The following is a 144179-nucleotide window of genomic DNA, read 5'->3' as shown; positions in this document are numbered from 1 at the left end:
TGAAAAGTGAAGACTGCACACGTACGAGTACTTAACCACCAAGCACAATTCAACTAGGGGTCACAGGCTGGTAACAAACATCACTGTCACACACATTTCACTTCCTCATCTTCACAGAGAGAAGCAGGGTAGGAGGATAAGCTTGTGTCTGTCACAGCTGCAACTTCTGTCTTCTCCAGAAACAGTTCAGTACAAATGACTGAAACAGCAGAATTTAATGCATAAAGTGAAAATTGCAAAATAAGAACTTAAGGACTCTGGGATGTGTTTTCTGCAGAAAGCATAAATATACATTTCAATTTATTTTACACAGACAGAAGTACAATTTCTGAGCAAGCCCTATCATACTTATTTTAAGAATCCATAAATGAAATCAAAAAACCCACAAGTTCTATGCCATTCCAGCTTCCCTATAAAAACTACTGTAAAGAACCACATTTAATCTGTTTTAAATATACAAATCCTGCCTGGATGGTGCTCTGTGCCAGCACTGTTTCTATTCAAGTAGTCTCAAGAAAAAGAGTTGAGTTTGTTTGCTTTTAGTTACCAAAGTTTTCAAGAAAATTTCAATAACTAAAACTACTTTTAATGCCTGAAACAACTTCACAGCAAAACAACTCTGCTTCAGTGACTTACTACAATTCATACCAGCTTCCAGTTGCTAGCAGCTTATACATATATAGCTTGCTACATAACAACTTCTCATTTATTTTATTTGCTTTTAATTCAAGTCACAGAACTCTCTTCCTGCCGTGCTGACTCAGCATTCTTTTTCATAAATGCAAGCAGAGAACCAGAAGCCGAAAGAAGGAAGAGAATATAATGCTAACTGCAGCAACTTACCTACTTGATCAGGAAAAAAAGCTCTATAAGGCGAAGAGTACTGCAGACTGTACCCACAAATCTGAACACAATTAAAAAATAAGCTGACTGAAATACCTGTCTTTTCCCAAATGATAAAGTGCATGTTCTTGAATTGATTTTAAGAGGCTTTTTGGATCTACCCTACTACCCTACCGTTCTCTATCAGTTTTTTTTTTTTTTTTTTAATGTCACATATGCATGCACTTTATCAAGACCCCTTTGTACCCCTGCAATCACCAACTCCTTACTTCTCCTTTAGGACAGTCTATTGAGCTTTCTCCTTCCAAAGTTGTTTCCAGAAAAAAAAGGCTGGGCTCTGCCCCGCTCAGCTGTAAGGATTATCTCACCTTCTAGCAGAGACTCTTCAATGCAGAAGACGTGGTGGAAAAAAGCAATTCACATGCTAGCAGGGGTTTTCCTTATTATTTCTAGTCTCTATATTCATCCTGAAGAACTGCACCTCTTGCCCTGCGGCTGCTTGCTCTAGCAGACAAGCCTGGTCTCCCTCAGGGCTGCTCCATTCAACTTGCTACAGCAAATAGGAAGACAAGTGGAGAGATGAGGTATCACCACACCCAATGAACCACTTGAACAGAGCTCACCCTCTCCAAGCCCAACACAGAATGGGCTGTGGAAGGCCCTCCTCCACAGCATCTTGCCTTCAACAGTGGCTAAAATAGTCTGCATTTTTCCTTGTGCAGAACATCCTCTCCATATGTAGCTTAGGAAATTAAGTCTCTTCCCTCCCTCAGAAGGTTAACAAGGAAAATGGCCCCAGGCCTCAACTGCCCAGCTCCCAGACCTCCCTGTGCCCCAGCAGATGGGCTGTCTCTTGCACACCAAGTTGTTCTCTTCAGATGGGGAGAATCTCCTCATGACTCAGGTAAGGCAGACACCACAAGTTGCCCTTGCCCAAACGTAGTGTAGTAATGTAGAGCACAATAGCAGCTATGGGAAGTTAAACATATTTGCATGCATCAAACATCGCTTGTGCAGACAAACCTGTCTTGAAAGAAGAGAGTAAGAGAGGTGGAATAAAGAACAGAAATCCTTTTTAAAGCCCTTCCACACATACTGTAAATAAAAGAGTTCCTACAAATATTTTTGCATTTTGGGTTCCTGCATCACAGCTCCTCCCTTGCACCCCATAAAATTCAGTTTTTCCTAACCACAGCAAGAGCAGGCATTGAAAAGATCAGCAGAAAATTAAGACATGGAAGTCATACACTATTCAAGATGCAAAATAATTTTAACTGCAGAGGAACCAGGTTTCACGAAGGAAGAATACACAGGGTAATGTCATAACCTCTTCACCCAACCACACGGTAGGTAATGGTGAGCTACCTCTGAGCTCATCATATCCTTGCCTCAAAAAAACAAACGTACAACATAGCAGTTCTACCAGTCTACAACTTATGGTCATGTCTCTTTAACAACCAATGGCCCTGGTATGAACAAAACTCCCACCTGAAGAACTCCCTCTTTGAGGATGCTATTCAACAGAACCATAACTCCTGTTTTGCAGGCCCTTGTAATAGATCAAAGCTACAATGCACACATAACACAAAGGCAGAATGAATAAAACTTCACTCTGAAAGGTTCCAGTCAAAGACCAGATTGATGAAATTTTCTGTGTTAAAATAACCATACTATCATTTAGTCTTGTCAAAGACAGAAAAATAGCATGTGCTTATCCCTATCAACACCTGAATTTCTCTGCCAGGCGATCAGGAAATATTACTGTTAAAAACTACAGTGTTGTAAAGAGCAAAACTACTACACGGGAAAAGGAGATGAAAGATGGTGAGAATGATCAGCAACTACACAGAGAACAAAGATAAGCCTCAAAGAGTTCTCATGCCTACTAGCACTTAATCTGAAATCATCCCATAGGGTATTAAATAACCTCCAGAAAACCTATCTTACAAGTTAATATAAACACTTCAAACACATCATTTTAGAGAGTGTTTGCTTCCCATATCCCCAGATTTATCAGTTTTCTTCTCAGAGTATCAGCTAAGGTGAAAGTGAGCACAGACCACTGTTGATGACTCAGCTAAAGTGCTCACAGGTTTAAGAAATGAAAATATGAAAGTTACTAGCAGAAGGAGAAAAGAACTCTACTGCTTAGTACTTAGTAAAAGCATAGATTTATTTAGAGCAGCTTCTTATACTTGTATTCTCTTTTACACAACAGAAAGATAAACCTCCTGAGAATGCTTCTTATCCTTTACTGATTTTATTTTCTGAGGCCTATTATAATGTCACTAACAAATGTCAAAGTCATAAGACCTCTATTACATGTTGTCCATGCACATGAATCACTGCTGCATCATGTTATGCTTTCTCAAAATCAGATTTGATTTCAGTGAAACAACTGTACACAGAACAATGTGTTCAATAAGCATTCATGTCCCGCTGTCTGAAACACAGAGATGAAGCAGGAAGTAAATGTTTCTGTTTAGCTCAAATTATTATTTTGCTTGAATTAAAAAAAAAAAAGAGTTTATTATATTTTCATTAAATTAGTACACACAGTCCATGTAACTTGATAGGAAAACCAAGCACTGATACCTCAATAATTCCATCTTAAACTGCTCATTCTCTCAGCCTGGAGCTGATTATTCTGGGAAAACATCACTAGAGGCTTCTTTCATAAGTTGGACAGAACGATCTTCAAAGGTCCCTTTCAGCTGAACTGGTCTACTCATTCTTTTACTCTTCCTGAGGGATCCATTTTGGCCACTGTCAGAAACATGACATTGGGATAAGTGATCTTCTCTAGTGGCTGTTGTATAGTGATTTCAGTAGTGTACCAATGGACTCACAGTCAACTCCTAGCAACTACTAATATTAATGTTTAGTAAAAATAAGTTGAGGACCCTCTGGGATCCAAGGGCCTCACATACCCTGCCATTGAAGGTGGGACTGAGAGCTGGGATTCTCAGGTGTTCAGCAGCCCCATCTAATGGTCTGCTCTGAAATCCTCCACCATGTTAGCACAAATTGAATAAAGGGAAAGAAAGAAGAGGGTTCAGCAGTTTACAAGCATGCCACAGTTAGCAAAGACAGTGGTCAGTCAGAGGAGAGTAGTTAAAATTAAGCATCTGGTGAAGAGAAAGAGCCCTCCAGCACTTAGATTTAACTGAACCATTTATTTTCTGCTCACTTAATTGCTTTGGTAGAAAATGAAAGCTGTCCCTGAATGGCACAGTTTCTCAGTCAGGCAAGTATTTAGACTTGGCTATTTGAAAAGTTTGGTATTAAAATACATACTATAAAATAAAATATTTAAATACATTAAAATACATCAAGATTCTGAAAATGAGCAGGTTAAGGGAAACTATGACTTGTTTGAACAGTATTTAAAGGTAAAAAATTAAACACGAGATGAAAGTTTAGCATAAAATGTCTTAATGATTTGTGTGCTTAAAAATAGCACTCATATTGAGTAAAGCATAAATGAAAGATTTACAGGAGGAAGGAGCCAATTGTTGTCATTCTGCTGTAACTCATCAGCTTAAGGAGCATACAGCTTGCTGCCAAAAGTTCCTAATGCATTTCTTTTCAATGAAAAGAAGTAAAACTCCATTTGTTTTCCTTGTAATTCCTACTCACAATGTGTTTAGTTGTGCAAGAAAAAAGAAGTTACAAGTTTCTAAAGATGTTGCAGATCCATAGAGTTTAAAAATATCAGATTAACTGAAGCATGACTATTGTTCATAAGCTTAGACTTGTGTGCTTACATAATTGTGTGTCCTCATGCAATTGACTCAATGTGCTAAGATCTGCTGTCCCACATAATTTTTGATGCATCAAAAAGAAAGAAATGGTTTCTTATCTGGGCAAAACACCCCAAAGGGAAGAAAACTAAAAAAAGTAATGATAATCAAGCTGTACCTCACTAAATTTGTATGTTTGTGAATTATATAGCATGAGAAATAAAAGATTTGAAAACTGAACTGTGAAGAACATATTTCAGTGTTATGCGTGCTCTTCTGTGTCTGGAAATTTTGTCAAGGTAGAAGAGGGGGGAAAAGAAGAAATTCAGATGTTTACACTAACATGCCTACAGTCTGTTTTCTCACATTTCCCAGCCATTGAAGTTAAGTATAAAATGTGATAAATGTATTAAGTGTGCAGAAATCCACCTTCATTATTGGGTGAGCAGAGCACTAGTTGTTGATAGGTTTCCAGACTCATGCTCCCTATTTCCTCTTACCACTATTTTTTGAAGTCCAAGTATAAACAGATTTTCATAAAATTTTCCTTTAAATCTGTCCAACAAGATGAAGATATTGTTTGAGGATGCAAGCTGTAGGTTCTGCACATAACATGCGCATTTGAGCTTTACCTGCTTGCCAGGCCAACGGTCTTGGCTTAAGAGTTCCTGAAAACAACTCTGCAGCATTCAGCTTTGAACTGCTGAAGTTTGCAATGAAAGCTGCAAAAAGTGAATTTTACTTACAGAAGAGAAACAAGGAATATCAGACAAGATTCAAATAGTAATGAACACACAACTTGTCTTACTTTTCTGCAGCTTTTCTAGGTCACAGACAGATACCACTGCTTGGTACTCACTGCCTACTTTTGCCAAGTGTATGCAAATAGGACTATTGGAACTGGCACAGTACCTAAAAGAAAGTGCTGATACCAAGCAACTGTAGCCCTTATACAGAGCCCATGAGATAGCAAAAAGTTCTGGCACTTCTTCAGTACTGCAAACAAGTCCTGTACTTTAGAATCATTAAAGGCAATATTTTGTCAGGTTCAGATTGACTGCTGTACAATCTGATGCTTGTTTAACAGCCTTGGCACCAGAAAGTGAACGTGGAGTACCAGCTCCCATGCATACAGGCACACCACAAACCATTAGAAAGGTAACCATGTTGAGTTCTCAGGATTTTGGTTTTTTTTTTTTTTTTAATGATTTTTTTTTTTTTTAATGAATTTATTTCATTGCCCTTACATATGTTGTAGGGTATGATACATCCATACCCACCAAAGATCATCGATCTCACAACTAGCTTGCTTATCCTTCCCTGGACATAGACCTGACTTTCCTCACAGGCAAGCATGGAGACGTAAGCCAACCTTTCCCACATCACCCAGAATGTTCTACAAGCTGGGAGAATACTTCTACCAGCTTCTCTGCCATGCATCATGTGTGCCATAACACAGCTAAAGGGGATGGAAGAGTAAAGTCTAAGCCAGGAACTCAGCCATGAGCCTTCATCTTCAGCATCTCATCTCCAGCTATGCAGTTCAAGGGAAAGACGTCTGCGGGGGAAAAGGTAGCAGTGAGCCTTCCTTGGTTATTCTGAATCAGTCTTTTCCATGAACACTGCAACTGCTAGAAGCAATCCCAAGTGAAGCAGTTCTTCAGTGGTTCTTCCTGGGATTTTCACCTTTTGGTTAGTTTCCATTTTACTTGACCTCAAGGGACACACAGACACCACACACCCGCTGAGGAAACTGTGTATCCAAGCACCGGCACTAATAGAAGCACCATTCATCCAGCTAATATGTGGAGCTTTTACTGATGAGTCAACCTCTCCGGTAAGGCTGAAGACACAGTTTTTGTCAATTCATACAACTTGGCAGTAAGCAAAATGACTGTATATGTATTTTAAGGCAGAGGTACCAGTCAGAGCACAAACAGAAGCTGAGCAGTAAAGCTGACACGCAAGGACAAAGCTGCGGCTATGGACTTAGTCAAGGCCTCACGTGTTACACAAGGCTTATCGCCTACCTTTGTCTTTCCCCTTATTTCATGTTAGCAGCAAATCCAAGGCCCAGCAAGCCAACGAAATATTTGTTATCTGAACCCTGCAGCTGTATCAGCGCTGTGCAAATACATACTCACATTTTTCTCTCAGTGAGAATCATTTCACATATTTACAAAGTTTATCAAGCTGAGTGTGCCTCAAGTGCATGAGAGATGCCATAAACAGGTTTCCCTGTGCTATGGCATCTCCCAGAAGTGGAGTGCTTCCGCTGATGCAGGGCAGGGGGAGCAGGCGTTGGATCTGGCAGCAAAAACACGGTGACAAAAGCCCTCCGGTACCCGCGGGGGCCGCACGCTGCCCCCAGGAAACAGGGCAGGGCTCTGGGGGTGGGAAGGCCGGGAAGCACTGCAGCTGGCAGCGGAGCAGCGCGTCCGCGCGTGAAAACCCACCGGCATCCTCCTCACGTCTGCGAAACGAGGAGGGGGTGCGCCCGGGGAACGGCAGAGCCCAGTGGCAGGCTCCATGGGAGGGAAAGCGCCCGGAACGGCCCGCACCGGCTCAGAGACAGATGGCGTAGGGCAGGGGGCTGGCACCTGCCCCTACCTTGTTGAGGTGCGGGTCGCGGAGCACCTCGTAGCCCCTCTTCATGGTGAGCTGTAAGGGCCTGCCGCCCTCCTGCTTCCCGGCTGCCTTCTCTGCTTGCATGGCGACGGGCTCGGCGCGGCGAGGCGTACTGCCGTCAGGTCCTGCAGGAGCGGAGGCGAAGTGGCGGCGGCTCCTCCTGCTGAGGTGACCGCCCGGCGGGGTGGGATGATCCTGCGGGGAGAGAGTGGGGGAGGGAGCGAAGAAGGGGGCAGAGCCTCGACGAGGCGCCGCCGCCAAGCGGGGGTCACCGGGCGTCGCGCTGAGTCACTCACCGGCGCACCCCGACCGGGGAACTCAGCCCCCCTCAGGGAGGAGAAGGCCTCGGTGCTGGGGCCGCTCCCCGCCTCGCCGCGTCTAACGCCGAGCGCTACCGGCAACAGGCTGCTCCCTAATCTCTGCTGGGGGGGGGGGGGGATTACGACAGTGCTCCTGCCTCCTCACGCTTATTTTTGTGCAGAAGATGACGCGATGCTGCCCCGGGAGCAAAGCTGCTCGCTGCCTGCAGGTGCTGCGCGTGGTACTGCTGGCGGATCCGCGCCCAGGTGGGCCCTGAGCTGGGAGCGCTCCTCCGGCCTCAGCTGTGCGTGGAGCCGGGGCTACCCGCCCCAACAGAAGCCAAGTTTCGCTTTCATTATGTTATTAATAAACGCCGGTGAAATCTACCCTTCTCTGGAGGGGATCGGCTGCACAGCTCGGTGCGGTGCTCGGCATGAGCTGCCATCAGATTCGGGGGCGGGGGGGGGGGGAGGAGCAGCAGGGCTATGGCTGGAGGGATGGAGAGCAGAGCAGTCCGGGGCAGGTGTTGGGCAAGTTTGTGCTACTGCCTGTGGCATTTGTTTGCCACATGTCCAAAAATTGTTTGTGTGCTATAGGATTGTGGCTATGTTCTTCCTGATTCATTTATGTAAGAAGAAATAACTTTCATATGGATGCGGTGGCTGTGCTAGAGGAAGTACGCAACTTTAAATTAATGCCTAGAAAACTACTGAGGGATTGAGGTTTTTGCTGTTACTCTGATGTTGCAATATCAAGCAGCAACAAAGATGAGAATGTTGAAAGTATTCCAAACTTATCTCCTTGTACTCAGTCTGTAGGCCTTGTGTCCATTCTGCTACCTCATCTTTTATAAAAGAGGCTCCTTTGGAACCTGACCTTTTCCAAATTTCCTGTTGAGCAGCTCCAAAAAGTTCACTTGGGGTTAATTAACAAAGGGAAGTTGGAAATGTTCCAGGTTATGCTTCTCGAAACTTGATTAGCTAGTCAGCAACAAGCTCAGTAAATAAACCTCTTCCAGCCTCCACCGCCTCAGGAAACATTGTGAAAAGTGGTTTAATAATAGGTTTTGAACAAACTTCAGATCTGAAGCCTCTGTGACTAACAATCCAGCCTTCTTGAGGTTTATCCAGATAGCTCAATTCCGAAGTCCTGAATTTTACCTTAAGTGGGTGTATCAGGCACAGCAGGCTCATGCTGTAGGCCTACTTTGGCCATGATAAAAATAAAAAGCAGAAAGGAAACTTCTTTTTTTCCATTTCTTTGCAGCTAGGCTGAAACTGTTCAGATAGAATGGTAACATAAAGGTGATACTTTCAACCCTGAGAGAGCAAGGTGCGCTGATGTAATTGTTATCTTAGCATTGCAACACTATCCATTTAAAAATAAAACAAAAAAAGCTCTCTGGTTTACACCAGAAGTCACCGTAACAGCTGTGACATCTGACCCCTGCTAAGAACTTGTCCTGACTCACCTTGTTCCTGCTATTAAAGGTATGCAATGTAACAGCTAATTCAGGTGAAAGTTAATGTGGCTGTATTATCTCTTATGTAATCAGACTTCAGAAACAGTTTACTGCAGTATTTGCTGAATGAATTTCCTCCTGTCTTCCCCAAATTATTATTTCTGTTCATCAAGTTCAAACACCAATAAAAGCAAAATCATACCCATCTCTTATGATACACGTGTCCCCGACTTTTAATACTGACTGCATCCAGTATTTGAACGAGACACACACACACAAAAAGAAGTTTGAAATGCGTGAGAAGAATAATACTCAACAATTACATCTGCAGCGAGAAGTGATTATTCCAGAAGACTGCGTTGTACAATAAAGCTAATAAACTCTTTTTAACTGGCAGATTTTTTTTATTTCTATTTTTATATATTTATTTTTTCTATGGCTGAGTATGTGATAATGGTATTTTTGAAAGAGTTAACCCTCATTCAAATAAATCAGTAAGGGTCATACATTATGAAAGTGTTTCTTTGCTGTTCTTCTGGCAGGCACTTCATTCTTGTTCCCAAATGATTCATACAGCACAGTGCTAAAACTCCTACTCAAGATTTTTCCTAAGTAGCTGTTCTTGAGGTCTCTTCACTCTCCCCTCCTGCTCCCCCCGTTCAATTGTTTAATCAATCTTTGTCTGTCAAATCTCCCCCTTGTATTATGGATATATGAAAAGTCCTCTGCATGAAATAGTCCTAGAAAAAGTGACTAGAAGGAGCATTGGACGTCATCTCATTTGCCTTCATGTCTCAACCTGCTGTTAGATAGCTGCAATAAACAAGACCTCACAACCTGCTTTGGCAATCCAACAGTGAGGAGAATGTATGGGAAAGGAAAGATTTCAAGTTGTTCCTCCCACGTCATGCTCCCTGCTTCTTACCATCCTAATCACGCTCCTGAAATGCTGTTACAGGCTCAGTATGGGTCACATTTTGTCAGCTGAGACCTCACCTAAATCAGCTAGAGAGGTTTACTTCACTTGTTTTACCAATGGCAATTCTGTTTATACTTCTCAGTAAAATGTTTGCTTTTTTTGCAATAGTGCAACACCATCAACTCATGCTCAGTTTGTGGTCCGATGTAACCGTGTCCTTTCCTGCAGGAGTGCAGTCTGAATGAGTTGGCAATATCATGTCAAATTTGGCAGAAACACAAGGTTAGCTTTAAAATGGGAATTGTTTAATGATTTAAAAATAGAACCGAAACATTTGTAACATTCCTATTATGTAAACATTTTACAACAGCAGTAGCAAGCCAGAATTGTACTTGGTAATTTGAAAAGTAAATTCACTTTTTAGTCATTGGGAAGTGTGTTTTTAGTTAGTTAAGCTGGAGGAGAAGAAAAAATTTAACAGCATAAATAGTGCAACATTATCATTTAATTTTAAATTTGATAATTTTTAGTAATAGAAAAGTGTTGTGAGACAAAGTTGCATTTTTTGTTGTTGTTCATTGTTTTTAATTTTACTTTAAAGTAAGTAATGCATTCTTCAAGCTGAGTGAAGAATCTAATGGTAGTTTTGAAATGTCTGAAGCACCAGCTTTCCTCAGGGCTCTCCCCACCCAGCCCACAGCCCAGGACCCCGCATCAAGTTCCTCAACTCCATCAGTCTCTGTCTGTGCCCAGCTCTGGCACAGCTACACCTGTGTCTGGCCATGGGCCCTGTTGATCTAGCACGTGGCTGGATGAATCTAACCAGCATGATGACCCCAGCACGGCCTCGGCCTGACCTCGTCACTATGTCACTCAGCAATCATGAGCCCTACCTGACCCTGGCTACCCTCACTGGGCCTGACCATTATTCTAGTTCCTAGCCTGACCTCACCTCATCACTGCAGTGGACCTGGCCAAAGGACTGTCCCCAGTTGCCCCAGCCTGTCCTGCTCTTTCACTGTAGATGGTAGGATGGGCCTTCATGGGTGAGAGTCTCCCATATCAGCTCACATGGGGAGCCCCTGAGGTTCCAAGGGAGACATTGTCCCTCACTGTGCTCTGACACTGTGGACAGAGCCAGGATCTTCTCAAAGATAGGACATGTGATGACAAAAGGGAGGAGAAGCAAGTTGCACCTGGAAAACCTCCACTTGGCCCTAAGGACAACATTTTCCACCAGAAGAGTGGTGAGTGCTGAAGCAGGCTGCATAGAGGTCGAGGAATTTCCATCCCTGGCGATTTTCAGCACTTGAGACGAAGCCTGGAGTGGCATAGTCTAACTTTAAGGTTAGGCTTGTTTTGAACAGGAGGACCTTCAGATGTCCTTTCCAACCTGGACTTTTCTGTGACTTTATGAGTTGCACAATACTGAGAAAGACAAATTCTCTGAACAAGCTGGCATATCTACAAGAATTTCATCATGGCAACTAAAGGCCTTTGCTCCTCATGAACTCAAGTTTCAGTGATTTTGCTCCTTTATTTCTGGCTCTTTTTCTACTTTGACATATATCTGCTTGGCCAATGGTATCTATATCCAGAAGAACTGTTTTTGTAACACTTCAGTCTTTTCTTGCAAGAATTTTATCTTACATGCCTTAAATCTAGCTGAACTGCTTAACTTCAACAATTGGTGATAAATATCTTAAGTCTCTGCAATTTTGGAAGCTGGTGCTAGATTCATGGAAATTAAAATTGTTTCAGTGTAATACAAATATACCTAAAAATATTTAAGTATAGTAAACTGTAAGCATGCTTGTTGGACTTTTTATTAGTTGATATTGCATAGTCCAGGCATTGCAGAAAAAAAAGCAACACTTGTCCAGCACATGTTGACAGATGTGTTGAAGTACTGTGAGAGAATCTCCACTTAGACGTAGTACATACAAATAGCTACATCCATCAGCTGACTGCGGAGGAGGGAGAAGGACGTCCAGGGGCAGCTGGATGCCTATGGAGCCATTCATTTCTGCTTCACAACTTGCTTCTGGCAGAGTGAGAACTGAATGATGTTTTATTGTTTTAACTTGTGGACCTCATCCTTCTTATTACACTCATAATAAATCTAGCAGAAGGCAAATAAAATATGTATGCTTTGTGGCAGCATATTCTGAGAAGTTAGTCTGGCCCAAACTGAGATCCAAGGAGATTAAATAAAGTTCTGAGTAAGCATCAAAACTTTTTTCAGTATTTTTACCAGTAGTGCAGTTTCCTAAGGATCTTCTCATCATTTTTTTTTTTAATAATTTGAATTATAGAAGCCCAACTATTACCGCTGTAGTTGTCACTTAATCACACATGAGCTGATGTAATGTGAATGAAAATATATTTTCAAAGTTGATATAAAGTGCTTCTATTTTGATTATATAGACACTCTGGAGTAGCTTAAATGACCTACACAAAGAAGTGGAAAATCACGTACCTTCTCTTCAAACTATTCAAAAAAGTTTGAAGCAAATCTTCTTTGAAATATCCTTTTTGAATTAATTTCCTGAATTGGCTGGTGATAAGGAATGTCAGCTATTTCTAGAATACCAACCCTGCTTATCTGAAAGATGTGAAATCTTGTTAGTAGTATCTTTTCATCACTAATGTGAATGCCTCCATTTTGCACTTTACATAGTTTTACAAAGTGTACACATATTTCCATCTCAAATATTTTAAAGATAATATGGAAGTATATTTCAGATTACTAGAACTAAAACTTTTGACTGTTTAGTGTCTCAGAACAGATTTTTCTTGGCTTTGATTTAGCTGTGTTAACAATGAATTTGGAACTGAGGATTATTCAATGCCAAAATAAAATTGCTATGACATTATTGTATAATTTGTATCTTAATACTGGGAGTTCACTGCCTTGCTAGGAATAATAGGATTTAGAAAAAGGCCCCAAACTGCATTTTTACTTACATTGCTGTATCAGATGTATGTTCCAGCAATAAGAGTAGGAACTTTGTGAGTCTCCATCCATAAAAATGTGATGAATTCTTTCAGCTCTGTCAATTACAGGCATAATTCTAAATAACTTTGAAACCTTTAGGATTATTTTGGAATAGTTTTAGTGAGTGCATTTCTGATGTTTGTTTCCATTCACTTCCATTTTCATCATCGTTATGTCTGGCACAGTAATTTTAATGGTTTAGCATCTGACAAAGCATGCTTAGAAATTTCTTAACTACTTCCACTCCTATGCAAGGACAGATGGTTTCATGAGCCTGCTAAAGATTTTTTCTTTTCCACATGTGCTAATTATTTTAGTATTTTGGAGATTGTCCCACAAAGTCCATTTTGTTTTCCAAATCATTAGCAATGTTAAAAACAAACCTTCTCACAAAAATGTTGGCATAGTCTCAAGCACAATCCTTAGTTCATCAGCAACCCTTCCTTATGCATGGGAAGCTGTGTGGGGGCTATTACATGCAGTTCACTTGCCAAAGCACTGGAGGTTTAGTGCACAAGATTCCAGCCGTGCTTAGGTTTTGTATAGACAAATAATTTTTACAAGACCTATTGAAAGATAAAATCACCTAAATCAGCAAGGAAGAAGAAAGAGGCAAAAGTTTTTGAGATAATAAACTACTGCTTTCCAGTGCAAAGAGTGGTACCCTGCTTTAACAAGAATCTGCAGACCAGATATAAGGAAATCATGGGATGTTGGACTAGATGACCTTTAAAGGTCCCTTCTAGCACAAGCAATTCTATCATTCTGTGAGCATCCCTGTCAATGATGCCTGGTTTGTTAATAGTTATAAAAGACCTTGGAAACTTCAGCCTGAGTACAAAACATAAGAGAAAATAGCATTACCTACAGCCTTACCAAGCTTAGCACCTAGATTAGAACAACTGAGTAAGGGCTCAGGGGTAGTTTTCAGAGACCATTCTTTTAAGCTCTGTTTTCACCAGGGATAAAGAGGAGCATTTCTCCCAAACCATTTTTTACGTCATTCTCAACTTCATGGCTACTTAGGCGGTAGTAGTCAGTGGCTCATGAATTTATTCATTGACAAACCTGGTCATCTTGTCCTTAAAGAGCTATTCTGTACATATGGGCCCTCAGAATTCTGTGTACTTCAGCTTTTATGCAGTGGTTGTGCATACCTTAAATCCTTAATACAGCCAACAGGTTTCTAACACAGATAAATCAATCTGTATTCCTCCACATAAAACAGTAACTCACCACACCAAAAATCCAAAAAGATGCAATATTTCTAAGACAATACTTTGAAGAACCACCTCAGCCATTTTGCGTAATGACCATATTTTCCAAACAGCGTTATGTTCTTTTAGAATGTTAAAGCTATTTCTGCTGGAATCTAACTTGTAAAAAATGTTTAGTGTTATTTTCTGTCATTACAAATACAGGAAATAATAGATAATTTGCTTAAGCAGCAGATTTTCTGATTTAAAGTTGTCCCGCAGAAGATAATTCACCATTACCATGGACTTTCATTTACAGGACAATGATGACAAGATTTCAGAAATAATGTGGCGTTGTTGCCTGTGCATAGCAATTAGTTAGTGGCCTAGTTCAGATGAGAGTTTCAGTGTTTTATAAAATGTCTGAAGAATAGCTGTCCCAGTTAACATAATTAACCACAGGGAACAGTTGACGGGCACAGTTTATTTATTTCAGGAAACATTACTGAAAAAATGTAAGTAAATTTGTACTATAAATTAGCTCTGGGGAGAAATACTACTCAATGGGAAATTCTATGGAAAGAACAGAGACGAATGATAACTGTGTCACTATGTAGCATAAGATACCTTACCTGGCAAATAATCAGATCTTCTTGCTTAAGTCGGTGAGCTTTTCTATTGATTTATACCTGAAGAAGCAAGAAGAGACTTTTTATTACATGTCTAGAGGTGTTTATTTTAAAAATAAGCAAATAAATTAAGAAACAAGTAAACAGCCCTAAAATGGTTTAATCAAAGCAGAAGGAAATAGTATGTCTAACAGCTACATACCACTACTTGTTAACCTGTCCTACCATTACTGGTTGTAAAGTCCTCGTAACTCTTAAGGGAATATTCACACTATGCATCTTCCATACATAATTACTCAAAGTTTCTATATACCCATTAAAAACAGAATGGTACTTATTTTCAGTAAATTCCACCTCCATACAGCCCATGCAACAGGCTTCAGAAGGAAAGCACTGCTAGGAGAAAGAAAACAGCAGAAGCACTGTTGAAACACAGATGACCCTTTAAGATGACCCTTGAAGCTTTCACACTGTTACATGCCAACATTAAAGGCTGATATTATCCGCTATCACTCTGTTGTTACCAGAATATGAGCACAGAAAGCATATATTTGTAACGCACTCCCTGGACTCAGTTTAGCTGGGGCCATAGTGTCAGGACTACAGCCACAGAACCCTGAAACTACAGCACACAAAAACACTCGTGATTTGCTTTGCGTAGATGTAGGACTCAGTGTGCCATGACCATTTCGGCAAAATTAATCACACCGATCCAAGGCCAAATTATCTGTGGGTAATAGAAACTTACATACAGTTTTTTTAAAGTACAGGTATAAAAATCTGGGAACTTGGGCAGACTGAAGGGCCACCTATCACAATATCCTGGTTTTAAAAGCAGTAGATAGTTTCTTTAAGAAAGGTTTTAAGAAATGTAGCATTCCTTGACATTCCCTCTCAGATCATGGCAATAAATTACAAGGACTAGGGACTCCCCAAGCCAGAGTTTACAATCAGACTACTACAACTAATAGCCATGGATTCTGTATGATTCTTTCCTGAACCACTATGCTTTGGCTTACACAATATCCTTGATGCAGTGTGTTTCATAATTAACAATGTATTGTTTGAAAATGTTTTGTTTGAGAATGTTGTATATTTTCAGCTCTTGCTGGATAGTATTTTGGATGACCTCTACTTTTGCAGTATGATAAAAGATAAATAATATTTACCCTTTACCTATACTGAACACCTTTGCAGTTGACATAACCACTAATGCAGATTTAGTCCAAGAGGCAGGTGTACTGCATCTAACTTTATGTCACATTAATATCTTGTCTTCAGTTTTCCATTTATTTGTACAAATAATTTCTGAAACTCTATTCACTTTTCTTACTGTCTATAATAGTCTGTGCCAATTTTCAGAGAATGAGCTATGTTGGCTCTGTGGCCACTTTCCTAAAAAGTCTTATGTAAATTAGAGCAGTTCAATGTGTGTGAGTAACACTTAGATAAAATATTTAATCTACCATTTTGTTACCTCACTGGATATTGTGAAGACTTTTGAAACTGCGTCTCACTCCACCTCCCTTCTGTAGCTGTGCATGTACAGTCAGCCTTTCTTTCACCAAACTCTCTGACATAAGGACGTATCTTCATGAGTTAGAAAAGATTAGACTTTCTCATTACCCTGCATATCATGCACCTTTTCTGCAGTTCTTGGAGAAGTTCTCATGAACTCGTCCTTGTGGCAAAAAAGTGCTGCAGGTGACATTATTTTTGGTATTTGAACTACAGCTACAAGCATTATCAGTATTACCTACAAATCTTGAGATCCCCACTCATTGAAAGCCAGAAAATCTATCTTATTTCCTATGTCTATGGTCTCTGGTCAAACCAAAAACCTCTGTTGCCACAACTGTTCTAATGGTTGATTGGCCAACACTAATCTGGATCGCAGGAGATGAGTACAAATTGCACATAGTTATGAGGCACAGTGGCAACTTACCTCTGCCAGAATCAGCTGCTCAGACACATATGAATTAACAAGCCATTTAAAGCCAGTGTGACAGAGTGATCCTACTGTATTCTGCTTAAGCAGGAGGAGCTCATAACATGGTTAATTTGTTTAAAACTTAGTAAAAATAGAGACAATCAAACATCAAAACAGAACACATGTCGTTCTGAAATTACATCTTCATAAAGGACAAAGTTCTTTCAACACATACAGGGCCCAAAGCAGTTCCAGTTAATGTGGCACCATAAATGCAGCAAGAAATCATGGGATATCTGAGATACTAAAAAGTATTAATGTAAATGTATAACATTTAGTGTGTATTTATCCCTGGTAATGCAGACTCCAGGATTTGGACTTGTCAAATTGAAAAAGGGGTACAATTAACCTATGTTAAAGAGAAACACCAGTATTCTTTCTCACATGAAACAGTGTTTCTGCATCACTAAGTAAGAGATCTTGCCCCATAAATTAGACACCTAAAGATCTTTCTTCTCCCTTCCTCGCAAGAATGAAAAAAAATGATTACTTTCAGTGCAAGACTTCCCATAGTAACTTCCCCACATTGTGAGATGTTGATTTTAAGTCCTTAAACAAATTCTCTTACAAAGAATTCAAATGGCGTGAAGTGGTTGCTGTCACCAAACCTTTTTATATGCTGAGTAATAGCCAGAAGAACACTCTGTGGTTGAGTCAAAAACATAAGCTGTCAGTAACTTAATCATGTCATAAGAGCACCACTATAATTATAGGTCATAATGAAACTGACAATACAAATTTGCAATGAGGGCACATATTTCAGCAACACAGAGCCTTTGTATACCATTTTTTAATTTCCAAGTACTTTGTAAAGATGGAGTGAACAATCTTCATGTCACCTATCTGGAAACATGTAGCTGCACATTTCCAGTGTCATCTTATGAAATAATATGCCAAATAAAAGAGAGCCCATCATACAGAGTGCTAAGCATCAAGAATTTCTTCTCTTTTACAAAATGAGCCTATGGCCCTTCTAGAACTACACCTTTAAATGATTTAGCAGCTTTTGTAGGAAATATTTTGATGACTGTTCAGGGTTCTTGTTATTGTTTTATTGGTTTGTGGCACGTAGGACTGTGATCTGGAGTCAGGACATAGTCCCCACCTCACAGTGTTTTCAAACTGAGGTCACAATCCTGAAAACATTTGGGTGAATATTATATTTTCATGTGTGCAAGAGGTTCCCACTTAAACATCAGCTGGGGAAAATTTACAGAAAGACCACACCTGCTGAGCTTCAGCCTGCTGGCAGGCACTGTATAGAGGCCTAATGGGAATTAGGCAGGGAAGAAAGGTTGCCTGGATTTTAAAAGGGTGTGAACCTTCCAAGCTCTCAGGGTATGTACAAGTTTATATTTGGATAACCCAACAGCTATGCATGTAAATTGTCAGGGAAAATTAATGAATGGTGCATGTGCAGTATATCAAACCTCTTTGTCTCTCAACCAATATTTTTGTATGCACCAAAGCGCACATTCCTTACTGAGGGTTATATACAATAAGACATGCTTAGAGTTTAAAAAGCCACGCAATTTTAGTGTATCTGAATGCAGAAAACAGCTACCCAGAACAGTTTTTATGATCACTTACGGCTTTGTAAAGAAAGTAAATGGTTTCCTGATCTGATAATCATCAGGTATTTCATGCTAGAATTTAATTTTCAAGTTTAAAAGAAAGAAAATGAATGTGCTTTCTCAACCATGGCTTCAGTTTCTACTCTGCTTCCTCTGGCCACATTCTTTTTCATGGAACCTACTATAATGTATTTTTAAGAAACTATGTCATGTTTTATATACGAAAAACATTGTGAATGAACTATATATCCTCTACCTGCTCTCATGGTTACACTCTAGAACTGAAAATCACACATTTCTGTATTATTTTTGATAATTCATTTAAGTCTCATCATACTAGTGCTAGCATGGTAGGTATACTTGTGTCCTGAAGTCATTATCAGTTGCAGAACTCTTAACCTCTGAAGCTCATCAGCTTTGCACTGGCTCTCAATTCCCCCATTCCCTTTGCTCCCCAAACTCCTCAATATGTCTAGAAATTCTTATGGGGTTCAGGAACAGCATGTTGCATATGCGTAACCTCTGAGTCTTTTCCTTTACACCCATAGGTGGCATTTGTAATAGTTTGTAGTGAAGAGCCTCCCCTGTACTTTCTAAAAATATTTGATATCTCAAAACAACTTCTCTCAAATGGGTTGGTGATCCAGATTCCAAGGAACTGTAGACTTATTTAAATGTCTCTGCATGAAGTAAAGACTTTAAATCCCCCTTTATATTTAGCCTTTTTTTTCCCTTATTACCTGAGCCCCATAGTGCCACAGCCTGCTCACTTCTAGCAGCAGTGATCCTGCCTCCTGATCACTACAACCTCCCTTCTGCCAGCTGCAGAGATTTCCACTCTCTTCCATCAAAGTCTTTGGATACTTTGCTGCTGGACTAAGATCTGTGTCTAGCACATTTCCGGATAAAGATCTGCTCCAAGAGGGGTCATCCATTCTCTGTTCCTGTCAGAAGATGCGTCCCAGATAAAGGAGTTAATCTGTTCTTCCTGCTGCATTTATCTGGCAAGAGAGAGACGATTATGCTAAACTGGGGGACCCTGAAGTCAGCACAGTTTACAGCTCCATCCGCTTTGCTGGTAATTATGCTAAGATTTTGATAAGGTGCATATATCTGTGTAAATCTTTAATAGAACAAATAAATTATTAATAAAAATAAATTAGCAGTTAAGATAATCTAAAAATAGATTGAGCACATTTTAACTTTATTAATTTTCCATCAACAGTAGTGAACTAGGAATTTGCCCCAGTGCACAAAAAACACAGCTAATATATCTTTAATTATTTTTGAATTAAGAACATAGAGGCATGTGAGCTCCACAGAAAAACAATGAAAAATTTGGTTCACAGATAGGGTTAGTACAGTAATAACAAAGAACAAATCTTTTAGTGGAAGACAAGGATTTGCATAGAAACCTAGTCAGTGAACTGAGAGGAGAATGGTAATTTCAAATGTGCAAATTGGCTCTGCTTTGTTTCAGAGTGTACAAGAAGAATTATACATAAATGTTCTGCAGAAGTTTTATAAGCCAAAAGTTGCCTTCTAGTGTAAATTGCATTAATTCTACTGAAGTCAGTGTGGCTGTGGCACTTCTGATGTATTGGCTGAAATCAGCCTGGAGTTATTGTGTTTCTTCTCTAAGCTGTGCTTTGTTGTACTGGAATGGCTGTGGCTGTGCCCTGTCACATTAATGGAAAGAAGGACATCACCATGTCCCTGTAGCTTGTGTGGTACTTGCAGGGGGCAGTTTTTCAGGAAAAGCAAAGATTTTTGTCACCTAACTGGTGCTTAAATATTTTTCTAATGTATCTTGTTGTGAAAAAAAGGAAAATTAATTTTAAATTTGACCTTTTGTTTAAACAATAATATAATATTCCATCTCCTCCCCCACCCCTCTGCACACACACCCTTACCTAATGCATAAGGCATGCCTCACTTCAGCCAGCTGAAGGCAAGGGGGAAAGCCTGAGCCATTCCTAACCAGCTGCAAGGAGCAAGAGCAGCCTCTCCTCTTCCCTCTGTTAGTCCTGGAGTCAGGCTCCAATAGTCCTTTCCCAAGGAGAGCCTGAAAATCCCAGCTTTCTCTCCAGCACCCATTACACTACTGTTGTGGCTCTCGAGAGAATTAATTCATTCTCCACAGCCTTCTAATTGTTCCTACAGGACAAACCACTCTTGTCCTCTCTCCAGAACTGAGAGAGGAAGTAAACACTACATCCTGCTGACTGCCTCCAGAAGTGATCTAATTCTGTAAGGACACACTCATACAACAGCCTATACTTCAATTATAGAGATGGGCATGAAGCAGCCCCCACTCCCTGCCGCCATGTTTTGTGGTGCTTTGGCACAGGCCTGAGCAGTTCAGCCCCACAGCACCTCCTGCTGCCCCCCGCTTGGGAGGTGGCTTGTAAAGTGAAGCAGCAGCTGAATTGGGTTGAAATTAGGTATTCTGTGCTGAGTTTTGGCTTACTGAAGTAATTATCTGCACTTTGATCCACACAAAGATGTATGCGTTCATAAGGAAAGCAGCAGTAACTTAACTTGGTAGTAGCATAAGAAAATTTGCCCTTCAGTAAACAGTGGATATATGAGTATTTGTTTTTTTGCATAAGTGCAAAGCAAATAGTAAAAAGGCCATTTCTAGGCAGAAAAGCTTTGCAGTTCACACTCTGAAAAGGATTTGAACTCATTCAGCTTCTTTCTCTGAAAATTCCTGATGCACACGTGTTGCAGACATACATTTCTTAATTCTGCAAAAGTACTAGAGGAAGGAAAGCCAGATATGTGAAAGGAGCTGGAGTGTAAAGCTAGAGCATCCAAAAGGCACTGAAATTCTTAAGGTAGTATCTGTGCTTATTTCTTAGGAAGTGATGTGCAAGAGGCTGTAAAGATTCTGAGGACGTGGCACTTGTCTCCTAACTACCCAACCTCACATTTCATTTGAATATTTCTATCATGTTTTCCCAGTGCAATGTGTTATTAGCAAGCCCGAATTTGTTTGCACTCAATAACAAAGGCAGACTAGTAATACTGCACTTACCAGTTGCTTCTTGGATCTGCCCAGTAAGGGTAAAGGCAACTGAGTATCTGGGATTGTTTAATCTGCAGAAGAGGAGACTCAGGAGACATCTTTAACTCTCTAGATCTCTCTGAAAGGAGGTTGTGGTGAGGTGGGGGTTGGCCTCTTCTCCCATGTAACTAGCGACAGGACTAGAGGGAATGGCCTCAACTTGCGCCAGGGGATATTCAGGTTGGGTATGAAGAAAAATTTCTTCTTCAAAAGAGTGGCTGGGCACTGGAATGGGCTGCCTAGGGAGAAGATGGAGTCACCATCCCTGGAAGTGTTCAAGAAACATTTGAATGTACTAAGGGACGTGATTTGGTGGGAAATACTGGTGATAGGTGGATGGTTGGACTGGATGATCATGGAGGTTTTTTCCAACATTGGTGATTGTATGATTCTATGAAAAGGTCTCTCTAAGGCAGCTCTAAGAGCTACATAAAATGCCTGTGGTAGTTCTGGTAGGCAACTTTCTTTCTGAAACTTCTGGTCCTGTAATCATATTTGTACACTTTGATCCCTTTGTACTTTCCTAACAGGGATATATGGTTTGGTTCCAGTTATCTGGTTGGAAGATAAGGTGTAGAGACAGTAAGAAGACATTTTGTAAGCGTAATCTCTGGGCATGTGAAAAGAAACCCTTTGCAATGTGATCCTGATAATCTGCAGTGATTTGAAATCCTACTACAGTTTCAGTATCACTTGTTATAATATTTGATTAAAGTCCAGCAGAGCATGAAGAATTACTTTTGACTGATGAACGCTGATTTGCAATTAGTTAAAAAAAAAAAAGTAAAGGTATTAAGGAATGTGTCAAGTTCGTTTATTTGACAAATGAGTGTAAAACTACTCACAAAACCACTTCAGAACATAGCAGCACCTGGATTGTAATGTATTTTGTGGCAGCAGTGAAGTGAGTAAGTAGTTTTAGAATGGCAAAGACAATACCAGGAGGTGCAGCTCGGACCTAGCTCGCTGAGGGTGCCAAGGCAGACTCCCATATCACTCCACAGTAGTGATGGATCCCTCCTGCAATTGATCCTCAATGGCACTCAGTAGTCCAAGTAACCAGCAGGCAGGGAATATGCAGGTGTATGTTGTACTTAAGGGCAAGGTCATGGTTTGGCGTTACTCAGCCCGGGCTTTGCAGGAGGTGTTGTAATTAATTTGTATTATGATAGCAGCTAATATCTTTGATGATGTTCTATGATTCTAAGTTTGATGCTTTTTTTTTTTTTTTTTTTTTTGGGTGGAGAGAACAAAACATTCAAGATACAGATCCTGCTTTAAGGTACTTAAAGAGAAAGGCCTTCATTCAGTAAAATGTTCTTTTTTTTTTCCCAGAAGCTATGGAAAAAGGAGTAGAGTGGCAGAGGCAGGTGGGCTGGCACAGGTACACAGTGAGTTGCTAGTGAAGCTGAACAGAGAATCCAGAAAACTGTGCTTAAGAGCTTTGTACTCTCCCTAGTTTTTTGTTTGTGCCTTGGCTGCTTAGGAAAGGTGTAACCATAAGAATACTCAGTGAACAGGCCATTAGATATTTTATTTCTCAACTTTTTTATTTGCACATCTTCTCTTCGATTTCCAGTAACCTACAGTGCTTTTCCCTTAAACCTCAACCAAAATTAATTTGTGGAATACTTGAAAAGGTCATTTTTAATTCTCACTTTTTTTTTTTTCCAACAAAGAGTCTTTGCAATAGAAAAAGAGATTCTGAAGTTAACCACTAAATGAAATGCTGACTTTCAGAAGTACAAGTTTTAATCCTATACTGACTACTGCTTTGCTACATTACATAGGATTGAACTAAGGAATTTATTGTTGATTTGAAACTAATGGGTTGCAAATGCCAAGCTTTCGTATTTCCAATTTTAATGTCAACAATACTAAAGTAATATTTACATACAGTATTTTAAACAGTACATTTTGTTAATTTCGTAATATTGGCAATATTTTCCATTTCACAGTTACATTGGAAACACCTACTAGTGTTTAAGCCACTTGCTGACTGTTTTAACTTGATAATCATACTGCTTTGTCAACAGGATTCAACAGAATCAGCAGCAGAATGTGCAGCACTGCAAATGTAAAGAAACTCTTTCAAAAAGTCTAATTATGCAGACTTAAGTCTGAAGTGTCAGATCTATATATGGACTGTTCATATATTCCATATTTATTACACACCTCTCATATATATTTTTTGCATTCTATATGCATTGGCAGCCCTAAGCATTTTAGTTAAACTTTCGAACTTTGAAGAAAAGGTATTGCTTGGCTGCTGGCCACAATAAATAGGGAAGACAAAGTGATAATAAACATTACAGACCAAAATATTAGATCATTTCTAGCTTCCATTAAGGACAACATAGCTTTGCATTGACTCCTTCAGCACAGAGGCTGTAACTTCTATATCCAGGATTTTTTCCAGTATCTTTTTAGTGGATGGGAAAGACATTCAGATTATGGTACAAACAGCATAAGTATATCAAGTCTTTGGCTCATGTGACAAAGACTCTCTTCTCATAGAAACCTAACCAGCAACTCCTGCAGTGCTGCTGATTTTGTTCAGGCAGCTTTCCCTGAGGCATGTATATTTATTTATCTTTATTTCCCTAATCTTTATAATTATTTTGTTTATATCATTATTAACAGAGAGAAAATGGTGGAGGAATTCAGCTGATCATCACAAGCAGAAGAGAACTGCAACCACTAGCATCTTAGCGGTTACAGCAGCTTTGGGCTCACCACCCTTCTCAGTTTGGTATGGCTTGATGGCTCCATGGTGTCTTCCACATCTTCCATGTCTCAAAACAGCACTTGACTAGCTGAGCTGAGCTTGAGCTTGAAACTTGCAACATATTCTAAGGCCAGGGAGGACAGAGAGTACTTCTGCGTTCCTTCAAGTTCAGGTTCCTCAGACAAGGGCTCAAGTGGGCCTCAAGTGAGCAGGCGCCTTCCATCTTCTGCTTGGCCCAAATGCACTCCAGTAATTAGGTAGCTCACAACGGTTTTCTGAGTTGGAGTGGACCTACACAAGGAGCAAATCCTTTAATTCAGGTCTCTGGATTCTATCACATAGGAAAGCACTTAGACAAATGAAAGCATTAGATCAAGGGAATGGGGTCAGACCAAGGACCCTCTTAGCCCCAGACACAGTCTCCAAATGTGAATATTGAGCACATTAAATATTTGAAGAGCAGAGACAGTTTCCTGCAGCTCACGAAGGTGAACAAAAGAACACAGAAGAAATAAGCACTGGTATTCAACTCAAATGCTATTCTGTACCCCTCAAAGAATTATACTTTTTGAGGACTCAAGGCAAAGAGCCAACTGCCTGGAGGCAACTCCTCATGAGTTTATGACATAATATACAGTAAAGAAATACAGTCAACTCTTCACATTTAAAGAAATATGACAAATGTTAACTTCTGTTGGAACTATATCTTCAAGATTCATAAAACCCCATCAACTACAGCGCCATCCGTAGAAAAGTGATGTGATCTCTTTTCAGAGTGCCCAGCACTGGTCTTGTTACACAGTTTGTTCCATTTTTTGAGAAAACTCACTGGGATCACCTGTCTCAATTCTCCTATATCCATGGAGTGAGGTGTTTTTATGACTAAAATAAGTTGATTCACATCTTCCACTGGAAGGAAAACCATGCTCTCTGCCCCTCTTCTGCTGCTGATAAAAGTCAATCTAGGTTAAAACAAACAATGAAACACAAGTGGCTTGTATCAAACACTGTAGTGACTTTTGCCGGTATACTCTCCTGAATTCTGGCTCAGAAGCCAGCTGAGTTAGAGGCAGTGAATTTGATTTAGAGGTGGTCCATTTACATTAAAAGTCTGGAACAGATTTTGCTTACATGAATTTGTCCAGACCACTTCTCATTTATGCAAGCTTTTGGCATCTACAACAATATGTAGCAATGAGATCCACAGGTTAAATATGTATGCTTGTAAAACTATTTCCTTCTCTTAATGTTGAACCTGTTAACTGCTAGTGTTATTGAATGTCTCCCATTTTGGGAAAGATGGAGAAAAATAATTTCCTATTATCTATTTCCTATTTCCATGCCACTCAGGATTTTATAAACCTTTATCTAGTCCTTTTAGATCAGCTGTTTTTCAGAATGAGCAGTCAATTTTCTCGCATGCAAATCCTCTTTTTCCTGAAGGCTTTTGTTGGATTTAGCTCATGTTGTGAGAATTTTAAGAAAAAGGGTTTTCTGAGAGAGGAAATCTTCAAAAACTTTTCCTCCCCATTCCTTCTTCCATGCTGACCTCTGGCTACTTTTAGAAATGGAAGACCTCACAGGAGCTCAGAGAGTGTCACTTAGGTCCCAGTGGTAACCTTTCCCATTTCTTCCCTGCGTAATCTGATCTCTTCTCCAGTTAGAGAAACTTAACACATCAGTCTTCATATATCATCTTCATGAGCTAAATTTCCAGGGAAGTTTATGATCTAACTTCAGAAAAATTTCATGAGAAAACAAATCATTTATTTTTCCAGATGCCTGGTCTTGAGAATGCAGCATGCAGCATTCAAGGTAGATAAGCAAACAGCTAAAGGCAGAACTAATTTAGTAAAACTTGTTCTTGGTATATTAAGTGGGAATGTGGCTATCTTCTTTACTGAATGACACTCTCTCAACCAGGCACCAGGCTGCTAGAGTGTTCTCTTACCCTCTGAGCACTCACATTCCTTGACTCTCTGCTTGCCATTTGTAACAGTGTCCAGGTCTTTCCCTTCTGGCATGGACTTGATGCTGACCATGCACAGAGCTACATCCTCACACCTCTTCTTCCACAACCCACATAGAACCCTACAGCCTCTAACCCAAAAGAACGTGACAAAGATTTCCAGTACCAGCAGTCCTCTTTCTTCTGGGGGAGAGGAGCCAAGGGGGAATTTTCTAACTCCTCCTCCCTTTTCCTCATCAGCCTTGAATACTCCTGTTGAAATCCTTGGGCACAGACTCTCAGACCTGTTAGTTTTCTCTTGCTCCCTTGGACCAGGCTGTGCTGCACTCAGGGCTTGATACAATATCTCATTTCACTAGCCACAGTTTTTTACTTGGGAAACCCGTGAAGGCTCTTAATATGCTGATGTAATTTGTCTATTTGAGCATTTTTCTACTAACACTGACATCTCTGCCAGAATTTCCATAGATATTAACAGAATTACAGGCAGTTAGTTCACTAACATTAAAATAAAAATTGCTAAAATATGGTATTTTGCTTCTGCCTTTAATTATGAAAGTATGTAATTTCAAATAATATTTTATTGTGAGGAGAATAGCAAGAATATGAAGATCTTCCAAATTCAGATCAAAACCGATGCTGTTCTCCTTTGAAACCTTCACTTACAGTTCTAGTTTTGACTATAAATACTTATTCACACAGACAACTAAAGGAATTGTTACTGTGTAAGGCACTTACATGGTTAAAACAGCTGATGAAAATCCCAGAGCATACTCATTAGTGTCTGGTTTTCATCTATGACGTATCTGTAGTTGTAGCATGAAGGTCTGACAGTTTATCTGTGAAGGAGTCAAGCCTTAGCTTGTGTTGGTGAAACGGCAACAAGAAGAGACATTCTGACTAGGTAAAATCTAAGGTACAAATATCTTGTGGATTCCTGTATTTAGTTCCTCTATCACTCTTTTATGTAAGAACAAGTCAACCATGAACAACATTTATGTGGATTTTTTACATTCTCCAAAATCACAAGATGATTAGACAGGCCTATAAAATAAAGATTGCTATTAAATTTTCTTTTTTTTAGCAGCTGGATTTTAGGATGTTTCTGACATTAATATAGACCTTTCACAGTTCACAGCGTAACATCTGAAAATGTTACAGTGTCGTGCAATCTTACTTCTGTTTTCCCTGGTGCATATGATTATCTTGTACTGGAATTCCAGAACAGTGTAGAACAGAAGGAAGCAAAAGAAATACAAAAACCAGGAGAAATATTGGTTAAAAATGGAAAGAAAGAAATCCATCCCTTTCTGTAAATCTATTTGAGCTTTCAAATACATTTTTTAAGCCGTCATATATGAAAGTTCAAAATTCAGTGTTCTTGTGATAAATTTGGATGCACGGCTTGATAAGGAGTGTGACAGCACATAACACTGATATCTCACATTTCTCTGTAACTGATACAGTGGAGAAAGGAATTTATGTAAACAATCACCTCTTAAGTAGTGGAATTTATTTCCTCCTGATCAGGTCCTTTTTACTAGCAGGAGTAAAACAATGGCATGCGAAATCAGGATGAAAATATTTTAGGTGTGTTTACTGTGGGAGATTTAGTCTCAACGTTAAAAATACGTAGCAAAAGACATGTGGATCCTGTCTTCTCATAAAACTCCTGAAATCATGGAGAGACAGATTCTATGTACTTTATGTAAAAATCTGGATTAAAGCTCCCATTTTCAAAAATGTTTAATGATTAAAATGTCCTAAAATTAATAAAGGAGAAAGTTAGTCACACAAAATCTGAACTTTCAGACTTTAATCCAGAAATCTCTGGACTTTAATCCCTTAATTAGGGATTCACAGCTAATTTATTACCTTTCTGCTTGTTTTCCTCTACACTATTATTGATACACTAAATTCACTAAAGCTGTAAGAAAACAGTCAACCACAGAGAAGAATCTCTCATTCATTTTTCAGTGAAGCTCAGTACATACCATTTATTGTAAGCAACACATTATGATAGCATTGGATTGCTTATTTTAATGTTTCATGGGAACGGTGGTTTATGACGCACTGTAGCTAAACAAATAATATAGAATCTTTGATGCTAAAACTGTCATGATAGCAAGACATGGGCAATTTCATTTCTAAAGAATGCACTGGAAAACTGACAGCTATGATAACAATGCACTGTGAGAGAAACAGCTCAAATAAGAATTTTTCTTTGGCATACACTTTGATGACTTTGTATTATATGGAGCTTATGCGGATAAAATGTAAAAGCAGATCTTTGCTATTAGTTCTTTCTTATTAATTGGGTATAAACCCTACTGTGTAAAAGGCTCCATATATTTTCCCTTAGCAGTTATGCCTGGTGCTGTGATGGGGCAATTGATCATGGGTTTAAGACTAGTTAAATTCATTTTGTCTCTAGTTTGTATCTGTAAGTTAGGATAAAATCAACATGGGCACCTATTTCACTGCACTGTGCAAGGCATTTTAGCTGCAAATGAAAGATGAAGGAAAAGATGTAGATTAAATCAATATAATCTTGATTATAGGGTTACAGGGTTGTTCCTTTACCTACCATGTTTTGATTGACTTACTTCCAAATTTGATGATCTACTCAAATGAAAGCCTAACAACACCATAGTTTTAGCCCACTGAAGTACTCATTCAATATCAATTTCAGCCTTAAAATTATATATATTAATTCCTACATAACCTATTGACATTTTTAGTAATTTAATCCTTAGTGATATTGTCAGTTTTTTAATACTTGCTTATTATCAAGCAATGGAATTTGCTATTTGCCAATGTCAACATTTTTTAAATGTTAGTTTGGCCAACTGTACGCATTAAAACCTTTATTCAATAGTGTTTCACTATTTTATTGTTTCACGACATTAATTAATTAAATCTACTTTTGCAATTGTATATTAGAAGTCAAAACAAAACCTTTATTGAAGCAAAATAGGAACCTCTTGTGAAAGAAAACATTTTCTTGGAGTCATATCAAAAGACACATTCAAGAATTACTAAACTGAGACTAATCAATTGCAATTCTCTATGTTTTACTAGAAATAAGTCAGTCAATGGAATTGAATTTGGTGTTTCCTATGCTTTCTTGCAAGTAAAAGAAGAAAAAAATAGTGAAGTTGGGATCATACCCTGGGAATACCATCTTATTTTTCTAATGAATCCTGTTCAGGAAAATATTAATTGAATATTTTAGAGATAAGATAATAGCACTACTAAGCAGGAATGCAATTTGCTGAAATCCAGAAAGTAGGGCTGTGCTAATGTACATGAGGAAAATTCAGACACTGCATTTGCCCATTATTATTTTTTTCTTATTCCCTTTGGATTTTATTTTCTACAATTTTAACCTTGGAGTCATATTCATAAATAATCAAATTGCTAGCTGTTGCTTAAAAATCTTAGCTTTCTGTAGCCCAGTGAATAATCCGGATGAACAATTTACTGCCCTGGGGGAATGTTAATGTGCAGAAGTTGGTGTGTCCCCCATTCAGTTTGCACACATAATTGCATTTTGGTGGGCTCTGCTGGTATACATCATTTGAAAATGATGAGAAGGTTGTAGTGAATTTTGTCTTGAAATTTGATCCATTACATTGGCTTCTTTAGTCTCATATCATTCAAGTGGAGCACGTAGTGCACTTTTGTGTCACAGGATACTCAAGTTAATAAAATGAATTAATTAACTTGACCACTTAACAATACTGCAGAAAGGACATGCCTGAATTATTTCACCTTAGTGAATACACATGTGCATTGCGTGCATTGCTCCATTTGTGTGTACAGTTATGTCAGCATGTGGGCAGAGATTATTCTGGTCTAGGTCTGTGTAACCATGCAGCTTGGGAAATTCTAGTGAACTGCTGCACGAACTTCATCAGGTATTACATTTATGATGTTGCAGGGTCAGTGCCCCCTTTCTAAATATTGCTAGCTACTACATCCCCAGTCAGATTTTCAGCAAGTTCCATGTAGCAAAGCGAACACATTAGTCCTAGGTCAAATGTATCCAGCTGTGGAAAAATTTGGCACCAGGCTATCTTTGATCATGTGCTAAATGCAAGTCAAGCCAACCAGCCTGGGCTTTTGCTTTCTATCTCCTGCCCTGTGATTTGACAGATCTGGCAGGAAAGGTGCAGAAGGATCGCCTGAGTCCCTGAAGGCCTCTGTAGCTTCACTCCACCATTGCAAAGGTCGTACAGCCCAGTACAGGCAAGAGTAAAACCTACAGATTGTAAGGCCCTCCCACGGTGAAGAATAAAGGAAATAAACTGGAAGGAGGAATTACAAACAATCATGGAAACCTCACTCTCTGGAAGAGTTTTGCAATGTCAGGGAGGACTCCCTTTTGTTTATTCTGTTGTTAGTGACTGGGAATCCTTTTTCCTGGCTAGGCGCTTATTTAACTTGGAAGGCAAAAGACATTTTCTTCTGAAGTGAGCCTGTAAATTAGGCATATAGTCTTCAGCATGTAGCTGCCAAAGTAAGTCAAAGGAATGGGCATTTCCATATGCTTTCTGGCATTCTGTATTTCTTCCTCCAATCTATGGGACTGCAGCCGGTGGGTTCCTACTGCTACTCAGCACTAACTATCAAAGGACAAGGAAGTACAAAGCTGATAACAGTGAATAGATTATATTTCTAAAAGTTCATATTTTAGATAATTGAAATACAGAACAATGTCATCAAAGTCAGTTCTGAACATGATTAAATGAAAGAATGTTTTCTGGAACAGCAATTGTATCTTTTGTGTTCTTAGATAAAATTCCTGAACTAAATAGGAACTGCTTATAGGCTGTAGCTTTAGTGCCAATTTTTAACAGAGGATATTTTTTACATGCAGTTTGTGAACTGCTAAAATTGAGATATGCAAGTGGAAATGCAGAGCTGTTGCTGCAGCAGTGTGCTGTCTAATTATGATTAAAACAGAACAGATACTGGCACAAGCAAAGTAGCTACATGTATTTAAATCTCTCCAAAACCCAGCACTGTGGCAACTAAAATAACGTATGTACACACTATTTGTGTATGAAATACAAATCTGTATTTCATGTCCTGCTGCAAAAATTAATTTTTCACTTGTGCTGTTATTGCTTAAAGTATCTCCATCCTAAACTGGGATTCTACAGTCATCTGCTGATACATATCTTTAAGAGAATATGGGCAGAAAGGGTACTACAGAGAGATAACAAAATGGTAACAGTCAATGTGCTTGGTTGCAGCCCATCAATACCCTAAGTGTGGTGAGTATCCTATAGGCACCAAAGAAAGGGAGAGATCTATGAAAGGATTTGAAAATGCATCATGAAGTAGCAGAGACGCTTCTTTCAAAGTGGAATGAAGACGTGAGAGCCAACACTGGGAGAAGATGAAGGAGGATGGTTCTTGCTCAGACATTTAATGACTGAGAAGATACTGGATAATCTTGAGAGAGAGGAGTCAGTGCCATGACAATATTCAGCATCTTCATGAAAGTGAAACAGGGAAGCACAAGTAACAGCTGAAGGCTCATAGCTTATTCTTGCTGTGATAGCGAATTATCCAGTAAGACATTTTACAATTTCTGTTAATAATCTGAATGTATACCAGTGTTGGCTTCTGCTGAAAATGAAGTGAGGTCCATGTATACACAAGAGACAGACAAAAGGGAGTTTTGGCTATGCATAGTGCTAATGAGGATTTGGTAACTGAGTCATGTGCAGTTGTTAGTTTAAAAATCTTGGCCAAGAAGAGGTATGTGGATGAGTGATAATTCTTCAGATGAGTATCAGTTTTCCATTACAAGTTGGGGCTATAATTTTCCATATATTTTAACTTGCATGAAATTCATTCTAAAGTCAATCTTCTTGCATCTGTTTTGCTTTAATACAGTTAAAGTATTCAGGGAGACTACCGGCTGGAATGATAATCAGAAGGAAAAATTGTAATGGGTAGAGGAAGAGAATCTATGAGGATATTAAATCTTCACCATCATTTTTCTCTCTTGAGACCAAATACAAAGGCTTGAAGTGAAAAAAGTTCTTCCACTATCTCATTTGGGCTTCTGGTTTGTCTCTCATACCTTACCAGCTGCACTAGCAAGTTGACCAAAGAAGAATATCACTTTGGTATGAAATAATCTTTGGTAGGGTCATGGAAGATACCACCGATTATGGGTTCAGTAGTATGTTTAATTCACAAAGTCATTTGAAACGAAAATTATATGTCTGCTGGGGTGAAAAGGAAACCAGCGTGCTACTGTTGATCTGATGTGGTATAGACAACACCTCTGAAAGCATTGGTCTGATATAAACAGCTTGCAGCTATCATTAGCAATCCACTATGCTCTGCTTTCACTGCATGTTTTGCTACAAGCTTTATAGCTTGACAACATGGTAGAGAGTTTTGAGGCAGAAATCAACAGAAGCAGAATATTCTCTCCAAGAAATTCAGCTCATAACATGGTTAACAGCTCTTGTTTTTCTAAGACTTACCCCCTTATTTATGGTTTTCTCAAACAAATTCTGAAAAAGGCAACGATAAAGTATTTTCTAATTTCTACTTTCTTTTCAAGTCTATTAACATATTTTGTTAGTTCTAAGCGTGATGCAGGGGAAAAAAATGCATGCTGCAGCTTGCCCCTTCTGACTTTCCTCAGTCGCGGTGCTACTGCTCTGAGAGAGGCACCAGTCAGTCCCTGTGACTGTGTAAGGATGCGCCTTGCCTGAGCATGGAAGGGCAACAAGTGGCTGTGAAAGAGGATGAGTTGCAGGACAGTCTGAGGACTCCTTTTGACTAAGAAAAATGTGAACTTTAGGTCAGGCTTTAAAAAAAAAACTAGAATGTATGCTAAGCCATCCCTCAATATCTATTCATATTTACCGTGGGTTGTCTTTGAGGACACTTCTGCCTGTAACATCTCGGGAATGACACAGGACCTTTGGAAATCCTTAGAGCAACAGCAAGGTCACAGTGACTGACAGGAAATGGGATTCTGTGCAAATACTGCTGCAGAAGTCAACACGGAGAAAGTGCAAAGGGGACCCTGATCAGGGGAAAGGCTTTCTGCCTTCCTTCCCCTTTTTTCACTGGGCTGTTGGCATGTGGAAATGATTCCAGCTGCAAGTTGAAAGCCTACAGACAACATTAAAACTATTAGAAATATGCAGAGATTTTAGAGCCATGAAGGATAGTAATGAGCATTTATGTACTTTAATAACACCCCCAGAAAAGATTCCCTATTACGTTAGATGCAGCTGTGCTTCCCCTCAGTTAATAGCCTGCGTCCTGACCAGCTCAACAGAGGTGAGTGAGAATATATGAACAGATGACACAGGAGAGATCTATGTGGGATGCGAAGCAGAAGATGGAAGCATTAAAAGTATGTCCTGGATGTTGTTTGGCCCTTGGTTACTCCTGCCAGCTGCAGAGACCCAAAGATAATGTTCATTTAACACGCTCTGGACAGCAGTGAGGCATTCTTGGCAAACCTGATGCTGTGTTCACCATGGATTTTGGCAATTACTCCAGTGTTGTTTTCCTAGGCAGCAGATAGTAATTATGGCACTGAGAGATATAAAATGACTAGGCTCATTTCAGTTAAATATTTAACAAGTCTAAAATGAAACCCCATAAAATTCAACACTACTAGCTATTAGAGTGTTAATAATTTTAGCAGAAACATCCAGCTATTTTCAGGTTGTGAATGGAATTTGAAAATGGTATCACCAGGTTTTCTTCAACTCTTTCTTCATACACATAGCTTGCTAAGAATAAGCGGTCAGATCTGCCTTTTGATGCAAGGCTGTTCTGGAATGTGGTTAAATAAATGGTTCTTTAAGGTATTTTATTTTTTTTTTTATGGTTTGTATTCAGTGTATAAATCACTCAGTGGTGGCTGAAAAATTAATCTTATACTCTCCTGGGCATCTTTGTGATAGCAGTAGATGGTTTATGATCATCTTCAGTCAACACTGGCCTCACATAAGTGAAGACAATATTTCTTATTACCTACGGATTATGGCCAACAACTCTTTTTTTTGTTTGTTTTCTCTTTTTGAGCTCTTCAAAATGCAATTTCCATTAATGCTCCTTTTCCTAATTTGACTGGGCTTCCAGAAGAAGAGTGCTTCACTACCACGGACACTCAGTTTTATGCCAAATGTCAAATTTTCTCAGATAACATGTTTCCATTAACTCTTCTGAGTTCTCAAACTTTTAAGATGTGTTTCACCCTCAGTGACCCTCTTCCAGTTTAAATACCGAGATTAGGCACAAAGTCCCTCACTTCTTTTAATTTCCCTAGAATCTCTTCCTAATCTGTTGGGTCAACCATGATAATGGTAGCTAAAAATCTTACTTTATCTAACGTGTCAACATCACTCTATTAATTTTCCTCTGCAGTATGCTGTTTCCATTATAGTAATCTAGAGGCCTGGGGAGGGAATGAGTGTTCAGTTTTAGCCAGGCAAAGTCAGGTGTTTTTCCAAAGCTTCTCAAACTCTCATCATTCACTTCTTTTCTCCTCACATCAAATTGTCCTTTATGCATATCATTGTACTCTGTTTACTATCTACAGTTTACTGTATTTTCCAGTGCAATGGGAACGTCAACTGGAGGAAACCATTCACTTCAAAGCAGTATGCTCACAAAAATAATGGTTTGTTTTTTCTTTGTTTTGTTTTTAAAATTTTTCACCCCCTAATAGTACCTACCGGCAACTTGCCAACATGTTGGGTGAATAAAATATTTGCCATCTGACAATTCTCCAGAAATACCTCTCCTTGTGGAAATTTTCCACAAGGAAATTGTTCACTCTATGTATTTAATAATCTCCATGATTCTTATCAGGTAAGAATTTTAGGCATTGCTCTTTTAGCAATGATGAGTGAACAGCCAGCTATGCTCTTCTACTAACCATACGAATCTCAGAGCAACAAGCTTGTACAGCTTCCTCTTTAGCTGCAGATGAGGGGGAGTAAAAACCAGGGAAGGCAGGACTTAGCCCTTGGGGGCTGGGCTTTTAGCTCACAGTCTCCTTCCTGTGGATCATATGCTTTTACATTTCCACATTTGTTTCAGCTTTCTGCTTCTCTGAAGAAAGCACGCTTTTGATTTGACCACAAGCTTGACATAGTTTTAACTCAGAAATGGGATTTTTTTTCTGTTTGTACTACTACAAAATAGTAGGGTTATTTTCTCTTGTTGTTTTTTTTTTCCTCCTGATCTCTTATTTCATAGACTCATGTGGTGCAAATCAAGTCTCAGATGCCCTATGTTCCACATCCCACCTATTTCTTTTTCATCTGTAAGTTCTTCTGTTGATGACGTTGCATTCATTGCTAATGTCCTTGTTTGTGGCACCATATTCCCTTGTATACCTATACCCAGTTTAAATTTAATCACTGCCTCACGGCCTGCACTGTGATAGTCCATTGGTCTAAGCAGAATCCTCCTGCGCTAGTGATGCCATTGTAGGCCTCTTTATCCTCACTGCACGTACTCTCAAAAAAATGATGTGATTTATTGCAGTTCTTGCGTATTTTCCAAGTCCTCAGTGCCAGGGTCTCTAACAGAGACCTGCTTCATTCAACATCTTAGTCTAACCGGTCAGCACTGTGTCACAGGAACCTCTGAGCAGCACAATAACCAAGCCCAACTGGTCCACATAACAAAAGGGCTTCTGTGGCAACAAGCTGCCACAGAAGAGACACTGCCATGGAGACCATTCTTGATCCAGTAAGAAAGATCTATTGTGTTTCACATCCCTTTGTTCTGAAAGCAGTAGGAATTATCTCACAACCATTCATCATGAGCCAATGAGATATCGCAAGTGTAATGTTTGGGGACTGGAAAAGTGTTAGAGCTCATAAAAATTAGTCTTCTTGGGACAAGAAAAGTAGAAAGGAAGTGAAAGATATGCTATCTGCTGAACCGGAATAGTACCAAGATGAGCCTGAGAATTTAAGGAAGAAAGAAATGGGTTTACCTGCACTACCCAAGTATTCACTTGTTTGGGAATGAAGTATACATCTACACATGAGCACTGGGGGGACAGAATGAAAGGAAGAGAGTAAAGAGAGTAAAGCTGAATTACTCCCTGCTCACTGAATATGGCAAGGGACTGTGCACTGAACTTTTAATTGGGTTAAGGGCATTTGTATTCTTTTTTGACATCTATCAACTTTTTTTTTTGTTTTCCTGAGGTGCACCTCTGTTTTCTTTACCCACGGTTCTTACGCAAAAGAGTACTTTGTGGGCAGGTTTATCTTTCTGTTGAGGCATAATGCGCTACATGGAGTGAAATTCTCAGATTGTGGACATTTTCTTGCTATGATCCAAAACTATTTGTACGTGTGCAAAACCTGCCTGGGAGCAGAATGCATTTGTCCAGTGTTGTAAGGCCAGACTGCATTCCGGGAGCGTCTGTGCAGCCAGTGCATCCACACCCTGTGTGTGCTGCCCACATAGAAAGTTGAGGCTCCTATCCCAGATTTCTACATGCAAAAAAATCCAAGAGAATCTTATTTGGAAACATTTTGTAACTCATTTTGTGAATTATCTACTTCCATCAAATTACAGTTCTGTGAGTGCTTTCAAATGTGATGGTAAAAACTTGCTTTATTTTCTCCATAGATCCACGGGGAAGAACTTCAATAGAAAACAGTAGATTGTTGATGTTAATACTTATTTGCTTTTCATTTTCACTCTCTCTCTTTTTTTAGGCATCGGTCTTTCAAAGCTCAGTTCCAAGTGAATGTCTCTCAGTTGGTATATGATGTCAAACTTATTTTTGGGACATGTAAAAATACCATAAGGGCTCACTAATCTTCTAATGAGGTAAAATTACTTCTGAAGGATAAAATTAGCATGCTGGAACTTTCCCAACAATTATATTTTTACAGCCCTACCATGTATATTATACAGTATGCTTTTAAAAAATCATTACTATGAAATACATATTCTTGATGTCTTTTTACAGTCTTTAGTTATTTTGAGGTACTTCTTAATGCAATAATTACATTTTCTTCCCCCCAAAATATTTAAATTTGCATGAAGAATTATCCACCTTACTACTGCAAGAAATAAAATATTAGTAATGAAACAGTATTCAAGAACCTGGTTAAAAATGAAAAAGAAAAATAGAAAGCATAAATACAGGTTATGCTCATTAATATAATTTACTTTTTCCCAAACAGTTTTTAGACTTTTCATTTATCTTGATAACTTCTAATAAGTGCCACCTGAGATGAGATAGAAATGTGAAATCGGGAACAAAACACCCGAGTTCACTTAATGGAACAAACCTCTGCTAGCCTAATTTTCTGAAAAATAAGAAATAAAACATAGTACTAAGCAACTAATTTTTGTAGAGGTGACAGTTTAGCAGTAACAACCTGTTGTACCCTGCACTATTCTGCATGCTCATAAATGATCTGGAAAAGGGATGAGTGATTGAGCCACAAAGTCTGGTGAGGCTACCAAATTATATGGGTTAATAAAGACAAAGCGAAGAACTGCAGGAAGGTTCGTGAAAGGGAATGACCAAGCAATGGAATGGTGGATAAAGTTTCATGTAGACAAATGTGAAGTGATGCACATGGGAAAAAATGGTCCTTAATTCACAAATAAAAATGCAGGTCTTCTGGTGAGTGCTTCCTCGGAGAGTGCTGGAGTTTTGAAAGTGGTTCCATGGGAGCATCGGCATAGTGCTCAACATCTGTCAAAAAAAAAAAAAAAAAAAAAACCACAAAACTAGAAGATGTTGGGAAATCAACAGAGGACAGGTCAGAGAGCACCTTTGTGCTCCCACAGAAATGCTATTTTCTTGCATCTTGAGGTAAAGAATCATAGAAATATTGGGTGAGAGGGACCTCTGCAGGTCACCCTGACCAGGTTGCCACTTGACACAGGACTACTGCCAACTCTGGATCAGGGCTCTGGCTCCGTCTGGCTGAGGGCTGGAAAACACAAAGGATGGTGATTCCACAACCTCTCCGTGCACCCTGTGCCAATGCTGAATTACTCTAAGTTGCCCAGAGATGTGGTGGATGCCCCTGGAGACTTTCAAGGCAAGGCAGGATCAGGCCCTGGGCAACCTGATCTAGCTGTGGTGTCCCTGTTCATTGCAGGGGAGTTGGACTAGCTGACCTTTAAAGGTCCCTTCCAGCTCTAAGGATTCTATGATTCTATGACCCTTTTGGTAAAGAAGTTCTGATGTCCAAGCTGAACCTCCCAAGCTGCAGCTGTTAACCCAACACAGCTTCCCAATGCATGAGGCTGTTGCTCCTTGTTCTGTACTTGCCACAACCAAGAAGTGTTTTCCCCTTAGATGCTGTTCTGGTTCATGTACATCAGCAATAGAATGGAAAAAATGAGTTATTTTCACATAAAACACTGCTAACTTAGCTAGAATCCTTCAGGGTGAGAGAGTAGCTACAGGGTGTATGATGGAGACCTGTACATTTAGATGTGGCATGTGAAGGATGTCTCTAAGTGAGAGTAAATGAGCTAGCAGTAGCAAGGTGGACAATACACAGAGACGGGTTTTGGCATAAGGTTTGGCTGACCTGTGGAACTAGCTGCCACAGATGGTTGTGGACACTAAAGGTCTAAATAGGTTTAAGGGAAAGTAAAGGTTATTAAGTGCATAGAAACATATTCCTCAGAAAAACTCTGAGCCTGAAATATTGGTGGTAGGGAAAGTTCTCAAGAGGAATACCACATGATCTTGCCCTGCATTAATACTATTTCATGGGCTTTTTGTCTAAAAAAAGCTTTGGCCTAACCCAGTGTGAAAGATCTTATGTTCAAGGAATTGCTTGCAAAACCTAATTGCCTTCTAATGTGGATTTCTATCTCTCCTTGTCAAGTAAAATGGGAATTCTTCAGCTCATTTTCTCAGGTCCATAAATATTACCATTCTACTTTGGTTTTAAGTTGTACACACAAACAGCAACACAAGCAGAACTGCAAGAAAATAAACATTATGAAGAATGGCCAATAATTTATTTCCAACCTATTTATATAATAGTTCCACTAAAATTTCTAAAGTTAAGTCTTCGAAAGATATTCTTATCCTTGAGACATGAAATAGCACTCTGGAGATCTCAGTTTGATCTCTAGCAATGCCACACATTTCCTGCTGGTTTTGGCAAACCAAGCGGGCCATCGTCTAGCGGGAGCTGTTTTCAGCAGATGAGCTCATTGAAACAACTCGAGTTAAGCACTTGCAAACGTCCTTAATAAACGAGTTTCTTCATGTGGCACATCGACATAGCACTGGAGTGCTTCAGGAGTACTTGTAGGGCAGAGGGCCATGGGCGCCAGTTGGGTCTCCCGGTCCCTCCAGGAGACACACACTGTTCCCACACTGGGACAGGACCTATGGAGCAGAAACCCACAGCCCAAGGTCTCAAGGGGAGCTGTGAGGAAAGGGGCACCAAAGCTCCAGCGTCCCATCTCCACACAAGGCTACAACCAGCAAGGCTCTGGGAGATCTCTGCACCAGGGCAGGGGAAGACAGAAAGAGAGGCTGGAAAGAGAGGGATCTGGGTCTGTTCAGCCTAGGGAAAAGAAGACTGATGGGCGATCTGATTAATGTTTATAAATATATGAAGGGAGGTGGGAGGCAAATAGATGAAGCCAAGTTCTTTTGGTGGTGCATAGTGATAGGATGAGGAATAATGGCCTAAAACTTGTACACAGGAAGTCCCATACAAACATGCAGAACTTCTTTATGGTAAGGGTGACAGAACACTGGAACAGGTTGCCCAGAGAAGTTGTGGAGTCTCCTTGCACTGAGATATTCCAAGACTTGTCTGGACGCCTACCTGTACGGCATCCTGTAGGGTACCTGCTTTAGCGGGGGGGTGGACTCGATGGTCTCTTGAAGTCCCTTCCAACCCCTGTGATGATTCTGAGAAGCGAGAAAAGGAGGTAAACGCTTCTCCCCGGCCTCCGAGGCACTGAGGAGCTGGGCCCGGGCGGAGCGAGGCGCCCCAGGGGAGGGCACCCTCCCGGCTCGGGGCCCCGCCGCCCCCCTTCCCGTCCCCGCCTTCTCCTACTCTCCCAGAAGCCGCTCCCGCCCCAGCCCTGCGCGGGTCACCCCGGCTCCCCGCGGCGATGCACTCCCCGCCCCGCAGGCAGAGCCCCGTCCCTTCATCCCATCCCATATCCCATCCCATCCGAGGGGCTCTGCCTCAGCTCCCCTCGGCCCTCCCCCTCCCTCCTCCCTCCTCCCTTGCTCTTTTCTTTCTTTTTTTTTTTTTCCTTTTTTTTTTTTTTTTTTTTTTTGCATCCCCTCCCCCACCTGGGAAGACCCGGCGGCTCCCCCCGCCCCGTGCTCAGTAGCGGCGGGTGCTCGGCGGCGGCTGAGCGGGGACACCGGCGCGGCGTGGATGTGGCCGCTGCCCCTTGCCCGGGGCTCGGCGCTGCCAGGTACGCGTAGGGACGGGCTCGGGGGGCTCCGCAGCCGGAGCAGCGCGACGCGCAGGTGGCCTCGGGCCCGCTGTGAAGTGAGGGGCGGAGGGGTCCGTGCCTCGGGCTTGTACAGGGTTTTGCATAACCCTGCCGCCCTGCTGCGTTTCTTTTTGATGGGACCAAAAAGTGACGAGGATCTCTGATCCCCTTTTTAAGCACAGACGGCTCCGCGGACAGCGGAGAGGGGTACGTTCCTTGCTTTGCGCTTTCGGGGTTTTGTCTCCGCGCAGCTCCGGAGCTTCTCTGTGTTTCAAAACAAGCTCTCCTTGAGTTCTGATTCACCCCCGCAGTGTTTGTGCTACCATTCCTGCTCTCCTTTTGGAACTGACACTAATTCTATCCAGATTCGTCACTGCTGGAAACAGATTTATCTTGGAATCGCGGAATGCTGTGCCAAGTATTTAGCTTGCGGACCGGGAGAGAGGGAGCTCCTTCGGGTAGGGCACATAAAGTGGAGCGCCCCGTGGTCACGCCCGAAAGCAGGGCAGAGGATGGCCGAAGGGCTTTAGGGAGCGAGAGCCTTCCTCCCACTCCTCCAGGGAAGCTCCTCACTTCTGCGCGGTTACTGCAGCGGAACGGTGAGCAAAAGGGGAGTGGGCAATGAAAAGCAAAGACACGAACGCAGTCCCCCCCCAGCCGGCTCCACTCCCGCTGTGGATGCCCCCCGCACCCCGGCAGCCACAGCGGGGCTGAGGATCCCCTCTCGACCCCTCCCAAGTCCCAGCGGGTAGGAGAGCGGGGCTGCCGGCTGCGAGCCCAGCTGGGAGAGCTTCCCGGAGAGGAGTGAGCAGGCTGGGTTGAAGCTGCGGGGCGTTCATCGTCCTCCGCTTACCCCCGAGCGGAGCCGTGCAGAGCCGAGCCTCTCGGATCCGATCCGGGCTGTGCCGAGCTGCGCCTGTGCGCTCCGAGCCGTGCCGCTTGTCCGGGCGCGCCACCTAGCGGTCCTCCTGCCCCCGCCCGGGAGACAGAAAATCCGGGCCTGAGCTGAAGCCCTTTTCTTCATTGCCTTTTTTTTTATTTCTTTCTTTTTTTCTTCCTCTTTTTCTCTCTCTCTCTCTCTCTTTTTTTTTTCATTTTTGTATTCTTTCTTTTTTTTTTTTTTTACATTTTTTTCCTTTTTGTGTGTGTGTGTGTGATTTCAGAAGTCCACATGAGCTTTCAAAAACCTGCGCCAATGTCATTCTTCTTATTGCTACTGAGGCAGCTTGAATCTTGTTTAAAAAAAAAAAAAGACAGGAGTCGCTGCACGATTGTTGTGTGTATTGTTTGTTTGTTTGTTTGTTTGTTTCATAAGTCAGAGTGGAGGATGAAATCAGTGCACTGCTCTATAGAGCAAGCACCTCCATAGAAGTGAAGAGGGCAGTGGTGGGCAGGATTAGGGCAGGGTTAGGGTGATGCTTCCTTCAAGGGTTTTCCAAAATCTGTTTCCTCTTTTGCTTTATCGAAGGAGAACTGTCAATTCCAAGGCCATTTCGAGAGTAAGGAAAAAGCACTTAAGGAGCTGGTTAGTGTTGCAGCTTCTTTTATTTTATGGCCTGAAAACTGCATGTAAATTTAGGCAAGTCTGAACAGAAATGTGCTGATTTTCCTACAGTAAGAAGCAAACCTCAGGCTGCTCTGAACAGATCAAAATACAGCACTGGGAGGCAGCTGGACCCAAATTTTCTTGTCTGAGCTACACTAAAAGGTAAATTCTGTCTAGGGTAGCCTGAAGAGAAGCATTTTGAAGTACATTCTGTTAGAGTAAGATAGGTCATGCTGACGAGATGCTTAAAGGATATCCTAAAAAGGTAGGGCATGGGTATGCTTTGTGATTGCAGAAAGGTTCAATGCTGGAGAAGAGCTGAAAATGCTTTAATATGTACATATGGCTGCTGGAATGCCACCAAACAGAGACCTTGCAGTTATCTGCTGGGCTTGGAAACCAGAGGGAGAATTTTGACATTTTCATAGGACCAGAACACTCTTTTATTTTCTAGTTTCTGTCTTCTTCTGTCTTCTCTGGGGTAATTCATGCCATAAAGGCAGAGCTGACTGAGGCTTCTAATTACTGTAAGCCATCCCAAAATGTGTATGGGGAAGGAGCAAAGAAGAGAGAGCAAAGCTTGGGGTTTGGAAGAAGAGCAGAGAACAGTGTGGTGCAAAGCGTTAGAAAGATTATGAGGATCTTTTCTTCCTTCCACCTGATAGCCTTCTCTGGGCCTTTCCTCCTCACTTTGGAGGCTGTGTTCTCTCTCCCGTTCTCTCACCCTACAATACTGTCTTTGCAGCCATCAGCGTGTTTCCATCCACACTGTTTGGCAAGAGAAATCCCTGTGTTCCCCCATGCCAGCAGCCCGTACTGGGCCATAGCAACTGCTCACTTTGCCTGTGCTTGATGCTGGCCTTGCTTAAGCAGTAGAGTTCGGTTTAGTAAACGGAGCCCAAGTGCTTGGCTGTAAATGACAATGATGAGAATTACCATCTTCATCAAGCTCCTTGGCTTGGACTTCATCCAGTTCTACTGAAGTGTAGCTGTCCAGTCAGTTCATCACAAACAACAAGTGGTTCATTATAATTGATGGAAACCTTGGTGTCCAAGACTGTCTTCGTAAGTAGTGAGCACTTGAGTATAGTGTTTCAAACAGGAGGCTCCGATGCATCTATTCAGGGTTGCGTGTTTGGTTTTTTTCTTCTTCTTTTTAAAGAGTGGCTAAGGAGAGGCACAGCACTCCACCCATTTGCTTGCAGAGTGTCTCCATATAAAGCAAAGTTCCTTATGGGTCCGGCTGGGAAGGCCTCCGCCATCTCAATGGAATGACACCAAGCCAGGGACCTTTCCATATGAGCCAGCAGTTAGTGAATTAACTTTCCTTAGTGCTCACAAAATTCAGCTACCTAGATCCTGGAGAAGAGCTGAGGAAGGGAGAAGCATTTTAGGAGAAGAGCTGAAAAAAGGCTTTCTCAAGCCTGATGGAAGAAATTAATTTCTTAATACTTTGTATCACTTCAAAAGCTATATTAGGACACAGCAAACTAAAACCAGATTTTCCACATTATTATCACATGATTTATCATCCAATCATGCTAGTCTATTGTAGGCTTAAGATGAGGAAAAGGAGAAGCTTAATCATACAACATATAGTTAAGCAGTGGAACACCCTGATACAGACCACTGTGGGTATAAGATTTCATGAGGTTCAAGGAAAGACTGGGCGACTTTATGGAAGAGAAATTCACAGAGCTTTTCTCACACTACAGAAACTGCCTCTGGCTTAAAGTCCATGAGCTGCAAGTGGCTATAAGCTAAGAGAGTGTGAGAGGGGAGGGACAAATGTGGTTGCTCTGTTCTTGGGCTATACCCTAGGCATCTGCTTTGGGGCAGTATCAGAAGGAGGACTTCAGATTAGGAAGACCTTTAATCAGGCCAGGAAAGCTATTCCTACGTTCTCATCAGATTATTTCTTTATTTTCACACCTTGTAATTTATCCATAAACATGTAAAAATATCATTCCTCTTCAACTTTTAGTACTAATTAAGCAAAAAAAAAAAAAACAACCCCAAAACAAAACAATACTTTGAAAGTAATGCTGTAGATAAATATTAATGTTTAAATATGTGCATTTCTGCTATACCAGTAATCTACAGCGGTATGGCCAAGTGGCGTCTCCCTGCACAATCTTGCTGCTGAGATGACTCTGCTGGGCTTTCAAAACCTTCAAATATTTTTTTAGTATGACTACATACACCCCAGAGCTTAGGCCTGTGAATCACCCTAATCTCCAGATGTCTTGGAAGAGTCCATGCATCTCCAAAACCTTAGTTAGCTGCTTTAAAGCCAGGGTAAGGATACATATGATATTGTAATATGTGTTTTAAGTATATCCAGGTAAGTAAACCCCGGCTTAAAGTCAGCATTCCATGCAGGCAGAATCAACAAGTACCATTTGAGCCATAGTGTTTCGTTAGATAAAAAGTGATAGCTGTTGCCTCTTACAGCCAAGTGCTGTGTCGATATGGTGAAGATGCCTCAAAATTTCAGGAGCTGTTGGTCCGTTGTATTGCTCTTGAAGTGAGGCCAATGCTTTTTTTTCCCGTGTTACACATACGCTCCTTTCTTTTTCGTGCTATATATTTAGCTAGCCTGTAACCAGGTTATTTCACTGTATGGTTTTACTTGTGTTATTCTAAACAAAGCTCAGGAAAATGAAAGCGGTTGTCTTTGCCCTGATTTACACTGCCATTATAATGTAAACCAGAAAGCTTAACCACATACATACCCTTGAATTGCTCGGCTTTTAAAGTTTAATCATAGGCTCTTTCTTCATACACAGCTGAGGTTTCCCTGTAATTGGAATAAAGGATATGAGAATGGAGTGCAGCGTTCCCAATGGCAGTGGTCAGTAGCTGGTTAACGCCACTGACATCACTGCTGCCAAGGGAGAAAAATGGTCTTTTCTGTAATGTTTTGAGCTCAGACTCAAGAGTTCTGGGTTCAGTTTCTGGCTCTGCCACAGACTTCTAACAATTTTACATTCTTTCTGCATGTTTCCCAACTACTGATGAGAATAATACAGTTTCTTGTCTTTCAGAATTAGCTGAAAGTATTAGCTCTTTGTGTGTTGTATCACCCCATCTAGGTGGGGTTTCCCACATGTGACCATAAGACACAGACTGCACAGTTTCTGCAGCCTTTGTGGGATCCTGGAGGGAAAAGGCATGTCATGACTCAGCAGACTTGTCCCTCCTACTTGTCTGGGCATTCCTGTGTGCATATAACCAGGAGACTCCTGTAGACCAACCATCTTCTACTTCTCTCACCTTTCAGCCCTTCCAAGCATGGATTTTGAAATTTTGTGACATTCTGAGAGAGACTGAGATGCCTATGCAGAGGAAATGAATGAGGTTTTTGTGGCCCCAGCATGTGGGAGATGCAATGCAGGAAACACAGGAGACCCCTGCTTCTCAGAGCAGCAGCAATTGAAGGTGTCTAAAATGGCACTGGCTGCCTTCTGTAGATGCCAAAATTGTTCCTGTTGTCACTTCCAGAAAATAGAATGACTTATTTTCCAAAGTTTATAAGTTGGTTCATTGGGAAAACAATTAGAAAAATGCCATTTTCCATAGCATGCAGTTTCACAAATCTTAGCTGGACGAGTAGGGCAGAACCATTTGTGACTTTTAGGTCACTTAAAGCTGCTTCTTTTTTGGCCATTACATCAAAGACTGTAACTGGTCTGGTCTCCAAAGGGAATTAATCTCATGGGTACAATCTGTCCATCTGTTTCTGTCTACATGCCAACTTTTGGATGACTTTTGAATATATCGATAATATTAAATCATGTTCTGCTTATAACCAGTATAACCATTAAAGAAGAGAAGCAGAGTCTTAAAATGTAATTCTATTCCTACAGTGTAGATAAAACCAGGCCACAGGCAGAGTGCAATGACTGAGACTACTGCTGTTGCTGAGGGAAAAGCACGTAAAAGTCTGTTCTGTCCACCAGTAGCTAGCTCTGTCCAGCAGGTAGCTCAGTGTAGATGTTGGCGGACTGGTCACACCCATCTGACTAGGGACTGCTGGGAGCATCAGAGACAGTACAGGGAATACTTGAGGGCATTTCTATTTTGAGCAGAATGTTAAATTCTGTTCCACTGATGTCAGTCCTAATATTGCATGGTTTTGCTTTTTTAGATACTAAGATAATTGTGTGTATTTCAACTGGGTATTTTCAAACTTCTCTGTTTTGTTTCAGAAAAAGATAGACAAAATGGAGCACATGTTAATGCTGTTCATATTTTTCATGCCTGCATTGTGTCTTGCTAATGGAACAGGAACTGAACAAGATTTTACCTGGCATTTAAAGAAGGTTCCCCAGATTGTGACCGAAAGAACTTTCTCCCTTGACAGCCCTAAATTTGAAGCAAAACCCAACTTAGAGCTGAACAGCGTATGTGGAATTGAATGTCAAAGGAAATTGCCAGTGCCCAGCTTGTCTGACTTGAAGGACCTCTTGTCCTATGAGACTATCTTTGAAAATGGCACACGGACCCTGACTGAAGTGAACGTCCTTGGACTGATGCTTGATCCAGCTGGAAACACGACGACACATAAGTCTTTGAGAAAGAAGAGGCAGATATACGGAACAGACAGTAGGTTCAGCATCTATGACAAGCGGTTTATGACCAACTTCCCGTTCAACACAGCTGTGAAGATCTCCACTGGCTGCAGCGGCATTCTCATTTCCCCCAAGCACGTGCTCACCGCTGCCCACTGTCTGCACGATGGCAAGGACTATGTTAAGGGCAGTAAAAGGCTGAGGGTGGGTCTGATGAGGACGAAGTCCAGAGGGGATGGCAGGAAACGCAAAGGTGCTAAAAGAAGTAGGAGAGAAGCCCCTGAGGCCCAAGAGGATCCTGAAGTTGCCACAGGACTAAGGAGACGGTCCAAAGGTGGTGGGAGAAAGCAGAGGAGATCTGGGAGGAAGCAGGGGAGCTCAGATGGCATGCCCTCCTTCCAGTGGACCAGAGTGAAGAGTACCCACATCCCAAAAGGCTGGTTTAAGGGTGTCTCAGGAGATATTGCCCTAGATTATGATTATGCTGTTCTCGAGCTCAAGCGTCCCCACAAAAGGAAATACATGGAGCTGGGAATCAGCCCGACCATCAAAATGATGCCTGGCAGTATGATCCACTTCTCAGGCTTTGACAATGACCGATCCGGGCAGCTGGTCTACAGATTTTGTAGCATTTCTGATGAGTCCAATGATCTCTTTTATCAGTACTGTGATGCTGAGCCTGGCTCCACTGGGTCTGGTGTCTATCTTCGTCTGAAGGAGCCGAACAAGAGGAAGTGGAAACGCAAGATCATTGCTGTATTTTCGGGCCACCAGTGGGTGGATGTCAACGGGGAACAGCAGGATTACAATGTAGCGGTAAGAATTACTCCTCTCAAATACGCCCAGATTTGCTTCTGGATACATGGGAATGATGAGAATTGCGCACAAGGCTGAACAGAGCAGACATTAACTTGCCGAGCACCCATAATACCATAGAGTGAAAATCTGCTGCCAGTGGCTACCGAAAGAACATCATTCCACATCAGGATGCCTTCGAACTCAAAGTTCACAAGTAATGTTACGGTGACTTGAGTGATTCCGAATGGTTGGGGGATGGGTAGCATTGTCAAACAAAATGTTTTTAATTGTAATCAACTCCAGGTCTGCACTTGAAATCCCAAGCTATATTTATATTTGTGATTGTGATAAATTCAAATCATTCACATAGGAAAAAAAATGACAACACTTGTTTGTCATTTTTTTTCCCCACGGGAAGGATTAGAACTTTTCAAACTGGTATTATTTAACACCATACATTTTTTTCCAGTGGATTTGCTTTTCTCAGGGTTCTGTTTCAATTCTTCAAATGCAAGTTGCACATACATCACTTTACTGTATGCGCAGAATGTATGTGTACTGCATGAGACCAAGACTTTTTTTTGGCATTTTCTAAAGACCATAGCTCCATGTTGAGAAACAGCAATCTAGTTCAAGCTTGTTATTTTGGAAAGCTCTGGTTGCTGGAGGAATGCTCCCATGGAAATCCCAAATTTCTCTAGCTGATGACCAGACCTAAAAGAAAAGTTTTGCTTTATTGCTCAGTAAAAACAACAAAGAAAAATTAATGAGCAGAAGATTCCATGTTTGGGAGAAGAAGAAACATTAGAACGTAACTTAATGCCTTTAAATACTCTTTGAGAAGCTAGACAAGTCTTAAACATGTGGATTTATTTTCTAGTTAGTATTTGAAGAGATGTAGCTTTAGTTTCTTTTCAAACGTTTAGCTTTCCCATTAGGCAAAGCAGTGGCTGCTTGACAATCATTTAGAGCTTCACCTCAAAGCCACAGGTGATGGCTTTATTGGGTGCTAACCATTTTTGCAGGCATTTAAAATTACTTTATAAGAATTCAGCTTCATAGGTAGAATGCTCTGGGTATTAGGCTGGGAGCTGGAAAGCAGTATTTCCTTGTCTTTAGTTTTACAAAGTGGGTAGTTTTAATCATGTCATATTGAGACTCCACCTCGAGTTTTAGGGTTAAATTAAAAAAAACCTCCCAACTAAATTATACTGCCTTCTGAATGGTGGACAAACTACCCTGCGCATTATGAGAGATATCACGCTACCTAGCAGCAGTAGTTATCAAATCATGTGGTTCAATGTGTTTGCTGAACCACACAGTTAATGAAAACACAAAGTGAGCTTGACTTCTACGTGCTTTTATACATGAATCGCCTTTCTAAAAATTGGTTGCTGTAGATTGCCATGCAAGTCTTAATCTTGTTTTTTGTATCAAGATTTTGAAGTGCACAGGATTGTTATGGTGCTATGTTAATCTAATAACATAAAAGGATACTGTGTACTTCAGATCATATCGAGTTTCATTACGTTCATAATTATTCAACACTGCAATCTTTCGTTTTTTGATAAGTAAGTTTATACTTACCAAAATCCTTTTTCTTCCTATGCAGAAGGAAAAAGTATAACAAGGTTTTCAAATATTATTCACTTGTTGGTATATTTGAAATGTGCTTTTAACATTTTTCAGTGAAATATGATCATTTTTAATAACTCACTTTTTCTGCAGATGATTGAAAACATACAATCTGACACTTTGAATGTGCAGGAAATTTTGTCATATTATTGCCAAAGCATAAAAATTTAACACTTGTTTCCATACCTTAACTATTACAATATTTCATTAATTGGAAATATCTCACTTTAAGGGAAAAATATTTCTTTCAACTTTGGCCATTTCAGGCAACATTAATTTTTTTTTTTTTTAGGCTTGTGTGATTGTTTGCAAAAAAAAAAACCCTAATAATAATTGTTAAAGTTTAGAAATTTATGTCTAATTAATTTTAAAGTTAATTATTGTTGTCATTGTTGTTAACATCTCAATTAAGACATATGGCTTCACTGACTAATTTTAAATCCCCTCAGTCCAGTATTTAATGCTCTTGCTCTATGCAGCTGGCCTACAATATTCTTTAGGCGGTTCTGTAATGTTTTTCCTAAGTGCCTTTTTCCATAGTTACGGTAACAATTGAGATACCACATTGTTGATCAATATGAGTCAGCATAGGTCCATGGGTTTTGATACGACTCCATCCTCATAGAATGGCCTGGGTTGAAAAGAACCATAATGATCATCTAGTTTCAACCCCCTTGCTGTGTGCAGGGTTGCCAACCACTAGACCACTAGATGTGGCTGCCCAGAGCCACATCCAGCCTGGTCTTGAATGCCTCCGGGAATTCATTCTTGATTTGGGTCCAAAACTGATCACAGTAAGGTAACCTAGTACACTCCTTATTTTGGGAGTAATCTTTAGATGTTCTCGTTAGGAAAAGAAATGGCATTATTTCTTCATTAGTTTGGGAACTGGGGACAAGGTAAGAATGAAAAATGTTGCTGTCAGCTTTCAGATGGTCTTCTTCTAACAGTCATCTGCTCTTGATGCCTCAGCCACATCTTGTATCCAAGCTTCTGTGTCTGAGGGCCCATGCACAGACATACAACTACAAGGGCTTGGAAAGCGTGTGCTGTTTTGTCAGGCAAGGGGGTCAGGAATGGACCAAATGTTAATGCCAGACAACAGTTAGAGCCGCCACTTACCCTAATAAAGAAGGAAATGTTTTGAGTAGGCTTTGTTACTGCTTACTGAATAGTTCATAAACCAAGTATTTATGCACTGGCCAAATGCACTGCACAGAGCTACAGTTACCAGCCACTATGAGTGGCACAAAGACTTCTGAGCTTCAGATTTCTTTCAAATAGCATCAGTTGGCATTTTGTTATCTATGAGGAAATACAGGGGAGGGTGTTCCTAGTGAGTAGCGTAGTGCACAGGAGTCAGGGCTGGGTTCCCAGAATAGAAGGGGATAATGTTTGGGACAATATTCCCTTTGGGAACAATGTTTTCTCAAATAATTTCTCCCTCTTTCCAGTACTGGAGTGGGCATCATTTGTTTTCTTCAGTACTAAAGCTTTTCCATAAGAGCTGATCTTTAGCTGTATTCCTGCCTTTAGGAAAAAACAGACAAAAATATATATAAATTCAGACAAATTCCTTTTCTTCTACAGGGCTACTGGCAATTTGTGAAGTTAACAAACAAGCTTTCCCCAGGCCAACGGTTTGTCTCATGTCCAAACCATTAACATACCCAGACCAGGTTCTGCAAGACAGTTGTGCACGTGGTTAGTCTGGGGCTCTGAATCAGACCAGAATACAGCTCCAGTAAGAAAATAATTCATTTGAGGGAGAGAAGCATGTGGGGCATGCCTCCCAGTCTACTGATAAGGGACCAGCTTGGAGAAGGCAGCAATGGCTACAGAAAGAGGGAACAAAAGAAGCTGGTATTACAAGAAGGAGGTGGTGCAGTGTGCAAGGAATAAAGAAAGTGTGGAAAGTAATAGATGAAAGGGCTGTGAGGTAGCAGTAGGACCCACTGGAAGAAGGAGTAGGCAGCTGGTAAAGGCATAGCAGTATAGATTAAGATGTAAAAATCATAATTCACATGGACAGTCTCCTTCCACTACTGAGCCTGAGGCTCTTCTTCCCAGCCTCAAGCCCCGAGGAAAGGTCTGGGAGGGCTGAGGCTCTGGCAGGGACCACAAGCAGGCAGCAGCTGCCAACCCACATCTACGGACCTTGCCTAAAGTTGCAGGGATTGGGCTTGTCCGCAGTAAGTCAGAGTCCTTGGGAAGCAACAGACCCAAAGCCCAAAGGGTCAGAACCTCCCAGCACAGCGTGTCACCAACGGGATGGGAAGTGATGGGAATTCTTTTCCCTGGGAAGTTTTCCAAACCTGACGTTTTGGTGGGATTTCTGCAAAGGCTGTTCCCTCTTGGAAAAAGAAAGAAATCCCAAACTTGAAGTGTTGGATCCATTCTTGTTGCATGTACTTACAAAGTCTAGCCAATAGTTTTTTACAAATACCTTTAGTTTGTTTGATATCTTTGTAGAAATTTCATCAACTGATTCTAATTTTAAAGCACAGCATATTGCAGATACTTCCATTTACAAATTACTGGACTCGAGAATAGAATGAAAAAAAACAAAAAAAGTGTTATTAGGTTGAAAGCTTAAATTTGCACAGTCATTTGCTCAAATGTGGTATAGCATTTAGGTTAAAAACCCCAAGAGGTAGTTTGTACGAGTCTTTTATGTTCTTAACTTTATAAAGTGTGACAGCAAATTTCAAAAAATCATGTTTTTATTAAATTTTTAGCTGCACAAAATGACAGCTCACTTGGGAAAATTAATGCAAACCTTTGGTATATTAAGATGTTATTCAATGCACTTAGTACGTCAATAAATATTTTCTATTGTTTTTCTTTTCCTCTTTCACGATGCAGTTTGTCAGCCATGTTGTCATTGCGCCGACTCAATTCTGTGAATACCTTTAAAAGGTTCTCAGTGGATCCTCTTGGTCATGGCCTCACAAGATACTAATGAATGTCTCTTTAAATATGTTATGGGAAAAATTTCCCTGCCTACTCCTGTCTTCAAGATAATTACACTGTGAGCAACTTTGATGATTAAAAAAAAAAAATGGTTCAGCAAGGAAATGACTCACAGACTATGCCACAACTTATTAATTCTAAAATAAGCAATTAGTTCTGTTTCTGCTGTTAGCAAATGTTGTATTTTCTACCTCACAGAGCTTTTGAACTGGGCCAAGTCAGAAATATGCAAAATATGACAGTGCTGGTTCTCAGCATTATCTTATCTCTGTGCCCTTGAAGCCAGTGGCGATTTGATCACTGTCAGTAAAAGGAGAGGTTTCTGGCAAGGATGAGAGCTGCTTGGGACTATTTAATGGAAAGTTTAGAAGTGATTACAGCAGAGATTATCACCATATCCAATACAAGCAATATTTAACAGGGTCTGACAGGGGCTCCCACACACCTCTGGGAGTCCATGTACAGGAGAGGAGAAAGAGGCACAAGGGAACAAATAGGATCAGCAGGTTCTTCACCTGGACCAAGGTCCATGTGGGGCTGGGAACAGTACCTAAATCCTCCCATTGCTGAGTCTCTACCATCTGCCACTGCCCTGGAGAACGGCTTCGTGCCTGAGAGATGTTTCTCTGTCCCTACCCATGGGTGAAGGCCGTGTCCTCTGCAGGCCCTTGGCAGGAATTTGGTTGCTCCTATGAAGGGCACATTTCAGGACATAGCATGGGTTACACATTTCCAAGGGCCCAGTGGAATCCTACCCAATATCAGCTCATCCCTAAAATGTTCCAACACAGCCCAGTTCCTCATGTGGGTATTTTCCTGACATGGCTCCAATGCCCGGAGTCTTTACCAAGTGTTCAGAATGATCTGAGCAAACAATAGCAGCCACTGAAACCTCAAAACCACCCAGGAAATTGTGTCTTACTTGGGTTACAAATAGCACCCTGATGAGCTGCCCATTCCTCTCCCATGGAGCATGTCTTTGAGCCTTAACAAGGCTGCTGCTTAGAGAGAGGATCAGATATACTGCAAAAGCAATACCCACATTTGATAAAGATTGTGCTTCTTGGCAGTTACGCACACATCGTATTTATTGTGGTTGCTATGGCTCTGCTTTTCCACGTGAAAATGCTGGAAAACATCGGATGAAACCAAACTGGGCAGTTTTTCCGAGGAATTACTCAGCTGCCCTTTAGCTACAGTTAAAGTGCTCTCCAGCCACTCCCCTCCTGTTAATTTCTAACTCTGGATGAATTTCTGGTGTCAGCTTCACTTAATCCCAGCTGCAGGGCCTGTCCGGGTGGCACCTCTGTGGCTGCAGACATGGAAGGGTGCAGGAGAAGGGGAAGGCAAAGGTTGTAATCAACAGCAAAAACCCATAGTACCTTCTGGAATGGGAGAAAAATGTAGAGTTACCCCAGTGGGATTTACTAGTAATATGAGGGGAAAAAAAAAGTTTTAAAAGTAATCTCTAAGACAAGAACCGTATTTTATTTAGTTAGAACGCACCAAGCATTTTTCCATCCTAGCCTGTAACCAGGCAGGGATCCAGTCTGTTGTTTGACTCTTGCTGCTCACTGTGAATTTGGGCTCAGACATAGTTTGCTTAAATGGTGGCATGAGCAGAGGCATCCAAGCACGAACACCAGAGTTTTTGACTCCTTCTCTTTGCTTGGAGAAGAAGAGGCCCAGGGGGATCTCATCAATAAATACCTAGCGGGAGGGTGGGGAGCAAAGAGATGAAGCCAGGCTCTTTCCAGTGGTGTCCGGTGCCAGGACAAGAGAAACGGGCACAAACTCAACACAGGAGATTCCCTGAAGCATTTCTGTGCTGTGCGGGCAGCTGAGCAACGGCACAGGCTGCCCAGAGGCTGTGGGGTTTCTTCCTTGGAGAACTTCAAAAGCCACCCGGACGCAGACCTGGGCGCCCTGCTCTGGGTGTCCCTGCTGGAGCAGGGATTGGGCCAGACGGACCCAGAGGTTCCTTTCCACCTCAGCCATTCTGCTCTGCTCTTTATCTTTTCTTCTTTTGTCTTCTTAAGTTCCCCCCCAGCTTTTTCATCCTTCTAGTATATTAGTGTCTCTAAAAACAGTTCGCTATATGTATCCAGGGAGTATGTATGAAGTCATTTTTAATAATGGTGGGTTGAAACTGAACTCCTGTTTTGGTAAACTCCAGTAACCAAATAAACACTGCAGCACTCACAGTGGTGAACCTTAGAGGGAAATTTGACCCGCTGCACATTATACATATTTATATGTTATAAGCAGGCCTGCAGTTTTCAAAAAAAGTGAAAACAAAGCCAATACTCAAAATAAAAAGTTGTTTTGTTAGTTTCCAATTTAGATCTCAGACTTTAGTGCTTGCAAATTTAACTTTCACAACTGTGATCAGGTACTGCAGCTGCTATGACTGAAGAGCTCCTTTGCTTCTTCCTGATAGACTTTTTCCTTACCATCTGGGACTAAATCCAATCTGACCTCTGTGCATTAATCAATGTGAGGGTAAGTGCTCTGTCCATAGCCTTAAAAAAAATCCCAAAGAACAGCTGCCACTAATAGCATTATACTCCTTTAAGGGGATAGAGCTGTCCTCACAGAGTCCTGCCTTTGGAAGCAGTTTTAGCTTGGTTGGTGTGCTGTACAAACCCACTGTGCCACACACACACACACACACACAGGGACCAGCTCCAACCTCCTCCTCTTCAGCTTGGAGGAAACTCAGAGAATGCAGTAGTATAAGACAGCTGCCATGCAGAGCTGCATGTTCCTTCCCAGCTCAGGCTTGCACCCTTGCATCCTTCACATTTAATGACACCAACTTCCCATGTTCTACCCATTCCCCACAAGGCTAACAAAGCAGCTTTTCTCTGTTTTCTTTCGCACCTCTGAAAGTTTACATATAGTCAGCTACCAAGCTGAAGCATTCACAAAGCCGGGCACTGGCTGGACCCAAGCAGCAAGAGTGGAGTTCAATCACCTGACACATTCTCCTCCCCTGGGTCCCCAGTGAAGCTTTACTGAATTTCCCTCGTTTCTTTGACTGGAACAACAACAACAACTTAATATTAGTAAGATTATCCTAACCAGGGTGCAAATGGCTTGCATAGCCCCAAGACATGCAGGAGGGAGAGGCAGGTCCTGGTGGGGTGCCTGGGGCTGCTGCCAGTCTCCACACCTAGCCAGCACCAGCACATCTGCTGAGCACCCACTGCTGGCAGCCAGCGTGGGAGAGGCTTCTCCCAGCTGCTGTTTCAGTCTGGTGCCAGCACAGTGACACACGTCCCCATGCAGCCGAGCAGCTTGCCAAGGCTAATCCGGGATTAAGCCTGGAAATCCCACCTGTAGGTGGTGCAGCTAGGTTTTATCTGCAGTATTTCCCTACGTTCCATTTGCAAAAAAATCCCAGCTCTATGGAAGGGATAAAACTCTCCTGTTTCAGGAATATGTACAGTGGCCTACGAGGTAACTGTCTTCCATTTGTACAGCTCAGCTTGCAGCCAGGCTTTGCAGCAGCAAAGCAGCACGTCCACCATGGGCCCTTCACAGAGACAATGCTAAACTGGATTCAAAACAGCTCCTGTGCCAGCCTGGCCGCTTCATTCCAGGATTTTCAGACCAACCACCTGCAATATTGCATTGGTGTAAGGTGCTGTCCTTAACATCTAAGGGTGGGTCTCTAAAGGAGCAAAGGCAGTACTGCAGGTTTGAGCTGCAGGATTCGACTTGCTAACAGCAGAAAGCATCAGTGGAGCACATCCCACCATGGGCATCACTGCAGCTCCCAGGGCTCGCAGCTCTCTGTACCTCTGCAATTTACATCTGAGAGAAATACAAATCATTTCATAGAACCAGAGAATTGTTTGAGTTGGATGGGACGCTTGAAGTTCATCTGGTCCAACTGCCCTGCAATGAACAGGGACACCTACAGCTAGATCAGGCTGCTCAGAGCTCCATCCAGCCTGACCTCAGATGTCTCCATGGACAGGGCATCTATCACCAATCTGGGCAACCTGTTCCAGTGCCTCACTATCCTCATTGTAAAAAACTTCTTCCTATATTCAGTCTAAATCTCCCCTCTTCTAATTTGAAACCACTTCCTCTTGTCCTATTACAACAGACCCTACTAAAGAGTCTGTCCCCTTCTTCCTTATAGCCCCCCTTCAGTATATTCCCCCTTCTTATAGCCCATTCTTCAGTATATACTTATCTAAAGGGAGCTGTAGGTTATGATACGTTAGCAAATTCTTTGAGGTATTTTAAAAAGCTGTTAAAAGCCCAAAAAACCCAGATCCAGCCCTTAATGGTTGTTAGTTAAAAAAAGTAAGCTCTCTGAAAAATGCCCAAACCAGACTAAATGATAGAGTAGGATTAGAATCAATCCTGATGGTCAATCGTGAAGCCAAATGTCTAAAGAAGCAAAATATTTTAGTAGATACATAAGCTGCTTTATTACAAAAAATGTTTGCCAGGATCTTGAAATCCTATAGAAAAACTAGATACAAAATACCATGTTTTGGGTTGACAGAACAGTGCAACAATTCTCTAGAGCAGATTTCACTACACTAATGGCATAGGTGTAAGATATATACCAGAGGTGCACATGCATTATGATTACTACTTATAATCCTAAATGTTTAAACAAAAAGTGAAACTCTTGCCACCACTATGTAATCTATTTATGTTTGGAAAAGAACCGTATTTTTTGAATGGTATCTTTGTTAAGAAATTTAAATCAACTCTTGTTCAAATCTTTATGAGCACCTTGGTAATAAGATTATGATTTCATCTGCATATGCTGGAGCTTAACATATAAAAGGAAATTTGAGAGAAATAATAATAATAAAAAAGCCAGTTGAATGAAATATTAGCCAAATAACGATCTCAACTTCATTTCACATAAGTTTTGGAAGCTGCTTAAAACCAGACCATGCACATGAACAAACACAGCCCCTAAAATTAGATTCTCCTACAAAAGTGGAAATATGAAAACTTCCGTGTGTCTGAGGTCACATGAACAACAGCAGCTGGTTTGTATCAAGGTTCAGAAGAGATCAGTAGGTTCAAAGATGCTCTAACACCTGAACCAGTATTTATATAGTGTGACAATTTTAATTATACGGCATGGTCTCAATATCACTAATTTCTCCCCATTTTTAACCAAAGTTTAGCAGCTTCACTAGTCTGTTAAACTTCTTTTCAGCTCCTGTCAAAAATAATCTGTTCTACTCTTAGATTTTTTTAAATAAAGCCAAATTTTGGGGTTTTGAAACTGTACTTTAAGTTAGCTGGAGATAGCATGGGATTATTCCAGTAAGGAAGAATCACTGAATCCTCCAGGACAGATTGACTGGGTACAATTACAGACATGTTATAGATACACGAAGCTCAAGTCTTACAACTAGCCATAGAAATTATTTTTTTCTACTCCTGGATTAAAGCAGCATTTCACAAAGCCCAGGACATTTATATATGTGACAGACAGCCTACTAGTCCCTGCAGTTATGGTGGGTAATTCAGTTGTCCCAAACTGTCAGTTCAAGACTGAAGGAATACTTTCACCTTCCCCTGAACCTGTTGTCACTCAGCAGTATGAAATTTCTGTTTCCATTGGAGTGGGCTACTGCTTTGACAAGAAAGATGGCAACTGCAGATGTCTACAACAGCAAGGTAACCTGACGAAGAGCTTATGTCACACTAAACTAGGAGACAGCTCTATTTCCATAATATGGGCCACACTGCATAACGCCCAACCATGAACACCTGGACAGAGGGGCTTTACACTGCCGTAGCAGGGTAGATATTTATCAGCCTTTCAAAGGTTCACCTACACAGCCAGAGGAGAGGTTTGCTGTCCTCAATCCTTGCAGTGTTCACCCCCACCCCTCTGCAATTCTACACTTTTTTTGTGCTGAGTTTCTGCCTCTGCACTACCACCTTTGGTAACTCACGTTTGGTCCTTACTTCTATAACTGCACTAGAAGATGTCTGTACAAAAGAACAAGCACCAGGCTTTTGCTACCCACATGGTTCTCAGAGTTTAATTAAGGGGAAGGGAAGAGGAGGTGAAGTTTTAGGAGCCAAGATCTGAAACAGAAAAAAAAAACAGTGCTGGCTGCTTTAAAACACATATAGCCCACTCTCGCCAACTGTAATTCCATCTCTGAAATTCTTGTTTAGTTCTTTCAGTCCTTTTTAGTGTCTGCCACTACCCACATTGCTCACAGCACTAGTAATACACAACGTGCAGGGAAAGGGGTTTTCTTTTAATAAAGTTTCTGAACATATTTCATATTTCAGAAGAGAGATGTGCGCATCATCTTTATGTCACCATCATTATTTATACCAGAGGAAGTTTCGGTTGGCTTTTCTAAGCATCAGGAGTTGGTAGATCTGCACTGCTGTTACTGAGACCTTTTTTTTTCCATGAAGAATAAGTTGCCTACGCAGGCAGCTCTCATTTTAGTGGGAAAGATGGGAAAGGAGGATCAGGAGCCAAGAGCCATACCATAGAAAAACAGAACTATGTCAGCTATGGCTGGTGGCTATATCATGCACTAGATCTGTCATCCACCATATTACCAAAGCATCAACTGCATTTGCAAAGCAATTTCTTTCTGACTGACCTTTTTAAGGCAAATCTCTAGCTTCTTCAGTTGTTCTACAAAATCTTAGGAACAGAAGTTCAAGTTGCAGCATGATTTTGCAACCAGTCTGAAATACAATCTTAGAAGACAACAATTCAGTTTTCAGCTTCCAGGTTTTCATCTGTTGTCTTGGGGAACACCAGCATCACTCCAAAAGAAGTCCAAAAATCAAGTTACAGTACATTGAAATACACAGCTAAAAAATAATCACACAAAAAAGTTAATTATAATAAATGATGAATGGGGAAGCACTGTGAGACGACGCTAACCCCAAGCATTCAAACAATGGGCCAGGTCTGAGGAAATTTTGAGGTTTGCTACCATTGTCATTCAAAAATCTACAGCAAATTGAGTTCACAGTTTCCAGGCATTCAGCATCCCCTAAGGCACCCAGGCTTGAGGAGGAGCTGTGCATTTCTCACATCACTAGAAGTTCCATCTTCAAAGGAAAACCACCACACTCATACAGAGCTCACTGGCATGAGATCTACACAAGAGTAACAAGAATGAAGAACAAGGACTGGAGGCACTGTAGAAGCTGCTGAAGAGAGACATTTACTGCACAGTGAGGGAGTGCACCTGGCAGAGGAGGAGTCCCCACACTGAGGTTTCACCCCTTGAAGCATCTGTGTCCTACAGAAATAACTAGATTTTGTTGTAGCAAACATTTATTGGCAACAAAGTGCATGCAACTAGTTTTGCATCATTAATTAGAATGACATCCAATGAAGTGGTCTGAACACATCTCCTCACATGCAGTGCTTGGTTATGACTGTCCTCTGAAAAAGGTATGCTTGCTTCGAGAAAGCTTCACAACACGGTGTGTCAGAACTCTAGGCAACACAGAGCACATAGTGAGGATGAGCAAAAAACTCAGCTGACCAGAGCCAGAGAGCACTGTGAGTCTTTCTGGATGTCCAGTTATAGAGCTTGTTTGCGTCTTAGAGCTCAAACAGTGAGAAAACCCAGGGATTTACAGGGCAGTCTGACTCTACGGGTTGTGTATATTAAAAGCCTTTCAAATGGCCAACCGAGATAGATTCATAATATCAATGTAGCAGCAAATAAAAGAAAAAGGAATAAAAATAAAACTGAACAACAAAAAAATCTCTTAAGCACCACCCTGCTGGTGGAAATTTCTTTGAAATCCAGTTCTAAATTCAGACCCCACCAAGTTGTTTCAGTGTTTTGCTGTTTGTAACAAAACAGCCTTCAGTACCACCTTATCACTTCATCTTCTGCCACTTCATCACTTCATCAAAAGGTCTCTTGTTAGTCACGTACCATCAAAAAGACTTTAGTGTGGCTAAACATTTTCCCTTCCTTCCATCTTGCCATAAGATGAATCTTAGCACAAGCAACTCCTGTAGCTGCACTAGCTCTCAACAAGCTGTTGAAAGAAACCTCGTAGAAAAGAAATCAGGACCAGTACTATAAGCTCTCACAGCTGCAGTTACTTCATTATTATTCTAGTTTAGGAGATTACATCTTTAATGAAAACTTCTGAGGTGTTATGGGTCAAACTACAGAATTCTCTTCTCCCTCTCACAAGGACCTTCTCACAATACATATTTCCCCATCAAAGCGCATTATTGTGCTCAGCATCTGAATGATCAGGAAAATGGCAACAAGGTATTTACTTTGATCAAGGTGTTTATTGCATCTCAGAGGGCACACATGCACTGGGGTTTTCTGTTTTTCTGTTTTTTGCTTTTTTTTTTAAACCGAAATACAAAGAAGAGCCATTTTGAAATTAACTTCTTATAGAACTTTCCCATTACGGTGTATGTTATCCCCACAGCAAATTCTGTGACACAACCACTCCTAATGGTACCATACATTGATTAAATAGTTAATTTGAAAGACTTCCAGTGAGTATCCTTCCAACCCAATATGCTTTTACAGAGAACTGCCAAGCCACTTGTAACACTGATCAACAGTGACCTCATTTAAGAGTCAAGATCTTAAGCCAAGCCATCAGCAGAAACAGTATGAGAACAAATAAAAAATAAAAGAAACACATTATGTACAGTAAAGGGCATGGATCTCCGGATCAGAATTAAATCTAATCTCCAATTGTACAAAAGCTACTCACAGCGCAGTTGGGAAAATGGAAAAAACACTAGCCTAAGGCATACACAGGTAAGCACTAAATTAAGAGATGTACATAAGAACTAAACAGAGGTGAATAACATCACTTGTAATGTCCTGACTACAGATATACCAAAGAGTGCTCCCAGATTTAAAATTCCATAATGCCAGACAACTATGGTTGCTTTTTTCAACTACGTGGAGAGAAACTGACCCTTTACTTATTTTCAGTGCATTGAGCAAGAACTGATAGATAAATACGCCAATTTTAAATGAAAAAAGTTAAATAATTAAAATATATTTTAAAATCAAAACAGCAATAAATATGGTATTCTTTCAGATATGACTTTTCAGTCTTGAAAAATCATTGGAAAAGTACTTGTTATGGAAGTTTACCTTTATATTACTTTAAATTATCTTAACATATACAGTGCCACAAAAATAAAACATTTTTTCACAACAATTGAGATTCCTGTGACCGGAAAAAAATGTATTCCACACAATTCCATAAGTATTTTCCTTACTATCTGGTACTATCACACTATGTTTTGTAACAGATAAAGGATAAACTGAGTCTTAGGGAAATTGTAGGTGTCCTCAAAAAGTTATATACATTGAAACCTTCAAAAAACACAGACATCGCTCCAAATGGCTCACCAAACAACAGCTGCATAATCTGCCCCTGTGGGATAGGTTCAGAAAAGCACTAGAAGGCATCAGAAACATACATCCATTGTTTAAATTGTAAAACACAAATAACCCAAGTACACAAATTTAGAGAGTAGGGATAACAGCTAAGGTAGTACACATTCCTAATGTTCACTTTCACAGCTGTGCTACACGTTTCAGGAGTAAGAGAAAGTCTGAGTAAGCGCTGGGTTTGGTACTGGTGGCTCATTTTGAAACTCTGAGCATCCAATTGTAGACTCCAGACTCACGTTTTTATCATCTCGTCAGAAAAATTGCAGCTGTGGAAAGAGAAGAATGTTACATGAAAGCAGAAATGACAAATCAAATAAAGCACAGTTTTCTGTTTTAGCCACATTAGCAGTGCATGTTCCTACAGTTCTCTGCAGGTACAATTCTGCTCATCATGTTTAATCTACAGGACGAATCAGCATCTGTTTGGCAGATCTGTACTGCGGCATAACATGCAGGCAGTCACAAAATACCTTATCGTTTACAAGAAATCCTTGATGTTAAGATCCGCTAATGGGTCCTTTGTTGGAGGTTTCTTGGGACTCTGAGTAGCAGGAGTTGGGCTTGGAGAAAGCTAACAGACGCCAGCCAGGAAGGCAGAAAAAAACAAAGCAATATGGATACACAAGCATTAGGTAAGTATAGCTGGATCTCACACAAGCACATTGCAAGCATATGAAAGCTCTACATTGTTGTTAACTTCACTGTGCTGCCATTTTGCTCAAGCATTGTTTAAACTCTGTCCTTACTACAGAGTTAACAATGGATTGCTGATGTTATGGGCACAGACACCGTGTATTCTTGTTAGCACAGCTGTAAATCACTCTCACCCTGTAAAACAGAACAGCATTAGGACTGTCAAACCAGACAGAAGTTAAGCAATTGTTAGATGTTAAACACCAAGATACAGAATAAGCTGAGCGTATGCTGCAGACTACAACTAAAAATCCCAGCAAATGGCATTTAAATACAAGTTGTTCTGCACTGGTAACATAAATGAAAGCCCACAGTGTACTGCAGACCTGACTGTATTATACCTAAATTCTTCTTGATTTTTGTTAGGCATAAAATGAATTATTCCATAGAAAGTGTCCATTTTTCAAGTTCCATGCAACTCTTTTCCCTAATGAGCTAAATGATTCTCCTATCCTTACTCCGCACTGTCACCACCTTACCTGAGGGCACTGCAGGTATTTATACGTAGCTCTGGCACACTGTTGACTACCCTACTCTAAAAAAAAAATGTGTTTGTGTCTTCCATAATATCATTCTTGGTAATCTGTGTCAAGAGACAATTTAAGGTGGGAAGACCATGTAGGTACATAAGAAATGTGGAGCTCCAATACCAACAACTTAAATTCTTTGAGCAGTTTCACGCTCTTCTCATTTCTACAAGGAAAATTCAGAGATACTTAAACAGGAATGTAGTTTCTTACTTAAGGAGTGCAGTTTGCTACAAGTTTATCGTTTGACTTAATGTTTGGAAAATTGAGAGGTGGAGTGGTTTCAAGTATCAAAAATCAGATTTTAGGCCCACAGCATGAACTTCTATCACAGAACTCATTTCAAAGACAAGATGAACCTCTTAAAAAGTACTTCAGGAAAGTTGTTCCCTACCTCTCCTCTGGAAAGGGCCTTTCCTTTACAGAGTTACTACAAACTGAACTGTACTGTGGAAAAATAGCCTGGAACAGCTTACGTTGTGGCTTATGTTGTATCAACTAGTGGCTATCAATCAGCTAAAAGCTTTGTATCAGAGTGGATACAGAGCGCTGCATTTCCAATCTTATTAGCTTCAAGTTAGAAGGAATACTTGGGTAACTGTAAGAAGCAACTGATACTTATTGTTTCAATAGGATAGATGGCATGTCTCCATTCACACAACCTACTTCATCATTATCTACTCCATTAGATATTTTTGTCATATTAAAGAAAGACCCATCTTCCTGGTAGCCAATAAGTCATGTTAGCGTTTTCTGGTTACTAGCCTTGCATTATGAATAGGGTGATCAGTTACCACAATCTAATCCCAAATATTAGCTTGAATTACCTTTTCTTCAGATCCATCTAGTGCAACTGCCTTTAATCAGCTAGTGCACAATTCTTGCCAAGTGAAGCATTTGAGGCAGAAGCACTCAGACACTGAAGTCTGCTAAGATTGGACTTTCAGGTGGCAGCTGGTAGGTAGGCAGCTGCATGATGAGGAACAGACTGCAGGACAGATGGTTGTCTGAATGACATAAGTAATGTGTGAGTACTACAGCAGTGCACTACTTTGTGTTCGGGGCTAGAGACCACTTTGCAGTTCTTTACTATTTTCTGCCTCCTGAATTACAATCATCTTCTCAGACTAATTTGTTCTGCTTTGAAGCATCACTACATATGAACCTGCAGGATAACATCCAGAAGTAACTTCTAGGTATACAGGTCAAACATAAAGAGAGGTGTCAGGACAAGAGGCAGTGAGCACAAAATGGAGCACAGGAGGCTCCTCCTGAACACCAACAAGCACTTCTGTGATGTTTGAGTGACTGAGCAGTGGGCGCCTCAGAGGCTGTGAAGTCTCTTCCTTAGAGAACTTCAGAAGCCATCTGGACATGGTCCTGGGCATCTTACTTGAGCAAGGATTGGTCAAGAAGACTTCCAGATGTTCCTTCAAGCTTCAGTCATTCTCTTATTCACCCAGATTTGCTACTAAGCAAGTATCTCCTCGTTTAATGAATAAGAAACTCCCTGTATGCAGCAACTACCAGAGAATTCATATGGGTAGAAATTTATTCTAAAGAGTCTACATCTGTCTCACAATTTAGACACCCAATCCAGGTTTTAATCACTATGCTAGTTCTTAAAGAACAAGTTTGCTTTATCTACATGTGGCCAAGTTGTATGAGTCCCTTTGAGTCTAAACATGTGATTGTCACAAAGTCAGACTAGGTAAATATACTTTAAATATATGAAAAAATGAAGCAGTGCCATGTACCTCCCAACTTAAAAAAAAAAACAAAAAAAAAAACAGTGACTGAAGCTCAGGACCTTTTGTTTGCATTCCTCTACATCAGTGTAGGTCAGAAGAAAAATTCCACTCCACAATACTTAAATTTGCACATTGCAGTGAAAAACATATCTTTAACTCTCCAGTGTTACATACACTATGGGAATTTATACTCAAATGCAGTAATTTTGCAACATGTCACCAGCCTAAAACAGTTAAACTTGCATTTACTAAGAAACAGCCGTCATCAAAGAACTCGAGACCTCAGCTTGTCCGTAAGCAGAAGGTCAGTTTTCTGAAGAGTCCTCTTGGTGGGCTGAGAGAGAAGATGCAGAGCATAGCTCTAGTAAGTGTGGACAAGCTCTGAACAGAATGGAGATGTCACACAGCTCTACTTCGAACTTTATCCATATCCCCCCCAAAACACATCTTGGAAGTAGTTTGACACAGGAGACTCTTTCTGACTCACCTGTACACCAGGGCCTGCGGCAGCTCCAAACGGCGGCCTCATCATGGGCTGCCCATACATCACTGGCTGCTGGGGCATCATGGGTACACCTGGTCCCCCTGGGGGCTGTAAATCAAAGCAGCATGAGTAGGTTTCTGGATAAAAAAGGGAGAACTGTGTAGTGAAAGAGACTCACCATCCCAAATGTGGCCCCTGGCTGTGCAACAGGCGGGGTACCTCCTGCAGGAGGAACTCCACCTGCTGGAGGCACAGCTCCTGCCTGGAAAAGAAAAAAAAAGTTAAAAAAAGAAACAAAAGCATGAATGTCTGTAATGCCAATTATCGGGAAACTGCATTCCCAAAGTTGTTCTAGCGAGACAGGCTGTTATGTAGTAGGTTATACCTAACCTCAAAATCATGATGCTTCTGAAGAATGAGAGAATTGAATTAGTCCTTACAACAATGTTCAGCTTTCTTTGTCAGAAGAAAGCTAGGGTGACAGACTCAATTCTCTTCACAAATAGAGTTAGTTTTCTGAATACGATCCAAAATGGGCCCAAGGAAATTTATACTTTTCTTCTCCTTCAACACAGGGTAAGAAAGCACACCGATTTTATAACTGATAGCCAACACGCCATTGCACATGCTGTAGCACTGAGTTTTAGTAAAAGCTATAGATTTATGCCTAGCTTAAGCAGAATGTAAAGTTAAAGGAAGTAATTGCTATAGTAATTAGTTTCCAATAAAAAGGTAGTATTATTATGCAGTGATATTCATATAACTTTAACTTAAAAACTAAGTTCACACACTTAAACCACAATCAGAACTGTTACATACTTTACTAAGGAAAGTTTAACTTGTTATGCAATGGATTTTCATTCAAATAACACATAAGCAAGGAAAAGAGATCTTCCACTAGGATTCAGGAAGAGAGAAATGTTAGTTTAGCAGTCTGACTGTATAAACAGCACAACTAAAACAGTATCCTTGAACTAGCCAACTCAGGTATCTAGCAGAACCTACGTACCATCCCTTTAGGTTACCTGGCCTGTAATTTCCCATGTACAGTCTCCTTATGGCCTAGAAAGCATGCAAGTCTCTCCTTTCCACAGAAGTATATTTAATCCAAACACTGTTTAAATTCTTAGTAAGAACTTTAAAGAGAGGCAGGAAGCATTCAAGTAAGGAATTTAAAGATGGTGGTAGGATTTTTAGGAACATCATTACTGCTATCTTGGGGCCTAAGTCTATGGGCACAATTTCTTAAGCTGACACAGAAATTGTACGGTCATGCCTGAGTCTCTAAATCCTGACTGCCTACTTTGAGTCAGTTATAGAATCACAGAACTATAGAATCCCTAGAGTTGGAAGGGACCTTTAAAAGTCATCTAGCCCAACTCCCCTGCAATGAACAGGGATATCCACAGCTAGATCAGGATGCCCAGGGCTTGATCCAGTCTCATCTTGAAAGTCTCCAGGGATGGTGCATCCACTATCTCTCAGGGCAACCTGTTCCAGTGTCTCACCACCCTCACTGTAAAAGACTTTTTCCTTATGTCCAACCTAAATACATCCTCTTTAAGCTTGAAACCATTTCCCCTTGTCCTATCACAACAGACCCTGCTAAAGAGTCTGTCCTCTTCTTTCCTGTAGCTCCCCTTTAGGTACTGAAAGGCTGCTATCACGTCACCTCAGAGCCTTCTCTTCTCCAGGCTCAACAGCCCCAGCTCTCTCAGCCTGTCCTTGTAGGAGGTGTTCTATCCCTTGGATCATTTCTGTGGGCTTCCTCTGGATGAGCACTAACATGTCTCCCCTGTACTGAGGACTCCACGTCTGGATGCAGTACTCCAGGTGAGGCCCCACCAGCACAGAGTAGAGGGGCAGGATCACCTCCCTTGACCTGCTGGCCACACTTCTTTTGATGCAGCCCAGGGTATGGTTGGCTTTCTGAGCTGCAAGAGGACATTGCTGGCTCATGTCCAGCTTCCCATCAACCAGTACCTCCAGGTCTTTTTTCAGCAGGGCTGCACTCCATCCTTTCATCCCCCAGCCTGCACTGGTAGTGAGGGTTGCCTCAACCCAGGTGCAAGACCTTGCACGTGGCTTTGGTGAACCTCATGAGGGTCACCTGTGCCCACTGCTCAAGCCAGTCCAGGTCCCTCTGGATGGCTTCCCGTCCCTCTGGTGCGTCGACTGCACCTCACAGCTTGGTGTCATACGCAAACTTGCTGAGGGTGCACTCGAGCCCACTATCAATGCCATTGATGAAGATACAAGAGTATTGGTCCCAGCAATGACTGATGATGAGTGTCTGCATGCTCTCAGTTGACAGCCCTGGAGATATGCAGGAATTACTCACCACACAGCCTACTTCTATGAAGGCTGCATTTAATGCCCTTGCCTGATCCTTGTTTCCAGGTAGAAATACACCAGTTTCTTAAGGAACATGGGATTAGTCAGGATAACTCATTCCAGACTCATTAAACAACAAGCACTCTATTCTTTCTTAACTATTAATAGGAATCTTTTTTTCAGTCTGAAAGTTCTACCAGGAGCATTTCAATTAAAATCATTATCACACTAGCAGTACATCTGTCCTCAAGCTAAGAACAATATCTTGGATGTGGAAAGCAAGGAATATAAAGGTATGGGCTAATGACATCAGAAGAGCACCCTAAAGCTACCTGATTGCAGTCAAAGGAACACATCTTAGTGAATTCAGTCCATCAGTTGCCAAAAATACAGCCATACAAACTGAACCTGCTTGTGCCTGAAAGTGTAAGGGTCACTGAAAGGAACAGATTTTTGTGAAATACTGCTGATTTTAATCTGAAAGAGAAGGAAAAAGTGACCAAAACTTCAGTGGCTCAAATTCAGGGTTCAACAGTAATGTGAAGGACTGCTTCATTTGGTCTTCACATTTATTTTTCCCTGTGACTCTGGTTTTCAAAAATACTTTGGTGCACAGATTTAGAAGAAATGCATAAAACACCCATGTTTCACAAAATGCTATTAAAACCACCCGGCTTTCCAAGAAAGGACAGTTACTTATCAGATGGTAAAACCACTATTAGATCAGACTGGAATTACAGAAGCTAGAAATTTCAGGCAGTGTACATCACCAGATTGGTCACATCCGTATACAGCAAAGATTGTTTGAAACTACCATTTGTTGCTTGAGGATTTTCTGCTGCATGGACAATCCAAAAAGAGCCATGTTAGGTAGCTTCTAGATAGTTTTAAGCCAGCCTTAGTAACTGCGGTGCAGGTGAGGTGCTGTTAGTATCTTCATGTTTAGTAAGTGCAATGAGATTCCCCCCAAAAATAATTCACTTACACTGTACAGTATTGTCCAGCCTCTCTATTAAGAAAAAAAGTTAGCATTACAACTAATATACTCAATAAAGTTCCATAAGGTTAAGGAACAAGCTGAAATACACTTAAGAGTTGCATTAATATTTGATTGTTGCAGCAGGGAACTGAACTGATCATTCAAGCCCTTGAGAGTCCTCTCCTTCCCCCTCCATCCCACTCTTTTCCAACAGAAACTGCTTTATGCCCTGTGTGGCTTTGATGAAGTATGATCTTTCTTCAGATTACTCTTGTAGCTTACTCATTATCAAGTTGCTCTTGATCCAAGTTTAGATTCTAAGCTCAGTTCAACTCCCTTCTCCTCAAAATAGTGCTTTACAACAGATTTTACATGGCAATCTTACCCTTTCCAATAGACTACTTCGCTGGGCTAAACAAGCTATCTCCTTGTACTCTAACATCAGTCATCTAATTAGTCCGAATGATGTGCAGTCTTTTGATACTTCATTCAGGAAAACTTGAATTGGGAACAAGCTTAAGATTTCTCCTATCAATACATCAGGTTTGGATGAATATCATTGTTCTTTGAACAATTTACCTGGACCTGGTGCTAGTCAAGACTTAAATGGCTAACACACACTTCGCTTGGAAATGTCCTCAGCCATTAAATACATATGTAAAATCCTCATTTGTAGACTACTGCATCTTCACTGAATTCAATTCAGTGATGCTGGCTGTAAATACAGTCTCAAAAATGTGACTTGAAACAACAGTATCATTTATACAGAATCAAATTCTTTAGATGAAACAGACAGAAGTGGTACGTACACATACACTTGGACACTCAAAATATTGAGGTTTCAGTATCGGTGGTATTGATGGATGAAGCACCTACCAGTGGGCCACTTGGAACACCACCAGTTGACCATGTTGCAGGTGCTACTTTTGGCTGCCAGTTGGCTCCTCCTGTTAGCTTCTTCTCTCCAGCATTCCACTGAAGGTCTCCCCTAGTACAGAGGGAGAGAGACAGAGCCATTCTTTACATACTCACAAAATGAAAATGAAAACCAATTGCAGTATACATTAAAATTAAGCTTGCAGCTACATTAGTTTATAGCATATACAGTTTAAGCTATTAACAGAAAGATAGACTTTTAGTACCATGCAGCTTCAAGGGTTGTTAGTGGCATGACTCCACTACACTCTACACTCAAGTCAGTTATGCGGTTATAGCCTTTGTGGTGAGAATTAAAGAGCTGTTTTAATTAGTATTGATTGAAGGTAACATATTATTGCATATACCCTTGCAAAGTAGGAAGAGGGACTGCTACTGCCTATTCTACTGGGGCCAGGAGTGGAGCTGCCTGCTAGAAGTCTTTGAAAGGTCATTTCATTGCTAGAAATCTTGCTCAGACAGATGAAGGAGGAAAGCATTCAGTTCTGAAAAAAGTTGATAGATACAAGAGAAACAAATCAATCACAGAATAAAAGGGCTGTTTCAATACCAGATTTTGTTAGAGGCTGCTTTATCCAGAATAGGCTAAACTCCTTGAGAGAAGTAGACTGAGGGAAGCTAAATATGGAGGATAGACTATATGATGTGTTTACTCATTTCCCTCCTATCATCTCCACAGAGGCACAACACATCTTGAAGAATGGACATTACAAACTAGTCTGGATACAGAGGAAGACTGAGCACAGAAGTAACCAATCAGTTAGCTAAAGACATTCAAAACCAAGTGTAACGTTTTAAATATCTCTTCTTGCAAGAAGAAGCTTTTCACTGCATGGAATCAAGTTCTTTTCTACTTTACAAGTATTCCAATGCCTACATGATAAGCCCATTCAGTGTCTGTAAAAAGATAACAAAACTATTATGTATTAGCCTAAATAACTGAAGAGAGCTAAAGCAATTTATCATCTGGACAATTCCATTTGTAAATCAGCTATCCAACACAAAGATATATATATATATAAACATATATATTTTTAGAGACTAATATTAAAGCCAGGAAATTTTAAAGCTACATCAGGAACAATTAACATTAATTATTTAGCGAACCTGCATAGAATAGAATACTTTTCTCAAAATCTTTACGAATTGCTATTTTTTGTTTGGGGGAACAGGAAAGGAGGGAGGTACTGGTATGTGAGCAGTTCATTGATTCCTACTGATCACCAAAATCAATATAAGATTATAAAACAGGCTTGAAAACATTTTCTTTCTTTCTTTTTTTTTTTTTTTTGAATTAAAAGTTGAACTTACTTTTTTGAAGTGGTACCAGAAATTCCAAGATCTGAAAGTTGTAAGAAAAAAAGAGGGAAAAAAAGTCACATGTCTAATAAGATAAAGTGCGTCAAAGTAACAGCTCACGTTTCATGGCACATGAGCTTATAAAGAATAATGAAGTTTTGGCTGTCTTCATTTATCTAGACAGCATTAGAGCACTAGCCACACCTAAACCCGATTCAGGACTAAAATCTGAGGAATCATATGGATGTCTTATACTTCATTTTTGCTCCACGAGCAAATGGAAGAGACAGTATATTTACATCTACAAAACATTATTTAAGAGTATTAAAACTACCACTAATGACAGCACTAGTATCTATTCATCATGTTATATGCTGAAAGTTCTTTTACTCAAACAGATAAAAGTGAATGTTAACTGGATGTTCTGCAGTTTTATCTGTTCTATCACACATGGGTGCTCAAAGCAGTTTACTTAACTACCCTATGAAAGAATTTTTAATCTAAGTTGTAAAGAACTCTTTTCTCTCATCATCCGTACAAGTCCTTCAAGTCAAACCGCTGAGTATGATTATTTTCTCCCCCAAAATTGGACACACCAAATGACTTGCAGAAGGCGTTTCAAGTGATTAAAACTTCTGCTGACTTCTAAATATGGTCATTTCACTCCACACTTAACATAAGAGTATGTACCTTAAGAGCAGTTTTATCTTTGCTGTATTTACATACAGGAATAGCATATTCTATTTATACATTTCTTCAAGTACAACTTCCACATTATTGCACCTTACACTAGGTGGGTCTGTATTAGATTTGTACAGGGGCTGGTGCTACTGGTCTCCAGTTATAACAACTACCTCACTACAGGAAATAACTTTTTTTTTTTTTAGTGTTTCAAGAACATGTTTTGAGAAGTTCACTATCTGAGATAAGGTCTGTTCTTCATACCACTGCTACTCTGTTCTCACAAGGAGAGTAGCAACAAGTCAGCTACCACCTCCTTGAACTTCTTCTGCTTAAATTCTATAGTGCTACCAGATGCTTTGGACAATTTTCACCATCCCATCTGTTACTACTCGAGTGCCCATCTGTTAAGAGTCTGGTACGTCCCTGAATGTAGCTAGGATGCTCAAATGTTACAAACCATATTTAACAAACAGATCTTATTATTTGTCTCAGATCCTAAATACCATCACAGAATCACAGCATTCTAGGCATTGTAAGGGACCTCTGGAGATCATCTAGTTCAATTCCCTGCTAAAGCAGGTTCCCTGCAGTAAATTACATGGGAAAGCATCCAGGTAGGTTTTAAATAAATGAGGAGAAGACTCCATAACCTCTCTGAGCAAACCTTTTCCAGTGCTCTGTCACCCTCAAAGATAAGTTCTTTCTCGTATTCAGATGGAATGAGTGACAAGCTATGATCCTAGAACACCCGCTACCTGAATCAGGCTCTACTTTTGCCTATAGGTGACCTGATCTCCACAGGAAAACAGGAGGACACTGAAACAAGAAAGGTAAAATGGACAGGTGTTTGGATCCACAAATAAACAGTACTATTGTATGCCACATCACTTAAAATAGGCATCTGTCACTTACTGCCTACTAAGTTTGCGAGAGATGAATCAAGATCACTTCCAAGACCTTTGCTTGCTGCTGAAGCAGGAACTGTTGTTGTGGCTGCAGGTGTTATAGATTGACCAGCAGGAACCATAGTTGGCATAAGAAGATCACCTAAACCATCAAACACTGGAAGAGAAAGGAGAATGGTTTAAGAACAGCAGTTTTGGTAAGACAAACACTACCAGCCACATCGATGTTGGTCCATAAATATAGCACAGACAACAACGTCACAAGACTTACCAAAACATAGTTTGACATTAAAAGTAATGCCAACAAGGGCATGCATATCATTTTACTAGAGAGTGAACATCCGGTAGTAACCCTGAAAGAGCTATACCAATGAAAACTAAAATGATAGGACATGCCTAAAAGCACTTCAGTTGAAGAGCTGAATTTACACAGAGTTAGTACTACTTCTACACGACACTACTCTTCTTACAGTCATCCTTAGAGGAACATCAAATGCACACATATTTGTCAGGAGATATTCATTTAAAGGCTTTTAAAATGAACATCTTGCAGCAAACACCAGCCAGAATTACGGTGGCAAAGATAGTCTTACACCTTGACATGGTAACAGGACTGAAACAGTCTCAGGATGTTACTATTCACTTGCAAGCAGCAGGGAGTTGGGAAATCCTACTAATATTTCACAAGATCAGAAGGAATGAGAACCATCCACACTGACAGAGCTAGTTTCCTTAGTCCTGCCATCTCTCAGAAGCTCATTTTTTTAAATCCCTTGAAGTCAAACTGTTTGGTACATCCCATGCCAACACTGTCTTCTGATCCATATTTGAGGTACATGCCAAAGTTAAGTCAACAGGAAGGGGTAGCATGTGCACCGGCAAGCAACCAAATAACCACGCAGCAGTACTACTTCGACCTTTTTTTCTTGTACAGTTGCAGAACTCACCAATTTTAAGTTTGTAGCAAGGACCCAGCATGAAAAGTATAGAATGGAAGAGATACAAACAAAATGATAGCAGTGATGAAAGTTTAAGCTTACAGTCAGGCAAAGTACATGACCTCTATCTCGGTTTTGTGAATCTTCAGGTGCCATGCAAGCTTAAAAACAGCTTCAACAGCAACAGGGAGATGACTTGGATATGTACGTAATTTACATAAGAGTATTTTCACTGAGTAATTCCTGATTCATGCCATAAAGCACGTGCAAGGATGATGCTCACATTAGCTGTTTCTACTGTCATGGTAGAATAAAAAGTGTTCACAGAAGGCTCTTGGGCACACATTTCCCTAAATATAACACTGAGTTCTTCCAGTAGAGAAGGAAGTGACATCGCTTTTATTGCTCGCATTCAGAGCTTAAATATGGTACCATTAACTCATCTAACACATACATCACATTAGAAAATTCATAGGAAGAAACTTTTTGACTCACCTGATGCATCAAACGAACTGCCAGTCGTTGGAGCTGTTGTTCCAAAAGCTGCATCAAAGTTAGGCTGTAGTAAGCTTGTTTGAGCTGGAGTGACTGGGGATGGTGATGGAGAAGGAGCAATAAAAGAACCTCCAAAGCCTTGAAAAAGTCACATAAGAGAGCTATGAACATTAGAGTCAGTCTTGATGGGCTGTGTTTAACAAAAGCTCAATCTATAAAAGGCAGAATGATGCTTACTAGACCACTGCAAACAGCTCAGTACTACACAAGCATCCTTATGCCAAGTATGATCCAAGAAATTTAAGCTTTTGCAAGAGTTGCTGGTAAAAACTTTAATATTCATTATTTAGATATCTCCAGAGGCAGACTAACAATACACAGTTCTTCCAATTCTACATGCTAGTTAAGTAAGCTCACATGCAGAGCGCAACAAAAAATGATGAGTTCAGAAAAAAAGAGAAACAGAAGTCTAGCTTGAGAAGAGCATATGATCATGGTTCAATGGACCCAACTACTTTGGAATTCAGTGCAGAAGGCAGTGTTTTACTTCTCCAGTTTGGTCTCTCATCATCTTAAAACAACCTGGTCTGTCTTGTCAAGATGTCTTCAAGCTGCTGCCCACCATTCCTTCCTCCTCTCAAAGCAGCATCAACAGTATCCACAAATATAAACAAACTCTAATCATGGAGTTTCTCCAGCCTTAAAGCAATTTATTCCCATGCTTAACTATTCTTAAAATCCCTCCCCTGCCCACTATACAATTTGATCTCCCTTGCAATTTAAGCTTATTTGTATTATCTACAGACTCTAGAAACTGTTTAAATATGCAAAAACTCTGCCAAAAAGAGAACAGACATATGACACCTCCTCAGTTCTCTCTAGTCTACAAGCCAGTGCTCTTATTCAATCTTTTCTTGGCTGTGATGCCTGAGATCTCTATACTCCTCCAGTCTTAGCCTTGGCTTTTCCCAACTGCCATTGCATTAGGAAGGGGCAGTTTTGCACCACTCCAACTGCAACTGCAAATACAACTGGAAGACAACTCTGCACATCCTGGAGGCTGTAATTTCCCCCCTGCTATCAGAGTGGGAAGCACATTATTCCCCCATGGCTGAACATAAGATGGTGATGTGCCAGCGGTCTACCACTGCCTTTAGATTCTTTTCAGGAACCTTCCCACCTTAGCAGTCTACTGTCATTTTGCAGTTAATCATTACTGTACAAGACCAGAAGCTGGCACGTTTACCCACTTGAAATCTCTTCCTCAGACCACTTTCTCTAATATGTGGAGACCATTCAATTCCCATCTACAAATACAGCTTTCTTCTTGTGTGTGAAATCTGAAAAATTAAGGATGCTACTCCAACTGTCACATCGTTGAAATAAATGCATCAATTTAGAAGACATTAAACTTTTATCACTGCCTTGACTTTTAATGGGATAGTTTGTACCACTCCTTTATGCAGTCAGCTAATTTCTTTCCCTCTTCAACTTTTCTTTAGTTACCAGCTCAGTGGGGAAGAAAGCTCTGAAGATTTTATAACCCCTTATTAGTTTTTAATCAAAACTGCTTTCCATGGTGACAGGGTATATCAATTACAGAACATTATGCAGACATCTCCCAAATGGTGACAACAGCATACTTCCCAGCTATGAAAACAAGTATCTCCCAGGCATTTAACTACAAGACAAACTAGAGCTGAATGTAAAGTATTCGTACTCAAATTGTGAACATCAATTATATCGCATGTTACTGTGAGATTGCAGATGATCTCCCCCAAAGTTGTGGTTTCTCAGAATGAAGTAAAACTAAACACCAAATAATTAAAAAGTGTGGAAAGGGTAGGAAAAAAGTGGCACTACAGGTCCAGGAGAACACAACCTGATTAGAAAGACCTCTAAGTACATCCTTCAGCTGCTGAAGTTTGCCAGATTGCAGGCAATGACCCTTACATCATAACTTAAACTAGTCACTTTAGATGACTGTGATTGATTGCACTGGATGGAGCCAGGGAAGCAAGTGCAGGACACAGAGCAGCCTGTTTTCAATAGCCTGAAGTAAAGAGCATTTCAAATGCCTGCATGAGCTTCCCTGGGCTTATTAGATCCACCTCAGGGTTCTGGCACCAACTATTACCCAAACCCTACTCCATAGCAAACCACATGCTTGCAGTTGCTAAATGAGAATCTGAACAAACATATTGGATCAGAGATCTGCCCCAGCTCCACAAGGTCTGTTTGTGAGGCAGGTTTGCCACTGGGTAGTTTAGGAGGTTTGTAACTGGGTAGTTTAGAGTTTCTGATCATCCAGTCCAAGCTCCTGCTAAAAGCAGGTCTCATCAAATTAGGTAGCTCAGACAGTTGTTTTGAGCACTTTCATGAGGAGAGATTCCACCATCTCTGTGGGCAGATAATTCTAATATCTGACCATTCTTGTGGTAATAAATTAATAAAAAAAAGTTTCTGGAATTTCCACATTGTCTTTTTCCTCTTGCTGTGCACCTCCATGAGGAACATGGCTGACTTCTGTACCCCTCCAAGGAGGTAGATTTAGACAGCTATAATGCCTAGCTCTTGTCTTCTCCTCATATGTCATGTGCACTGGTCACCATCTTGATGGCCCTCCACTGAATTATCTTACACTGGTATGACTTGGTCACCCACTTCAAGAGATTACTTTTAATACATTTCAGAAGTCCCCTGGATCAACTGTGCCCAGCCATACTGCCCTTCCAGCACGTATTATGGTGGTTAAAGCTGCTCACAAGTGCCAAGGCCTGTGACAGTGAAGCTTCCTCTAGCTGCCAAAGGGAGGCTTTTTCTACTGCTTCATCTCCATCAGATAGTCTATAGCAGGTGCCTACTAAAAAATCACCAGTGCTGGCCTGTCCTCTGATTCTTACATACAAACTTCCCCTAGTTCAACGTCAGTCTCAAGGCCAAGGTTTAGGCATTCAAGTACATGCCAAAAACATACTTATCATTGAAGAATCAGAGCAGAAGCAGGGTAATAAGGCACATGGTGGATGGACAAAGGCATCTGACTCCAACAATCCCTACAGCATCAGAACTGCCTAAAGATCCTGTGCTCAGTTAGACCCATTCTACCTCCTCAGTAAGAAGGAGCTTGGCAGCAGCACATGGCATAACACAGTTTATAAAATTCTGTTTAGAAAGTTCTGTAGGCTTTTGCGAATTTCCATAAAATGCCTGTTTCTCCAGCTACAGAACTGAGTTCTCCCCAGCTTCAGGTGAAGTTTGCATGGTAAGTTGTCTTAGTTTCGTAGCTTCTAGTCATGTGCACAAACACTGGGCAGAGAAGCCACAAATATGCTTTAACAGATACAATTCCTAGTCATCTCTGCTTGTACAAGACCCAGAGTAAGACCGCAGAAACAGCAGCAGCTGAGATATATTGCCTGGACATCTCCAACTGCCTGATTTTGTTTTTTTACTAGTGCACTCAGTAAGATTTCTTGTAAGAACATACAAGACACTGGTATACACATGCATGCATTTAAATGAACAGAAAGATCTAGAAGGAGAAAAGGCTAGACTACTGCATGTACTGGCATAATTCTATTCTTGTCAGCTGAGAGGCTTAGAAGAGTATGAAAAAAAATTCTACCACCTTTTCCAAGAGAGCAAAGAGTCTGGACGCTTACCTGACAACAGAACACTTAAGACAATGATGTATGGCAAGTGTACTTTTAACACTGCATATAAACACTCATTACAACTAATCATAAACCATGAAGGACAAGCCTTCAGCAAAATCTAGACAATCTTAAATTTAAAACTGGATTGCACTGCAGGCTATACATCTGCCATTATCTAGGGTGAACAAATGTCTAGCAATATGCTGTGATGTTTACAGACCCTCTGTATATGCCAAATTGAGATTCACCTCTAACTTGGTGTCATTTTGGATGCATATAAGTAAAAAATTCTATTCACTCAAACAACTTCAGGTCTGCTTGAGTATTCAGACTTCTGACAACCATTTTATAATTTAGGTATTGATTTAATGTGACTCATCAGATTTAGAAAGTACACTGCAGAAGTTTAAGCCATCTGGAGCATAACTTACAGTAATTTCAGTTTAGTTACAGATAAAGACAGAAAGTATTTTTTGTTCTAATGTTTGCATAAACAGAATTAGCTTTTTCCTGACAACATCTTTGCACCCAGTCCCCAGATAATGCACATAACTGCAAAGGGCAGCAGCTTTTCTTTTTGTAGACTTTTTTCCTCATAAAATTACCAGAATCTACTTGATAAAGTCTCATCTACAGTTTAAAAGCTATCCACAGGCTGTTTAACCAATACAAAGAATAACAGTATTAAAACAAAAGGAGGTCTTCCAACCTAAAATCTGGAAACGGCTTGCACATAGCATGCCCTCATGCTTTATGTGCCACTAAGTAGTCAGCTTGCCAGAACTGGAACAGATTCAGAACAGACATGCATGTTATTCTCTAGAACACTTCTATTTTAGTGAAGCCCAACTAGGAGATGCCCACACACAGAGCAGGTACTACCAAAAACATTGAGATATCTCACTTGCATTATACGTTTCTTGCACTCAAGAAGGATCTCTCTCATCAGTCCACTCACACTGGCTAAATACAAGACTGTTGTGAAATCATTGATTCAATTTTCTAACATTTAAGTGTGTAAGTTGCCTTCACTAAATCAACCGAGAAAAAAAGATGAATTACAAGTGAGGAATAAAAAGCACAGCCTCCAGTCTAGTAGGTGGCAACCCTGCCCACAGCAGTAGGAGCTGGAACAAGACAATCACTAAGGTCCCTTCCAACCCAAGCCTTTATATGAGTCTATGATTCTATTATGATTCAATGTTGTTTAACTCAAGTATCAGCACAATCTGCCAAAGAAACCTTATGGGAACACCTCTCTTCACTGAATAGTACAGAAGAATGAGACTTGTGTAGGAGGGATGAAGGCAGTCTAGGAAGTTAACCAATACTTTGGTATAACACCTCCATTACAAATCAAAGTAGTTTTAATTTAAGAAGTCTAAAGTACCAAGAAATCATACTAAAAACTATTTTATCCCACTGCAAACATCCATATACACCCATGTAACACATCACAAAATTTCACAAAGACCATCCATTCAATTTTGCATGACAATAAGCTCTTTTAAAAGTTCTTTATTACCAGCCAGTAAATCTGCAGAAGCTGAGGAACTAGAAGTGGCCTGGGTTGCGGGCTGAGGTTCAGGAGCACTACTTCCAAAAGCATCTGAAGGGAATTCCAGAAAGCAAAGAGTTCAGTATTAAATGCATCAATGCATTACTTATCTTAAACAAGAGATGACAACAGAATAACAATTTCATTCATCAGAAGAAGAAAATGAAAGTGCTTAGCCATCTTTATTGCAGAGCAGTACAATGGATGCAAAGCTCAGATGCAAGAAAGGAGATGCAACAAACCAGCATTTCAAAGATTTTTCTATAAGAAAGAATAGCACTGAAGAAGATAAGAATATTAGGTCAGTGAGGCTTGCAAATCCTTATATTTGGGTCACTTATCAGAAAACTCATAGAAACAGCAGCATTCTAGGCTAGAGGGTTAAGCCATTTTATTCAGAGTTTGGAGTAATTCCAGACATAATTTACTGACTCACATCAAGTCTTTTTAGATGTGTATTTCACTACTTCTAAGTAACAATCATCTCTTCTACAACACTTCTAGAGCTGGTTGTGCTCATCCTAATTTCCAATTTGTCAAATCTAACAAAGATCCTGTAATTCAGCTCTCTGGTTTGAGGCGAGTCACCCTCAAAAATTCAGCTGCTTTGCTTTGAGAAATGGAACCAAGAGGAACTAATGTGAAAATGGAGAGTTGCAAAGAGGAAAAAAAAAAAAGGAAGAACATGACACACTTTCATTTGACCTCTGAGGAGAAGAGTCATACATGCACTGACTGAAGACAGAATGACAAATGTAAGGACAACAGAATGGCAACCATGACAGCTCATTTGCAGTTCATTTTTGTGCAATATGAAGAACTGGACATTTTATTCTTAGCTGTAATGACACGGAAAAGCTGAAAGAAGGGGAAAACTGCAGCTTTGGCAAAGCGCCAAGTTAATTGAAATGAAGTGATTCAGCTCTGAAGTGGTGAGGAAAGAAAAATACCCACCACCAAATAGGTCAATCACACCTGAAGAATCCACCTTTGCTGGAGAGGCAGTGGGTAGAGGAGAGGGGGCTGCAAATGCATCCACTGCAGTAAGCATAGGATAAATAATATTTAGTATCAGCAAGGCAACAATGATAGCTAAATATTTCAAAGCAACATAGGCTCCATTAGGTAGAATCATGGGGTACGTAAAGCTGGGCAACAGTCTGCAGAACTGCAAACAGAAAGTGTTACATTTCTCACACAGCAACTGAACACTGGAGTACTCTAAAAGAAAAAAACATTTATTAATAACTTTCTTATGCTTATAGGAGAATACACTCTCTTAACAACCACATCACTTACATAACTTCAGTGTTAGCCACTTCATGATCCACATCTTCAGCAACTGCTAATCTTGTGACCAAAGTGTCAACATAACTACAACTTAGTATTTCAGCTTAAAGATATAAATTGGCAATAAGTTTTGGTTTTCACTCTTAAGGAAAAAAATCCAAAAGATCAAAACCATAAGTATACAGGATGGCCTGTGAAAACAAGCACTTACCAGATAAGAGATCACCAGTGAGAGAACTCTCAGGCACAGGAGAAGCTCCATGTGGTGGAGACGAAAAAGCATCTTCCAAAAATGAAAGAAAAAGCAAGGAGAAGTTGAGCATCATTCATTCAGTTTACACCATTACAAGGCATCAAAGCAGCAGAGTATTTGAAGATTTCTCTCTTTACCTGTACCAAAGAGATCTATGCTAGGAGTAGCATCTGGTTTAGGTGCTGCAGGTACCTCAGGGACAGACTCAAATAAATCTAAGACCAAGAACACAACACGTCTTTAACTCATTTTGAAACGCAGGACTGAAAGCGAACTTTCAAGTTTTGCACATCATCTTTGGAGTTAATAGGCTCTCTGGTTTGAAAGCCTAGCACACAGCATGCATGCAACAATTTTTAGTTCAGTACTCCTGACAGATCAATCCACCAAAGAGTTAAAAACAAAATTACCACCAAAGATATCTAGAGCAGGAGGAGCGGAGGTGGTGGCGGTAGCAGAAGTGGTGGCAGTAGTGGTGGTAGTGGCAGTAGCTGTAGTAGCAGTAGTGGCAGCAGCAACAGCAGCAGCTGGAGAAGGAGTTGTTGCAGGAGCTGGAGTGGCTGCACTAGTTGTAGGGGTAACTACAGGAACAGCAGTCTCTGTTGGCTTCATAGCAAAGAGGTCCAGCTCAGGAGCAGCCTCTGCACTACCTTCGGATGGGGCAAAGGGGTCTTGTAAAAAGGAGAGGGGAAATATACGTGTATGCTTACTTAGGATCAGTGAGGGAGGAAGTCAAGAACAAAGCAACTACAGGCTATGCATATACTGCAAATACACTCACACACACATAGATGAGGTTGTTCTACATCTAGCCTACTTATCCAGACATGCTACTTATGTTTTTCCAAAATAAAGACTGTCTGAAAGGCTGAGTAGTCCAGTTACTAAAGAGCAGAACTTTCAAAGGCTGTTTGACAAGGCCAAAAAAAGACAGAAAGATGATGAAAGAATATCCATTTTAACAGGCTACTTCTCACAAAAGTCAGCACTACCAGAATCATTGATCAGCACTACTGAACAAGGAAAATAGTACTGGGACTCAGAAACAGGCCAGTCTGTTAAGCATGCTCTTCTTTCTAAGGTTTGTTTTGACCAATCGCAGGCACTAAGAAAATTTCAGAAAAACACACTGCCATGTAGTTTAAACGAAAGAAAACAAAACCGAAAACAGCAAAATAAGAGACCATCTAATGACATAAAACCCACCATTTCCTGAACATGCATCAAGGGCTGCTGCTACAGGGGTTGGGGTAGCTGGTGCTGCTGCCCCTTCAGTTGCTGCAGGGGCTTCCCCAGGAGAAGCTGCAAAGGCATCTTGGGTGCAGATTTAAAACAGAAATTAAAAGGAAAAAGGATAAAGAGAAGAAAAATATAATAAAAGAAACAAGTTAAATTGCACAAGTAGACCCCCTTATACAACATGAATGTTGTTATTCTGACAGCAAGACAAGTCATGCAGCATATATGCTTTGTCTCCCCCAGCCCCACATGAGCAAGTTCTAGACAGGGCTTGAAGAAGGAATTTCTTCAGTTTCCCAAAGTACAGCAAGTGTAAAAGGCATTATTCTCATTGTATAAGGGTTCAGAGCAGCATGGTCATGGTCTAGCCACAATTAACTAATGGAGAGCGGAGGTACAGCAGTACGTTAGTGTTAATACCAGTGTTAATACTGAATTTTCATGCTGAAAGCCCACAATATGTGTGATTATCCTTTACCCAAATTTACTTGCATAGTGCTCTGCAAACTTCAGCACTGTTATGAACAACAATCCAATTGTATTGGAAGTGATCTGTGACTACCATTTCTAGCTTTTTAGTCAACATCTAAACAACATCTGAAACATCTGAAAAAATTAACTTACTTTTTTCTTAACAGTATTTCAACAGGATCTTTCTGAAGCTGGAAAAACTGATTCATAGGTTATATTTACTCAGCTTAATTCTAACAGTTCCAGAATGTTCATCTTCACTACTGGCCAGCCATACTTAGTCTCCACATCTTTGAGGATCATCTCTAAGACCAACAAGCCCAGTCAAGCCATGGAAAACAGGAGGTTTGCGGTTTTGGAATTACTTGTTCTTGAGTTTTGCCTGATTTGTTGCTTTTTTTTTATTTGCCACTTGCTAATTAGTATGCTTAAACTTCAAGCTCTGAACTTTTACAGCATTATTTCTAGACATAAACCACCATTTTTAGCTCTTAATTCCACGGAGTAGTCCTAATGGGTAGTTCCATTCGGACTATCCTTATAAGCAAGCATTTTCTTCACAAAAAAAAGATGGTGCAATTAAGATTAAATGGTTTAAGATGCTCATAAAAGCCATTCATCTACTAGTACAAAGTTAGTGAGGTAAAAAATCTGTTCAGGAATACTGCAATTGCACTGTTAAATCAGCACAGGAAAAAGCTTAACATGCTTTAACTTGAGTATCAATTTTAAAATGAAAACAACCATTTTAAAAACAAGTTTACGCCAGTTAATCTAAAAAGCCCAAAAGAACATGCACTGAAACTTGAACAGAAAAGATGAAAGCCAGTTACTCTTGCAATAGAATTAAAATGAGCTGTTAGCAAATAAAGGCCTGCTAATAAGCCATTTCAAATATAATTCTATTTTTCATATATCAAGGTTCAGTAACAAAACTGGATGGCAGTTGTCCAAGTAAAAATAACAATTAGTCAAAAGTCACCATATTGTATGCATACCAAGCACTGGCATATACCCTTTAGAAGAAATTCAAGACAGAAGTGGACCGAAGACTTTTGAATAGTACTACTTCAGAATACACTGTGCATGGTCCTGTGTGCTGCTGTTTGTTCTACTCTGATAGCCTACACTTGGAACATCAGCCTGCATTCTTTCGATAAAACTATTTCTAACCACACAAGCCTGTAGACCAACAATACAATTCCTTCCTGAAACGTGCTGTAGAGTTGATGCTTCTCAAGTCTTTTGTAGCCCTTCAAAAGGCTCTGTTGTACCTGCACAGATGTCTTCTGTTAAAAACTGGCATCACTGTATACTGTATATTTTATTAGTAAAAAAAATAGATTTTTATCTTCCCTTGTGCTCCTCCACACTGGCATAGTAGCCCTACGTGTTTATATCAAGGACTGGAAAAGATCTTCTTGCTTTAAAGCAGCTACCATGTTTACTTAATTCCTCACATTTGTACATCTTTTCCTTCTAAAGAAAACATAGCTTGACTTCTACAATCAAGTTATACATGGTCCTCACATGACTTTACAGACATCCTGGTAACTTCAAGAGATATTACTGAAGCCTTTGCAACTTCATACTACACAGAACATCAACTGGGAGTCATAGATACAAATTAGATACTGCATATGTACAAATAGCTCTTGTTGAAATGATGTGCAAAGAAGGGTGCCCTTAAGTTCCAAAACACTGAAATAGTGCTTCAGTATGTACTGTCCAAAGCAAAATAAGTGTTACTGAAAAGTTATTTGTGTAGTTTTAAAAATTCAAGCTTTTTATTTGATGCTATTGCATCAATACAGGATAAAAGCTTTTCCCACTGATGATACTGCTGATACTCATTTAATGTAATGTGCAACATCTGAAACAACTGTATGAAAGTCAAAATTACAGGAAAGATCATAGAACTAAGTGTATAGGTGAAGACGATATTTTGTTTACTCATTTTTTTCCTCTATTATTTTTTGACATGAAGAACCTCATGTGAGCTAACATGAAAAATTTCACTAGGCTCAGTGTTAGGAAAGAATCCTGTATATATGTTTTTAAAATAAACACTAGTTTGGTATACACTACGAATGCATGTTCCAGCGTAAAAGAGACATTCACTAGGGAAAGCCATAGTTCTCCTGCCCTTTCACATCATCTGAATGCTCAGCATTTGCACAGTGTCTGTTATTTGCTACCTCCATTGTTTACATAACAGAATAAACTTAAATTAAAAGCACATCAATAGTTTCCAAAAACACTGTGTCTGAATTCTGTCACTGAGATACAGAGCATTTCAAGATATTTCTCTTCCTCTGCCTTTAGATTTCTCCCTCTCAGGAATGATTCCAGTTGCACCCTGAATTCAGCCTCTAGACAGGGAATTTTTAAGTGGGACCAGTTAACTAAGCTCACCCATCGTTCATACTGAATTCTTCAAAAAGCTATGGTGGATCAACTCTGCATTTCTCACCTACTTTCCAGGGATACATTAGATGAAGACATAATGCAGGACTGTTGTTTTTCCTAAAGAAAAAGTCCAGTCAGAGTCACAGGTAGCACACAAGCTCCTATCAACTAATGCACCAGTGATAACGCACAAGAAGAAAACAGCCTTTATTCCTGCAAAGTCTTCTCTTTTGCTTCTTCTGTCTTCTTTGCTGCCTTTTTTTTCTGGTTCTTTTTCCTACCCTGCCACTTCTTGCAGACTCCTTACAGGCCTTCTGCTGAGATCACTGTTCTTGTTCCTTCCCGTACTGCAGCTCACCAACAAGTAACTGTAAAGCAGCTAAGAACTGGCAGGACACAAAAAGTTAATATGACCTTATCTCTCTACATTTTATAAAATCTCAGAGGTCAAATACCTGTTTATCAAGATTAAGAATGATCATGCCAAGACAGCAAAAGCATCTACACAGAATGTGTTGTTACTTGTGCCGTACAGTCTTCAGGTAACAAGGTATGTTAACATTGGGCATCACTTACAGCAGAAGAGGCTTAAGGTATGAAAAAAAACAAAAAAAATAACAACAAAAAACCCATAAGTATAGAAATGGAAACTCAATATGGACTCCAGGACTTTAAAGGAGTCTGGTTATAGGTGTCTTGAAGGCACTACCTCAGAGCCTTCATTGCTCAGCATATTTAGAAATCTTTCCTGGAGAACTAGACTTTTTCCAGTCTAGAAATTTAATGCTATTGTACATAATAAAACCTTGCTTCTTCCTATAGAGTTTCAGGAAAGAATCAGTATTCACTTGATATGCATTCTAATCCAATTCTAATTACAAGTTTACACTGATTTTTACCCTTTTAACTATAGCTTTTTATTCAATTATTTATTTATTTAAAAGTAATATATCTATTCTAAATTAAGAATAATATTTGAAAGTGCTGTTTCCAAGACTGGCTTACCTTCCAAAGCCAACACACCAAAAGTATGCACTGCACACTATGCAACTATGAGTTCAGGCCTTGGCCTCTGCAACAACCTTCCAAGAGTAATGAATGTCAGATTATTCCTCCTAGTGGCATCCTGAACTGCTGCCCAGGTTAAATGCCTTCTGAATTTCCTAATTCTGCAGCACTAGACTCTCTACCATCCTTTTAAAAGGAGGGATTAAGAAGCAGAGAACCAGCTTCACTCCTTCCTCAGAGCCTGTCAGCAATTTTACTGGAGCTATCTTAAAGATGTCTGTTGAAGCCAGTCTTAAAAAAAACCTTTTTCTAGGTACTTCCAGTCTTTAGGAAAAGCCTTTATAAACTGTTTTTGTACAAGACCTCTCTATCAGTCCTGGAACTAGAAACAATAGATAAACACACCCACACAGTGAACATACATTAACGTTCTGGAATACAGTTTTTACACCAAGTAAGTTATTACTAATTCTTGACATCCACTGATCCACAGGAAGAATGCTTCACAGGAAGAGACAACTAGAAAAATGGAGTGGTTGGGTATGTTAGTAGCTTGTAAATCAGAAGGTTTTTCCATAAACCTGGGCTGGTACCACGTTGAAAAGAAACAGCAGTTTCTGACTTGTTGTTGAGAAGCCTCCTGCTTCGTCAGGCAAGTAAGCTGACAACATACTGTGTCAGGGGTGTGGGTTATTCTTATTCAAGGTTAGCAGCTATGATTAGAGACTGAAAGAGCATAACAAAACTATAGAAAAATGTTCCCTATAAATCAGTTTTATCGCTGGCATTTAGTACAAGTTCATTGCCACTTCAATTTACCGTCATGCTATGCAAGATAAAACATAAATTCAAGAATATTGAAATGAAGTAATTTCAGCTGGCTCGGTATAATATTTACAGGAAAAGTCAAAATGAAACAATAGCTCAAGCATGACACGTAATAGATGCAAAAAGCAGCCATGTCCATCTTCTCCAGTGCAATAATTATTTTTCCAGAAACTTATTCAGTTACTGAATAATGTGGAAAGAATGCCTGCTTAACCCAATGTGGGCCTGGAAATTAATGTTCTTAGCTGTTTAACATAATATACCTCAGTCTTAAGTGTATGCAGTTTTCCATTTTCATTTAATTGAATATATGCAAAGGAGTCTATAGCTAATAGCACAGCAAACAAAAGGGTAGTTTACATTTCCTGTTCCATCTAGTATCCAACACACATGCACTTCTGGTAGAGTTAAATTAGAGGTCTTGTTACAAATAGCTGAACTTGTATTGGTTCATCTACCTTTTGAGTTGGCACAGAGTACTAGAGCAACCAAACTAACCTCCAAAGAGATCCACTTCAGCAGTGGTAGCAGTAATAGTTGTAGTTGTAGCAGCAGCAGCTGAAGTAGTTGTAGTATCAGTAGTTGCAGCAGTAGTTGCACTAGGCTCTGGAGCAAATGGATCTGAAATCTGTGGCTCAGAGGTAACACCGGAAAGTGCAGCCAGATTATCTATATGCAACCACATAACGAAGATCAAACAGGAAAAGTAAGGGGAAGAGGGAGAGAGACCACAAACACTCAACTGCAAAAAGTTAGAGCTCCTAATAAGGACTCTTAACATTCAGACGACTTAGAAATCAAAAGTATTACTCACCCTCTCCCAAGAGGTCTAGCAATCATCCATTAAAATGACAGCAGTATAAAGAAACAGACCAATTAGTAGAACTTCCAGACTGAAGATGTTCACTAGTGATAAATTTGTTCTCTAGGTGATATGTGTAGTTTAAATGTTGTTTCAGCACTTGATTTTCTAACATTCAAGAAGTTACGGTTACATGCTAAAGCTCATTCTGTTAAATATCTCTATTCATGTCAGCATAGCTGCATAAATTCCATTTGATAAATTCCTTTACAGTTAATCAGCAAGTTATTCACATACAGGTATCACGTATCACTGTTTTGTACAGTTGGTGTTCTGTTTTTTTCACCCTACAACAGAGAAGACCTAGCAGTAGCCTGCAGGAGCTGACAGGAAGGTCTCCTACCTTATTCTACCACAAGGCAGGGACAAGAAGCTGCTCGTTAGAGTGCTCAGTTCAGCATCATACAAGTTCTCCCTTCCTGGCTGACTCTCCCAACTTTGGTTCCTTAATCAACTTTTCAGAAGCCAATGAGAATTTCTAGTGATAGACTTTTCTACAATTTAATGTCCACTAATACCAGTCAGACTGAGCACACAGGCACGCTGATAAAGCTTTGCCTAAATACATATTAAAAAAAAAAAAAAACCTAGTACACAAAACCACAAAACACAGCATCAATCAAAAAACTGTAAGGTATAAAAATCTGAGAAAAATAAGTAGCTTGGCCTTATTTAATAATCAGTCGTTTAGTATTTCTCCTTGGTTCATTGTACATTTAACAGGGTAATAGGTTCATTTATCTACAACACACTGAAGAACCAGCACAGCACGTGGATGTTTCACTACAGATAAAGCAGGCGAAGTGAAAATGTAGAAAGTAAAATGCTTTGAGTAATTAGAGGTTAATCTTAATAAGTTAATCTTCATTTTACATCACTTGTTAAAAAGGATAAAAAAAATGATGTGTGTGTATTTTAGTAACTGGTTCCTTAGGAGAGCTCTACTTGAGACTCACTTCACAAGCCAAGGTAAGTCAAAATACCATTCTGAAAGAGTGTAGCAGTATATTAAAAATGCAGTACTCTGGTATCTCATTACTGCACACCAGGTGGATGCCTCACAGCAAGACCTGAAATAAAAAACTGTTGGCAAACTTCTACCTCTTATTAGTTTACTAGTCGATGTGTGTTTGTTATCCAGTTATGTTATAGGTCATAATAAAGTGAAATTACAATTATCCAGCACAGCAATCTGTATTTACTCTTCATATGGTAAGGATTAAAAGCAATGCTTTATTGTATAGTTAAAGTAAGAATACTAATAGCAAATCCATGTTCTAAAACACACTGCAAGGTAATTCAGAGTAGAAGTTCAAGTCAGTTTGTTTTTATATCTGAATTATAACTTGCAAAGATACAGAATTTGACTTATTGTATTTTTTGCAATACTACAGCCTAACCTGCCTGCCACATGCTTGTCTCACAATATGCTGCAGGCAATTTATTACCCTCCCTTGCTCTTCTACTGTTACCACAGAAGTGTAGATTTCACAATTTACAGTTCATTTGCTAGGTAACTCATGTTGCACTCAGAAATACACAGGGTATACAACAGTACAGTATATACATCACTAAATATGAATCTGAGTCTAAGATTGAGAAAAAGATTTTTTTTGTTAGTGACCACCTGAATTCCTGAGGTTTACGTGACATTTAAGGTACCAATTTGACGCTTCCTCTTAAAGTATGTGGTATTTACATCCTCCTAGCTATTCTGAACTACAGCAATTTTTCTAGCTTCCACTCCTTACTACTTCTTTCTCACAAGTTCCTACATTAACTTGCTGTGTGCAGGAACTGTTTTGCAGATGAGGAAGCATCTCAGGTTGCAGAAAGGCACTATTACACATTCTCACAAGGTGGAAGGGAACTTAAGGTCATCTAGTTCAGCTTCCTGCTCAGACCTACTGCCAACACCAGATCAAGGCAGTAATGACTTTCCCTGGTTAGGTATTTAAAAATCTCCAGGAACAGACATTCCTCTAGCTCTTGTGTAGAGGATCTGCCTCGGTGTTGCACTATCCTCCATGTGAAATAATTTTTTACTAATGTAATCAACCTCCGAAACGGCTATGTGTTTCTGTTACTCCTCATTACTACCAGTTATTGTTCCCAAGAAAATTTTGGTTCCACTTTGCAGGTTCCCTTTCAAACAGCTGCATGCCACTGCTAAGAGCCCCCTTTAGTCTCCTCTTTTCTAGATCTCAAAGGCCCACCTCCCTCAAACTCTTCACTCTGCGAGTTGCTCTGGATCCCTGGATTGCTAGTTAACTGCCTGCCAACCCTCTTCAGTTTATCAAAAGTCTACCTTGACTACAAGAGCCCAGAACTGGATACAGTATTCCAGATGTGGCCTTATATTTTGAAAGGTTTTAGAAAAAAAAGTACAATTCCAGTGTGGTAACAGGTCATCCACACCTGAACTCCTGCCATCAGCAAAGCAGACAAATTTGAGGCTTACTAAGTTACGAAAATGCTATTCTGAAAGACAAGCTTGAAGTATACTTGATAAGACTGGTGATAATCTTAGCCAAAGGAATAAAGTTAGCTGTCCTCTTCTGTTATGGAGCAAGAGGTCTGGATGTATTACTGACCATTAAAAAGTTTTCAGTAATTCAAAGGAAGACACACATAACATTTATTCTGCCATTTATTCTGCACAAATGGACAATTGCTTGAAGAAGAAAAAAAAGTTATCCAAGAGGCCTGAGCTCTTCTGGAACACCTCAGAAAAGTTTGTGTTCCAGCACCAGGAGATGATAGAAGAGGACAACAAAAGTAACTACGAGCTGCTAGGGCATAACTACAGAGAAAATAAGTAGGATGCTGTTAAAAAATGTGGAATAATTAGTCCAGACATCCTAGGAGAGATGACTCTTTGGTCTTATTTTCTGTATGAAATTACATTTCAGTTAATAAAACTGCCACTTCTGAAAAAAAAAAAAAAAACAAACCAGATTTAATATAAATATGCAAAGCGTGGTCTACATAGTTATACCTTCATGATGAGGCAGTTGGGAGACAAATATCTTTAATGAACTGAAGATGAGATCAGAAACAGGTAATGCAGAAGTCAGTAGTATCCAGTGTTAGCATTCTTAATGGAGTCAGTGAGACAGTGCAACATTCCTGCTGTAAGAAGGCTAATGAGTGAGGATCACTGCAACTACACCACAGTTTACAACTACGTCACTTAAATCATCATTTATTAGCCTAATTCCTTGTCCTCATAGGAGTGAAGTGAGCACTGCCTACATTTATTGTGGTCCTCTTCAGATCATCACTGCTAAGGCTGTCCGGAACAGGATTGGTTCAGCCTGTGCTGCACCACAGAGGTCATATTCCTGAGAACTGGTTCCTATTTGAAGACAGCTAGCCCTCTACTTCTATTTTCTTACTACAGTTCTAAACAGAAAAGCAAGTTTCTCAGCACACTATGTTGAGGAATGTCAGAGGTAAAACAATCACAATAGAACTAATTCACCATCATTGGAATGCACTAAGCACTTTTTGTTTTAAAAGGTGTTTTTGATCCTTTCCCCACTGGTCTGTGTATTTTGCTTCATGAGCAGAAGAGCTAGTGTCTTCACACAACTTGGCAAGAAGTACATGAACAGTTGTAGTTTTACTTCCTCAACTATTTTAAAGTGTCTGCCCTACCACTTCACCTTCAGCCATTCCCTTCCTGCTCAAGTAGTTGCACAATCCTGCCCCCCATCCACAGCTTTGCATTCAGGCCTTTACAATCAGCTTATACAATTATGCATATCCCTAGAAAAAGGAGTAGTCTTGTGCTGCAAAGCACGCCTTCTGCACGCCTGTCAGGTCAGCAGAACCCAGAAAGTGAGCTGGGAACATCCTGTGCTAGTATGAAAAGGGATAGGTTTCAGTTCAGCCAGCCAAGCAAGAAGAGGGAGACAGCAAGAAGAGATGCTGACAGCGGGTTTTCTCTACCTCCCCAAGAAGTTGCTCCAGCAGGGGCTGCTGGAGCCGCTTGCCCAGTAGCAGCAAAATCTGGCTGAAGATCCAGAAGATCACTGGATGGTTTGGAAGAGCTGTCAAGGAAAGGAAGAGAATTAATAAGCACTGGAGTAATTTTTCTACTTCAGTCAAGTCCAAAAAAAAGTCATGGCTGGACTGTAGGGATTGGATAAGGCCATCCTTAGATCAGATGACTGACAGAACTACTAAGAGAGGGAATTTTTTCAGGCCTTGGAACCATAGCAATGACCATGAATGGAACTGCAGTAAGTGCCAAAGAACATACTACATCCTAGGATAGGATCTTAACTAATTTACATTACTTGATAATGGCATTTTAATAAATTTATGAGACATCACTAAACTGTGACAATCCCCAAAAAGTTTAAAAAAAAAATACAAGCCACCATCACCATCAACAAAACAAACCAACAAACCCAGATTCAAAAACCTGGGTATTCCCTAAGAACAGAGGAAACATCTGCTGCAACTAAGAAGAGCTCCATTCATTGTGCCACGTCTGAAAGCCAGAAATCTGCATTTCCAGGCAATAAATAGATGTTAGGTAGAATGGAGATGGTAAAACTTTGATGCCTAAAGCCATCTGGATATTTGTTGAGGAAACAAGGTTTTGTTCATTTAGAACATTTAAATAATAAGCTGTAGAAGCTCCTTCTTCAGTGAAGTGGTTTTTTGACAATTAAGTCAGTCTTGTCTTCATAGTTTTGGTTCAAGCTCAGAGCTTTTACATGTTTAAAGTTCTTTCATTTCTAATTATTACAACAAACAACAGTAGTCTGTCCTAGTTCAAACTTGAAAGTACTGTTCAAATTCCTCTTTGGAATCAAACATTTATTTTTTATTTCAACCTCCCAACATTCATTGTATTTTTCTGTGCTTCATTAACTGATTTGAATAGCAAGAGAAAGGAATCTTAATTCAGTAGTTCTAGAAACAGTACTGAAGGTCAGCAGAGACTATTTTGGATGTGCATATTACTTCAATCTATTTGATTATAAATTTATGTTGTTATGTTGAGAATTGTACAAGATCAGTACTACACTGACAGCAAATCAGAGTAGACACAAAGTTTGCATTCCTGTATGGATGGGCTCTTTGTTTCTCTGTTTGAACTCATTTGTGACCTAGATTGGTAGAATTATGTACCACATTCAATACTGTTGGATGTTATCTGTAAAGTGAGCAAAATCTTGCAGGCTAGTCTCCCATTACAAGTGTGACTTTGGCTTGTACCATCAAGCACAATAACTCAAATATGCTTCTCAACTTACCTGACTGGAGCAGCTGTAGATGCAGTTGCAAAAAGATCAACTGGAGGAGATGTATCCATGCTTTTTGCTGGAGTAGAATTGGGAGATGTGACAGTTGTGGCTGGAGAAGACTGGAAAAATATTTTAAACATGCGTTCAGTATGCCAGCATTTATCCACAAACAACTGGGGCACAGATTCACAAACTTATAAAGTCCAATTTTAACAGCAAGTCTTCTCATTGTGAAGTGTTCTCACCTTGAGAGAATTTAGAGAAGACTGGGCTACATTTTCAGAGGGCTAGAAATTCACAAAACCTGAACATTTGATTTCCTTGCTAGAGGTCACAAGTATGATGTATGGTCATGGGATAATTCTAACGCCTATAACAGCACAAAACAGCCCTTCCTGTGCCTCTCTTCCTAACCACACAGAGGTGTGCAGGCCTGCATGCTTGTGACATCCCTCTTCAGACAGTGGAAATCTTCCCTTGTACCAAGGCGAGCAAAGAAAGACCTCCCAAAAACAATGGATGAGTCAAGGAACTCCAGGGTGACTCCATCCAGTGATGCCTGACTCACGAGGAAATGCTTACTGTAGATGTTCCGAGTGCATGCAGACTCCAGCAGGAAGCGTCACATCAGCTTTAGTCCCCTGCATTCAGTAGGGTCTAAGCAGCCAACTCAGAACCGTGAGCGGGAGGTGCAATACCTGTCTTTTCAAATCCTAACCAGGATAAACAACAGTTCCTATGTGTCAAAGGATTCTCAGCAATTCCAAGGAAACAGTTTGCTCATTAGCAAATTCCTTCCTGTAAGTTTTAAGACCATTCTGTAGACAAAGTATATTTGTGGGTTTGTTTCTGCATATGTCAGATCCCTCACTTTGCCCATGAAATCAAATAGCTGCTAGTCCACAACAGCACCTTAGTATTCTAATGATAGAAATTGTGGGAGAAGATAACTGATTAGAACCCAAGTTCAAAGTGTATACACAAACCTTCAGACTAAAGAGAGTTTTAAAAAAAGAACCATTACCAGTGCTAACTGTTAAGTTCTCAGGAAGATACAATACAAAGCTCAGCCTATGATTTTGCTTTAATTGCTCCTCCAGTTCTGGAGCTTAAGGATATTTCAAGTGTTGCAAGGACTGACACTCAACAGAGTATGCTGCAATTTTTCTGTGCCCTTGAAGAATCACATTTCCTTAAGGCATGCCAACTTTGAGACTAGATTAGTCATCAAATAAATGGAGAAGGTTTACCTAAAGTTGTAAGAACACTTTCTGAATCATTTGGTGGTGAATGGAGTTAAATCCAGTTGGCAATCAGTCATGAGCAGTGTTCCCCAGGGGTCAGTATTGGGGCCTGTCCTGTTTAGTAGCTTTACTGATGACCTGGATGAGGGAATTGAGTGCACCCTCAGTAAGTCTGCAGATGACACCAGGCCTGGGGGTAGGAAGGCCCTTCAGAGGGATCTAGACAGGCTGGATTGCTGGTCTGAGGCCCATGGGATGAAGTTCATCAAGAACAAGTGCCAGGTCCTGCACTTCGGCCACAATAACTCTAGGCAATGCTATAGGCTTGGGGCAGAGTGGCTGCAAGATTGTGTGGAAGAAAAGGACTTACGGTGTTGTTCAATGCCCAGCTAAACCTGAGCCAGCAGTATTCCCAGGTGCCCAAGAAGGCCAGTGGCATCGTGGCTTGTGTCAGAAATAGTGTAGCCAGCAGCAGCAGGGAGGTGATTGTCCCTCTGTACCCAGCTCTGTTGAGGCCACATCTCAAGTACTGTGTTCAGTTTTGGGCCTCTCACTACAAGAAAGACACTGAGGCCCTGGAGTGTGTCCAAAGAAGAGAAACCTGGTGAGGGGTCTGGAGCACAAGTCTTACGAGGAGTGTCAGAGGGAACTGGGATTGCTTAGTATGGAGAAGAGGAGGCTCAGGGGAGACCTCACCACTACCTACAACTCTCTGAAAGGAAGTTGTGACAAGGTAGGGGTCAGCCTCTTCTCCCACATAACTAGCAACAGGACTAGAAGGAATGGCCCCACGTTGCACCAGGGGAGATTCAGGTTGCATGTTACGAAAAATTCCTTCCCTAGAAGACTGATCAAGCGCTGGAACAGGCTGCCCAGGGCAGTGGTGGAATCACCATCCCTGGAGGTGTTCAAGACACATTTAGATGTTCTACAGAGGGGCATGGTTTAGTGGGGAAATATTGGTGGTAAGTGGGAGTAAGTTAGACTGGATGATCATGGAGGCCTTTTCCAACCTTGATGATTCTGTGTGTGATTATAATGTAGTTTTCATCAACTGCTACAGTATGATTAAACAGCCCTTTTTAAAAACAACGCAAGGGCTTTTTGGAAAGATATTTAAGAGCTTTCAGTAGAATCAACTATTGAACAGTCTTCTTCAGATTCAGAAATTTGCATTCAGTTCTTCCTATACAACTCCTGTTATTAAACATGGAGCTATGACGTGGTAATCATTCAGGTACAGCAGGAACTAGTATTACTAACACTGAAAAGCTCATTAGTTTATCTGACACTCTAACCAAGTTGTTTTCACTGGCAACTCTAGCTTTACAGTTAGCAGTTGCGCTAATAAAGAATACTCAAAGTGGGTATATCAGATTACAGTTTAAAACCATATACTTTTTTTAGGAAGAAAGAGTCAGCATTTTCTCATAAAAAGCTGAAAACAGAGAGAAGAATCGTGAGAAGAAAGAGAATGGAGCAACTGTCTCACTGATGAAGATTTAAAAAAAAAAAAAGGTGGGATAAAGGTGTGAGTGTCTTGGCTTTCACAAAGCATGACCATCACTCCTAGCAAAGCTGCTTAGCATCCTGCACTGGTCTAGGCAGCATCACCCTGTAGATCACCAAAGTCATTTTATGAAGCTGTTATTTACAAGACTGACTAAAGATGCAACTTTGTCATTCAGGTACAATCTAGGTGACCAAGTCTAAAAAACAAATTAGGAGATAAAAACTTAATTCTTTATGCCTTTATGTTATAAAGCATATCACATGAACAGTTATTAACAAGTACAGCAATTGGCAGTACTTACCTTGCTCAGAGGAGAAGGAGCCCCAGATCTAGGGGAAAAAAAGGGGGTTGAGATAAGTACACTTTTGTAATCTTGTTTCTGAAACTTAAAACACATGCAAAAAGACCAAAAACTAAGCATCATAGCTGTCTGAAGATTTCTACAACTGCACGCCTTCCCCATTTCTCAGACTTCCATGTGTCACTATAGACAAGGAATGCAAATTGTTACTTCAAAGCTTAAATGAATCTTTTTAGTTAATTGGTATCACAGGATTATTCTGCCTTTTAAACAAGCTCTACTTAATGGAAGAAAGGCAGAGATGCATGCAAATGTCTTGCCTTAGGGCCTACAGAAGTCAGTAGGAAGGAATTACTGGGGCAAGATGTAGCTATATTACAAAATCCTGCAAGGGTAGCAGAATAAGACCAATAGGGAAGCAGTTATCTAAAATAAATCTTCTCAGAATGTTTCAGCCAATTTTCGAAAGCCTGTTCTTTAAAGAAAGTCAGGGTCACTTTAAAATAATATTTAAAAGTATGGAAAGAGTAGGAAAGTCCCAAGCTGAAAATTCTCTCACATGCAAGAATAATTGCAACAATGCTAATCTATAGAGCTTTAGTCATAAATTAGACTACTTGTCAGTGTGTTTATTTACTTTCATTATTATGAGGTATGAAAATACTGCTACACATTTTTAGAGCTGCTTCGATCTAAGAAATGAAGAATTACAATGGTGCTAACTAAGAAAAGAGGAGCTGAAGTTAAAAACTGTGCCAGTATTGAACTAGCATCCATCCTACAGGTTAATTGAACTGGATACATCCTAGGAGTTGTTGAATGGGTTAGAAGATCTGGAGTTAAGACAGAAATGACTAAAAATAACTTAAAGTACAATTTAATGAAGATATCTAATTGTTCAATTTAATGAAGATATCTAATTGTTCAATTTAATGAAGATATCTAATTGTTCAAGCCATCTTAAAAACAAAACAAAAACATCACCAAAACCACATCTGCATGCAAGTGATATGTAAACATATGTACTTACCCTTCACTAAATTGCAAGTGAAGCAACAGCAAAAGAGAAAACACAATTTTAGCTTAATCCTTCCTAGAGTTAGCCATGACAAGCATCTAGTAAGAGGATGCAAAGCCATTAGAAAACACATTGATTTTGACAATAAAACCCTTGGCAGTATGGGAAAATAGTTCCTTCTGGGTCAGCTCCACAGTTAATTTTACTTCATTATGAAAAGTGTTGAGTTGTTCAGTGTCTCTCCCCCATCCCCCACCCCAGTAAGAAAGACAGCTGTCATTATTACAACTTTGTAAGGGAAAGGCAAAGCCGAGTCTTACCACAGCTTATTTACCAGCGAATTGGCTAAAGGAGATTGGGGAGGCAAACCTAAATATTAGCTAGTCTCAAATTGTTAATATTCTGCCTTGAGGCAAGTTCTCAAAACATATACCTACTTGTTGCCAGGTTTTTTTCCTTCCAGAGAGTTTAGATGTTGCTCAAGGGTCTCCATAAGACTGCTAGGAGCCTTGAAAGCACAGAGAAAGACACACTTTTAAAAACATTACTTTGACTTGATGATACTAGAAATCAAGCACAACTTCTCTGAAGTTCACCGTGTGCACACTCATGCTGTTATTATAACACTGAAAGTAGTGGATTGCCATGCTACAGGTATTCAAGTAAAGAGATTTTGAAAGATAATACTGTGTCAAAATTTGCAGAGAGAAAGTATTTAACTTTACTAAACAGAGCCTAAAGCCAAAATCCTAGATGTGCTCACCATGCTTTGAGTCAGTTTTAAGCATTGACAACAGCACAGGCATCCACAGGGTCAGTTATAAAAATAACATGTGCAAGGTCATCCTTTCAGTTCCAGCTTTAGTGAGATCTCCAACACATCATTTAACACCAAAGGGTTGCATAGTATTTGTATATCTAAATAAACTAAAAGTCTGTTCCAATGCCCCCCAAATCAGTTACCTTTGATTTAATACTCTCAGCATCCCAATACCAGCTTTCAGTTATGTCTTCTCAAAACTAGGCACAGGTAACTGAGCCCAGCAAATAACTAAAAATTCAGAAAGATTACTTCTTTGGATATTGACAAAAATTAAGCATTTTTTAAGACTCCCTGATCTTAGGTTTTATTTTAAGCAACCTTTTCATTGGCAATATCCCCAGGCAGGCACTTGCTGTTACAATGGTAGTTAAGAAAAGTAGTTATAAATACAAATGACAGTGCGCTTAGCCACTCCAATATAAAAATACTGTCTAGATAAGTAGAACTCTACAAGATCAACACACAAGAAGGAAACCCTTGAGAGATACAGCAGAATGTAACAGTGAAGTATTTCATCAGGGTTACCGTTTCATCATTGGTACAGTCTTTAAAAGGGGAATTCTCTTTATCAGTGTCTTTCAGATCAACCAGAACTCCTGACAGCAAAACCTATGGTATTTTTCACAAATAATGTCTTTAATTCCAGGGTATACACATGAATTTAAAAAAAAAAAATCCAGCCTGCTCTGCTTGCAAACAGACTTTCCACTGCTTATATGTACAGTATGCTAAAAACCAGTTGTCTGGCTAAAGCGGATGCTTCAGGATGCTTAGTACCTAGAAGTTATGCAGAGCTTAGTGTATTTCTAGTGTTTTTATATTAATTTGGACATTTAATTGAGTTGTAAGGTAATTTAATACATGCAAAAATTTTAAGTTCCCAAACAATCCTTAACTGGTGGCTTGAATGTAAATCCCATGTACATACACAACGCAGCACCATCTTAACCATTACTGCTATTTCATAGGCAGGTCTATTCACTTTCTAAGAAAGTATGTACAATAATGAATTTGGTTAAATATGTTAATCTTTTCCTTGCTGCTGAAGAACACTTGCTACTAAGTCTTTTATTAACTGAAGAAGAGACTCAGACTTCTATGTATTCAAAAAGGCTACAGCACCAGAAACAAACTGTTCCTTAGGTAAGCCAGGTAAGCAAAAAGCTATGTTTCAAAAAAAAAAAAAAATCCATTACTTTTTCCTCTTATGAACTGCAGCTCTACACAATTTAACTATCTTTTCAATACATTACTTACAGGTTTCTGAAAAGACAAGAAAACATGAAACTCATCTAGCAAGCAGAATTAACAGAAACAGCCTTAGAAAAATGTCTACCTACTTCAGAAATTAAATATTGTCTGGTATCCTATTTGTGACTCTGAACATCACTTAATTTCCTCTGGATATTGCTTCAGTTAGATTTATCTGTTGGTCAGCATCATGGGGGAACTATAGCTATGGGTTACTCACTAGCTATCTGGGGGAAAACCACTGTATTTCGGTATTGGCTTATAGTTGAAAATGAGCCAAGCTCCCTAGCTGCCAAGATGCCTCCTCAGCTTCCAAAACCTTGCAGCCAAACCAGAAAGCTCAAAGATGACAGCAATCAACTTCTATTTCAGTATTGTAACCACTTTCTTGGTTTAAAATATATTCAGGCACATCAAATGTCAACACAGGCAACTTCTTGTGTAATAATACTGACTACTGGCCTGATAAGGATAGGCCAAGGGGGAATGGTTTTAAACCAGAAGAAGGGAGATTTAGATCAGATGTTAGGAGGACATTTTGTCTTCAGAGTGTGGTGAGGCACTGGAACAGGCTGCCCAGAAAAGCTGTGGATGCCCCATTCCTGGAGGGGCTCAAGGCCAGGTTGGATGGATCCTGGGCAGCCTGAGCTGGTGGGTGGCTGCCCTGCCCATGGCAGGGGATTGGAACCGGGTGGGCTTTAAGGTTCTTTCCAACCCAAACCATTCTGTGATTCTGTGATTCTACTGCTTCTCTTAGGAATTCGGGTATACCACTGATATTTCAACGTTGTTAGCTGGAATTATTATTATATATAATTGCACATAAAACTTATGAATTGAAATTCACTTTTATCATTCACCTTTTACTTACTTCTCATTAAAATACACTGCCTAGGTCTTGTGCAGATCTACAGAGTGTTGCAAATGAGCTTCAGCAAGTCCCAAACAACTTTTGGGAAAACACAGCTATGATGGACCGTTTGAGATTTAGCTTTGCTATCAAATAGCCATGTGTGGCAGTTATCAATCCCAGCATAATTTATTATTCAGTTCACTGCATAATAAAGAATTGTGTTAGATTAGCAGTCAGCTTCCTCTTCCTGTCAGAGGACCATGTTCTGGCAACTCTAGTTAGATATCAGTTTTTCCAGTTAGCCCAAAAAAGGGCTACTCCTGGTCAGTATGTTGACTTCTGATGTGAAATACACTTCAGTAACAGATACAGAAGTAACTAAAGACCTCTACTGACAGACCTCAGAAACAGAGGCAGCAGCAACTAAATAGTCACTGAGCAACTGCAGCAACTGACTGCAGTGGAGAAGGGCTTGTGCAGTTCCAGCAGGCAGCCTTTCCACTAGACTGATGCAACAGAAGCAGGAGCAGATAAAAGGCATTTATAAAGCATATTTTGTTAATCCAACTTAAGACGACTTCTTCTGGTTCAAGGATTTGGTATATGTCTAATTTAACCTTGTTTAAAAAAAGAGCCCATTAGTTACAGATTTGGCTGAACATCCTACTTTAGCTACTTAAAAACTGAGTTCCGCTTTCCATACAACTCTGTTTCCTCATCCAAAAGAGAGTGAGTAGAAATTATGGGATGCTATAGGGCTATAAAGATTAAAATTCTCCACCTTCACATGACAACTGAGTTTCAGACTTAATAACTGGCTTCTTTACCAAAGAGAACCACTATTCAGATGTCAATAAATACCAGGTTTTCTAAAGGCTTTAGAAAAACTTAAATGTATGGGTTATGAACGTTTAAGATTTACAACTGTTAAGCAGTTTGGGTTGCTCTTCTGTTCCTATTTTACTGACATTGAAACTGCCAAAATTCAAAATTCTTCTGTAGTATCCCCTCCTCCACATAAATATCCTTTTCACATTAAGCACAAAGCCTATTGGAAATGTGCCAGCAGAACAGAATTCAAGCAACTACAGCACTGGCGAATTTTGGTGTTCAAGTGTTGCTATATACTGACAGTTCCTCAATGAAATTGTGACTTCTGCAAGTTCACTGTACCTAGACTGTGACAGTAGTGTTATTGCTGCTCCGAATTTCATCTCTGGACCACTACAGTGTCAGGGAGAGATTACGAAGCAGTCATGATCACAACCTCCATGTAATTTGTTGTCAAAGACAAACTTGTTCTACAACTGTGAGAATCTGTCCTTCAGCAAGGAAAGCGCAACACGGCTCACCCTTCAGCTACAAGTCAGAAGATATCACGGAAGATATTAATCTACTTATATTAGTCTTCATAAACAGCTTTTGGCAGTTCTTTTCTTATTTGCAAATTTGGAGGGCTTGAAAACATTGATTTCTATAAGCATTTAGATTCCTGGTGTACTTATTAATTGTTAAATGTTTATTACACAGACCAAAAAGATTACAAAAGAATCTTACCTGTGTAAGATCAGGGATATCACCTTTGTCAATTCCAACTTGCTGTGGATTTTTTAAAAAAGGAAGTAAAATGCAAGCATGTTATTCCATGGCAGCAGGCATTAATTTTGATAGAACAGTGGTACACACTTCAAACTCTAATGCACTTTGTCTTTAGAAAAAGACTATAGTGTTATCATATGCAGATGCCCCCAGCTTTCCAGCAGCAGTTCCATTACCTTCATCAACTTGCAGCAGTCACTCTTCCACCTTCGTAAAGTTCATACTTCCTACTGCAAATCAGGTGGGACTTTCTGGTCACCTACTGTTGCCTCAGAGGGCAGCATCAATGAACTATCAAACACATCTGATCCAGAAGCCTGACTATCCTAGCACAATTTTCTCTAAAATTCTCCCAGTGAGCAAATCCTAGAAGACAAGACTTAAAAAACTGTTTAAGCTCCAGTCACTTTGTTTTTCCAACCCTTCCTCCTAGCTTTTCAAATCAAGATAAGGTTTCAGTCTGCAGGCTTTTGTTAGTTGTCCTGTTGCTTACCTATGCTCTTCAAAGTGCCTGTTGGCTTAGGTTTTGCAGAAGAGCAGGCTTCACTGCATCTAGTAATCTTGAAGTGTAGTCAGTATAATCCCCGTTCTGTAAAGCTGACCTATAAGTGCCTGAAGTGTTGCTCAGAGGTCTGAAGTCTTCATGCTACTACTCCCTCAAGTCCAACGTTCACATCAGGCATTACATGCCATTCAAGAGTCTAGCAGGCTCCTTCATAAATAGTTAAATAAACTAGCAAAGAAACATTTTATTCAGCTCATTACTGCTGCCCTTTATAATGAAGCATGAAACATGGAAAATGTGCATCTTGTGCCAAGGAACCAACTACCACAAATGAGGGCCCAGCAAAAGAGTAAATTAACCATGTAATATTTGTATTATCCACAGAAGAGGATGATAAGAAGGATCAAAATCAGGAAATTTTCACATTGCGGTTAACTTGTAGTTAGCTGCAAAGACTTAATGATGAGACTTATAAAATCATTATGCTTTTATTCATGATTACCACATTTTTCTCTAATGTTCAACCCTGCCCTAGAAGCATGCATTATGCACCTCCAAGAAATAATGCTATGACTGAACATATATTACCAGGAAATTGATGCTGGCTGCACAGCAGAGACTAGCAGAAAGCCTAAGCAGGGCTTACTAGTTCAAGAAGAGCTGAATAAGCAGATCCAAGAATTTCTATGCTGCCTCAAAGTTATATATAGTGAGTCAGATGCTTAACAAGCACGATTAATATTTTATATCGGTGCTAAAAAAGTTCACAAAATACTTAAGTGCCAGACTCCAGAAGACTGGAAGTCACTTACCTCTGCAACTTTAAGAAACTCTGATACTCTGGTCATTCGAGTAAGAAATCGTTTGTAGATTTCAAGAGCATCTTTACATTGTCCCTTTTTCATTTCAAAAAATTTCTCTAGAGAAATAATTTGGCAAATTTCAGTTAAAAAATCTTACATTAGGTCTGCATTCATCAGCAATTCTAGTTTTCAGGAAAGTCATGTCTCAAGAATATTGCACTCCATTAACATTTTTCTACCTGGACACTAATCTAGCAGTGTTCCTAGCCCTTAGTAAAATTCAGAAGTAGAACCTGCTGAGAAGCCTAAAAATTATATAAACTGGAAAACTGCACTCCAAGGAGCCACAGCACTGTGTGACGTGAACCCAGTTTTTAAAGATGAATACTAAACAGACAAAGTAGTTACCAACCTTAAAAATCCAAGATACTTAGACGTGTATTAATGTATTTCCTTTCCCAAGTTGTGTTCACTCTGAAGAACACTCCAAAGAACACTCTCCCACTCAAGTAATTCCTTAAAGTTGGTCTGTGTCCATTAATAAGCACAACTGTCACATATTTCAACCTGAACTTGCACTTTTAGTAGCAATAGACAGTGAAATCTCAACTCAACTGTTATGCCCAACATACTTGTTTCTCCTTTATCAACTTCCGTGCCTATAGTTTCAGTCAAAACACCTGGGATTTACTTTTATGAATTATCATCAGGAAGTGTTACGACATAGATGCAAGACCAGTGTCTGAGCTTTACAGTTCAGGAACTTCTTATTGCCAGTATAATCTTTGCAGCTTCTTGGATTCTTCCTTTTCTAGTTGCAGCCAGAGTTTTTACTCAGTTATGCTGCCAAGTGATCTCAGTTTCTATCTTTCTAGACCAGCTGAAGTGCTCAGAGGTTTCTGTAATGGAACCTTATTTTCTACAACGTCAGTTGTATCTCCTGCAGTTTAAGGCAAATCCTAGTTTTAGAATTCATAACAAAGCCACCAGCAAAACCTTAACAAAGGTTAAGGTGTGTTATGCTGTTGCTCACATCTAGTTTTCTGAGCATTTCTAAACATGTTTGCAGCCTTGCACAGGATCTGTAGGTTGACTGTAAGTAAGTTTCTAGAGAAGTTTCAGCTTTGGCCTTTCAGACAGATCAAGAATGTTATACAGGAAGATATTACTTCAGGTAAGGCATAGCATGTTTTAAGAGAAAGAATAATCTGGATTAAAAAAAAAATCAAACAGCAAGAGCTGTTTTGCTAGCCTTGTTGGAGATATTATGCAGTCTCCCACAGAGCTATACATTTCTTTACACACAGAAATGCTCAGTGTTTTTAAATAAACTGTACAATTTTAAGAGCATATAAAAACCTAGCCTCAGATGAACACTAACATCAGAGGTTATGGCTTAAAGTCTTCTCTTACTTCTCACTTCAAAATAGAGTAGAGAAGAATAATGTATTGTTTAAATGAAAGTTAAGTAAAACAAAAACAAAACCTGAAGCAGATCTGAAACTTCTTTTTCACTTGCTAAGATATTGACACTGGCTTACTTACCTAGTAAGTTAATAACCCCATCATTGTAGCACGCAAAAAGTTTGATAAGATCTTTAAACAGAAGCATGAATGCAGCATTTATGACACCATTTGTCAGTTCATTTGGATGAACCTACAAATAAAATATCAGTTCGTTACAACACATCTATCGAATGCAAGCAGCAGTTTTAGCTACTACCAGATAGCTGATGCTGCTTCAGATGGAGTCAAGCACTGAATACAAGTTTACACAGGAATAAACTAAACAAAGGTTGTTTCTGTTTCATTTAATAGATCACAGTTGCTTTTTTTTTCACAACTTCAACTCAAACCATTATAACAGAAGAGTACTCCCATCAGCTCTTACTCTTGTCTCCTTCACAAAGAGGTAGAAGGCAGAAATGTTATTTAAAAAGCTTTAAACTGGACGAAAGGTGTCAGTTCATAGCATTGCTTAACAAAGCCTCAGTAGCCTAGTAGGTAATACAGTTAGGCTGATGTGCTGAAGACTCTTTCAGTTCTCATATTAACTCGGGCAGAAAGTAAGTGCTTGTTTGTTACAAGATCTCTATTTTATTTAAAATAAATAAGTAAAAAATAAAGGGAAAAAAATTCTTTCTAGACCATTACCACAATTCCTAAGCTGTTTAAGAAACAAAAACACATTCGCAAAACCATGTGGTTCTAAGGCTTCCAACTGAAAGCTAGAGTGGGCCCTGTCTTCCATCTGGGAATGTGTCCTTCCACCCACAAAGAACAGAACAACTTCAGGACTGATTCCTTCAAAGATCTCTCTGCAATACCACCTACAACTGACTCTTGGTTTTATCTTTAAAGCAGATAAATAATCCCACCAACATTCATAATGCTATAAATATATTGAAGACACGTTTCAATGAATAGACTAGATTAAAGTTTAGTCAATTCACTTACAACTGAAAACCACATGAAGGTTTTAAGGAGCAAAGCAGTGCACATGTGGTAACTTAATGTCTTTTTCCTTCCCCTCAAAAAGAAGATGGTAACCAGAAGAAAGAAAAAAGATTCCTCAATCTACTTGTTTTGCTCCATTTCTTCCCCTCACTGACGCAAGAGATGAAACTCCACACTCTGAGTCAAAATTCCTAAACAGCCCTCATTTCCCATTCTGTTCCTCTACAAAAAAAAAATACCCATCTAGGCACATAGGAAAGTCCCATTCTTCACCTCAGTCTACCTCAGTGGGACACTGAAAACTGGATTTTTTTTGCTGGCATACTGGGAACATAAGTAAAGCATTACCTACAATGTGAAATGTGTTAATTACAGTGTAGCATTTTAAATCACTGTCTAGTGTTAAAGCAGGGTCAGCTTCAGTACATACATCAAATTCAAGTAGTGCATCAATTTGTTCCTGTAGTATTGGCATACTCTTCAGCAACTTTTCAGGAGCCATTGTTCTCATTACACCATCAGCTCTGCAAGAGAGAATACAGATTAGAAGCTATGGTGTTTTCTCTTCCTCTCCCCACACTGATCTGCTGCCCAAACTTAAGCTTGAAGCTACTTAAGAGTTTGAACAACTTGACAAGAAATAACTGCTATGGAAGTACTCAGAGAATTGATAGTGCTTGTACATTAGCTTTGTTATGAATAACTAATGAACATTTATTGCTAAGAGTACTTTTCAATGATATATCTATGGTCACTGAAGACAAAAAATATCTCTATAGACAGCTTCTTTTTTCCATCAAGTGCCACAATATATGCCTGTCAATAACTTAAGTCAGGGCAATCGTTGCTAAGAGCTTCTTATGCTAACACACTTTCTTCTAATTAATTCTATTGCTCCTTCATAACACTATTGCTGATTTTGGACTGTCTTAGTGGTGCTGGCCTTTTACTCCAGCTGGATCATTTAGCAGTCATGAATGTGTAGCACTTCTTATTTGAAGCCCACAGTCTTAAGAGTAGTCTTCATGTATGCTGATTGTTAAACCTGAATACCCCAAATGCACTCAACAACCATGACGTACTGACCCATTTTGCTCACTGATGGGTATGGTATCTCCTCTTTGGGAATGCATGTCACCATCCTTACTCATTTTATGCTACACTCTGAGGCAGAGAACCAGAAATAAAATGTACAGAAAGGCTCTCCAGAAACACACAACAATGCAGAAATTGAAGGATGCCCAGCAACCTGAACTTAAATTTATGTAACTCGAAGCATTTTAAAGTACCACATTTCAAAGGAAACTTAGGACTGCTGGATCAAAGTGGTCTGCTGGATCAAAGCCTATCTGTAATATCAATCACACTAGCTACTATCCTTCATGTCACAAAGTTCTTAATGATTCACATTCCAGACAGGTTCAAGAGATTACTCTGGTCTACATTACTGGAATGGCATGAAGCTATGCAGCAACAACAGTTACAGTTGGCCTTAACTGTCTACTAGTTTAAAACAGCAGAAGAGGAAAACCTGGCAATGATGTCTGTGTTAACAGCCCAAAGCTGCAGAATACACTAAAACTGCTAGAACATTCCTGTACATAACTCATCATTAAAAGAAACATCTTTAGCATGCAGTCAACAAAACTGCACATGCAGTGGGTGTTAAGGCACTTGCAGAGTAGCTAATGCTTCAAGAGATAATCTGAAGCTATGGATCACCCAGTTAGAGACCAAAAAAATGTTCTGACAAATACCAACACACCACTATGAGTATGTTTAGCTTTTTTCTGTGCCATATCACCCCTCACTTTTTTTTAATCACAACCTTTGTAGGAAAAGCAATCCAGCAGTTTACAGCCTCATTCTGTTTGGTTTATAACTGTTTGCTGTCTAGCCTACTAAAAATTTCATGTGTTCACTTGAGTTTTCCTTTGTAATAAGTCATCTTTCTTATGGAAACTATCTGGAGAGTAATGAAACATCCTAAATATAGATTCAGAGCATTTCCTTCTCCAAATTCTAAATGCAGTTTCCCTGCAGTACCATTTAATAAGACCCTGATTTAATACCTAGCACTAAAAGCTCCCAGTTCCGCAGGGCATCTTAGCACAGTCTTCAATATTTGCCTTAGTACCCACAGTCTTTCCTCTTCACCTTGTGTAATTTTAACCAATTACAAATACCTAAGAAATCCAACCATTTTAGTGTTTCATTGTGGCTAAACAAAGAAGTGAAGTCATTAAGAAAATAAAATTAAGCATAATGCCACAAGCAGGATTTTTATGGGTCGGGCAATCCAATCAGTTTACATATCTAAATTTTGCTTACCCTTTCTTCACTCTTGCAAAGTCAAATGCCATTTGTCTGTAGGAAAATGCTTTTTCATTCAAGTATCTGCTATATCGCCTTATAAAGGTGGACATGTCATAACCTGCGCAAAAAAGTTACATATTTCAAATTTAATTTTGCATTGTAGGACATCTTCTTGCTTCTGAAGAAAGAAACCAATAGTGCAGCATCAAAACAATCTACTGCTATCTCTACTACCAACTGATGCACCCAGTGTACAAATGGGTGGTTTCCTGTGGTAACCTGCTAGTGGCTCCTACATAATTATGGGGTAACACTACTTAATGGTGAAATTAGTTATCTCTCCGTCAACATGAAAAATGACAGTTCAACAGAAAATTTATACTTAACTGTTACATGCCTTCCAAGATAAAGACTGATCTTAAAATTCCCATTTTTCTATGTGCATCAGTCCTTCCACTTCTCACACAGATCCTCAAAATTACTGCAGTTAGATTTACCAGAACAAATTATGCTGGCATTCACAGATATTAATGAAGTTGTTACACCAGAGATCTTCAAGGTATATGATTGTACAAGGAGCCTCAAATTTCAATGAACTTCCAGTCTACAAAATTTCTGAACAGTTAGAATTACAGTCTATCCTTCATTTCTTTTCTTTCAGAGTTTCTTCTTTAAGTTACTGAAAAGTGTACAGAAAGCAACCGATCATCCTCTTCAGTATTGGTCCCTTTTTGTTACCTTCCTTAAAATCCAGATTCCTCAACTTCGTAATCAAATTTATTTTTCCTTAGTATTTCTCAATACTAAGCATCTCTGCAAATTCAGGTTTATTACCACCATTCCTGATGCCCCATCATCTATGACACAGTGATGTGTAAACCATGAAACTCCAATTTAAGTTTAAAGAGCAGCGAAGTACACAAAAGTATGCATTGGACAGAATTCACATTTGCCAAAAACCACTACCACTGAACATGCAAACTCTGTTTCGCTTTGACAAACAGAGGTCTACTATTTTGGGGCTTTGTTCCTGCCCTGTGTTATCATTTCTAAAAGACAATCAAGTCTTTTTGGTGTCATATGCCTCCAATAAGAGATGGAGGAACATGGCATTGCTTTATTTTGCCCGTTACTGTAGCATCCACGCATTCCGCATACATTCTACTAATATCCACTAACAGCTGCAGAATTATGTTTTCTCTCTTCTCTAGAAGACCTACCGTCAACCAAGCTTTTCCTTCTTTAAGTGAAAAAAACAAGATTCACTAATAATCCAGAGGCAAACTAGAAAAGCAGACTAGAAAAACTTTACAGAAAGCACGTCCTTAATTTATTCCTTGAGCCTTTTAAGTTCACTATTCAAAACAAAACTAGATATTTCCTCTGGTGTCATTTTTTGGTTTGTTTATTTGCAAACTAAAGATTTATGGACAAATGTTAAAAAGCACTGCGTCCCTAACCTGATTACCATTTAGGACTGAGTAAAATACAAAAAAAAACCAAAAAAAAAGTTTTCCATTTTATCTTTAAGTCACATAGGAGTTAAGCAGACAGCTGACTTGGCCCTGATTTCATCCAGCACTTCTTATGGAATTTTATATTTTCACTTTTTGAATGAAGATTTTGCAGGAACTGAGAAATACTATTTTGAAATGATCTTGCAGTTCTCATTTCACTTGAGCTCCTGTATTAAGTACTTCTAAAAATGTATTACTGAATCCTTTTAATATTATTTTCTTATGAATGGAGAAGTAAATTAACAATAGTATCTTATTTAAGATCTTATGAAGGTAATAGACAAGAGTAAGCTTACCATGAGATCCACTTTTGTCCAGAAAATTGCTCAGGTTGAACAATGTGTTTCTAGATGCCAGGTACTGAATGAATCTCTGCAACACAAAGTTATTTCTTATCACAGGCTGTATCAGCAGACTTTTTACCTCCTAGCAAGAAGATTACTAGCCTAACTCCAGTATGCACACACGAAAACCCAGACTTTTGTGGTAGCCTACTATATTTTTCTCAAAAACTTTTCCACCCATTAAGATTAATTATATTTAGCCTGAATCTCTACTGAATATCCTAATACACAGGATAGATAAAAATAGATTCTGTACAAAATATTAACCAAGAGAAAGGAGCAGTAAGAATAGCTAATTCTCAAAGTGTTTTGAGGAAGCACAGGATTTATTTGCTTGCAAAACAGCAAGTCCCAACTTCTCGATTCATCAGCCCTCAGTTTCAGCCAAGCTGAGGGCCTAATAACAAGTAGGCCTCACACTGAGAACCAGGACTAACAGACTGAAACAATCGTGGAAAACAAATCAGAGTGTTGGCCCAAAGTTGGAACATAAACATAGGACAGGAGGAAAAAGCTTATGCTGCAGCACAAGGTAAGTTCATTGCAAGAAAATACTTCATATATACTGCCAGGAAGGAGCTGGCTTACAATAGTCCTAATGCCTTTGGTTTTACACAGACACATCAATCTATTCAGGTCAATAAAAAGCAACAGCAAAGAAAATACAATCCAAAAAGCTACTGAATTGAATTACAGGTCTAGGAAGAGTTTTACAGTCATGCTGAAAGGGCTATTTGGATGGTGCTATACACAAGCTCAGACATCAACTTTGATTCTCTAACGTCTTCCATGCCATAAAAGACCATTAATAGCAGAACCTGTCACTACACACATGAGATGGGCCATCAAGAATGCAAAACCAGCACCAGAGCTTCTCCTTAGATTTTGTTCATCGTAGACAGAAGCACCAGGTAGTCTTTAATTCTGCATAGCTCTGAGGCACCATACTGAGGCAGGCCGCTGCTTGCTTTTACTCTACAGTTATGTAAATGGGGACGCAGATAATCAGCAGGCCTCCAACTTAAACTATAATGCTAAAGTTAAGCTTGGAAGTTTGTTTGTCATAAATAATCATTGTTGCCCTTTTTTTCTCAGGTCCTTAGTGGTTCTGAGAGATGTCTTTCCACAGCTAACATTTTCAGCTTTCTGCTTACCTCGTTGCCATGAACCATGAGATGATGTGTGGTAACTAAGGCTTTGAATACAACCACCCAGCTACTATTTGTTGCTCGCTCAAACAGTGTATCAGCCATCTGAGGAATATTCACATTTGTTTCATTAGTTGCTTGGATCAAGTCTGTAGGAGAGATAAAAGGAAGGGGTTAGGTGCTACAAATAAGACAAGTAAGTTTGCAGCATGGCAAAGCTCTCAGACCACTGGGCTGCAGGCCATGGCTATGACAAATAGCAGATTCCGTGCTTAAGCTCTAAATTAAAGAAAAAAATAATGAAAATCTTTGAGGTTAGAGTAGTACAAGCTGACAGTAATGCCACCCTGGCTCTTCTGTCCAATAACTCTGTCCTGAGCTATGCCCCAACCCTTCCCCATCTTCATCCCAGATGATTGTAGGGTACAGAACACTACGTGACTACTCCTTGTGGGTTTACAAGGTAATAGTGGCAGATCATTGTCTCTGGTTTAGATTAATCAGTATTACCAAATTCTTTGCTTACAGGTAGTACGTCAAGCACATCGAACCCAGCCACATCAGTGAAGACTAATCACCAGAAACAGATACTCTAGCCACCTCAGAGGTTAGAGTTTCATCAGCACTCTACAGCACATCTCCTAGAGTCTTCACATACCTAGAGAGCAGAAGAGTACACTCAGGCATCCATTAAGACCTTTTCAGTGTCAGGAAAGAAAGCAAAGATAAACGTGAGCTTCTACTAAAGCACAAGGCCTCTGCACACAACTAGACGTTACGCAGAAGAAATAAGATAATACCCTTTTCAGAGAAAGGGAATGAGAAGAAAACATGGCTTTGGATCTTGTGGGTGCATGCTTGCACATGACTGTACCTGAAATTAAGATAAATACTTAATCACAAGCAGTAGAGCAGCAAGCTTTCCACTAGCATCTCTATCCCACATCTACTATTAGGATCTTTGATTTACTACATTTATTACCTACAGATACTTGCTAGGCATCTGGCAATGACTGTTTAAAAACCATTACCAGGTTTTGGGAACACAACTGGAAACCATATACCACAACTGCGCGACTAAAATCTGTGCAGTGCCAGCCACAGTACTGACAAGATTAGACTTTGCATAACACAAATAGCACAAAACACAGAACTAATTGTAGGGCTGAGACTTAACCTCTGAAGACCTAAGTAAAATAAGTTAAAAATTAAAAAGTTTAACTCGTAGACTAATCAGTATCTCTGTTACTAATGAAAATGCTCATATTTTCCTTTCCCTGGCAGTAACCATTGTTAATGATCTCCCACATATTTCTTCCCTCCCTGCCCCCAACTTGAAATCTTCATCTCGCTATTTGAGTCATTTAGTGACAATAGATGTTCTACCCTAGAAGCAGACATGCTATTGTGTGACTGATCCATGTACACCTCAACTGTGTGTGTCTGTTGCAAACTCCGTAGCAGCTCAGTTCATGTGCTCAGCAGGGTCATCACTTGCTTTTCCTTCCCAACACGACCTTAGATAATGGAAGACATTAATGCTGCTAAAAGCAAAATGCCAAGGTTTAGACTGATGTGAAACTACTGAAAGTGCTTCTGCAGGGCAGAGGACACTTCAGTCAAAACAGACTGATGAGTTGCATCAGCTGCTGAGAACCACACTGTCTGATCCCACATTGCTGTACTAGAAGCATTCAAAAGTTCAGTAACTTTCTTTGGAGCTTTGGTAAATGATTATTTTTTTTTTACTTCTATTAAACAGACACCTCGAGATACAAGAAAGCCACAGCTCAGTCAGAAGCCTATGAAAACTGTAGTACTTGTGTTAGCAATTGTCTTTTTGAATGAAAATAGAAGCTGCAGTTTGTCAGTTTCCTGGCTGTGGAGTGACCTATTTGCAGCTACAGATAAGCAAAGTTCAGTTTTCGAACGTTTGTTCATTTTTCCACATGCATTTCGTTTATTTGGAACACCTTCTGAAATGTCCAGTTAATTTCTACAGCCTCAGTAATCCTACCCTTGAAGGAAGCAGCTCTGCAGTCTTAAGTATTACAGTCATAAAGACACACCTATAGAATGAAAGCGGTCCAGGCTCACAATTCTCGTTGATCTTGCTGTAACAACAGGCTAATAATCTTTTACTCTGTAATGCTGATTAGAAAACTTTGGTCAGTAAAAGCCTAGAAGCAAGTCACAATCTGCTTGCTGTCTGTTCACCCCATTCAGAGGTTTTACTTCAGACAAGCGTTTGTCTTTCTCACAAGGGAAACATGTATCACATTTGCAAGCTTTCAGTCTTAAGTTTCAGTACACAGATCACTATGGGGAGTGGTGGTATATGCTGTGTATTCCATCTGTGGGTGTTAGGTAATGAAATCATGGGGGATTCCACCCACAGCACTACCGTCAGGGCAGGCTGCAATGCACGATCCATATGCGCTGCTGCAGCACGGCTTCTAAGCCACTCAGTCAATTCTGATCCTCTCTAGAGTGCTGCAGGGTACAGCATCACAGTCTGCAGTTCTAAATGTTTTAGTATATGAGTAATTATAGTGCGCTGAGGAGGGAAGGTATGATTAAATTTAAGTGTACTTCTTTCAGAGAGCAAAAAAGAATTAAACCACACATGAAGATGCTGTGTATCATCTGAGTCAGAATAAAAAAAAAATACTGAAAACTGGGTGAGTTATCTTGTTAATTCTTCCAGGGCTGGTTTCCATTCAGCCATCATAAAGAGTGTTGAGGAATACTTTCCCCAGTACTGTAAAGCCTCCTCTTAATTAGGAATTGTCAGCGTTTGGCACCACAGACAAGCACAGCTAAATTTATTGAACTCAGAGTTTGTTTTGTGGCTAATTGGAATTTTAAGATAAGAGTCAGCAAAACTAATTTGCTTTCAGTGAGCTTGGGAAGAACAGGTATGAGGAAAATAAAACAATTTTAAAAATCTAGAAGCTACATTTTCATAAGATCCAGATATTCACTGACCCAGATATTTACTGGCAGGAAACAAGTCACAGGTGGATTTGTTAATATGAAAGAGATAATAAAAACTACTCGATGTTGAACAGCACATCAGAAGCAATCAGAAGCAATCAGAAACAACAGTCCCGCAGTGTTGATTCTGGCTGCTATACACAGAAGTAGGATGAATGAGGATGAAAGGTACCTTCACGATGAATTTTCTACCATTGCAGGCATCCATATCGAATACAGTGACAGCTGATCCCCACTTCCAGAAACTGAGTTTAGATACAAGTTACATAGTAAGAAAATGGAAATTGTACAGCAATCACAGCAAGTGCTTTCAGTGATACTCTTACAGAAGTGGAATCATTTAAGAGTGAAGACCTATATCCTTCACTTGAATTAATTTGCTTACTGCAGGACTAAAATAAAATAGCCAGATCGCAGTACACGACTTCTATTTCTTCTCTTCACATCTTGACAGCTGGTATTTTAACATTCAGTCAGTCTAGAGATCCTTTTTTAAATTATACATTTCATTTGTATTTGAATATACTTTTTCAGTTAAGTCTTCAGATGCAAATTTATTATACAAAAGAAAGAAAATCATAAGAAAGGATAGCACATCTTCTACATCATAACTTAAATCTAAACACCAGCCTCTAAACTCTTTGACTAGACCGTTTTTTGACCCAGTCTTGAGATATTCACAATGTATTCAGGGAAGACAAGCAAGGCTAGAGTATGATCAGTACAGGGGTGGCCAACTGGGCAAGGGAGGGGATTATGCCCTTCTACTCTGCCCTCATGAGTGTGTGTACTGTAATGTGCCCAAGCTTGGGCCCCCAGTACAGGAAGGATGCAGAGCTGTTGAAGAGGGTCCAGAGGAGGTCACAATGATGATCAGAGGGCTGGAGCACCTCTCCTATGAAGAAAGGTAGAGGGAGCTGCAATTGTTTAGCTTGCAGAAGAGAAGGCTCTGTGAAGACCTCATTGTGGCCTTCCAGTAGTTGAAGGGAGCTTACAAGCAGGAGGGAGACCATCTTTTTACACGGTCTGATAGTGACAATACAAGGGGGAAATGGCTTTAAACTACAAGAGGGCAGATTTCAGTTAGATGTTAGGAGAAAATTTTTTTTCTCAGAGGGTGGTGAGGAACTGGCACAGCTGTCCAGAGAAGCTGTGGATGCCCCATCCTTGGAGGCCCTCAAGCCCAGGTTGGATGGTGCCCTGGGCAGCCTGATCTACTGGTTGGGAACCCTGGCAACAGCAGGGGGTTGAAACTTCAAGGTTCCTTCCAGCCCAAGTTCTTTGACTCCATGACTCCTGCATCTTATCCAGTGCACTTTCATACAGTCTGTACCCTTCCTTCCCCACCACACCAAGGCTTTAAGTTATATGCAAAAAAGAAAAACCAAAAAAAACTAGCTCATTAACAATATTAAATCAGTTGCATTCAATTTTTGACCTTTTCAGAGGCTCAAGTGCAGCTCTCTTGGAAAGGGGAATGTAGAAACCAACTGGCAGGCAGCATTCTACTAGATTTGAAAAGGTGCAGCCCTAAGTAGCTTAGTTTTTCTAACTACTAAAAATGCAGAAAAGGTGCGATATATTGTATTAAAAGAATTCTTGTTACAAGCAACTTCAAGTTGCATGAACTATGTATCTTTTAAAGTTCCCAAAATGTATTGCTCCACTGACCGTGGGAGAATGTTTTGCCTTTACAGTGTACATTTGAATTCTCTCCTTGAAGGTAATAAAACCAAAAGATGCCATGCAGGCCAGACCACGGCCACAGCAGATTGGTCAGGTGACTTCACAGTAGGAAAAGCCACAATGATTCAGAATAGAATCTTCTTCCTTCTTCAAAGAAGTAAGAAGCTCATTCTTTGAACCTCACTTGTATAGAATTCACTCTAATTGGAATGCCAAAGAATTTGTCTCAGGTAAGGAGACAGGTTCAGTAAGCAAAGGGAAAGAGGAGAAATCTCTGCCCTCATGCTCCCTTCCTCTCTTTCAGAATGCCCATTTCTGCCCTTCCCTCCACATAACCCTGTCCACAGCTAGTTCAATAGATACATACACTTTTACACTCTAAGACAAATACTGAAGAGTTTTCCTTGTTTCAGTAGGAAACATCAAGGTATTCTGGAGCTGAACATATTGCTTCAGCATTTAACCAACCACAAATAGCAGCTGAGCAACACATCACCTTTGTACATTTCTCAGGCAGCTCTTAATAGTTTAAAATATACAAAATGCCACTTGCATTTGGTGGACATCAAGTGATAAGGTTAGTTCACAAAAGCAGTTGCCTTGGAGAAATGCCATTCCCCAGCCTATCTTAATATGGCATACTGGAAAAAAAAATACTGCTATTAGAAGGAGAAAGCCTTGTGTTAACCATTTGACCAATAACTTTTTGCATAAAAATTAACTTTTGTCACGTATGACAACACTTGTACCTTGTTCTACAAGCCAGCTCCTTCACCAGTTCAAATCTGAAACCCTTAACCAAAATGCACATTCATGTAGAGAAGAAAAACAAAGCCACGGGCATCCGCCAATCTTCTCCCAAGCCTTCAAAGCATTTGTTTGATTTCCTGTAAAGTGTAAAATTGCTCTCTCTATCCATGCAAGCATTAAAGCCGTCATCCCATCCCACTGGTCTCTGTACTGCACTATACAGAGTCCTAGGTCTCGTGTCATACATAGAAACAAATTTTAAGGGAATGTACTGTTGCAATATAATTTCTGAGAAGGATAAAAGCTAGTAAAGTCTCTGCTGTAAGGTTACTGCTGTAACTGAATACCAGGACTCCAGCTGTGGCCTATGATTATCCTTCCATGAGGGTGAACAACGCCTAACATTAAACGTTGGTTATATCAATTCGTAACTCCTATCATTTGGCTGTTTACTGGACTATCAATAACCACCAGCTGCAGCTTTCAGCCAGAACAACAGACACAGAACCATTCCTTTTCCAGTGTGTTTGCCACATCAGTATGGGGTCATTTGCTGCAATTTCTACCCTACAGCATTTTCTAATTAGCCTTTACATGCACTGATCTTAAAGTCCAATCACACCTGGCAGAAAGTGGTAATCAATAGAAGCATGGTGCACAAGCTGTTTGAGTTGCATACTGCTGTCATTTTTATTCTGAGAAGAACAAACTCTCTTTAGTGTTCTCTACCCTCAGATGATCTACTTTTCTCAGAAAAAGCATTTGCTTTGAATAAGCTTCTAGAAAAGAAACTTATACTAGCCCAGAAAAGCAGTTTGTAATTCACTACAAATCTGAATTAGCCTTGAAATACACTGGAAGGAGCCTGATGTTTTAGCCGCATTACTTAGCTGCTACGTACTGAAAGATTAAAAGAAGTAGAGTGGAGATTAGACAATGTACAAGCAACTTCAGTGCTGTGTTTATTAGCTGTTGCATGCATGCTAGAAAAAGGTCAGCTGAGTAGGCAGCCCAAGTGGCTGACAGATCTAGATTTCAATATCCAGACAGGGGGCTACATGTTTTCAACTGCTTTAGTGGGATTCTTTTTGGAGTCCAGCTACTTCATCAGTGGGTGTCACATGATGATATACCCTTCGGGGTAACACCTGAAAAATAAACCAAGTAAGACCCGAGTCCATGCGCTCCACTGAACGGACAAGCCACCAGCAGCTAAAAATGGGATGAAATTCTGAACAGCAAATGAGATGCTCACAACTATGCAGACAGTCCTGTTGAAAACGTGCACATACCTACAGGAAACGGATATCAAGTGTGATGCAAACCTGCCCATGTAGTCAGTGCAACAGCATGCAACTCTCCTTGAGGCACACTGAAGCATAGTTGCTTCAGCAAGTAATTTATAACATGGGTGGAATCATTTCAGTCCATTTTGTCTCACATCTGTAATGCAACAAGTAAAAAGACAGTAACACTTCCTAAAAGCAGGGGGCTGCCCCACATGTGAGTGCTGTGCCTTAAAAGAGGTTTTACAAAGATGACTGCTGTCCTTTTGGGTTAGAAGGAGCACCCTCTCTGCGCTAAAAGAACAAATACAACAGGATGAGACCAAACATCCAGTTCCTTGAAGATCATTCCATTGCACCACAGCAGTTCAACAAGAATCTTCTGCTTCTGTCAGCCAGCCAGCCAGATGAGTTTAAGCCTCAGAAGCACTCAGAAACAATCTACCAGTAGACTTAACTCTTCAGCATGAAGTTTTTCACATATGGCACACCTCTCAATGCTGCAAAAAAATTTGCTAGTCTTAGTGGAATATCCACCTGAGAGGTGGAGATTGCAGTTAGGACTACTAGCATTTAAAATAAACTGACAGCAGGAAGTTGCTATTGAAGATGCAGTTCAAAGCCATCTTTGCATCTGGAAGATGCATTTGCCACCGGCAGCAGAAGTCTCGTATCAAGCTGCTGAGGAGTGGGGAAGTTGGAATCTGTCATGCAGGCTTAAATCCAGACAGCAAAGCTTCATGCAGAGGCAGATCTCTAGACTGAAATACCAAGAAGCATCAATTAAACTCCTAAGCACACTGTGGAGTTGAGTTTTCGAAACGTGACTTTTCATAATACTGCCTAAGCATTTTCCAGCTTCTGAGTAAACAAGAAGTTCTTTATGCTCACCTATGGCAAACATCGTAACTTCTGCCTGGTAATATTCCTGCCATTCACAAATAACAGAGGAATTGAATATTTGCATAAAGCTTATGATAACCAGAAAGACACAACATGGCTTAGAATGAAGAAACACATCAGAAAGTCGTGGGCAAGACTCACTTATGGAAATAGTGCTCTGTTTTAAAAGCCAGAAATGAAGCATCGACTCATGATAAATTGTACATGTTTTCAAATACTGGCACATGAGATAAGCTGACTTCCTCTGGCTTGCTGCCCTTTAGCAGAATGTACATTTTCCTGTAAAAGCATTTAGATGAAGCTATAAAACTTGGATTAAGACCTATAGGCACTATGACTGCACTTTGGATTCCAGAGTCATGCAGTAAGATCCAAACCCAAGTCTCCATTTGAAAACGTTGGGTTTTAAAACTCCAGGGTTGCTGAAGAACTGATGTAATGATTTGTTAAAGTTTGTGTCTATATTCATCCTCTACATAATGAGAAACAGCAGCTTTCAGAGCCAGGAAACAGGCCAGCTGGCTTCCCCCTTTCATACAAGTCCTACACTCTCTAAAATGAGAAGTGAAAGGATGAGTCCTTTTAAAAACAGTTTGAACTCCCACTTAAGTGCATCTATGTGGGCTCTTTTAATTACATGTAAAGATGCATGCTCTAGCTAGTGAAGTCCTGCATTATGGCAAGATCACTGTCTTATGTTGAGGACCTCCCCACAAACTTGTTGACTTGAATAAATTTTAAGAGCGTGGGCGACAAGTCGCTATGTTTTATTCATGTTTTGAGCAATCATGTCTTCCTCTCATTTCTACAGAATACCATTTTAGAACATTCTGTAAACTATCAGACTTAAGAGATACAAAGAAATTATGCCAGAGGCACCAAGAGCCTGCCAGTCTCTGCAGGCTAACAGCTGACCATCTGCTATGGAAGCATCCACTGCCATTGTGTCATCCATGCTCGTGCCAAGTCAAGATCAGTCTGAAGCAATCAAGTACACTGTCAATTGTCATTCCACAGTTTGTCCCACCTCTTTAACAGAGCTCAAAGTACAAGACACTTTCCTGAAAGGACATGTTTCTCTGGTCCTTTAAAGAGGTAGTAGAACAATCTTAGCTCAAGTAGACACCAGCCTCTTGAATCTGCCCTTATCAGTGTTTTACACCTCAGCTATAACCTTGTCTCCTGAACAGCTACGGGAAAAACAAACAAACAAACAAAAAACCCTGCCTTCTTTTCCATTCCTTCTTTAAGGACATAAAACCACCTTTGCAAAATATACAGCTGAACTGTTTTGCTAGGGCTCTGTGGCCCAACTACAGCATTGGGAGCTCCTGCCAACCTGCCATCTACCTGAAGTAATTTTGCATATTGGCTTACAACCAAAAAAAAAAGGGTTGATCGTCACAAGTTAGCCTCAAGCTGCAGATGTATCCTGGCAGCAACTTGCGGTTCTCAGTGTATATTAGAAGCACAGCGTACTTTCTTAGTGGCCTTCAAGCATGACCATGCCGGTGTACTCACACCATCCCCCCCTGCAAGAAATATCATATTTGATATCACATTTGATTTTTATCAATAGCTAGAAAATAGACTATAGCAAAGGCAATCAGCTGACACAATGTCTCAGCTCAAATGGCCAGATTACACATTACAAAAACACACAACATTACCATGACATCAGGACTTTTCAGCATCCAATTCCTTTCATTAAACTAGAATGAGATATAGATACAATCTAAAAAAAAAAAGCATGAAATCACATTACCCTAGTCAGGGAGGAGGAACAGGAGGGTATTTCCACTTGGTTAGTCTGGGAGTCAGTAGTAATACAGTGTATTGCCACTTGCTACACCGTGCCTACTAAAAAGCTGTAAACCTCAGATGCCCCGTGGATTCTACCATTTGCCAGCAGCACAGAAAACGCTGTATTCAATGTACATTCACAGTGATATGGTCAAGTCTTGAAGGCTGACATCCAATACCATCTCTGGAACTAGTTCAGGCTGCTGGTATATTGCCTCTCTGGTGCACTAGAACTGTCAACTACTGCAGCAAAAATAAGTTTCACAACCTGAAGAGAAGTTTTATGAGTGCAAGCAGCTTACCGACTACTAGTCATGAAATGACTGCTAGTTACAAAGCCAGGTGGAGTGGCTGATGCACCAGAAGGCTGTGCCGCCAATCAGCGAGACGTAGACAGGCTGGAGAATTGGGTGGAGAGCAACCTTACAAGGTTCAACAAGGGGAAGTGTAGAGTCCTGCAGCTGGGGAGGAAGAACCACATGTATCAGTACAGGTCAGGGACTGATCCTCTGGAAAGGAGCTCTGCAGAGAAGGACCTGAGTATGCTGGTGGACAACATGCTGGACACAAGCCAGTAGTGGTCCTGTGGCCAAGAAGGCCAATGGTAACCTCAGGGTGCATTTAAAAGAGCATGGCCAGCAGGTCAAGGGAGGTGATCCTCCCCCTCAACTCTCCCCTGGTGAGGCCACATCTGGAATACTGGGTCCAGTTCTGAGCTCCCCAGTTCAAGAAAGAAAGAATTTCTGGAGAGAGCCCAGAGGAGGGCCGCAAAGATGACTGAGGGCCTGGAGCATCCTTCTTACGAGGAAAGGCTAAGAGACCTGTGACTGTTTGGCCTGGAGAAGAAAAGACTAAGAGAGGATCTTATCAATGCTTATAAATATCTAGAGGGTGGGAGTCAAGTGGGTGGGGCCAGGCTCTTTTCAGTGGTGCTCAGAAAGCAATGGCACAACAAGGGACAATGTGCAGAAACTGGAACACAGAAGTTCCATACAAACATGAGGAAAACCTTCTTTACTGTGAGGGCGACAGAGCACTGGAACAGGCTGCTCAGAGAGCATGTGGAGTCTCCTTCTCTAGAGATATTCAAGACCTGCCTTGACACTTTCCTCCGCAACCTCCTGTAGGGAACCTGCTTTAGCAGGAGGCTGGATTAGATGACCTCCAGAGGTCCCTTCCAACGCCTACGATTTTGTGATTCAATGAATCTACCTTTTCAAAACTTTATTCATACTGTTTTTCAGAGTGTTTTGTGAGTGAATTAAATACAATCAAAATAGTAAGATTAGAAGTATTAAAAACAGTTTTAAGGGTCTATCATGTGGTTTACAAGACTCCAGAAAAAGCAGACATAACCAAAGTGACAAGTTAGCCTCTGCCAAGCATTGCCTTCTAGCAATTTCCAACATCTGTTTTATTCAGGTTTTATTTAAGTCATCAAGCCCTCATCCAAGCAAAATTTTGGCCAGTAGGGAAGCTAAGCAACTATGCTGAGTCTGATGGAGTGAGACACTCTAGTGTCAACTTACCAGCTTCACACTACAATCTTACTGATACTGTTGACCAAGGGGAACAAAAATACTACTGCAGACCCCCTGCTAAGGATCAGTGCCTGCAGAGTTCCTAGGAAGGCTTCTTATATCACTTGAGTTCAGGGTTCAGACTGGCGCTATATTACCCATTTTTTCTGTACACTGGAAGCCTTGTGCTAAGACTCAGACCCTGATTTCAAAGCTTGCTTTATTCCTTGCTGTACAGTTTTCATGGTATTTGAAACCCAGGCAGAATATTGTTCCTAATATGCATGTTACATATTGAAGTTTGGTGATTCCAGTTTCATCAGACACTCATTCGTGTGACTACTTTTGCATCTGTGGTATCTTCCCTATGTACACACCAGAACTTGTCCTTTTCCGCCCTCATCAACATTCTGATCTGTGCCTGGAAAATAAGCTCCAAAAAGGAACAGCACATGTTAAGTTAATGATACTGTTTGGTACAATTGACTCATCTTTAGACTATAGAAAGACTAAGGGATGCCTTCAGCAATACCATATGTCTGCAACTGACTGTGGGAGATATTCCTTTTTTTTTTTTTCCTTGAGGAGTAGGGGGTATATGTGGCACCATTTGGTAATGGAGGAACTGCAGGGGTGGCCTATGTGAGAAGAGTGGTCTCTTCCATGGGCTGCAGGGGATATCTGCTCCAGTAGTACCATGAGCCTCCTGCTCCACCTCTGACCTTGGTGTTCGCTCTACTGACTCTCATATTTTCACTGCCTGTCCAGCATTTTCTGTCCATTCTCAAATACATTTTCCCAGAGGTGCCTCCAGCTCAGCTCCTGGGCTCAGTGTGTCATACGATGGGTCTGTGGTGGCTGTATCTGGCCCAGGACAGTCTCTTCTCACTGTGCAACCACCCTGCTGCTGACACCTTGCTGTGGACACCCAATACTGGGGGAAAGGTAAAGTGCAAAGAGTGTCAGTTGTCTCAAGTATCTTGAAAACAAGCAGAAAAACACCAGATGCAGGTGTACCTCTGCTGTATTATCACTTCTTCAGAAACAGAGACTAACAGTACAACAAATTCTCCTCTTCAGTTACAGTTTCCTCTCAATTCCAAGACTAGCAGCTCTTAAACCTGCCAGCAGGCTTCAAGATAGGAGAGGACACCAAGTGGGGATTTATCACCCACCATTGCCATTTTCTTAATCCAGAAAAAGTACTGAATAGCATCCAAAATTCTGTGGGCCCTTCAGAGTTAACCTGACTGCAGTCTACTTCTAAGCACTTCAGAGGATCTTACAAGAAACAGAAACACAGGACGACTCCAGCAGAGTACTTTCTTGGACGCTATGCAGAAGTCTTCATTAGTGGGACAGGCTCAGGTAAGGTACATATAGAAGATGAGCTTAAGAGCCAGGTCAGGAAATTAGACCTATAGATCAAGTCAAACAACAGGAAATAAAAGAGCAGATTTTTTTTAATTATTGTTTTTGTCAATCACTGCAACCCAGGGCTGTAGTGTTACTACACTACAAGAATGTGATGAGATATTCAACTACAAAATAGAAGTGATGAAAACTATGGGTGGGCCATGGTATTACTGCTCTGCTCTTCCAGAAGAAGCATAAAAATAAAAAACACACACGTTTTTCATCTGTGCAGAACTAGAAAATGCTAGATGTTGTTTATGCAAAGGAAATGTAGCCACATTGCACTGACCATTTCCTGAGCAAGGGACTACAAAGAAAGCAGAAAAGGCATGATTGCTGCACTATAAAGGTCTACTGACAGAAGTCATTACAGCAGAAAGGCCCAACTTGCCCCAAAATTGGTCATTCATGACCTTGGCAAAGCATCTCTAACAGAAGGATCTTGACTACTGAAAGACTAAGAATATATCTTCAGTGGCAGAAAAGCCAAGGGGAGGGAGGGTAGGACTAATGAATCTAGCTTTATCAAGTTACACTGTTTGGATAAAAGGAAGTTTAATATTACACTATTTACCCACTCTTCTGTTTCCTGTCCTCCCTCTCCTTAGGCACTGCACCATAAGAAGACAGAACAGTTTAGATGTAGAAGATCAAGTGATCTTGTCCAAGTTTCTGCCTCTGAATCCTAACTCAAACTTCTATCCAGGTTCAAACATATTTTTAAAAATTATTACTTGGCCAAGTCTTACCTTAATTAAAAGGGGAACCTTCTCTTCGTACACACACCTCAAGAGCAGTATTTAAATGAGGCAAGGATGGGAACAGAGCTAATGTCATAGGAATGTTCAAGACTAAGACTTCTTATTAGCTCCCCTTACCCATTACAGCTGTTTGTACTCTTACTTAGAGATCTACACAACTCCAAGGAAAGCAAGTCTTCAAAACTGTTTTGAGACAGGACATGAGACAAGTCCACAAAAAAAGAGTTCTATTCAACACAGAGTGATGATGACAACTTTCAGGGGAAAAAAGTGCTAATTTGTTATCTACTACTGAATGGTTTACTAAAGTAAAGAATTGCTTGCTTGGAATGTTTGTTTTCTGGTGAGAAAGAGAGACTCATTGGGATGACAAGAAGAAATTCACAATTCAGAATACATCCTAGCTGTGACAACAAAAAGAAGACATTGTACTAAAATTGAACTTCAGTGAAAACCAGTTCTCTCATGCATAGAAACTATGACAAATTATTTTTGTATATCTCCCTTTATCTTATACCGTAGTGGTTTCATTAGTAAAGTGTGAAGGATAAAGCCCAGTTTGTGCAGAGACTCAGTTCTTGGCAATTTTTCGAGAGTAATTCCACAGCCATCCAGACAAAGCATCACCTGGACTGCAGAGCAAAGCAGCATTCATATGTCTGCGCTACTCCCTTTAGGAAGGGGCCACAAGTGCCAACAGATCTGAAACACTCTCCAAAGCACCTCAACAGCAAACAGCTTCTGAAATACACACTTGATTTAATGTTAGCAGGCACTGATGCTATGTAACTGAAGATAGCTCTGCTGGCCTCCACTTTTCACAAAAGCCATCCAGCTAGAGATATATAATTATGTAATTATACATAGTAATGATCTTGTACCTTTGTCTTTACTGAGCCTGGGAAGAAAGCTTAGTGCATTGCTTTTGGTCAATCACCGTTTCTGTTTCAACATCAGAGACTACAGTAATTCAAACTCATTAGGTAATCCACACAGTTCGCAGGATACAGGCAAAAACCCTTCAGAGACAAGTATCTATATCAGCAAAACGCTGACACCAGCTCTGGATTTCAGTTACCAATGCAATTTAAACTATAAATCTCTTTTCAGAGCTTTTGTCAGTGACATACAAACAGGCAACATTAGACTTGAGATGCAAATTCTTTACTATTTCTGCAACATGCACACAGATCATCTCCACAGCCACTGAAAATTCCATCTTGATCTTCATCTTTGTTTCCACATCTCATGAAAATCTCACAGCTTTTGATCAGTCCCCTGGAAGGGCTTCGATCTCACAAAAAATGTTTTGAGGAAGTTAGGAGACATTATATGGTCTTTCTAGGCCATGTAAGACATGGTCTTAGACACTCCAGAGCTTCCTCCTGCTGCAAAACAATTCACGAACAGCATAAGGTAAAGAAAATCCCAACCATTTTGATCCTTTTTCAGAAAGAGGAACTTGTTACAAACAAGCGCAGATGCAAAAGCCTCACTGCTTTCCACTTCACTTCCCTAAATGACAGATCACTGGTCTGTTTCTCAGCCAAATCCTCATAAGAAGCTCTGAACAGAGCTCCTTTGATTTTTTTCAGATCTATAACATGTTTCAACATTTGAAAGTCATGATATGTCCTGTCTCTGAAAACTTCTCCCTGTTGATGCCTTCAGAGCCACCATCACTCAAGGCTGGTTGCTGGCTTTGCCTGCCTCACCACCAAACCCCCAGCAAAGCATTAGCACAGTTTTCACAACAACTCTGAGAATGAAGCTTCTGTGCTGTGCATGAGTATTGCTCTCACAGTTGAATGACCACAGCTCATGAATCCTTAACATAGCCCGTATATATCACATCCACTAATTCCTCAATAGCCTTTTTCACTGCTTCAAAAATAAATAAATAAATAAAATCAAGCTGCTAATCCTCATCTCGCCATGTGAATGCTTCCCTCTTTTGCTATATCTAACTGCAATTTATTTAACACAACACAATTAGCAGAGGGAGATGAATCAATATCATTGTGCTAACTTTAAGACCTCTGTTGGAATGAAGGAACTACAGCAGGGGCGATAGCAGTTTTTAAGTCCAAAAGGATCAGAGCTCCGATGTGCTAGCTGCAGAGCCTGGCCCCAAACCGTCACTGCATCCTACATTTACGATCCTTTTCTCCCCACAGACATTTGGGAATTTGTTCAATGCTGCAAATTCCCTGCTATGAGAGCTGGAATTCAAAAAAAAAAGTGGTAAATGTTACTAATGAATATAAGTAGCCTAATCACGCTTGGTACTTCTTCCTTACATAACAAGTCTGTGCAGCACCCAGAGTCCATGCCAAAGGACAGCCACAATGCAGCATCCACAGCAAAGCCTGTACTTGTAGGCTGTGCAAGTACAGAAAGCCACACCAAGGTAAGCATGAAGCAGCTCAGCTTTTGTTCATAGAAAACACTTCATTATACTTTTTTCTCCCTCACACACATGGACTCACACTCAAATCATGTTTTTTACCCCTGAGAGCGAGTTCCCTCTACTTAAGCAGTATTCACCAAAAGTTAAAAAAGAAACGAAACCAAAGAACCCCCACACACACTTTGCCACCCGTTGTCTTTCTGTAACCTCCAGAGCTAATGCCTTCTGAGGAAAACATGAGGATAGGCATCATGTCCCATCCTCACAGGACTCACGTTCAATGGTTGACGTTTCCACTTCATTTACAAAGCCCAGCTGCTAAGCAGGACACTGGCAGGTAGCAGCCAGGTGTCATGTCACACAACCCAAGACACTAAACACAATTACAGCGATCCCTAAGGCTGCAGAACCACTGCACTGATAGTAGAATTACAGCTTTTAATAACGCATTGTTCCAATCACCTCATACATCTTCTCTAGTACCTACAGCCTTCATTGTCAAAATCCTTCACGCCTTAACTCAGAACTTAAGGCAAGTTTTACCTTCCGCTCCCTTCCCTTTGCCCATCCTGTGCTTCTTATCCATCAGCAGTGCAGCCAGCCACACGACTCGGAGCTTCCTGCACGCAGCCAGGGGATAGGCCTCTGCTTCTCATTACAACAGAAGGCCCATCTCAACACTTTCTCACAAGATACACACCAGAGTTCAAGGAGCTGCTTAACAATTCACAGTGCTCAGGAGATGCCTCAGGTTTCAGAGCCTGAGAGTACTTTGTCTTCTAAAACATGAACCTGATTTTCATTTATAACCCACAATTTCGAATGTGTGCATCTCCCACTGACAAGATTCTGTCTTTAATGATCCCAGATAGTAAAACGCTCAACTAATACACACAGCCTGGAAAAAAGAAGATAAAATGAACAAGGACTTCTTCCCAGGAAATGATCCCTCCTCTTCCTCCTGGGTGTCTCATGCATACATGGGCAGGAAATGGCAGGGAACCTTATAGGCCTCAGTCTCCCCTGGTCCCATTTCTGAAGTAATAATACTAGCTTCAATATCCAAGCACAACTCTTTTCCGGACCTTATTATAGCACTAGAAAATTATTTCTACCTCACTTCTGACTTTAATCCTACCTATTCCAGATAGCACTTTTATTTCCCTATATATGTGTGTATGCATATGTGTGTGTAGAATATATGCACATTAATATTGCACAGACACAGCATGGTTTTAATTACACGAGCCAAGCTTTTTTTTTTTTTTCCTCCTTTTAAAGCTAAAGCTTCTAGTAATAGACACAGTAGGACTGGCCATACACAGCCTACAGATTGAGAGGTGTCGACAGCTACCAAACATCAACACAGGCGATACCAATAACCAAGAAATTTATAGTCAGTGGATTATCTACACTCATCAGAAGATTTTTTACTAACATACAAGAAAACAAGTGAGATTAGGTGACATTAAGACAGATGATCTATTTTAACAACAGTTCATGCTCAAGAGAGTCTTCAGTCAATGGTGCTAAATCAGAATCACAGAATGGCTTAGGTTGGAGAGGACCTCAAAGTTCATCTAGTTCCAAATTCCTGCCATGGGCAGGGCTGTCCCCCACCAGCTCAGGCTGCCCAGAGCCCCATCCAACCTGGCCTTGAATGCCTCCAGGGATGGGGCACCCATAGCTTCTCTGGGCAGCTGTGCCAGTGCCTCACAACCCTCTGAGAAAAAAAATTTATTCCTAACATCTAACCTGAATCTCCCCTCTTTTAGTTTAAAGCCATTCCCCCTTGTCCTATTACTATCAGACCATGCAAACAGTCGGACTCTCTCCTGCCTGTAAGCTCCCTTCAAGTACTAGAAGGCGACAGTGAAGTCTCCCTGAAACCTTCTCTTCTCCAAGCTAAATAAGCCCAACTCCCTCAACCTTTCTTTACAGGAGAGGTGCTCCAGCCCTCTGATCATCTTAGTGGCCCTTCTCTGGACCCGTTCCAAGAGCTCCACATCCCTCCTGTACTGGGGGCCCCAGGCTTGGACACAGTACTCCAGATGGGGCCTCATGAGGGCAGAGTAGAGTGAGACAACTCCTTCCCTCTCCCCACTGGCCATCCCTCACCTGATGTAGCCCAGGATACTGTTGGCCTGCTGGGCTGCAAGGGCACACTGCTGGCTCACATACAACTTTTCGTCCATCAGAATCCCCAAGTCCTTCTCCACAGGGCTGCTCTCAGTAAGTTCTTCTGCCAGTCTACATACATATCAGGGACTGCCTCAACTTAAGTGCAACACCTTGCACTTCGCCTTATTGAACCTCATTAGATTCCCTTCTTTTTGAGCACATCCAGGTCCCTCTAGATGGCATCCCTTCCTTCTTTTGTGTCAAATACACCACTCAGCTTGGTGCCGTCAGCAAACTTGCTGAGGGTACACTCAGCATCTTTGCCATATATACAGGAGTACTGGATATGGCTGAAGGCTGACATGCTGTGTTCCACTTGAAGGGTTGGCAATGAAATCATTAGCACCCAAAATCTGTAATTATTTTCCAGAAGTAATACTACTTCCTTTGAAGAAATACATCATAATCAGAACTGTGTTTGCATGCACCTGCACCAGCATTACTTGGTAATGGACAGCAGCCAAGAGACTTCTTAATACAAAACTCAGCTTAACTTTACTTCTGAGTGTTTTTTACCATATGTTGCCAGCATTTCCAAAAAAAAAAAAAAAAAAAAAACAACCAAAAAGGGAAAACCACTTATTTTTAGGCAGCATTTAAGCCTGCTGTTGATATCTTGCTACCAAAGCTGGACAGTTTATATGGTGAACAAAGCCAATTATCATCATACAATTAAATACCTTCACCATCCTAACTCCTTGGTGTCTCCAAGAAGGGCCTGACAGTTGAGTGGGTTGAAAAGAAGGAATTGTCAAGACAAAGCATTACAAGCTCATTGCCTTTTAAGAAACATTTTGACTTCAGCCTTGTTTCATGCATTAACCAGCTACAGCAAGTCCAGAACAGACCATAAATCTCCGAAACAAAGCCTCTAGCCATCCTGAATAAAACACGACAGAAACCACCAGACAGACCATGAAGCTGCTATCAGATGCCTAAGACCTCAGCACCAGCCCTCACCCTATCCAAAGGCCGTTCCAATCCACAGCATGCTGCTTACCACCATGCCATCACCTAACCTCTTCAGAAGGCTGTGGTGGAGAGGCCACGCTCCTGGCACATCATTTGTCCCTGCCAGGCCCCACTAGGGCTGGGGGAGGCAGCAGCAGGCACATGCCATTCCGCCATGTGCGCGACCCCCTCCCTGAGCCGGGGCTGTGCTCTGCAAGGCACACTTTGCACTGCCTTCCCAGATGAAAGGCAAGAGGTCAAGAGGAAAAAAAATGGCTGAAAGAGTGGTATTATGCAATACGAGAAGAAATGCAATAATAACTCATCCTCTCCTGGAGATTTCTCATAGCTCTTTCCACTCACGAGCTGGATTACAGTAGCAAACCAGAACGCCCAAAGCCACATCCCAGAGGGCCGCAAGCTCAGCCCTGGGTCTTCACTGCGGATACAAAAGGGATGCTTACAGTCCAGGTGCTTCTTCTTGGGCCCCATCACTTCATGCGTGGTGGCTTTGCAGACGGCTCTGGCTACGGCCGATCCCGTAACGCTGTACTGAGCAGCTGCGATGCGATCTGTCAGCGTCTGACCCGACATCTTCGGCTGCCGTTCGTGCTGTTGCCTGCTCTGCAGAGGCAGAAAACACGCGAGGGGAAGGGGCTCGCGGGCTGCGGGCCGTGGGGAGGCGAGGGCCGCAGCACCGAGCTCCTCCGGCCCCCCCGCCCTGCTGCGCGAGCGTTCGCCTTGCCAGACAATTCCAGAGCGGCTGCCTGGGGCAAAAAAAAAGGGCGATTTCAGACACTGCGGGGATAGGAAAAAATAAGCCGAATAGCGGAAGATGGCACAAACCGCGAATGAGGGCCGTGGAGGGGGGAGGAAAGCTCACCCCCACATCACCTGCCCGCGTCCTGCCCCCCGCCGCCTCCCCGGCCTCCCCGCTCCCCCCGCCCCGGGAAAGGGACGCCATCGGCGCCCGGGGGGGGGGGGGGGGGGGGGGGGGGGGGGGGGGGGGTCAGGCAGCGCCAGCACCGACCTGTCAGCGCGTCCTTCCCTCCGTCCTCCGGCCGCCGCCGCCGCCCAGGCTCCCCCCGCCCCCGATAGCCCCAGGTGCGGGGCGGGCTGCCCCCTCCTCCCGCCGCCGCCGCCGGGATGCGCTGGGCGTGCACGGCCGGGAGCCGCCGCTGCTATTTCCAGCCTAATCCTCCCGCAGCCTAATCCCCGCGCGACTGCCGCAGCAGCGCCGCCCCCAGCCCGGTGCAGAGGGCGGAACGCAGCCGGCCCGCACGCCGCCGCAGGTCGCTGGCCCGGCGCGGTCAGGTGACACAGCGCTGAGGCGGGCCGGGCTGAGCCGTGCTGAGCCGGGCCGGGCCGCTCGGTGCCGCCCGGGGAGCCCACCGCCCCGCCGCGCCCCTTAAAGGCGACGCCGAGAGCGTGCCGGGGGGCTGCGGGTTTCCAGCGAAAAAAAAATAATGTAAAAAGAAATACATAACTGAATAGAATAGTGCCGAAAGAATAAAGAACGCACAGCACCTTGCGCAAATGGGGAAGGCAGCAGGAGCCGCCGCTGCTTCTTCCTCTGTCTGCGGTACGGCCCGTGGTTAAGATTCAAAATGATTCACTAAGACATCCCCAAACTGCGTGCAAACTGGGCTTTAATTATTGCCTAAAGCTGCCGATGGCCCCGGAAGGATTCTCTGTTCGTTACTGAAGATATCCTAGGGACCCTGGTTGTCGCGCTGGACAGTGTGCCTTGCCGCCAGCAGCAGCAGCTCCGGGGGGGTTGTACGGTAGAAGCCCAGCCGAGCAGTGCAGAGCCTTTGGAAATGTGGCGCACATGGATTAGCACAAATTGTCTGAACTTAGTTCTGGAGTACAGTGATTTCGGTGGGTGGGGTCTAAGTGGAATGGTGCTGGTAGCAATTACATTGAGCTGCTGTAGGAGCAAATTCAAGAAGACGATGTGTGTGTTATTAATTACCCAAATACAGAAGTGTGTGCAGCCAGCACTGAAGATCCGTGCATAGGAGGCAGTGGCTGGGTCGTGTTGCATGCAGACACATTGCACCATTTCCATTCGTTGCACCAGGAGCACAGTGCTGCCTGGGGACCGTGTTCCATGACAGTATGAAACAGCAGCTTTTTCACTACTGCTTTTTTTTTAATGAAACAACCCAGAGGTTTTAAGTCGTAGGTAGCCTGAAAGCTTTTTGCAGCAATGCTCCAAAGTTCCAGTTCCTGTTTCTATGGGAAATCTCTTCTGAAAAAAAACACTTCAGGTGGTGCTTGTGTGCCCTGAAGAAAGGCACTTGGCCCCTCCAGCTCTCAGTACGAGCTGAACAGCCTTCGTTTTGTAGAACGCATACACTCTTTCGAATTGCAAGACTGAAATGTTTTCTCATGCACTGTGTTTGAATTTCATTTGAAAATATCTGTCACAGGTATGTTACTGACCGCCAACAAGAAGCGTTAGGAACCTGCAAACTTTGAATGTTCTCATATTTGAGAATTTGACCCTCATATATGAGAATCTCACAGTCATATAGTGCGTGTCTAACTAACAATGTCCAACTTCACAGTAGGGAAGGTATTTAATTAGTGATGTAACTTGTTATTAATGACCAGTGCCTATATCCTGAGCTAAGCTTAATGTCACAGCTGGGTGTGACATTCTGAACCAATCCGTATCACTATCAGCAGTTTCAGTCACTGAGAAATATTGGCTGTGTCACCAAAACCATGGCTGTTTATACTCACCTCATTGTATATTTTCATCCTGTCAAAATATTTAAGCAAAAGATACTATAAATTTATACTACTGACTTAAAGGTGTGTTTTGCAAACTGAGTTTAAAAGGAAGGAATGATGAAATCCTCCAAAATTTGTGTTATAAGCTGGCAAGTTGCTAGGTCAAGAACTGGTGTATGCAAAAAGAACAATTTGCAAGGTTTGTTAAATGCAGCAGTATAGAAGCATTTTCTAAAATGTTAAATTAATTTACCTCCCATTGCTTGCATATTCAGCAACAAGTAGTCAGTATCATGAATACAAACCACTCTGAAAATATATCTTATTTACATCTGTATCACATTTCGTCAGCAGTGCTCTGCATGAGGTTCCTCTTTTCTTCTAGTTGAGGTCAGCACATGGATTTCTGGTGACCGTGGCATACAAAGATTTTGTTGAACAAAAGCAGGATCACTTGACACCAAGAGGCTCAAGTGGTGTTTCAGAGAAATCTCCTCAGTAAGCATGCTGTCTGAATTTTTGGTTTGTGGTGATATTTCTAAAAAGTTAAGATGGTTTAGGAGAGTGAGACATGAAGAGGACATCAGTACTGCTAAAATTCAGAGTAAAATGATGTGATCTACTGGAGCTGCATTGCCTTTGGATTTTAAAGCACCCCCCCCCCCCCAAACAAACAGAAACTAAACCAACCAATCAACCCCTCCCAAAAACAAAAAACAAAAACAAAAAAACAAAAACAAAAACAAACAAACAAAAAAACCCAGTAATGAGAAAACAAGAGTTTACATTTGTGATGAAAACCATTTAGGAAATAGGAACCATCCTGAATAATGAAAGACAATGGATGGAGCTGTCCAGGCCTGAACAGGTCTGGGATTGGAGTTACAGTTTGATGTGGTTGTTCTAGGCACAGTCCTGAAGTCCCGAGGTGAGCTGGTTCTGTGGCTGATGGGATGCACTGGAAGGTCTGGCTGAGGGCCATGGAGTCAGTGGGGAAGGGTTCTTGCTGTTGAGAATAACCCAGAATGGTGTTTTATTTCTTTATTCCTTGTAGCTGCACTTTTGGCCTCATAGAGAAGCCCCTGACAGAGAAGATATACCAATGACTACAAAGCTGAACATCTTTTTGAGATAAACGCTCAAAACTAATTCTTAACAGATCTTGAAATAAGAAAAAAACTGTTAGTCTGTGTTAATCTTACCTTCAGGCCCCTGCAGGGCGGGAAGGATGCATGCCTAAAGGCTGATCCATCTCACCTGAAAGCTGGATTATAAGTCAGAGATGCCCATGTCTCAAGACATGCAAAGTATGTTGGACTCCCAGTATTTAGTACACTTTAAGTTAGAGTTTTCTTAAAAAATGTCCTCAAATATTATGTTCAGTTTTGGCCCCTCACTACAAGAATTTTGAGAGGCTTGAGTGTTTGCAGGGGAGAACAACAAAGCTGGAGAAGGGACTGGAAAACAAGAGTTACGAGGAGTGATCAAGGGTATTGAGGCTGTTTAGTCTGGAGAAGAGGAGGCTAAGGGGAGATCTCATCAATCTTTACAGCTACCTGAAAGGAAGTTGCAACAAGGAGGTGTTGGTCTCTTTTCTCAGGTGACAAGTGATAGAATGGGAGGAAACGTCCTCAGATTGTGCCAGAGGAGCTTTAGGTTGGCTACCAGGAAGAATTTCTTCACAGAGGGGTTGTTCAAGCACTGGAATGGGCAGCCCAGGGCAATGATGGAGTCCCTGTCCCTGGAGATATTTAAGAAACATGGATGTGACACTAAAGGACGTGGTTTGATAATGGGACTTAGTAGGTCAGGCTGATGGTTGGACATGGTGATCTTCATGGTCTTTTCCAACCTAGCTGATTCTATGATTCCATTCCTGCATTAATTTTTGTTTCCCATCTGATCATCTTTCCAGCTTTCTCCTCTTGGGCCATCCAGTTCTCCAGCCAGTTCTGGTGCCCTTTCCCCCTGCTATTGCAGCCAGGCAGAGGTTTAGGCTGGTTCAGGCTCCATCCTGGTGATGTCCAAGCCAGCGGGATACCCAGTGCCATTGTTTTGCTGCTGCTTTTATGGCCAGTGGTACAAACAGAGTTCCTGGAGACGCTGGCTGTCACCATAGTGACAACAGTGGACCTATAAAATCCATGTAGCTGTGGTAAGGGGAAGTAAAGGACTTTACAAAGGAAGTGCATCCTTCTGTCCTGCTACTTGCAGCAGGAGTTGCAAAACTCCAGGACCAATAAATGCCAAAGTCATGAAATATCCAGGAGTTGCTATGCTCTGCTTCTCAGCGTAACTTCATCTTCTGGTCTTATGCAGTTTCTGTCTATGAAAATTCACTTGGCCTTTGTAGTTTCCCTCATCAGGGCAGCTGTCCCAGTAATTCCTTTGGTTACTATGTCAATAAGTGGCAAAGGCAAATTAAAGCAAGTTGCCAGTTTTCCAGTCAGTAGGATGGCCCGAGAAGGAGGCAGCTTGGATATCTTCATGCAGCCAAAGTAGAGTGTTCATTAAATGTGAATTATTTCTCCTGTGCATGAGTAACAGCTTTATTCAGTGTGCTTGTTTCCACAAGGACAATCTTAAAATTTGTTTAATCTTAAAGGTCCATACTGATCTGATGAGTTAATGGACATCATCATCCACATTGAAAGGACTGTTTCTACTGTTGGACTAAATTTTGGATCAGGCCTAGCAACAGCACATATTTCAATAGAAGATACACACAGATGTACCAGAAGTGACAGAAGTACAGTGATCATGAAAGTCAATATCCATAAAACTCCTCACTATTATTTCCCTCATTTAATTTCATATTCTCTGTAGCTCCTCCAAGTCCAGAATTAAGAAGTAGATTGCACTTCCCTGCAACAGACTCAGACTAGGCTTAAAATACTTTTCTTTTATTACTTTTCCCTTCTATTGAGCATTAATCTCATTCTCCAGATTTATTGAAAAATAAATGTACCAAAAATTACCTAGCTTGCTGCTTCAGTTTGCGGTGTGTATTCTAATATATTCATTAGAGATGACAGCTTTGCATTTATGTTAGACAGCTGTGAGAAATAGTTTAAGGAATAAGGAAGTCCGCAGGTCAGCTTAAATACAAATATTTAATATTCCATTGAAGCTGAGGATAGTGGGAAGGGGAACATCTGTCAGATAATTTAGGTAAGTCATGCTAGGCTTCACAGATATTAGCGTGAGACAGATTTGCAGTAGCGTACAGAAACAGATAATTTCCTACTAATTGACTTTTAAAATTTATTACTCATTGACTAATTGACAATCCTGTCTCTGAACACAAAATAACTCTGAAGAAATTGATCAAAGCTGCATCATTTCCTCAAGGAGGGAGGGATGCTGCCTGAAATGAAGTTCAAATTTCATTTTTGTGTATGCCATGTTTAATAAGAAATGGTGATCCATGGAACAGGCTTATGAACTACCTTGGCTATGGGAGCAGTAAATTTTCACATTCAAGCAAAAATAGTTCTGCTCTTTGGGTAAAGGGGCATTATTTTGTAATTCAAACTAATAAAGTGTCACCATTTTTCTGCCAGTGGTGAACTACTTTTGTATTTGTAACTGTAATAATCGTGTATTGATGGAATTGTGGTTGTATTCTGGCAATGGCCATCGTGTACAGAAGTTGGTATGCTTCACTGACTATCCCTTATCTGGCTTCTGTCTGCTTGTCCGGTGCCAGCTCTAAGCTGCTGTCCCTTGCATGGAGCAGAAGTGGCACAAGTAGCTGAAAGCTTGGATGAGGAGCAGCTAAGGAGGCATTCAGGTGCATGATGCCCTTTTCGTCTTCCATTCTTTTCCTTCTCTCCAGCTCTTCTTCCTGTTTGCACCCTTTTGCACAGACACCATCAAAGCCAGTATTGCCCCAAATAATGAAATAAATCCCCAACGGATTTACATGAGCAAAGCTGCAGTGTATGATTCCTCTGGATCAAATTAGCAAAGACTTGCATAGGAGAAATCTTTTCTATATGCTTGCAAAAAGAAGAGCCTGTCAAGAGGGGGTTATTTCATTTCTTTGCTGTGCTAAATCAGTAAAGCATAGCTGTGGTCCTGGAAGCTGAGCCTGGTGTCTCACCAGCTGCCTGGCTCCTGACAGCAAATAAAGGTGGTAAATTGTCCATAGCTGAGAAAGGGGGAATGCTGTTCAACAGTAACTGTAGTGTCCTAATGCTTTTCTGTAAGCTGTATGTATTTACAGCATGTTTTCATTTTGCTTGTTGTCCAGTATCTGTAGCAGGTGACGGACAGAAAGTGTTAGGCAAAGAACTATTTAGAAAGTGATCCATTGGTCAAGGACAAAACGGCACTGCTCAAGAGGTAACAGCGAGCCCTGCTGAGTAATGCTCTTTGGGAGCATTGGGTGCTTTTATGCACCGTAGGAGCAGGCCTTAACCAATAAGAACCTGATGTATTGTAGAAAGAACCACAAGAAGAGTTTGCTGGGGTTCAGCACAATGCATTTTTGTTGCAGTCAGTGGGCATGTGATAACATCTGAACCTCAGGACTAAGCTTCAGACCACATACTGTGTACCCCATCTGCTGCTGCTCTGTGCACACGCAGCTGTAAGTGCAACAACAGTGAAGTATTATCAGTCTGCTGATAAATTTCTCAAGTTGTAATTTCAGTGACACATTTGTTGAGCAGAGGTTCAATAGATGTCAGACTTGACAAATAAAAGTAAAATTTCCAACCCAGAGGGTAGAATAAATTTTAAGAGAAAAAAACAGATTGAGTTGTAATACTTTTTGACCAAATTCTTCTTTTGTTCATTCAAAAAAAAAGCAAAAGTAGGCAAATAGACACTTGAACGTATGATAAAACTTATGTATACATATATGTGTGTTATAGTAAATTTTTCATGCCTTTTTAACAATACTTAGTCTTTTATTTTTAATGGTATTTTTATTTTTAATGCATATGGTTTCCAGGACACATTATAATTTTGCTAAAGTTTAAAGTTCAGTCTGATAATGTAAGACTAAACTCTTAATTTACTCTTCTGATATGGTAGCACATCTGGTCTTCCAAGCCCGAAGTTGCTCTTTAACCTTATCAATCTACCGTAGGAGAGCACTTCTGATTGCATTGGCCTCTGGTAGCAACCCAAGGACCATTTTGGTGGTGGGATGTGACCAGTCGGCTCCTTCTCCTGGACTTCATGCAGTGTACATCTAATGGTCTTGCACAATGTTGACTGCATCACAATCATATAAAAAACTAAGCCCTTCTGATTTCCGATTGCACAGTAAACTGGGATTGTTACCAACACTTTAATACAGTCAAGTGCATATATCTAGAAGCAAATCCTATAAGATTACTTGTTGGAAAGCTTTTACTCTGAAAGGGATTAGAGGTCATAGCAGGCAACCAACATACTTGAACTTCCAGTGTGATGCCATGTGGATAGATCTGGTGAGATGTATGGCTTTATAAGCAGATCCACCAACAGCAGCAGGGTGTGAATTTCATCTCTTTGTATGGCATGGATGACACTGGTACTACAAGACTGCTTAAATTCTGATTTCCATGTTCTCTGAAATTATTTTAAATAAAATAGACTAGAGTATTAGGAGGCTCTTGGTGTCCTCTTCACCTGACTCCTCATGATAGACATATGGACCAGGACTACAAGCTTCTCCATAAATTGAAATTATATAAGCCATTTGTTAAAAGAGGAAACAGAAGAAAACAAACCATTTTCCTTGTCAGGAGCATCTGTAAAAGGTAGGGGTTTATTTATTTGTATTCTTTTCTGGCCCACTGTTGATGTGGCTACCATTTAGAGAATGGTACCACTTTCCATTCAGAGAAAAAAATGATAATATAAAACAAGTTATGAGTGATAAGACTATGGACTCTTCTTTGTGGGCCCACAGACCCTCAAGATCATGTACAGTCATGAACCAACTACTCCTTTGCAAAGCACACATTTTTCTGACTTTAGAGGAAGAATTTTGTTTCCCCACCTTCCCATACTGTGAAGTACCGGTGTCAGTTGCAGCAAGAGTGGAGCACATGTACAATCTCATGTTTCAGACCCAAAGATGGAAATTACCAGCTTTCATCATCAGTGCACCCTTTTGCATTGGATGGTTGCTTAAAGCTGCCTCTGAGGCAAAAGGGAGATTTGCCATGAACTTTCACAGTGCAGTCCTACCACTGTGAATCCTACCACAGGCTTTTTGCAGTTGCCAGCCCTGTAATGAGCAGTGACAAATATTAAGTTCACTTGCCCATTCCTTACATCACTGTACACTGTGGTAATGACCTCTTACTTGGAAAAACTTTATATTCCCATGAGGAGAAAAGACCACTCATGTCTGCACACACATTATGCTGGTAATTATTGGGCATGAGTGTTGCCCAGTGCAGCCCTGATGCTTTTCCTCCAGCAGTTCACACCATGAAGCCATGCTTGCTGCTTTCAACATATTCCTCATTTCATTTCTTATACCTCCGATTATGGAGTGATTTTCTTGTTTCATCAGAACTGCTTGTCCTTGAATAGAAATCCAGAAAACCTGTGCTTAACTTCTTGAAAATCAGGACTGTAATAACATTCATGGATTTGACACTGAGCAGACAGATGAGTTCCTTTTATTCTTAATGGTAGGAGTGTTTCCTCATAGGCTACACTGTCAGGCTATCACAAGAAAGCATAATTGCCACAGTATGTGCAGGACCTGGCTATAGTTAATAAACTAAAATATTTTTTAAAGAAAACATACTGAAGTTAATTTCTCCTTGAGTTTAGTCCAGATGGGCAAGCACAATATTGACAGCTCAAAATACAAAAAAATATACAGAATATATCAATGAGTGTTTAAACATCACCCTTAACTAAGAGAAGAGGTGTTTATCATGCTTCTGTAGAGTACTCTACAAGTACTCACAAAAATGCCATTAAAAAATAATCCAAGGGATGGAACACTTCCCCTGCGAGGACAGGCTGAGAGAGCTGGGGCTGTTCAGCCTGGAGAAGAGAAGGCTCTGGGGATATCTGAGAGTGGCCTTTCAGTATCTAAAGGGAGGCTATAAGAAAGAAGGGGACAGACTCTATAGCTGGATCTGTTGTGATAGGGCATGGGGAAATGGTTTCAAACTAAAAGACGGGAGATGTAGATTGGATATAAAGCAGTTTTTTACAATAAGGGTGCTGAGACACTGAAGCAGATTACTCAGAGAGGTGGTAGGTGCCCTATCCCTGGAGACATCCAAGTTCAGGCTGGACGGGGCTCTGAGGACCCTGATCTAGGTCCTCAGAGGTAGGTATTCCTATTTATTGCAAGGGAGTTGGACTAGATGACCCTTAAGTGCCCCTTTAAGAGTTCATTCCAACTCAAAAGATTCTATGATGATTCTATCATTCTATGAAAACAATTACCTGTTCATTACTTTGTGTTCGGAAAAAGAGCCAAACACTTCCTGATGCCATGCCTCATCTATGAGGACAAAGAAGCCAATTCTACTGAGATTTTTCAATCTCTGTTTAGCTATCTGATGAGATGAACTATTTTCTAGAAGTACTGAGTGCCAACTCTCCTCTTGAAAGTGGTGGTACTCTGAGTATTTTGCAGCCTTGAGAAGTGTTTTTTTTATTTTTTCATTTTTAACGTCCAAAGGCTGACAGGAGCAAGTTGTTGACCTTGCCTCAGGTTGGAAATGATGTATGTGAGAGTTTATATTGAGCAAAGTTTGGAGTGAAACGGGGAATTCAAGACAAGAACCAGAAAATGTCATGCTACTAAGCATGTACATTTATAAATAGTATGTGTGGTTTCATCAATAAATTCTACTTCCAATGGGTAGAATGGAAAAAATAATCTCTGGGAGGAACTGTGGCAAGGGAAGTGACCTGATGATCAGATACTCCCAGAGTGAGGCCTTGTAAAAGATGACATAGTAGGGCCTGTAAGAAGATAAAAATTGTTAGAAATATTTGCTTGAAGAAGAGGAACAGCTTCTAGAGACAAACATGCATCAAGACCAAAACGTGAACGCATATTGTCTAAATGACCATGTTTACAGGCCAATTTTTGTATCCCTGGGTAGATACTTAATTGAGTGCCTATGTGGAAGACTTCAGTCTAAAATAATAACTGATCCAGATCTAGCCTGAGTCTCATTTTCATGTGTTGCTAATAGGAAAATTATGGCCATTATGGAATAGTATTGACTGTCGATATTTTTGCTTCACAATGTACTTTGCTTTCTCCTTCATTTCCATGGTGTTCTCCATTCAAAGAACTCCGAGTATTTTACAAATGCTAATTTAAACTCTCGACTACACTGTGTGGAAGGTAAGCATTATTAGCCCCAGGGACTTCCTTTTCTTTATGCTGAGGAAGTGCTTACTACATTGCAGGCACTATTAGAGACCTCACATAATGAAATGTTTGTGAAGCTACAGACCCAAGGAGCAAAGCCAGTAAAAGGTTATCTTTTTTCAGTGTGAAACAATTCTGCCAGCAAATCTCTAGGCAGCTAACTTAAAAACAGGAAGGAAAAAGCAGATTTTTTTTTAAAGTAAAAAACATAGAAAGAATGTCATTGAGAAAACGTGCATAATATTATACTTTTTTTGTGTGGGGGAGGTTTGCAAACATGGTTAATAACCATAAGAACACCTGTGTGTGGTTTTCAGCTGTGTAAATAGAAGTTAATGGGTCTTACTGCTGTAAATAACAGTAGAGAATGTGGAATTTTATCCTTTTGCATCTTTTTTCACTTCACAGTGTCAGACTTGGCAGATCAGGGCAGAACACTTAGTATTTGTGGGTGTTTCATCTGGCTGAATTTGAGTGGGGCTGCTGTAAAGGGAATCTAACTCACTGCATAATACTAACAAATTCATATTTATATGTCCTTTAAATAATTAATAATATGCATTTATGTCTCTTTAATAAGTATTCATAGGAATAAACAGCCTTTTCTGTATAACATGCAGACTTTGCTTTTTAGTCACACTGAATTTCACTGGCATTATAAAACTATCTAATAAATACTCATCAAAAGGACAGAATGTGGTAGGTGCACGTACTGTTTCCCAGTGACTATTCTTCTGTGCCTTAACATGGTTAGTAAAGGGTATCTCTGACTTTGTTGAGTTTGTGGAGTGCAGCACACAAAAGGAAAGAAAACAGAACACATTGATGGGGATATACTAGCTGCTTGTTTGCTGTAAGCTAAAGGAATATGTATCAGGAGTAAGTGCACTGAGCTTGTTTCCATGAGGAAGAGAGATCAACTCTACCTCTGCAATAGCGATGTACTTCAATACTCTTGATTAATGGTGGTCTTAATGGTGTCACTAATGATAAAGAGACCCAGCCTGATTAACTTAGTCTCCTGGGCTTTCTTTTCTACTAGGAAAAAAACACTTGTCAGTAAGGAATAACACACCATTCCCTTAAAAGTGGAATGTATGCATTTTTTAATACAGTACTAGTATTATCATCATTAAATAAATTAAATTTTTGCTAGGGGTGGACTGCTCTTTCTCTCCCAGGACTGACATTGGAGAGTTCACTAAGTCCATCATGAAAGTTTGATATCTAGAATGCTTGGTAGTTATTCTGATCTCTGATAATCACTTCGGAATAGATGTAATGAAGTGCAATAACTCATTTAGATTTCATCTTGTCAACATCATTATTAATTTAGAACACTCATTTTTGAAGATTAAAAGTAGCTGTTCACGATCTGCATTGGCAAACAGAGAACTAAGCAGAACAGTGGGGCTGGATTTCCCATCTGCTGCCACCCTCTCGTGCCACTCCTGTCACATAAAGGACCTGGAAACCTACCAAGATCAACCCACAAGTATTTCTATTGGCACAAAAAGCAATACAGGGTTGACGCATTGTCTCTTACTGGCCCTTGGGTAGGAACGATGGCTGGTGTCAACCATGAATGGTGCTAATGGCGATGCTGCAGCGTCTCATCATGGTTTTTCTAATCTATATTAGGCATGAAATATAAGTTAGCGATCATTGCAATGCATCATATATACCATAGCTCAGCTGTATCGCTGAAGCTAGACCTAAATCACATGGTAAGCCTTTATTTAAAATACCAGAGCAGACTGCAGAGTTAATTCAAACTTTTAGAGACTACTATGGCATGTAAACTGTTTTGAGGATGATAAGGGACAACATAGGCACGCCCATGCATGCTCTGTTTTTTAGTGAGTTTGTTCTTCACTGTGTTCAGACATGCTTGAAATGTTATTAAACTACTTCAAAAAAAAAATTCTGAAGGAAAAAAAAGAAATTTGCTGCTGTGTCACTGTGTCTCTCAAAAACAGAACCAGAACTCTTTAAGCATACCTTTCTATAGTGCCCTGGCAGCACAAGACTCTGGAGTAATGGCTATTTATACAAGTAAATCAGACACTGAGGGCTTTGTCTGTATGCTTCTTGCATGCTTACAGTTCTCTGCAGTAGTTACCTGGGAGGGGTAATGTCTGATCACCTTCTCTTATGGTTCAACCATGTTTTGGTCCAGTATTCCTGAAAAGAGTTTTCATAGAGATGCTTTACGAGAGCGTGGAAAGTAAGAAGAGGGTATATGAAAGCACAGAACATAAACAAAATGTTTGGCGGATTTTCTGTGTGTATTTGATACAGGTTTAAAACAAGACTCTTGATCATGCAAACTTCCTTTATAATCAGAGGTCTGAATGACAGGAAGCATAAAACCTAGTACAAAGGCCATAAAAATGCCTTGATCCTTCTGAGACAGGGCGGGGTTAAGGAAGACAGAAATCTTCATGAGAATCAAGCACATTGTCTTTATGATGCCAAATGCCATAAAAATGCAAGAATCCAAAGAACCCAGATTCAAAGATGTTTTTATTGTAGTTATGTCATTCTCATTGCTGCAGAGGTTTATCTGAAATTTGAGAACTTTCTCTCTTTGTAAGTCTGGAAGTCAGCTCTAATTGCAACCTTTGCTATCAAACTCAACACTTAAAACTATGAAAAAATAAAAATTCTCTTTGGCATTCCCTGAACTGCCTTTAAGTTTTGCACTAAAGTTTGCTGCTTTAGGGCAATTGGTTGAGTTGGATTCCTTACCATTGTTGCCCGCTTTTTGTTTATATACTTGGTTCTGGCTCATGTTCAATCCACAGCACCAAGGAAATTCTTTTGGCATCTTATGGAAAAGTTAAATAGCTGAGATAACAATTCAAGTACATACAGAACTTCACTTTTTTTCTTTTTTTTAAAGGCAAATATAGCTAAGAATTTCTTCTCCGTGTAACATCCACAGCAAGTAAAAAATCAGATAATATAATCAGATAATATTTGAGTGGCTTAGGTCATTATATTGCTCTTCTCCCTGAAGGACAGTACTAAATTACAAGAGGAGAAAATCAAACAAGGTGTTCATAAAATGACAATAAAAACTTGTGCCAAACCTGCTTCAATCACCCACTCAAGGGACAAATTAAAAAACAGCTACTTATTATGTAGTGATCTCAAAAAAATACGTTGATTCATACTCAGCTTTAAGTTAGTTGAGGATATTTTGGGGATAGTTTCCCGAGAGTAGGTTACATCAACAAGGAAACTCTCATTGTTTTTAACTGCATCTAACTTGTAATATGTCTTGAGAAAAGAATGTGACATTTTCTCAGAAGAATAATCACTGGGGAAAAATGGGTAAAAAATGAAAAGAAGTTAGACACCTGTAAGTAGGGAAACATAAGATCGTTGCAGATTCCGTCATCAAAAGGGTGATGTCCTTGCCTTGGGCTGTTTCTATGTTCTATAAACTTCTTCAATGTTTGCAGCTCTATAAGTGAAATTCAGAGATATATCTGAGCTATTTATCTGCTTTTTAGCCAAGAAGTGGCGCTTCTGAGGTACAATTCATCTTACTGTAAAACAGATATCTTCATAAAGATTGGATGATCCTGCTTATTCTTGACAACAGAGGAAAGGTGGGTACCGACTCTTGCATGAGTATCTGCAGTGAGGATGTCTAAAGTGACCTAAGATGACTCTTGGTCCTGGTTTCACCAGCGTAATTGGAACCCTGTGACCTCTACCTCCCCACTCACACCACTGTTATCCCAGAGTGAGTGATGCTCACTGAGCTGGTGGGATAGGATTTGTGCAGCCCTGCACAGAGAGTTTTCGGGGTACTTTAGAGTTATCAGCTCTAGAAAGATCATAATGTATGGGAACACTTGCAGTGTCTCTGTGCAATTCCACCGGGATTTCAAGAGCATAACCAGTTCCTAATAGCTCACGGTTTCAGTGGCTGCTGAAGTGCAGGATGAACACCTGGTCCTTAGTGGCAACAAAGGCCTTGGGCTTTAGCAGAAGTCACGGAGCAAGGCAATGGTTGAGCTGCTGAAAATACTTCAGACCATCCTCTTTGCAGTCCTCTTTTGAAAGGAAAAGAGATTTTAGAGGTGGTGGAGAAATTAAAGCTCTCCACAAATCCTGAGTAAATGGGCTTTTGTGTTCACCCTTGAAAGAGAGTGGGAGAGAGGGGAAGGAGAAGTGGAAAGACATTCCCCATTTTGCAGAGGCAGATGGAGGAGGATCAGGACATCTGCTTCTGCAGCGGGCTGCAGTAGTGGCCTCTTCCCTGGAACAGACCATCAGGAATAGGTTTGTGACCTATTTGTGCCACGTCCTTTTATCTGCCGCTACTTTCACGACCCAGTAATAGCAGAGC

At 40.5% G+C, this 144179-nt stretch overlaps 4 protein-coding genes and 1 long non-coding RNA gene across 24 annotated transcripts in view; 2 read left to right on the top strand and 3 right to left on the bottom strand.

Annotated features, from left to right (window-relative positions):
* Positions 1-7325, bottom strand: part of ME1 (malic enzyme 1) — a 172721-nt gene extending 165396 nt beyond the window's left edge. For both annotated transcript variants that reach the window (XM_021391605.1, XM_021391606.1), the window contains exon 1: positions 7197-7325. In XM_021391605.1, coding sequence (XP_021247280.1) covers positions 7197-7298 — 102 coding nt within the window. In that variant the 5' untranslated portion in view covers positions 7299-7325. The remainder of the gene's footprint in view (positions 1-7196) is intronic.
* Positions 7241-9188, top strand: LOC110396183. Its single transcript, XR_002436828.1, has 2 exons — positions 7241-7382; positions 7696-9188. It is a non-coding gene; the product is annotated as an uncharacterized LOC110396183 (long non-coding RNA).
* On the bottom strand, positions 36103-41582 carry LOC110395411. 2 transcript variants are annotated; one of them, XM_021389762.1, is made up of 4 exons: positions 41381-41582; positions 40379-40576; positions 39900-39985; positions 36103-37786 (listed from the first exon to the last, which is right to left on the bottom strand). In XM_021389762.1, the coding sequence occupies exons 1-4, from the start codon at positions 41549-41551 to the stop codon at positions 37780-37782; spliced, it is 462 nt and encodes a 153-aa protein (XP_021245437.1). In that variant the 5' UTR covers positions 41552-41582; the 3' UTR covers positions 36103-37779. The 2 variants fall into 2 exon arrangements, with proteins under 2 accessions (XP_021245437.1, XP_021245436.1); XM_021389761.1 differs by lacking the exon at positions 36103-37786 and adding an exon at positions 39054-39451.
* PRSS35 (protease, serine 35) lies at positions 40369-51940 on the top strand. 4 transcript variants are annotated; one of them, XM_021389759.1, is made up of 3 exons: positions 40389-40506; positions 42143-42235; positions 46285-51940. In XM_021389759.1, exon 3 carries the CDS (start codon positions 46300-46302, stop codon positions 47539-47541), a length of 1242 nt encoding a protein of 413 aa, XP_021245434.1. In that variant the 5' UTR covers positions 40389-40506; positions 42143-42235; positions 46285-46299; the 3' UTR covers positions 47542-51940. The 4 variants fall into 4 exon arrangements, with proteins under 4 accessions (XP_021245432.1, XP_021245435.1, XP_021245434.1 ...); XM_021389757.1 differs by lacking the exon at positions 42143-42235 and having other exon boundaries at positions 40369-40506; XM_021389760.1 differs by lacking the exon at positions 42143-42235 and having other exon boundaries at positions 40379-40506; positions 46364-51940.
* SNAP91 (synaptosome associated protein 91) lies at positions 60333-130002 on the bottom strand. 15 transcript variants are annotated; one of them, XM_021389742.1, is made up of 31 exons: positions 129743-130001; positions 129177-129336; positions 110055-110197; positions 108853-108928; positions 107055-107157; positions 105154-105247; positions 103812-103923; positions 102276-102382; positions 100917-100958; positions 96870-96940; positions 96445-96450; positions 95415-95442; positions 92366-92475; positions 91047-91147; positions 87045-87059; positions 86729-86899; positions 81482-81589; positions 80686-80946; positions 80413-80490; positions 80234-80305; positions 79687-79770; positions 78700-78783; positions 73516-73653; positions 72090-72239; positions 70506-70536; positions 69135-69246; positions 68265-68288; positions 65124-65207; positions 64949-65053; positions 61961-62061; positions 60333-61756 (listed from the first exon to the last, which is right to left on the bottom strand). In XM_021389742.1, the coding sequence occupies exons 2-30, from the start codon at positions 129304-129306 to the stop codon at positions 61969-61971; spliced, it is 2733 nt and encodes a 910-aa protein (XP_021245417.1). In that variant the 5' UTR covers positions 129307-129336; positions 129743-130001; the 3' UTR covers positions 60333-61756; positions 61961-61968. The 15 variants fall into 15 exon arrangements, with proteins under 15 accessions (XP_021245417.1, XP_021245418.1, XP_021245421.1 ...); XM_021389743.1 differs by lacking the exon at positions 96445-96450 and having other exon boundaries at positions 129743-130002; XM_021389746.1 differs by lacking the exon at positions 61961-62061.

The sequence above is a fragment of the Numida meleagris genome, chromosome 3 (genome assembly GCF_002078875.1).
Source record: "Numida meleagris isolate 19003 breed g44 Domestic line chromosome 3, NumMel1.0, whole genome shotgun sequence".
NCBI classification, from domain to species: Eukaryota; Metazoa; Chordata; class Aves; order Galliformes; family Numididae; genus Numida; species Numida meleagris.
This window is presented reverse-complemented; position numbering and strand designations above follow the sequence as displayed.

Coding starts and splice junctions, on each gene's coding strand:
- SNAP91 (XM_021389742.1), bottom strand. CDS start 129,306: ATGTCGGGTCAGACGCTGACAGATCGCATCGCAGCTGCTCAGTACAGC. Junction 70,537..72,089: donor TCTCGCAAACTTAGTAGGCA/GTAAGTGACAGA, acceptor TACAACTTTCAG/ATCTTGGAATTTCTGGTACC. Junction 65,054..65,123: donor CAGGGGCCACATTTGGGATG/GTGAGTCTCTTT, acceptor TTTGATTTACAG/CCCCCAGGGGGACCAGGTGT.
- LOC110395411 (XM_021389761.1), bottom strand. CDS start 41,551: ATGAAGAAAAGGGCTTCAGCTCAGGCCCGGATTTTCTGTCTCCCGGGC. Junction 40,577..41,380: donor CTGCACGGCTCCGCTCGGGG/GTAAGCGGAGGA, acceptor CTCACTTCACAG/CGGGCCCGAGGCCACCTGCG. Junction 39,452..39,899: donor CCCTACAGGATGCCGTACAG/GTAGGCGTCCAG, acceptor TCTGCTCCATAG/GTCCTGTCCCAGTGTGGGAA.
- PRSS35 (XM_021389757.1), top strand. CDS start 46,300: ATGGAGCACATGTTAATGCTGTTCATATTTTTCATGCCTGCATTGTGT.